We start from the raw sequence: 144,179 nt of genomic DNA on the forward strand, positions 1-144,179 counted from the left end.
ACAGCGGCCCTTATCCTCCGCCTCGTCATCCGAGATGGCAGCAGTGCGGCCGCTCGGCGGCAACTGCGCGTCCCGGGGGGGCGGGGAGGGTGAAAGCGATGCTCGAGGGAGAGGCTCCGGCGAGGCAGTCGCTTCAACCACAGTTTCCGGCAGCCTTTGTGAGCGGCGCTTCTTCCTGCGCTGGCTGAAGGTAAGGCGGCGCCGGTTTCTGCTTTGAGCGCTTCGAGTCGAGCCCGCAGGGTCGACATCGGTAGCTCCTCGCAGAAATCGCATCCGCCCTCAGTGAGGGCGAGCTCTGCGTGCCCCAGTCCCAGGCAGAGAGCGCAGATGATGTGGCGGTCTCCTGTGCTGAGAAGGGCGCGACATGAGGCGCAAGTGGAGCGAGGCATCTTGAAAAAGACGCTCGTACTCTTTTGTGAATAGTTCGTGAGAACTAGCTTGCTGAATAAAAGGATACGTCGTCGGATGGCGTAGCTCGCGGGATGGCTGAAGGTGGCTGAGACGGCCGGCTTCTTCTAGCGCTGTCCACGCTTGCTTGATGCCCCTCGAACGGCGACGCGGCTTCCAGGTCAGCGATGTGAAGAGCTTCGCTGAAGAGATGAAAATCAGGGTTCCAGCCTACGAACAACGCTTATATGCACTCTAGTCACGCCCATTTTGGCGGGCTTTGATGCAGTGAGCGCGCGGACGCCTCTCATTGGATGCGAGTTCGCCCAAGCTCGTCTATAGGCTGCAGCAGTTGCCACAGAGCAACCTATGAGCTCGCTAGCTAGCCCGCTCAAGGTCTGCAGCTGCCGCACTGCGTTGACAATGGATACAAAAATTAAGGATAATTTTTTGGCTTCAATATCTCAGAAAAGATGAATCTTTCCCGTAGCGTAAGCTAGCTTACGCAATACGAGAGAACCTCTCGTAAGAGAACTATATACTAACAGAATTGCATTGGTAACGCATTACCAGAAGATTATCTGACTACTGAATTTTATTGTTCAAATTACACGTATGGTAAAACAAATTCTGTTTTTTATTGGAGAAATTAATAAAAGAGCTTTTTACAAAAATACAAGCTGCACATGCATGCCTATAAACTTCAGAATCCCCATAGACTTCCCTTTTATGTGCAATACTATAAACAAATTTTTTGCTGGGGTTTTTTTTACAAACTGAGAGACGAGAGAAAATGTATATCTGTGGTAATCGACAAAATGCCTCGGATTCTGTCAAAAGAGCTTACCTTGTTTTGAACCCAAATAGTTTCATTAATATATAAAAGGATTCACGTGGATAGCTATTCTTCCCATGTGAAAATATGCTCTCCTGCATTTTCATGTCATTAAAATTAAAACAGTGCAAATACACCCACTCGTATATCTAACTCAATTTCAGAAAAACATCTAAAGCAGTTAGCTAGGTGCCCTCAGTTGCTCAAAGCTGATTGGCTGATATGGGGTGAAGGGAGGGAAGTTCAGAAGGCTCAGAGTAAGAGTAAGAGTAAGCTCACATTCTCTGAGGAGTTCCCCTCAAGGCAGTCTTCAGGCAAGCTTCAGGACAACACCAACCTGCCATCACCACACTGTGGAAAATCTGTCTGGAGAAGACACCGCTATCCGCAGCTAAGAACCCGTCTAAAAGTAAATGTATAGTTATTTTTAAAAAGTTAATGTTATCCTGATAACTATTTCCAAGCCGAACATGCGGAACACCAGCAGTTCGGTTAATAGACATTTCAGTCCCCACAATAAGACATTAGTAAAAGAAGGAGATCTGAGCAAAGAACACAAGGCATTCCATCATTAAATAAGCAATTTAACATAGTAATAGAAGTACAAACATAAAATCTAGTGAGCTCTGAAATGCTTCAAAACCATTGCCATCACTTTTAGCTTCAATTCAAAATAAATAGCAACTGGCTGGTCTTTGTGACTAGACTGCCTTTCTTCCTGTGTGACAGCAACTTTAAAAAATGTCTTTCATTACAGTATACAGCATGCTGTTTTGCGTCAGTGTCCTACTATCCCTATGAAAAGACATGTGAGTCACAAATTATTACATGCAAACCTTGTGTCTGACGAATTTATGAGTAAACTTCAACCTCCTCAGCACAGAACTAGACAGAGGGAGAGAAAGGGAAGGGGTGCGAGAGCCAGAGCGAAACAATTTGACACCATACGCAGAGGGCAAATTCAACATGCGTCTGACACTACAACACCCCCACCCTCTTTGCTTCAGTATGGATATCATATAATTTGGAATGCATATTGATTTTACTAATCAATTCCAAATATTTCACAAGAGTGCCAAACAGGCAGTGTTTGTAATTAACTTCTCTCTAACCCTTACTCTCCAAATACTTTAGCCCGTTCACGTAAGCTCTGTCACTGGGCTTTTGTGTTTACTATAAGCCTGTGCATGACACTGTCCTCACTCTCCCAGAGGATATTGCAGCAGTAGCCATCTAATGAAGTCCCAGAGAAGGGAGCTAAACCTGTCTTGTTTTTTCCTGCTCTCCTTTTGGGCCAAGAACTTAATTGGGGACTGAGTATTCAATTAAGGCAGAACGATTGAGGGGACTCATTTGGAGAGCACAAGGTGGAGCGGCTAATATTGTTTGGTGCTGCCTTGCATGGGAGTGGGCTTTAAGTGTGTAGGAGGGTGCTTTGGGGAGGGTCTAAATAGAACCATTGTTTAGCTAGTGGCCGGAGGGATGTTTAATATCTGGGGACACTGATCGTTTACAATAAGTGCTCACTTCTTCTCCACCCCTGTCCAGCTGCCTCTGTGAAAAACCCATTAGTGTGCTTATGAGTGGGGAGGACACTAGATGTTCTCCAAGACATTAGTCATTAATCTTAAAGTTAAAAAAATACTTAATTTACATATGTAAAACCATGACTTGCACTGCACATAAATAAATAGTATTGGCATTATATTCATGTTGGTTTGCCAGAGGGGAACTGGCTCCCACAGTGAGTCTGGTTTCTCCCAAGGTTATTTTTCTCCATTAATCTACATCTTATGGAGTTTTGTGTTCCTTGCCACAGTCACCTTCAGCTTGCTCACTGGGGTTCTAAATACAATTATTATTTATTTAATTTCTATACACAATTTACAATCATGTTTAATCAAACTACACAATGATCAATCTAAGACTTTATAGAAATTACAGTTAAATGATTTGTTAATGAATGATTTCCAGTAAAGCTGCTTTGAAACAATGTGTGTTGTGAAAAGCACTAAACAAACAAAACCGACTTTACTTGACTTGTTCACGCAAACAAAGCCAGATGTCCTTTGCGGAGACCAGCGCAACTAGGTCAAAAACAAATGTGAGGACAGGCGGCCGTTTCTATGGCGAGGAAAAAAAAATCACATTAATGCCACCGGGACAGGGAGTCCCTCAATCCCTTCTTCATTAAAACTAAATAAAAAAGCTAGGTCATTTATCTCTTTCCCTCTAAAGCCATAAACACAAATAGGTTCACTCTTCTATTTTTCTCTCACTCAGCACTACAGCATATATCATTGACAATAAAAGTCCAGTTCTTGTGATTTACTGTACTAAATTGGAATGTAAAGAAAGAGAGAGAGATTACAGGGATAATTGGAAGAAATATGGTGAGGATAATGACAGTTGGGTCTCCATTAATTTGACCACTTGAAGGAGACATAGCAGAGAGCCACTAGCATTACTAGTCAATGAATATAATCTGCAAAGAATAGCACTTTGCTCTGCATATTGCACATAGACAGATAAGTGACCGAACAATAGACTGTGCGATGGGAGTTTCGGGAGCCCTCGGGGGCGTGAACCCTCAAAGGCTTTTTTTTTTGCTGGGTCCTCTAATAACAAACAGACAGTAGATAATTTTGTCTGTTAATAATTAGATTACAATTACCCAGATTTAACCCTTATTAAGGGGACTCCTATTAAGTGACGTGGCAGTCCCCGTTACCCGAGCACTGGCAGAGTCTCAGGTAAGGGTAGTAACCTAGTGGATGACAGTGACAAATCATAACTAAATTACAATAACTTCACACCATGCAAGGTGCAGAGAGAGGGGAGAGGAGGGAGAAAAAGAAAGTAGGAAAACAAGACATATTTTAGAAAATGTTTTTAGGAATATAAAGCATATCAGACCATTCATTTTTAGGAGAATCACATTTAATGCTATAAAAAAGGAAAATGTATTTTGCATAAATAAAATGCAGCAGGTTCATTAAGTTTTTTGTGTTTTTTTTTTTTTTGCATTGACACCATTTTCATGACAATAAAACACATTTCTCTCATAAATGATATATAAATCAGCATAAAGTTAAACCTTTAGTTAATACTTTACTCGTTTTTTTTGTTATTATTATTATACAAATTTTTGTTTTAGGGGAATACCACAAAAAAATGCACAGGTCACATTTAAGCTTATATTTAAAAGATAAATGAAGCATATTTTTTACAAAGAATGTTTTTTTTTATCTTTGTATTGTGACATTATTTTATGACAGTTATGCATGCCACCCCCCACACACACACACACACACCCCCAATAAGTCTCATTACCATAATGTGCCCAAAAATGTAACATTCAAATAAGTTTGTCAGTAACACTTTATTTTAAAGTACTGTTCTACATTTACTTACTATATAATTACAACAACTGCCGTAATTACAAGGTACTAACCCTAAACAAATCACAACCCTAACCTTAACTATATTATGTACATGTAGTTACTTTCTTGTGTAAATACACTGTAAGCATACTGAAAGTACACTTGCTGTAAAATGAATTGAAGTTAGTCATTTAGTCATTATTGTAAAAAAAATATTTTACTGTATGACAGTCAAAATAATACTGAAATAGAAATTAAATTTTTCATCAAATTATATATGTCATAAATTAAAGGCAGTACAAATATTACAGTGATGTATAAATACAATTGAAGTAATATATAATATTTTTTCACATTACAGTAATGAGAAAGATATTGTTTTTATAGTAATGTCAATTGGGATAGAAAATGTGCTTATTGTCAGGAAAATAATGTCACAATTCATAAAGTCATACAAGACCTAAAATAGGCTTAATTTTATTTATTCCAAATAAAAATATATATTTCTTTTATTTTTATTTTATGGTGAAATATGACTTGGACATGTTCTTGAGAGATTTTGTGAGATTTACTTTTTGTCAGACATTTAGCATAAATTTACTTGAGACAAAACTGTTGACATTATTGAATTGTTTGTATCTTTTATTTCTTCTGCTTGTCTTAACCAATATGGTCATAACAAGTGTGGACTAAATGTGTGCATGTTACCAAGGGGACAGTAACCAGGGCACACTCTGGAGCACCATGGGAGAAGGAGAACATTATTACTGGGGATTCAGCTCAAAGCCACCACAGGAGGCCACCGTACCACATGCAGGCGGACTTATCATCAAACATGTTCGAAATGGCTCATTCATTACATTTGGTGATGGGGTTAGTTGATAACACAAAGCAATTTCGCTTATGATGACATCTCTGTTTCGGACAGTGTTCCCTTGGATTTTCATAACGCCCTCGGCAACAGGACAGCAATGAGACATGAGACATTTGAATGGCTTTGCATTTTAGTTTGCTCTCAACCCATGTGTGAAAAGAACATTCTACAGGGTTCCCACACCTTTTGACCAATGAATTTTAATGGCTTTGATTACTTGATAAGAAATTTTAAAAATCAAAAATAGCAATTTATGATCAATAAATAAAGCTTAACTAACTAGATATTTCCATAACTTTGTAAGAGTTCATGATTACTTAATAATGAAAAAATATAAAATCATAGATGGCACTACAAGAGTAATTTTAGTTTACTTTTTTAGTTTAGCATACAGTAACAAGAAAAGGTTGTCCCTGTAATAAGTGCACTGTAAGTCGCTTTGGATAAAAGTGTCTGCCAAATGCATAAATGTAAATGTAAGGATAAGAAAAAAGAAAAAAAAAATTCCTACAAGTTAACTGGAAAAAGGTATATTCAATGTCATATATATTATAATCCATGACTTTCACTATTTCCAAAATCCCTGATATTTCCAGGTTTTCCATGACTATGTGAACCCTGAACCTTTGATAATGAATATATTCACTGACACTGCTCATGTTCCCAAAGCTAGCCTCTTCTGGTCCATTGCTGACCTTCTGCCTATGACACGCCCTTAGTATTTATAAATGGTTTACTGCTTCAGCCTCAGCAGCACAATGTATGTATAACTGCTCTTATGCTTAAATTGTTTGTCCTCCCTGCAAAGAACCAGTAATGTTGGGGACATCTTATTTGAATGACACTATAAGCTGTGGCTGAGATGGCAGTCCTTTGGACTTGAACTTCAACTTGAACTCCTTGCCCGGATCAGATATCAAATCACAGTGTCATCCGGCCCAAGACCTGCCCCCAGTGTGGGCTCAGGAACGCAAGGTTAATATCATACAGGGAGCCGAAAAGAGACTCAAATTATCTTTATTTCCAGGACAGAAAATCCTATTATTTGATCCTTGGTCTGACAGATGGAGCGGCAGACACATCCTCTCCCATTCCTGAGCAAACCAATCTGGTGGCTGGAGCCGTGGCGACAGAGAATGAACACAATGGTGGGAGAGGGCAGAGGGTCAGCAAGATTGGCAATTTTTTGTGTCAAGAAGTGGTGCTTCATGAAACTTGAGCTGGTGGCTGCTTCTACTCCCTACAAGCTGGACACCACAATGGAACACGCAGGGCTGTTTAAAACTCTCCAACAGTAGCTGTTGCTGGGAGAGGGTGAAGCTGACGGCAATATCTTGTGGGAACTACTCAGAAGAATATTGGAGCTTGATGTTTGGCGATAATCATTATAATTTCCGCAAATTTAAGAAAATCAGCAACTTTCTAAATGCATATCTATATTGAATAAACATTGTACAATTCTGCAAAGGATTTAAATATTACATATCATTTATTGCATGTCTTTCTTGAATACTAAAAGAGTTCTGCAGTCATATATTTTTTAATCAGACTGATCTCACTGTAAACTCGACAGCAGTAGGTGGACAGTTCTTGAGCAAACTGTCTGTGCATACTGAAATTGGAACTAATGCCCGTATTTTGGAACATATGGACATGCATGAGTACCTTTTTCCGTAAGAAATGCCCACAGAGGGGCGCCAGAAGGGAGTTGCAAAATTAGTTGTCTGTAGTTACAAGTGATGTAATACAGAGATGACAAATTTATATTTTATTAACCATATGCCCAAACACAAACCCAAAACCTAACATTCAGTGGAGTTCAAATATAAGCTAAGAGGGAAAATGGGAGCTCCAAATCACGCTTATCATTGCGGAACGAGAACCCGGGTCTACGAATATGCTAATGCAAAGAGCTATCAGTTGCTCCACAAGAGAATTCTGCGTTATGCTTGAACTTATGCAAAATGTCTGATATGAGATGCTGCTTGTTAGTAACTCAGCAGAATGGGGTCTATGACAGCGTACTGGAACATTGGTAGCAACATGTTGACTTCCTGTATGATCATGTTGTTATTGATGCCTGCTAAACTGTATAACTGATCTTTGTCACAGTCAAACGATTTCCTTCAATGTTGTGCTAGATTTATTTCTCTCATAACACTCCAGTCTTTTTCTTCTCACAGAAAATAATTTCAAACTAGATTTTTTTTATTGTGTATATGGACAGTCAGCCGGTCATTATCGCAAAACAATCTTCAAGATGAAACAACAAGAAGGTGACAAGGTGATACAAGAATCCCACTTCCCTTTATCCAAAAGCAATGCAAATACACTTTTGGGCACAATTAAGACAATAGCCAGTTGAAGCTTATTAAGTATAATAATTACAAAAATATATCAAATGTGAATATCTGCTCGAAACAATGGACACATCTAGTTATTCTCTCTTTTAAAAAAAATATATTTTGTATCAATTGTATAATATCCAATAACAAAGAGATATAAAGTGCATTGCTCTGATTACACTATGTAACACAATTTTATTCCTGGGTAGTAAGTGTTATCTCCTAATTGCTTATGCCTAAAAAGTAAAGAAAATGGCTATTATATCCCAAAAACTTTGCTTTTGTGACCAGGATGGTGATCTTTTGAAATGTAGCCTACCTATTTCCAATGAGAAAACGGGAGAATCTGTGTCTTTTCATTCACATAATGTCAGAAAAAAATAACATATGATTCCAAATGAACATGTATTTATACTAAATTAATACAAAAATGACTAAATTATTTAGAAATGAGTAGTTTTTCTTGATTTACAATTATACAGTAAATCACTTTCACAAATCAGCCCCCAAATGTACTCATCATACTTCAAGGCATCCAGCAAGGTCTTGATGCTGTTGTAATCATCTTTGAGGTTCACAGAGTGAGCCAGGCGAAGAGACGGGTACTTGTTACCATTATGGAGCAGCACGGCTTTGAGGCTCCTGGATGAGCTGTCAATGAAGAGTTGGTTACATTCTGGTTACAGGTGATTTTGATTGCCTCGAATAGACTGGTCACATTGTGGCAGAAGCAGAGCCCATCTCGATGGGTGTAGAAGCTGGAAAATGTTGGTGACACTTCCTCTTATCTGCAACTTGCACTTTCATCCAACATGTTTCGCTGCTTGAGCATAGACGTCGGCATTGGACTTGGTGTGACCAAGGTCTCTAATCAAGTGATTGAGGTCTTTTTGGCTGGGGTAGTATGTGTTTCTCTCCTCAGCTCCACCTCTGAAATTGTCATCTGGATCTACAACGTCTTCCTCGCTCTCTTACTTGCTTCTCTCTTCTAAAGACGGCTGCTCTCTCTTTGGAGGTTTGTCTTGATCCCCGATAGGCATGCTGAATTATGCCTTGTAGGCCTCACACATCTTAGCAGATGCTTCAACGGAGTACTTTTTCGCTCTTATCTTGATAAATTGGCCGCAGTCATAGCAAAATGCATCTGTCGGATGCTTGCAGCCTCTTGATGCCATCTCAGAAAAATGCAGATATGTATCCACTTAAGCAGCTGGAACTAAATTGAAATTAACTTAAGGCCCCTGTATTTATACTACTATTTATATTACTGGAAAGTTCTAGAAGTTACTCCAAGTTTACTGAATCTATCTGGAATATTCTGGAAAATAGTTAAATTTCAAAATATCACTGTCCTGGTAACAAAAGCATAGTTTGTGGGGAATAATAGCCATTTTATATACTTTTGAGGCATAAGCAATTAGGAAATAGAACTTACTACACAGGAACAAAAAAAAAAAAAAAAAAAAAAAAGAAAGAATAATAATAATGTGTTACACAGTGTTATTTATTCTCATTGCAAAAATAAAAAATGAATAAAAAATAAAAATGCCTCAAAATCGCCAATGACGTGAACCTTCAAGGGCTTATCTAATTTCAAAGGGAAAAAAGAAATGTGTTTTTGATAAGCAAAGGTTTGTAAAAGCCACTATAAAGCTTTTTCAAAGGTGTTTGTAAAATGCCTTGACAAATCCAGCCACAACCTGACCACAATGGTGGTGTTCAATTCCCCCACAATAGGCACACCGTGTTCCGAAGGCCACATGCAAGAAATTGCCCTAGGCATCCCATGGGGCCTGTGCTCAAGAAGAGAGCTCAGCTCTCTACTGAACAGTTGCTCTGAGCTACAACAGCAACAATGATGGCCCAGGACTAAACGACTAAGGTGGACTGAACCTATAATTGCACTTGGGAAACCAAACAGAGTGCACCAGTCTGGTTTCAGAATATAAACTCTCAGTCATTTTCTCACTATGGGAATAGATTTTTAACTATAATTTATAAACATTTAAACAAAGGCCTACCGTGAGCTCCAAGGTTGTTAATCAGTGGTATTTACTTCTGTCGAAGCCATTGGCCCGCATTTTTTACTTAATTTATTTTTTTTAATTACTAAAAAATCTTTAATAGCAGAATTTTTGATGAACTACACTATCCATTATCCTGAAGGGAAACAATCCACAAATCAGAGAATAGTGGCAAAAAAAGTATGCAAAATGACCCCTGCAGTGACCACCCACTTCCTTGACATACTGTGAATGTTGCAAGTTCAGTTGAGTCAGTTTCCATACACTCTCAAACTACTTATATTTTAATTTCATATGCACATATGTATTGTTTATTTAGTTATAATCAACCACATCAACAGTTTTAAATTTGTCATCGTTTTTTATTCGATCATTCGCAATGCTTCATGGGATTGTAGTTCATAAAAAGATATGAAGTACACATCTTGTATCTTTGTTTTATAAAACATTGGCATGATGTTACAAGCCATCCATCATCAAAGATAATAGACTCCCTGTTAATAAAAATTATGTTCACTGGCCCATAAATTGCTTAAATAAATAGATGTTGGTTCCTTGAACGATACACCCAGTGAGAAGTCTATTAGACAGTGGGACCTAATTGAAGACCTTTAGATCACAAGACTATTTTTTTAAGCAGTGTGATTTTGATATCGCTGAGAGACAACGATCAAGGGGTAAAGAGGCATAACACAAGTTTGAATTCCTCTTTAGGACCCCTTCAGAGTTCATTAGAACATCTACGAACCCTTTATTAGAAAGCTTTCAACGGCCATGAGACACATGTTCATGTCGCATTAATTAAGACTCCTGCCTCTTCTATATTCTCAGCAATGTCACCAGTAGTTATTGGGGCCATGCTTGGCAGTTATCATTTGTCTGAGATGCAGAGATGATGAGGGAGTTGTCTGCAGTGACTCTGAGAGAGTCCTGATGAATGGCACGGACAGTTCAGGGTAAGTGAGCTTACCTCACGCTGATGAACATGTCCGTTTGATGACCACTAAACCCACTCAACGCAGTTGCCAAGGGTAAATCCAATTAAAGATTGCAATTTGGCCTGGAGACTTTGACTTGGCACTTGGGTTTTGGACTAGTCTTTTGCCTGGAGGATCAATGGCTTACAAGGCAAAGCTTTTTTGCTGTTAACTCAACCAACAAACAGCATACACTATATGCACAGAATCTACCCTTGAAGGAATAGTTTATCAAAAATGACAATTATGTCATCGTTTACTCACCCTCATGTGGTTCCAAATATGTATGGCATACGAAGAGAGAAAGTTTAAAGGAATTTAAATATCAGGGTTCCCACTCTTTTCAACCAATACATTTCCATAACTTTTCTATGACTTAAAAGTAAATTTCCATGCCCAAACATTTAGCATTTAATTCTGAAAATGGCACCGAAATCACAATCGCAAATTTGTAAAAACAAAACCACACCATTGTTTCATAAGTCAAACTGAAAACATTTAATTAATAAATAATTAAAATAAACTACAACTTGTAATAAGTTCCCATTGGATAGACTAACTTACAACAGGTGAGATTTTCCAGCATGTGCAATTAAACAAGCAGTATTCAAATATGCGAAGAAAAAAAAAAAAAAAAATTATCTAAATGGCATTTACACATTTCAAAGGCTGCAGGCCCAGCTGTGCAATACCCCTTTGAATTTGGTTTGAGTTTAATGTTTTTATATATAGTGTTCGATAATGCTTGTTATATGGAACAGCAATACTATGGTTAGTGTTCTTCTTACAAAGAGATAACAGTCCAACACTAACTCCCTGGGCATGCTCATCTATGAGACCAGTTTACCTGGAAACCTTTAGAATGTGAAGGTGAATTTTGTTTATAATATTTGAAAACGGCATCTGTATAATTGTGCATACTGGCAAAATATCACCTGTAGTAAGTTTATCATCTAGGAAACTGCAACAACCTCCGGACTGTGAACATGACATCTTGGAGAATTTTGCCGATTTGTTTTCCTAAAATAATCGAATACTACTCATATAATTGGACTTACTTTAATAATCTTACCTGTAGTAAATTAGTCTATCCACTGGGAACTTACTATAACCTTTGAAATGTGAAAGTTCGGCACTTTTACTGTTTTTTTTTTTATGTTAACTTGCACATCAACAGCAAAGTGGGTGGAATTTTTAGATGGTCCCTTGAGTATGCTAGGTAAAGGAAGGGCATCAGTGCATGTTGTCATAATTCTGCAGCCACAATAAGTGTTATCTGTTCTGCATACAATGTTTTATGGCCCTTGAAGTACAGCTATATACACTTTAGGTCAAGTGTGTGAACAGTATTTTTGTAAGACTGTCACCTGTCATGGGTAAAACAAAACGAAAATCCAACTAATATCGAGCCTAAAACTAACTTTACCACACTTCATATACAGTTGAAGACAGAAGTTTATATACAACTTAGCCAAATACATTTTACACAGTTTTTCCACAATTCCTGACATTTAATCTTAGAAGACATAACCTGTCTTAGGTCAGTTAGGATCACTACTTTATATTAAGAATGTGAAATGTCAGAACAATAAACTCAGCAAAAAAAAGTAATGTCCTCTAACTTTCAACTGCTTTTATTTTCAGCAAACTTAACGTGTAAATATTTGTATGAACATAAAAAGTTTCACAGACATGTCACTAACAGAAATGGAATAATGTGTCCCTGATGTTACACCACTCTTCCACCACCTGGGAACTTCCCAGACATTTCTGGGGGGAATGGTGCTAGCCCTCACCCTCTGAACCAACAGGTCCCAGACGTGCTCAATGGCATTGAGATCCGGGCTCTTCGCTGGCCATGGCAGAACACTGGCATTCCTGTCTTGCAGGAAATCACACACAGAACAAGCAGTATGGCTGGTGGCATTGTCATGCTGGAGGGTCATATCAGGATGAGCCTGAAGGAAGGGTACCACATGAGGGAGGAGGATGTCTTCTCTGTAATGCAAAGCATTGAGATTGCCTGCAATGACAACAAGCTCAGTCTGATGATGCGGACACACTGCCCCAGACCACGACAGACCCACCACCTCCAAATTGACCCCGCTCCAGAGTTCAGCCCTTGGTGTAAATCTCATTCCTTCAATGATAAATGCGAGTCTGACCATCAACCCCTTGGGAGACAAAACCGTGACTCGTCAGTGAAGAGCACTTTTTGCCAGTCCTGTCTGGTCCAGCGAAAATGGGTTTGTGCCCATAGCTGACATTGTTGCCAGTGATGTCTGGTAAGGATCTGCCTTTCCACAGGCCTACAAGCCCTCAGTCCAGCCTCCCTCAACCTATTGCGGACAGTCTGAGCAATGATGAAGGATGACTTTGCATTCCCGGTGTAACTCGGGATGTTGTTGTTGCCATCCTGTACCTATCCAGCAGGTGTGATTTTCAGATGTAACAATCCTGTGCAGGTGTTGTTACACATGGTCTGCCACAGCGAGGATGATCAACTGTCCTTCCTGTCTCCCTGTAGTGCTGTCTTAGTCATCTCACATTATGGACATTGCAATTTATTGCCCTGGCCACATCTGGCGTCCTCATGCCTCCATGCAGCATGCCTGAGACACGTTCATGTAGAGGAGCAGGGACCCTGGGCATCTTTCTTTTGGTGTTTTTCAGAGTCAGTAGAAAGGTCTCTTTAGTGTCTTAAGTTTTTATAACTGTGACCTTAATTGCTTTCCGTCTGTAAGCTGTTAGTGTCTTAAGGACCGTTCCACTGGTGCATGTTCATTAATTGTTTATGGTTCATTGAACAAGCATGGAAAACATTGTTTAAACCCTTTACAATAAAGATCTGTAAAGTTATTTGGATTTTTACAAAAAAATGTGTCCTGAAAATGGGACGTTCCATTTTTGCAGAGTTTACTAGTGAGAATTATTTATTTAAGTTTATATTTCTTTCATTACATTCCCTGTGGGTCAGAAGTTTACATACACTTTGTTAGTATTTGGTAGCATTGCCTTTAAATAGTTTAACTATCTGGAAGACCCATTTGCCACAAGCTTTAATTTCTTAGCTGATGTCTTGTGATGTTGCTTCAATATATCCACATAATTTTCCTTCTTTATGATGCTATCTATTTTGTGAATTGCACCAATCCCCACCTGGAGCAAAGCACCCCCACAACATGATGCTGCCACCCCCATGCTTCACGGTTGAGATGGTGTTTTTCGGCTTGAAATCCTCAACCTTTTTCCTCCAAACATAATGATGGTCGTTATGGCCAAACAGTTACATTTTTGTTTCATCAAAACAGAGGATATATGTCCCCATGTGCACTTGAAAACTGTAGTCTGGCTTTTTTATGGCGGTTTTGGAGCAGTGGATTCTTCCTTGCTGAGCAGCATTTCAGATTATGTCGAGATAGGTATGTGGCAGGGCGGAGGGCGGGGCCAGGTCGTGATTCTACACACCCGGTCCCTTATCAGGCTAATCAAGCCTCCGAGAGGGATAAAGGCCGGAGAGAGAGATCATTTACGGACATGTCCATCATGTGTGTGTTTGTGTCTTTAAGTTTATCATTAAAACTATTATTTATATTGTCAAGCCGGTTCTCGCCTCCCCTTTCCATCGAACTGCTTTACACTGGTGCCGAAATCCGGAAAGGAGGAATACGGCATAGTAGATTTCTCGCCACTACAGTCCACCCCAACGGAGCAGCCGCGGCCATCTGCCGGGGAACGAGAAGCGGAGGATGGCCGCCGACCGCAAGGGGAGAAGAGGCTCCTAACCGACTGCATGGAGCGGTCAGGGTCACTGCCAGCTGAAACGCGGCGGGGTCTGAGACTGCAGACTGCGAGCGGGGAGGGGCTCGCTGCCGACCGCCTGGAGCGGGAGAACCGCTCTCTCTCTCACTGCTGCTCCGCGTTGGCCTTTTCCCTCTCGTTTAAATTTTCCAGTGTTTTATTGGGGGGGGGGGTACTACACTGTTACAGGAAGTACCCCCCCATTTTTATTATTTCTGTTTCCCTCCCCTGGTCCCCTCCCTCATCCAGGTGGACGGCGATGACCTGCCAGCAGACAGTGCTTCGGAAATGCCCTCCCCCAGGGAAAGGAGGGGTGTACGTCATGCCGGGGTCTCCCCTGCCTGAGAGAACGAGGGAGGAATGTGACAGGGCGGGGCCGTGAGTCTACACACCCGGTCCCTTATCAGGCAAATCTAGCCTCCGAGAGGGATAAAGGCTGACTGCGGAGGATTGTGAGTGAGAGAGAGATAATTTACGGATATGTCTGTCATGTGTGTTTGTTTCTTTTTAAGTTCATCATTAAAACTATTATTTATATTGTCAAGCCGGTTCTCGCCTCCTCCTTTCCATCGAACTGCTTTACAAGATATTACTGTGTATATAGATGCTTGTCTACCTGTTCCCTCCAGCATCTTCACAAGACCTTTTGCTGTTGTTCTGGGATTGATTTGCACTTTTCGCATCAAACTACGTTCATCTCTAGGAGGCGGTATGCGTCTCCTTCCTGAGTTGTATGATGGCTGTGTGGTCCCACATGCAGAAAAGGACATCATTTTCTGGAATATTCCAAGCTGCTTACAAGGCAAAATTAACTTGTTTATGTTAATGTGCATGAACATTTCTGACCCACTGGAATTGTGATATAGCCAATTAAAAGTGAAACAATATGTCGGTAAACAATTGTTGGAAAAATGACTTGTGTCATGTCCAAAGTAGATTTCCTAAATTACTTGCCAAAACTATAGTTTGCTAATATGAAATCTGCGGGGTGGTTAAAAAGTTTAATGACTTCAACCTAAGTCTATGTAAACTTCTGACTGCAGGTCTTTTTTAGACCGTTACATCAACATGAAAAAGTCATGGGACAAATATTGTTTTTCTAGGGAACGAGATCATTTTCTTGTTCCCAATTGGCAGGGATTAGCGGAACGTCGTTCACTCTAATTGGTCAGGTATTCTAAATAACATGATATATTTTAAACTCTTCACCGTGTGTTTTAATCCAGTGCAACACAACACACAGATTAAATATTTTAGGACATAGCATAATAAATAATATATAAACTATACAAATTCCATGATTTTTCCATGACTTCAAAGGTTTTAAAAATATCCATGACTTTTCAAGTCCTGGAAATCACAATTTAAAATTCCCAGATATTTCCAGGTTTTCCATGACCGTGGGAACCCTGTAAAATGTGCTCACTATGCCTGATGTATGAGTCACATTAACTAATTTTATAGACACATTTGAGAACTTTAAGCTTTAAAGTGAGTCACTGTCAACTGCCAGTATATTTACATGAGCAAATGGAATATCCTCTAAAATCCCTCCTTTTGAGTTTCACACAACTAGACATACATGCAGTTTTGGAACGAAATGAGGGCAAGTAAGTGATGACAGAATTGTTATTTTTGGGTGAACCATCCATTAATACAAAAAAGGAACAATAAATATTTTTAAAAATCAGTTCTTTTATTTATTTTTTTAGTTTCTCCACTGTTTCACCCAAAACAGACATTAAGCCTGTATCTACATTTTATCATGTGTAGTATCACCTTTGAAAATTGCAGGTAGTGGAGTGTTCAACATTCTCTTGTCAAGCATACCCCTGCTGGGACAATAAATGCCTGTCCGGTTTTGCTCACAGCGGCGGTGGCAGATTAGAAACAGCAGGAGAATGGTGTAGTGTGAATACAATACCGATAAGAACGCGCGTCTTAGCCCCATTGCTATACCATTCCTCAACGAATGTGAGAACCTGCTGTTTTCTAATATTTACACACAACTAGAATCGCAAATGTACCATAACTGCACTTAAAGAGCTCGTTCCCTTTCTGCCATATAAAATCAGTATAGCCTACTTATTTTTCCATGTGTTGGTATTTTGGAATAGGGGCACATGGGGACTAGAATATATATACAAGCACAACAACAGTGAAATGTATTGAATCTAAAAGAGAAGAAAAAATTGGGCTGGTATTGATAATTCAGATTGAAAAATCTATTATTGTTTGTTTTATTGTTGCCTTGCTCCCAAAACACAAATTTAGATGCAATCTGTACAAATGTAGTGGACACCCAAGTAGGACAGAAAATGACCCCAATAGATTAAAAGTATAAAATCTGTGATTGTTATTAGCCTGGAACCATTACTGATGACATTTTATTTTTCCAACAGCCCTTCCATCTCTGTAGCCTGCAAACCTTACTGCCTAGCTTTCTTTTAGGATACAAAAGGACCTGTGGCTTTGTGTGTTTGATTTTTGTAGTACAGAAAATGCCATAGAGCCTAAAATCAAAAATAGGCTTAGATGTATTCCAACATGCTGCCAAAAGTTCCTAAAATCCCTTGGCACCAGGGTCTGAACTATAATTCATGAAACATTTTAAATTCCCTGATCCAACCCACACACACTGAATACAAATATACATACAGTATATACATATATATACACACACACATATACATATATATATATATATATATATACTGTGTGTGTATACATATACACATTATATATACACACATATACATATATATATACTGTGTGTGTATATATATATATACACATACATATATATATATTTATTCTGATACACACACACACACACACACACACACACACACACACACACACACACACACACACACACACCATTCTGATGGTTGCCGTGAATATTAACTGAAGCTCATGACTCGTATCTGCATGATTTTATGTATTGCACTGCAGCCACATGATTCGCTGATTAGACAAGTATATGTATATTAATGTGTACAGGTGTTCCTAATAAAGTGCTCGGTGAATGTATTTGTATAATGGCTGCCAAACAGTATTATACACAAGTTTCATGTTACACCTCAAAAAAATAAAACCATGTCAAATGACTACAATTAATACCACACTAAAACTTATAAAATGTCCCAACTCTCCTTTCCAAATAGATTTATAAAAGTTAACGTTTGCCATCCCCTGAATATGAAAGTTAGCACCTTTTGACATGTCAACCTCTATTTAAAAACTATTTTAAAAATAAATAAAATAAAAAGGCAACCATCTTGGCATTCCATTACCCCCACAGTTGCACACAACTCTGAGTGCACTACAAGTCAATAACATAATAAATGTAAATACAAAACCATTCTTAAAGGGACAGTTGTCACCATTTACACAAGCATTTGGCAACTGGCAACTTTTGGCATGTTGTTCCAAACCAGTATGACTTTCTTCCTAAAACGAAAGGAAATGTTACTTACATGGAGAGGAAAAAAAAAATAATGGAATGAAGTGAATGGTGACGGAGTTACATTCTGTCTAATATGCATATTCCACAAAAGTAAAAATAATCTGGGTTTGTAACAACATTAGGCAAATAACTATTACAGAACTTTCATTTTTGTGTGAACTATCCCTTTAATAACAACCAATTCCTAGAAAGCCAGTCAAACCTTAGCTGAAAATAAAAAATTTCAATGTTTCTAAGCATGTAGCCCTCCACCAAACCCCAACAACCCACGAGAAACTCAGAGAAACTAAGAGAGTGGACATAAACACAGGTCAATCAATGGCCACAGTCAGGCCCATTAAAGCAGCATGCCCTCCGGTGACCAGGTGGTCAGGTACAGGTGGTAATGTTGTGTTTAAGTTTTGTCTCCCCCACACACCCTGCACTCCCCAGCTCTGCAATCATTATGTACTACTGGGCTACCTCCTACTGCGGAGCAATGGCTGTGCGCCCTGAAGGTCAGTGGCGAGGAAGGTGAAGCAAGCACACAGGGGTGCACTTTAGTCCTCACCGCTGGAACAATCGATGCCGGCATCAGCTCAGGGCTCATGCAGCTCCACTCTGAAAACAAGCATTAGAAGACACATCTTACACCTTCACTTTTCTTGCTGGGCCAACTGAGTCTAACTAGAGTTAACAAGGCAACCAAGGCTGCGGTCCCTCTGAGCAAGTAAACAGGAGAGGGTGCAGGCTGGGAGATTGGCCTCAGAAGAGCTTGGAAATGGGGCAAATTGGGTATAAAAGCATGTATGACAGTCTTAGTGTAGATAAGAGAGAATTGCTACATCTGACCATTGACACAAGACAACGGACAATCTAAAAATTGAATTGGAGATAAAAGAAAGCTCTAAGTCAGGGTTTGCTTTCCATTTACCATCCTAAAGAGATAGTTCACCCAAAAATAAAAATTCATAATTCACTTACCTTCACATTGTCCAAAACCTGTACAACATTTTTTCTTTGCATGGAACATTAAAGGGTATGTTATGTCGGTTTGCATTACTTCAGTGACATCCTGACAAATTCAAAAACAAAAGGATGTGGCTGAACTTTGTCGTTCACTAAAACATAACGCAGGAGTGTATTGTTTAACGGTATTTATTACAAGTGCATTTCCCCAAACTCTTTGAAACATACCTCTACTCTTAAAGTCAGAATACTGTACACATGCCATATCTATTATTCACGTATTATAACCGCGACTCATCAAATTATTCCTGTCCTCAATGTCATATACATTTTACTGGTATTAAAAAGAAAACAATTTGCGATGATATTTGGGCCTAAAAATACACATGCACATGATGTCAGTTTGTTTCCACAACCAACAGCAAAGTTACAATAATTTATAACAGGTGGTACAGCCACAATTAACTTTTAATGATAGCTTTTTTTATACCATTTCCTTGCTGAGAATGGCAAGGTAAGAAAGACTCAAGTAAGAGTGACATGGAAAGTGGGACCCAAGTGCTAGTCTTTTGTCTCCGCCTGATCAAAGGGCAGTTGAGTGGAAAGGCGCAGAGCCCCCTTCTCGAAACACACATACTCGTCTTTGCGGCATCTGCCACACGTTCGCTTGCCTCGATGCAGGTATCAAAGACCAGCTCGCCTCTCGACATTGGAGTGCCAGCCGCTCAGCAGCTTTCATAGCACAACAAGGAGAAAGTGTGACGGGGGAGTTGGGACTCTGAGCTCCTTCAGGGATTTCCTTATCAGGGGCAAAGCAATCCCCCCTGGACCTCATCCGCACAAGCTTGATTATTCAAGGCATTACAAAGAAGATGAAAATAACTCACAACTCAGTCACTGAAAAAAAAAAAAAAAAAAATCATATTTATTATTTTTTCACTGTGAGTGTGCTCAACATCCTGCTAAAGTTTAAGAAAAATACAACCACTGAGAACAAATACAGACCATACAATTTAAAAGATTCAAAAAGGAAAAAACTAGAGCAATAGTATGAAGAGTAGGATTAAAGATTCTTCTTTGGTCTTCCTCTGCTTTTCTTCACCACAGGCTCTGAAGAGGCCACAGATTCCTCCATTGCCAGACACTTTCCAGTACTTGCCATTTTCTTCACCCCATTGACTTCTGAACAGTTGTCAAACAATGTTACTAATATCTACTGAAGTAACAAGCATTTACAAACGTTTGCTGTACACAGCATGTTAAGTTGTTCATACATTTAAAAACATGTTTCCTAATTCCACTTTTTACACATCTTAATGCTAAGAAGAGTCAGTTTGCAACATCATATTCATAATTTGTGTGGTTGAAGGAATAGTCTGGGTTTATTACAAGTTAAGTTTAATCAACAACATTTGAGCAATAATTTTGATTATAGGACTGGGAAAAACTTTTCATTTTTCGATATATTGTGATCTTCAATTTAATAATTTGATAACGATTTTTAAATCTCAAGCTCGATCTTTTACTTTAAGCGCAACCCTCTACTACAATGAGAGGAAATCACTCACATTTGCAAGCAAATTTTGCACTATGTGACTAGCCAATGGCTGGTGAATGTTCAGATTTCACTCACCAGTGATTGTGTAGTATAGTGGGGAATAAGTTCAGCAGTAAGATCCCTTCACTGTGTGTTAAGACTAAAAGTTTTGTTTAATTTGTTCTGTGTCCAAAGACAAGATCCGGGCAACACTTTTGTCATTGAATAATGTCACTTTTAATACCCTTTCTGTTCTTTACAGTCTGTCGTTGATCAAAAATAACAAAAACTAAACAATTCTAATCATACACTTCATGGATGAGGAAAAGCCATTAGAATCATCTCTCATTAATATGAGCTCAAATGGCAAAATAGACGTTATAACTGAAAAATACCCATATGAATCGATATTGAGTAAAATCAGATTAGAAAGCTTGTGAATTGAAATTGGAATCAGGAAATCTGTACAAATACAGGGTTCTAGTTGAAGACACAAAAAATTAAATTTTCTTCAACAGAGGCAAAAATTGAGGTTACAGTGAGGCTCATTTAATGGAAGTAAATTGGCAACGTTTGTGGGTTTTAAAAGGCAGAAATATAAAGCTTTTATTTGTGAAAAGTTTTATAATCCACAATTTGTGAATTATTCAAGATGCAAAGTTATTTACGTTGTAATTTTCACAGTTATTTTAGGGTTTACTACGTTACATCATTATGGCAACAAAGTTGTAAGACTTGATATAAAAATATATCATCACACCACAATCATGCTATTGTTAATATCCAAATTGTTTACATCTTATGGCTATGCATCTGAAACAGTGAGTCTTTTAATGTTTACAGATTGGCCCCTTTCACTTTCATTGCAAATGCTGGAATAAAACCCAGATTTTTGATTTTAAAGAAAAGGAGGGACAAGCGAAAATAAACAGACACAAATGCTGGTGATTTGCTGGAGATAAACTTTAAAGATCAAGTCAATATGACACAGAGACGGCATCATTGAGAGGATGGCTTACCCTTCTTTGGAGGAGCTCGCCTCTTCTTTGCCGGGCTGCTATCAGTTTCGTCATTAGACTTCCCTTTCTCCACCACTTTCTTTCGCTTTAGATTCTTCGAGACAAAAATGAAGACATGAACAGATGAGTGGAAAAGAAAGAGCATTGGTCAAATCACTTGCCTTGAGCAACCTTGGAGGAAGTTCAAATCAAATATTAAGAAGGTACCTTTGCTCAGTTTACACATGGAAACTATTACGTTTGCCTTGAGCCTTTTGAAAGCATTTGCAAATGTAATTACGAATCAGCTATCCAGTATGGATATAAATCTGGCAAGGAAAGAGAAAATTATTTAAACGTCTAATGCAATATACTGTATGCATTTTGACACTGATGATACTGGGAACAAATCAGATTTCAATGTTAAAGCTAGCCTTGAAACTAAAGGTCTGGATGTGAAATTGCCAGAATTCCAAAAAATAACACGTAGTCGGAGTTAATTTGTACAATTTCAAATCAATCAAATATCCTTGTTTTTTTCCCAATGAAAATTCTAGCTTAGAACATAGGAAAAGTCCTCAATTCAAAGAAATCGTACTAACCGAACCAGGGGTTATGAAGAAGATGCACTTAACGACAGCAATCAAATTCTCTCTTTTCTTCACTCAGACTGCATAATGAATGCTCGCCCCTCTCTCGGACTTGAACTATCATCCTTACCAGCCCCCCCTCACATTTCCCTTCCATTTTGCCAATTGCTGCCTCATGATTACCATCCAGACCCTGCTGAGCTGAACAGATTGGCTCGATAATTACATACAATAACGGCAGTGGGCAGGTAACCCTCAGCTGGCATAGGCCAGCTCCCTGGTGGCACCTTCCATATGCAAACTGCATTGTGGGAAGTGAGGAGAGTCCTTCCCCTCCCCTGTCGTAAGTGCGGCTCGCTGATTGCTGGCCAGTGCCAACTCCAAGGTTACCGTGTAAGCAAATTTGTGATACATTAGCAGGGAATAAACGCAGGCACTCAGGACCTGTCTGTGGGAGGAAGAGGAGGGGGGCAATCGGGATAAACACCCGGGCACTGAGGAGAGCCTGAGATGCATAGGGCTTTGTTGCCAAGAGCTCTTTATGACGGACCCCATGAATGAAGCCACAGTCTTATAGTTTTCAGAAAGTATATGCAAACAAGGGCATCTGTGTGTGCTCAGATGTTTTGTTTTATACTAAATCCATTAAAAAAAAATATACAAAAGAAAGCTTCAGGATAATTTTTTTTAAAGCAGGTTTAGCTTGAAATTCAGGCTTAAAGGGATAGGTCACCAAAAAAATTAAGATTCTCTCATCATTTACTCTTATGCCATCCCAGATGTTTATGACATTTTTTCTGCTAAACAAAAAGATTTTAAAAGAATAGATCAGCTTTGTTGGTCCTCACATTGCAAGTGAATGGTGACCAGAGCTCAGAAGGTCCAAAAAGGACATAAAGGCAACATAACAGTGATTCATATGACACTAGTGACAATGACACCATATGACAATATATTAAAATATTAACATCATGGCACTTCATTGCAAAGGTAAGGTAAGCAACTTTGTGTGTTGATCGAAAGAAGGAATCTAAATACGCTCAAGACAGATCTGTTAAAAGCAGCTGGCTTTAATTGTATTTGAAAATCAATGCACTTGACAGCAGTTCCTACTCACCCGAGAAATTAGTCTTGGATCGTGTGCAGGCATTTTTAAATTTGAAACTGCTTTCAACAGGTAAACAAATTATAGAATGTTGAAATGGGCTCATTTTTAAAAGGTAGGCTTTAAAAGCAGAATGCCAGAGCATTTTGAATGTGCTGTGTTTTTATAGGGAGAAATGAATGAGGGTGTGTGATAGAGGCTGCCTTTTTGACGTTTTGCTGAAGCTGGTTTTCACCTTAACTGAGGGCGGGCCCGTGCCATTGGCCGAAATCGTGAAGTCCAGCTTTCTGTCATCAGTCACCCCTATGCTCTTCAGCCCTTGCAGTAAAATTCCTTGCAGTTTTGCGTAATCTGGCTTGTCCGTGTATCCAAGAGTCTTGACCTCTTGCATGAACTTCCCCATTTCATCTGAAATTTGAGATTGACAAAATTAAAACAATTTAATCTGTAAATACAAGAATAAATGTATTTGATTGAACAGCACACTTAGGGATATGAGCCATGACAGTATATACCATACAAGGATAGAAATGTGTAAGCCAATAAAGAATTGTCTATACCGTATAATCACTGGATATCCAAGGCACTAAATAGGCATTACAACATGGTAATGTAACATGTAAAACATTTTTGAATTACTAGTAAACTGACTTTAACATTATAAATACTTATACCAAGAAATAAATGACTCATACTTTGATTTAAGTTTAAAGATGTATCAAGATGTATACTACTAAATCTGGATCGAGGAATAAACTAAGAGAAACTACTTCTGCGACTGACTGAAAGTTACATGGACCTCCATCTCAAAGTTCCACTAAACTGAACATGCAGAAGTCGTAAGTTAACAAAGCATGTGTGTTTGTGCTTTTAGAATAGTGCAGGAAAGACAGAGCATTCCTTGTAGGGCAGTGTATTCACAGAAGATGCTCACACTTTAACCTTCAGGCTAAGTTTAGAGGAGAGGGGTTGACGTTTGTCACTTTGTTCCTTATACTTCTCTGCTCACAAACTGTTGTTTACTGTCAGCTGCTAAAATAGTCACACCAAACAGAATTAGTCGTGATGGCCATGCTAACATTGCCGCCTCCTATCACCTCAGTGTTGTGATGCTGCATGTATGCACAAGACAACAGCCCGAGGAGGGATCTCTCCATCTGCTGTGCGGCTGTCACAGGGCTTAAGAACTGCCATCACATCAGCGACTGAGCAAAGGGAGCCAATGACATCTTTGATTTTTAAACGACACAAAGAAAGAACGCCCTAAAGTTCTGCAAAAGTACATGCTGCCACACAGTAACTGCAAAACTAGGCAACACAGAGGTCGAGGAGGAGAAGGGTGAAACAAAACTTATTTCCAAGTATATACCGGTATATACAAATGTTTTTGCAGTAGACAGATGCCAATGTTTAGAGGACCGGGTGGCTGATAATATATATATACAGCTGAAGTCAGAAGATTACATAAACTTAGGTTGAAGTCATTAAAAATTATTTTTTAACCACTCCACAGATTATATATTAGCAAACTATAGTTTCGGATAGTCATTTAGGACAACTACTTAGTGCATGACACAATTAATTTTTCCAACAATTGTTTACAGACAGATTGTTTCATTTTTAATTGACTTTATCACAATTCCAGTGGGTCAGAAGTGTACATACACAAAGTTAACTGCACCATTAAGCAGCTTGGAAAATTCCAGAAAATGATGACAAGTATTTAGGTAATTAGCCAATTAGCTTCTGATAGGCTTATTGGCTAATTGGAGTCAATTGGAGGTGTACCTGTGGATGAATTTTAAGGCTAACCTTCAAACTCAGTGCCTCTTTGCTTAACATCATGGGAAAATCAAAAGAAATCAGCCAAGATCTCAGAAAAAAAAAAAAACTGTGGCCCACCACAAGTCTGGTTCATCCTTGGAAGCAGGTACCATGTTCATATGTAAAAACAATCATAAAAACTATGGGACCATGCAGCCATCATATCGCTCAGGAAGGAGAAGCATTCTGTCTCCTAGATATTAATGTAGTTTGGTGCGAAAAGAGCAAATCAATCCCAGAACAACAGCAAAGTACCTTGTGAAGGTGCTGGAGGAAACAGGGAGACAAGTATCTATATCCACAGTAAAACGAATCCTATATCAACATAACCAGAAAAGCTGCTCATAAAGGAAGCAGCCACTGCTCCAAAACTGTCAAAAAAAAACAGACTACCGTTTGCAAGTGCACATGGGGACACAAAAGATCTTACCTTTTGAATAAATGTGCTCTGTTCTGATGAAACAAATCTGTTTGGCCATAATGACCATCGTTATGTTTGGATGAAAAGTGTGAGGCTTGCAACCCGAAGAACACCATCCCAACCGTGAAGCATGGGGGTGGCAGCATCATGTTATGGGTGTGTTTTGCTTCAGCAGGGACAAGTGGTTCACAAAATTGATGGTATCATGAGAAAGGAAAATTATGTGGATATATTGAAGCAACATGTCAAAGACATCAGCCAGGAAGTTAAAGCTGTCTCAAATGGGTCTTCCAAACGGACAATGACCCCAATCATACCTCCAAAGTTGTGGTAAAATGGCTTAAAGGCAACAAAGTCAAGGTATTGGAGTGGCCATAACAAAGCCACAACCTCAATCTGATAGAAAGTAGGAGGCCTAAATACCTGAATCAGTTACACCAGTTCTGTCTGGGAAATGGGCCAAAATTCCAGCAACTTATTGTGAGAAGCTTGTGGAAAACTACTCAAAATATTTGACCCAAATTAAACAATTTAAAGGCAATGCTACCAAATACTAAATGTGTATGTAAACTTCTGACCTACTGGGAATGTGATGAAAGTAATTAATGTGATGAAAAAGATTAAATAAATCATTCTCTCAACTATTATTGTGACATTTCACATTCTTAAAATAAAGTAGTGATCCTAACCGGCCAAAGACATGGAATGTGTTCTACGATAATAGGTCATATTATATATATATATATACACACACACACACACACACACACAGTACTTCAGCAATAAAATACTGATACTTTATTGTACTGACATTTATTTACATTTTTAAGTATGCATTCATATAATTTCCTTCAGTTCTTTATTAATGAAGTCGTCGTCTAAAGAGGAACTCAGTTCTGTGACACTGTACTGGAAAAATACACTTTAATGAAAGCATATGCATATTTTACACTTTATTTACTTATATATACAGTGTATATATATATATATATATATATATATATATATATATATATATGAAAACAGAGAACATAATTCAAGAATAATCTCCATTTCTTACACTTGGGAGAATGTAATTTTGTAAGACAAATTCAAAAACGTTCAGATAACCCCAAAATTCATAAACCATGTATCTGCACCCCCTTCCACTCAGTTTAAAGTTAGTGTGAGAAGTTGATGGGAATAAGCACAAGGCTGATATATTAGTTCTAATTAAGGCTAAATCACTGGGTCCACACTCATTATAAAAGAGAGGAGGCCCTTGCGCTCTTGTTTGCACATCAGAACTAGAACATGAGTCAGCCCAATTAGCTCTTGGCAGACAAACAAAAAGCAATATTGCAGAATTCACAGGTGCCTCTGGTGTCTCATCACAGCCACAAACAAAAACAAGTCCATTTTGATCCCAATTAGCTGAGAGAATTTTTTCAAGATTTAAAATGACTAAGCTCTGACAATCTATGTAATTGATATTTTACCACCAAGTTGCATTCACGCTTTAAGACTAGGGATGCACCGATCCGATACCTGGATCGGTATCGGCTGTGATACAGAAGCTTTTAGACGGATCGGGTATAGGTCCGACGAGCCCGATCCAAATCTGATACTGTGTGTTAGTCGTGTTTGTTATTTTCAAGCTCCAAAAATGACATAAAAGAACCATAAAAACACCATCAAAGCATTTCGTATGACTTGTGCATTTTACTCAAAGCCACGTGAAGACGTGTGACAGCTCTGTAAAACACAAAAGGCTGTGCGCAGCGCATACAAAAGGGTATGCGCAGCGCCAGCACATTAGTGAATGGTGCTGCTCTGTTGACAAACTAACGCACAGGCTGGTGACGCACTCACGGCTATTTTTAGCCTTCACAGCAGTGCGAAATATTTGAGCGCTACTCAAGAACAGCATCTCAGATGTAGATGCTCAGTAGCTTGATTAACTTATAATATGCATTAGAACCGGAGGAGCATTTTACCAGAATTTGAATAAGAAGCTAATTAAAATTATACTGTGAACTTGCCTACAAACAGACACATAAAGGACTTTCTGGAGAGTTTAGAATGTCAAAATAAAAGCACAAGGGTTTAAAAAGTGCATGATTTAAAAATATTACTGTTGTATTTAAAATTAAAAGCAAATAATAATAATATTAATAAAATCTATTATTATTATTATCATCATCATTACCATTTGTTTACGATTTATAACAATATTTAAGTTTAATGGGTTCAAAAAAAGAACCGTGTGAATGAAAAGTGGACTGAAATCTTACAACTAAATTGAACAAAAAAAGAGATCTGAATCATTTAAAGTCCAGATGCAAGTTGAAAAAAAAAAAGAAATAAGTCAAAAATAAAACACGTTTCTTTTCTACTGAAGACTTGAAGACTGGAATTACTGGAATTTTTCTGCTACATTATCCAGTATACTAGATAATAATAAAGTGTTTCTTAATAAGCTATACATTAACATTGAAATAATATATAGTTAAAGGTTTGTTTCTTTACATATAAAAGAGAACTCCCAATTAGTTCCATACAATAATGTAAAGATATTCTAAACTGATTATGCAAAAAACAACACTGGTATCGCATCGGCTGATGCTGAACTTTCTGATATCAGAATCAGATCGGAAGAGAAAAAGTGGTTTTGGTGCATCTCTATTTAATACACCAAATATTTTGTATATAATCTTACAGAAAATTTGGTCTTTATCTCACCTGGTTTATTTTCTGTGGTGAAACAGCTTTTCATGAATTCATCAATATTGTCTCTACACCTGAGGAGAGGAATATTTAAAAGTGGATCAAAAAGTGTTTGTGTGTGGGAGTGTGTGTGTGTGTGTGTGTGTGTGTGGGGAGCATTGTTTTAATCTAATAAGGTAATTTTCATTTCATGCAAATAATGAGGTAAATCACTTCTTGCTTCACACAGAAGCACTTACACTTAAACAGCCACAAGAAAGGCAATGACACTTGCCTCAGTTTGGAGTCTCTGACATAGAGGGGATCTTGGAGTTTGTCCTCCCAGGGCAGACGACCACAGAGCCACTGGATCATGCAGTAGCCCATGATTTCAAGGTCTGCTCTTCTTGAAGGAGCTGAAATGTGATATTTACCCCAATAGAGAGGAATTTCACTTAAAAATGGTTAACCTGATGAGCTATTTTGAAGGAATATTTCAAATATGAATTCACAGTATCGGGCTGTGTTTTTAAAAAAGCAAGCTAGACATTTTCAGAAACAACTCTAAATTGTCATAATTTATAACATGCAAGTATACTTCACACTATGCAAAGTGCAGTGAAAAAGTATTTGACTCTACCTGATTACTTTTATTTTTGTGTATTTTTTATGCTAATTGTTATAGATCTTCAAACGAGATATATCAAAGCATAGGCAACCTGAGCAAACAAAAATTACAGTTTTCGAATACAATTTTTATAAAACATTTTATTGAAGCAAAAAATATATTCAACACCTATATCACCCATGTGAAAAACGAACTGCCCCTTTAAACTAAATACACACTTCCGATAACTGGAGATCAGTCTTTCACTATGCTGTGGTGGAATTTTGGCCCAATCTTCTTTGCAGAACTGCTTTAGTTCAGCCACATTGGAGCGTTTTTGAGCATGAACTTCCCGTTTAAGGTCCTGCCATGGTATCTCAATCAAGTTTAAGTCAATACTTTGACTAGTCCACTACAAAACTTTAATTTAGCTTCTTTTGAGCAATTCAGAGGTGGACTTACTCATATGCTTTGGATCACTGTCTTGCTGCATAATCCAGTTACACTTGAGCTTCAACTAGTGGACTGATGACTGGACGTTCTCCTTTTGGATTTTCTGTTAGAGAGTAGAATTCATGTTCCCCTCAATTATTGCAAGTCGCCCTGTTCCTGAAGTAGCAAAGAATCCCCACACATCACACTACCACCACCATGCATAACCGTAGTTATGATTTACTTTTTGTCTAATTCTGTGATTGATGTAACGGAACCCCTGTCTTCAAAACAGCTTTCATTTTCAACTCATCAGTCCACAGAACATTATTCCAAAATCTTTGAGGATCATCAACGTGTGTTTTGGCAAAATTCAGATGAGCCATAATGTTCTTCTGGGTCAGCAGTGGTTTTCGCCTCGCCACACTTCCATGGATGGCATTTTTGGCCAGTGTCTCTCTGATAGTGGAGTCATGAACAGTGACCTTTATTGATGCAAGAGAGGCCTGCAGTTTCTTGGATGTTGTCCTTGGCTTTTTTGTGACTACCTGTATGAGTCTTCACTGTGCTCTTGGATAAATTTGTGCTACTGGATGAGACCTTTTAGCCAACTTCATACTGAAGAAAAAGTTATATTTAGGTGTTGATTTGATTGATCAGGGCAGGCAGTAATCAGACCTGGGTGTGTCTAGTCCAGCTGAACTCCATTACGAATGCAATCTCATAGATTTGGGGATTTTGTAATTAAGGGGCAAATACTTTTTCAAACCGGTCCAAATGGAACTGGATAATTTTATTTATTGAAGCAAAAACTGTATTTTGTGTTTATGTTAGTTTTATGTTACATTTTGTTTAAATTTTTTAAACAATTTAGTATAAGATATACACAAAAACAGAAGAAATCAGGATGGGGGAAAATACGTATTACCAGTACTGTAAGTCTTGTGGCAATGATAGTGTACCAGAGCACACGCAAAAACAAATCCATAATGATTAGTAATTAATTAATATGCAATGCCACCCAATCAAATTATTCGAAAGTTGTATTGCAAATTTCATTCCAAACTATAGACTGTAGAAAAACGCAGCGGTTTATATGAATTAAGTTGCAGCTTCTGAACGCTCTCTAGTACATCTGCTGATTGCCAACTCAAATGCAACATTATTTTTAAACAACAATTTATAGATTGTATTAATCCAGTTCCTTACCAACTCCTTTGTGTGCATCGATACTTGTAAACTCTATGGTCCCATCATGACACCTCTTTGGGTCTTCCTTGTACATTTTTGGAACACCTTCGGGAGAGTTTCTATAAGCCAGTCCATAATCTACTAAATACACCTAGGTTTTGAAACAAAACCATGAAGCGAAATTAGAACCATGTGCTTCTGACATATTGTGTGACAAATCTGCGAAGCACCACTAAAGCAATTACGGAACATTAAAAAAATAATTTGCAAATATAACATTAACAACAGATACAACACATTTAAGTCAAGACAATAAAGTTTAACTTTAAAGCTACTGAAAAATAATTTCAAATGCATCAGCAAACAGATTGAATGCCAATTAGCACTATTATCATCACCTACAGAAGGTCTGAAAATTAGCACATTGAAATGCAAGTTTTCAAAGCAACAGGAAGCACCTAACAAAGTTCCAAAGATACCAAAAGAATAAAGCCTAACACAGGTGCATCTGTTAACTGAAAACATTGCAGCTCACCTAAAAAGCTAAACTAGGAAATCTGTAGATTGTTGTTAAATGCACAAAAACTTAAAATCAGCCTACTGAGATTAAGTGAATCAACTCTTCTATGTCCCAGAATCAAATAAATCTGTATGACAAGAGCTTTACAAAGCTGAAATTTATGACTAGGATTACTGACTGGAAACCTTTTGTATCATTGGCCAATACAATAAGACAACAATCTTTACAGTGAACAGAAACTAGAAGCCTGGGCAATTGAAACAAGTATTATAGTGTGCTGAGTCACCATTCACACTGTGTACTACAGCTAGACATGCTTATGACTGGCGGGAAAAAAAAGGATGCCTTCGACCTATGCTGCCAACTCTTAAACGTTGTGTGAGATCTGTATGTTAGAGTCAGCAATCTTACAAGAGTCATAAAGTCAAAATATTTTGTATGCATGGTTGTACAAAAGGTCGTACAAATATACCAGCAGTTTATGCAGGGTTGCTGCAGAGTTTTTATTCATAGCGTGGAACTATTAACTTTAAAGGCTGAAATACGTTGGGGACACTTATTTTGAAATGTCTGCACCTCACTGCTTCCTACAATGCAACTTACTCAAATAAACACTTTGCCTTTTCACTCTGAATGATGCAGCTCATGCATTTATTTAATCAGATAATCTTTTGAAGTTTGATAATCACATAAAGTCATACAAATTCCTGTATATAATCCCCAAATTTAAGACCTCTTTAAATGATAATCAAGACTTTTGTTGTATCACTTAAGATATTTAAGACTTTTTATGACCTTACATTTTGGAAAACTGATATTAAGAAATTTTAAGGATTCGCAGAAGCCCTGTTATGGGACTGCTCAAAACACTTTTTATTAATATTGTTCACTGCATGGTGATAATGTCCCAATAGACACTTCTGGCTTCATTAACACCAGGTTCATGTCTATGCTTTTCATTGGCTGATCAACCTAAAAGATGAAGATTCAAATTATTATTTTTTTTGGAAGTTCTGGAGCACAGATGACATCTACATTCATCAAGGTGCTTGTGGCTTTACTTCTGAGCTATGGTAAAAATTTTAACAATAGACAAAATTAACATTAATTTTATTTTTAATTAGATTAAATCTAATTTAATTCCTTAAAAACTGTTCTGAAGTCACAGGATGGTGCCTTACACTTTTAAAATTGTTCCAATCCCCAATTAATAGAAATACAGTATTGTGAGGAATTTCAATAATTAAGTCTCAAACCTGTTTGTTTCACTGTGTACATTATATACACAATATACACTTATATTCATAACAAATCGTAATAAATGTCAGAGGCAGAGAGAACACCGTGAAAGCCCTCATAGACCAGGGCTCGACATTTAGTGAGGTGCTTGTCCTTCAGACAAGTAAATTGGTCATTCACTTGTCAGAGTAAAAAAGTTGCAAATTATTCTTATTTTTATTTTTTTTGCAGTTGTATTCTAAAATTAGCAGTAAAAATGTCTGTTTAATGTTAACAAAATGCATTAAAAATCAAACAAATCTGAGAAAGTACCCTGTATATTTAATACAATATGTGGGTCATGACAAATACCACAATGGTAAACCTTTATCAAGATAGAAGATTTATCAACATATGAAAATTAATCAACTTTTTTTTACACTTACACTTTACAAGAAACATGTCTTACATCCCTGAGACATATGGAAATTCCCAGCAGGATATCAAATGTCAGATGGAACAACCCACTAAATAAAATCATAATATTCATGACATTAATAGTATTTGATAAAATTACTTTTACCACAAATTTGTATTTCTTTATATTTTAATAATACAATATTTTACAAAAAATGTAATCAGGTGTAAGGAAAATATGATATGAATACTTTTTACTTTGGATGTGTTCAAAATGTTATGTTTAAAACCACATGAAACCAATATAAATATAGTATAGTATTACAGTTCTAAGATTTTATAAATATATATATATATTTATTATTTACTTTTTAGATTGTGTAGACTTTCCATTTTCATTATGGAGAACCTTATTTTTGATGGACCCATTTATTTTTAAGACAAATAATATATTTTCATTTTATGTACATTGTTAATATTATAGTGTTTATATTGATTCACATGGCAGAGAATACCTGTATAGGTCATAAAGAGCTCCAGAGAGATCGAGATGAGAAATGTAACAGGTGTTTAAATGTTTCTCTTCATCCTGCAGCAGGTAGCATTACACAAATCATTTTTGCTATTTCTGCAGTTCTTGTCAAAGGTGTTGTATTATGACTTATGACAGAGTGCCACGATATGAAAGGCCGCAAACCTGGATCGCTCCGACTTTAAGTGCTTCCAACGTTGACAGCATTTTTGTTTATAAACAGGTGTGATAGTTGTATAGCATTGCTCTCTAAACACAGGCGCAGAAAAAAGAAATTTCACATGTAAAAAACACATCGCACGCACACACCAAATTCAACAAGCACCGCTGCATGAGAGAGGGAGAAGAATGCACAAAAGCTGATTTCCTGTATTCGAGCAGATTCTGGAATTAAGAGACAATACACAGAATCCATGCAGAATTTCAGGAACAGTATATTATTTTCACTTATATTTTAAGTGATAAAAGCTTACGCTAAATCACAAATAAACCCAGTATTTTTCATTATTAAAGATTTCACTTTGACTTGCCCTTGCAAAAATCCACTTGTAAGTGTTAATGTCAAGCCCAGTAGTCACACAGTAAGCAGCGACAAATCCCAAGAGGCCAAGTTTAAAATTGTGACTTAAAAAAAGCAGCTTAATAATACACCATTGATACATTATTAATCCTCAAATTAAATATTTGCCCCTGCCCAGCCCCCCAAACCTTATTGGCTAGAGACAGCTCCAGTACTGTCTCTAATCGCTCCAGTTTATGAGCAGAGTATTAAAGGATTAAATTATGTTTCTTTTTTCCACCCAAATCTCATTAAAAGATGGCAAAAAATACGACAAGTAGTTTTTAATATTGCAAATTATGGTACTCCAATTAAAAAGAGCATGAGCGTCCTGCATTTTTAAACACACACATACTCTCTTCTATGCTTGTAGAGCTGCATGGCCATAGCAACAGTCATCTGTTAAACACGTAGAAGGCTTGAAACAAACCTGATTGGGGTTGGTGTAGGACAGGAGGAGGTTGGAAGCTTTGATGTCCGCATGCACATATTCGTGTTCATGGATGTACTCAAGAATGTCCAGCTAGAGAGATGAAAGGTAATTTAGAATGAGAATTTATTATTATATGGGAATATAATATTTTCTCCCACTGGCTGTAATGTCACAGACAACAATTGCAACATACATTTATTTAGTCAATCATAGAAGAAACCTACAAGTCTGAGGCCCAGCTGAAGAACCAGCTTTTGTGGAAATTTCTTTCCATTTTCCTCAAACTTCTTCTGTAGATCTGTTCCAAATCGGTCCATGACCATAAATCTGTACCTGTCATGAGGATTTCAGTGAAACGATTACACTTTAATCTGGTCATCAAAAACGTCTGAAACGTCTTAAATATTTTAATAAGAAACAAAATACACAAAAGCTGCAAAGTTCATTATGTAATTCTTTAGAAAGCAGTATTTAGGATTAGGGTTGCAACGGTATTTCTGAGATTTTCACGGTATGATAACCATCTCCGAAAATATCACGGTTTCACGGTATTACACAATTACTATTATCAGTGAAAACAAACAGAATTATAATAAAAAATATAATGTAACTATAACATGTTATATAACTAAAGCATGTTAGTTAACATGTTAGCATAGCATGTTAAATTAACTACTAAATGAAAAATAACATCAGCTGTGTGAGCTTTTGAAGTAATGTCCTAAGATTATTAACAGTTAACATATACTGTAGGTGCACAACAGCGTGGCCGGACTGCTCCTGTCTGTACCTTTAACTCTGTGCTTTAACTCAGTGCTTCTCAACTGGTTTTGCTTCAGGACAGATTTTACATTGGAAATCAAGTGTCGACCTGCCATAGATTAAACATAACCTGTATTTAATGTATCCTGGGTTGCATTTCCCTTTATGTTGCATAATTTAGTTCATGGTTTTCCAGTACAATGTATCAAGTGACATTATTTTTGTTGTTGATGTCAACAACAAAATCTACAGGAAGTTGTCTCTCCCCCTTTTAAAAATTGAAGAACATATTTACATATATGAGCCCATAATTATCCCATTTGTTAACTAATATTACATATTTATACACATATTACACAGAAGGAAAGGCTCCTCATTACCATGGTTAAGTCAGTGTGCTAGTCTTAAATAATAGTAATATAATAATAAATGAATGTATTTGACAAATAAATATTAGCTGAAACACATCTTGAAACTTTAAAACTGTCACTGTTGATATAAAATGAGGTCTAATAGATTCTACCTTTAGATTATGTCAAATGAAACATTTTGTCAAAATATAACAGTTACTTTTACTCATGTAAAATCTTGAAACAATTTGGTAAAGGTGATGTGTGTAATTATTAATATTTTTAACTATTTTGTTTAAGGGGCCACATCGGGCTTTAAGTAGTGCATAGGGGGCCACATTGTATTACTTTTGAGATACAATGTTCTGCATTAATTTGGTTTTTGTAACTTTTAAGCCCAGAAATAGTTGTGTACTCAATTTTGTGTATCTGTAACTAGTGAGACTATTCTGCAATTGCCTAAAGTATTGTATTGCTCTACATATGTAAACACTTTTCTATCAGGCATTAAAAAACTGAATAAAGGCTGATGTAAAGGGAGCCAGCTGGTAGATAGCTGTGCAGTGTGTAAACTAGGGATGCACCGAAATGAAAATTCTGGGGCGAAACCGAAACCGAAAATCCAGGATGCACTTGGCCGAAAACCGAAACCGAAAAATGTTGTGTATAATTGTATTAATTTTATACTTTTTCATTAATTTCATGAATTTAATTAATCTGAATTGACTACAAACCAATAAAATAAAATCACACTTTTATTGAAAGTAGCACACCAAAATTGGACAAAAAATATATTAAAACTATATTAAATATTATTCTTCTTTCAGTTCTGTAAAAATCTAATTTTACAGATTTTATTAACAATTATCCAAATAATGTAAAGTTTTAGAAAACTATTATATGCAAAACAAGAGTCAAGAAATGAACTTAGCTAACATCTTTCAAAAAGTTTAAATATGCAACAGTAATTTTAATTAAAACAACAGGCAGAACACAGAATGGCAGAGGGCCTCTATTCCACTGATCTATATATATCTATAATATATAATTATAGATATATATATATATATATATAGATCAGTGCTCTATTCTGTTTATGTAAACGTATGTACACTTTAAGTGAAAATGATTGTGCAAAACAACAGTGCAAAACAGCAGTAATTGAACTAAATCCAACCTCAACTGTAAACGACAGATGTATCCTCAAGTGAAGAACAAGTGTAATGTAATTGCTATTCACATCATATTGGACCGGTTTCTATTTACCTACAAGTGACCGGTTTCTCTTCAAGAACAAAAGTTGCTAAACGTTCTGACAGTCTCTCCTGTCAGAAAGCTCATCAAGAACATGAGATGCTGCACTGAACAGTTTCTCACTCTCTGTGCTGGTGCTTGGGCAGATAAATACCTGTGCGCAATCCGCGCAAGCAATGGAAAGCCATCTTTGTTTATGGGACCGTAGTCAAGGGGATTGTCGCTTCTGGCGTAGTTCAGCTATACGTCTCAAGTTGTGGTGTAGCTGCGCTAGTTGTGACATTTTCCTGTAGAATCTCTTGCTGTATTCTGTATATATATATATCTTGAAAGTTCTGCTGAATAAACACTGCAGATCGCAAATTTGATGTCCTTATCAGAAACTTTGAAGAATTTCCACACCGCTGACATGATCGGCCTTTGTTTGGTAGCGCTGTGATAAGGGCTAGATCGATCCAGATTGAAATCTGAGCACTGAGGGGCGGGGCGAGGAGGTATATATTTTCGGCTCATATTTTCGGCCTTTTTTCTCCGAAAGTGCCATTTTCGGCCGAACATTTTCGGTGCATCCCTAGTGTAAACCTCAATCTCCTGACCTCAAGAGGTGCACTAGTGACTGATGCTAGAGGCTGTAGCCTTTAGCATCCTTGTTAGAGCACCCGCCTGCCACGCCAGAGACGTTGGTTCAAGTCCCGTACGGAGCGGGTAGAAAAAGAGCGTCACAACCGAGCTTATAAATTTATTTTACCGTCTCTACTTCCATGTTAATTTATTATTCAATTTAACAATCTCTACATCAGGGGGTCTGTTTTAATAAAAATAAAAATGAAATTTATAGAACTTTTCATGTTTGTCGCAAAGCAGGAGAATGTACTTGTTTTTTTCTAAAACTTTACACGTTTCATGCTAAAAGTGTCATTATGCGGGTCTCCTGGATGGTTTCGCATGTCAATGATTACCTGTTATGTTTACCTTGTCTTGTTTCACTGTTGCCCTTTTGTTTGCCATTTTTGTCACTTTTGCATTCCTTAGTTTTCACTTTTGTCCCTTGTGTAACTCCATAGTCTCTCTGTTAGCTTTCGTGTTCACGTTCATTGTTTGCACCTGCCCTCGTTAATTTGCCATTTTGCTTCTGTTTATCACCTTGTTATCTTGTTTGAGTTCTGTTTGTTCATTGGCCCCTTTTTCCTATGTTCATGTATTTATACCCTGATTTTTGGTTCAGTCCTTGTCTATCGTTGTTTGTTGTTAGCCTGGTATGTGTTCCCTGCCTGAGTTCTCCGTTTTTGTTGCCTGAGTTCTCTGTTTGTTTTCATTGTGTTTAGTTTTCGGTTTTATGTTTTATTTCCCCATTGAGGGTTGTTCCTTTGTGTTTACTTGTTTGTGTATTAAATAAAGTCTAACTGCATTTGAATCCATATCTCCTCGTCTGCCTCGCTGCTCAAACGTTACATTACCCCTCCGTGTGTCAATGATGCCGAGATCTACTTCTATATTTAATTTAATCACTGAGAAGGTTTACCTGCAAAATTAGTAGCACCAAACATCACAAACAGCCTCAAGAATGGACACAGAGTAGCCGTATAACACTTTTCCTTGAGCAGAATAGATTTGTTCAAAGGAGAAAGCGAGAGAAAGAAAACGTGCACTCACGTGCATGGTTGCCAGATTGCACAAAATAAGTCTAACATTAGACGGAATATTTCCAATTTGCGCAAGTATAAATCTCAAACTGGGGGTGATGCGTCTTTTATCTGACAACCCGGAGCATGTTAAACGCTTGCGGAGACGCGTTATGTCCCAATGTAAGTTAACTGAAATATCCAAAACAAAAAAAATATGCTTTTACGATAAATGAGCCACGAACCACATTAAACCATGTGGAGGGCCTGATCCTGCCTGCGGGCCGTAAATTGCCCATGTCTGCTTTAGATGTTTGCGAGATTATCATTAAATCTGCCTCGGCAGTCTTAAATATTCTATCACTTGGGCGGCCGCAGAAATATCTTCAATGGGAGAACCACGGCGTTGTTCTTTCCCTGCTGCCTGCGACCCAGTCCAAATAGACCAGTTGAGAAACACTGCTTTAACTCACACACACACACTCATGTCAGATCACATCGCCTCACTTCTCTCTGACATTTTATCCGCTGCGTGTGTGTGCGTGTGTCGCAAGTTGACGCGCCTGACAGGCAGACGAGGAGGAAAGGAGATGCGCATGCGTATGTGAGATTCTCAGTCCAGTTGCATTTTGTTCTCAATACCGTAGATAAGCAAATGTACGTGGTATGATAACAGTCAATTTTCAAACCGTGGTATACCGTGAAACCGGTATACCGCTGCAACCCTATTTAGGATTATCAAGATTTATTTATTTATTTATTTTTGCATACCTCTTACCACCTTTCTCGTGAAAACCAGATCCCCAATACTTTGGAACTCCCAAATACTCCATTTTCTTCGACTTCATCCAAGCCCCAACTTAAACAACAAATAAAACATTAACTATTTCACTTAAAGAAATAAACTGGCATATTATGAGATCACAACATAAGAATATCACACTATTGCATGCAATTTAACAATAATTTCATAAGTAAAGAAGGCAAATTATTCTGAACTTTTATTGCTTAAACTTGTTGATGCTCAAAGTAATATAAGAGTATTCCTTAGTGACCAGATTCTGACTGTGCTGCAAGGTAATCTGCTGGTGGGACAAATATTTACCAACATTACAATATTTCAATGAATAATACATGAGCATCCCTTAGTAATATAGCAGTTAATTGTCAAGGGAGACTGACATTTGGATTGTTATTAAATAAAGCGCAATGCTGTGGCCTAGGGGCAGCCATAGGAACCACAAAGGGCAGAGGAGTTGTGGTTAGTTTGTCTCCATAAGGCCCTCAATAGTGAGCTCAGAACTTTCTTTAATTAAAAGAGTCGACTTTTTTTCAATCCAGCTCATCATGCATATGAGGGTGTGTTTGCAGTCACAAGGGCATACTTAGATCAGGTTTGGCAGCTCGCATGTAGAACTTCAGTTCAGAGAAGAGAGGACCACTGTCACTTGGCTCCTGCAAGATGAGAGAAAAAACAATAATCAAAATGAATTGATTAAAAAAAACAACAACAACAACAAAAAACACTATTTTTGACATTTATAAACTTCATAACATACATCTCCCTGTATTTTGTGTCAACTCTGCTGTTTTTATTTTATCCATCTAGCAAAAAATGTAAGTTTTAATTACCTAATAATGATGTTTAGTAAAGGAGTTAAGTGATCCAATACATTCTATAAAAAAATAATTTCACACTAGTCTAAAAAGTCTGCCAGAGTTGACATATTTGAATATTTTTCCATTTTAACCATGAGTTGTACACTGGAGCCATTTTAATTGTTTTGTTTTTTTCCGTTAGGTGAAGCTGCCTCTATAACCTGAACTAAAATGCCAAAATTACTCCACAATGGGGCTGCAACTAACGATTATTTTGATAATCGATGAATCTAACGATTGTTAAACCGATTATTCAACTATTATTACAATGATTAATCATTAACTCTTAACCGATTATTCAGCTTGTGCCCTGACTTAAAAGGTTGTATTAAACTTGCTTACTAAAAAAAAAAAAAGGAGGACAAAATCATCTTTTAAAAATACCTCTAAATGACATTCACTGAATTAAAGAGAAAAAATACTTTAAGTTTAATTCAGTAAAGAAATTCACTGCAAAAATCCTATTTCAATCAAGTGTTTTTGTCTTGTTTTCCATTAAAAATACTCTAATAATCCTTAATACAAGATATATTTACTTGAGAAGCAACATATAAGATATTTAGACTTGCTTTAAGAGAATTTATCTTAAATATCCAGTAAGTGAATTTTGTATACAAGTGTATTTTTTTCACATAGTTACTTCTGCAAGTGCAGTAAAGACAAAAAATACTTATATTCAATGTCTGTATATATTATATGCTGCTGCTCAGGTGAATTAATCTTTTTTTAAAGGATTTTATATATTTGTAATATTTTTAAAATTGTGTATTTTTAATATTATATTCAACATTCTCAGATAAAAAACATTTTCGTCCGCAGTATTGTTCCTAAAGTAAATGTACATTGTTTTAAATGAGTTTTAGATATTTTTATTGGAAAACACGCCAAAACAAAACAAATCAAAAACATATTTTGCTGCAGTGTATAATGGGGTGAAGACTTCCTCGCTCACCTTTCTGCTCACTTCAATCTTTAACTCACAAAAAAATAAACTCTCTCTTAATAATAAAGCTGCGTATTGCCAATTTTCTTCACGATAAGAAATGCACAGTGACACTTATATTATGATTCAATAAGTCGTGAGCCATCACGTTATAATCTAGCTTTAGTAAGTGCGGGCTCGAGGGACGAGCGTCCCCGTGACAGTGTGTCTCTCAGCCGGGTGCAGTTTCAATCTCTTCCCCTTAGATCGGGACACTCGAGCAGCTCACAGAAGAGGAGCTGACCGCACAGAGAAATTACAGTTTCGGAGTAGACCAGCTTCCATATAATTTGAACTTTAATAAAGCTATAACACATTAAATATAACTGCATTTAAGATGTAACACCGGGGTGTTTCATTTAAAGAGCTCTGACTTCACTTATTCCACAACGAGAGTGCTTCTGTATTTACTTATTGGATATTTTTGTATAATTCCCCACTACTTTGGAATCTACATCACCTGAAGCTGTTTGGAAAGTTTAGAGTGCATCTGGAAGGGGATTTGTGTAATTCTTCCTCAGTCAGGCGCAAACTGCAGTGCTGTTCTTGCGTGTCATTATTACAGTTTATTGTGATCTCATGTTACGTTAAATGAGATCAAATGACTATTCGACAACAAACATTTTTGTTGACAATCTTTTATTATCGACGTTGTCGATAACGTTGACTAATTGTTTCAGCTCTACTCCACAATTCTTAACAGAAATTATCACAAAGGGATGACGGTGTTGACAAGTTAAAGCTGTGACCGCAGAGATTTAAACATATACGAAACGAAAACAATATAAAACTTATTAGACCATGTATCCTACTGTTGCATTTTCTATGAGCAGGAAGCGGGAGAGGGATACTTATAGTTATAGCTGACCATGCCATTGTCTGATTTATTCAGGATTATAAAAACAATCCTACCTTTCATTTAATATGTATATTTATGAATCTGTTACATTTTTTTGTTGCAACACTTTGTTTGGTAGTTTAGCATTGTGACCTCTTGATGAGGACAGGTTAAGTTACATGTGCTTTCAAGTATAGAGCAATTATTTTAAAAAAGAAGGGAAAAAACAAACAAACAAGATAACAAGGTGATAAACAGAAGCAATACATGGCCTCAGTATACACATTTCCTTTAGATTTAACTTTTTCAGTATTTCTTTTTAATTTTAAAAAGAGGAGTTTTGTATATATTAAATGTTTTATCCAGAATCTCAAGAATCAGTGAACTACTTTTTAGTCTTTATTTGCATTTTAAAGGCAAGCATGATTGTTTATCAAACATTTTTTTTAGAAATGTCTTTGAATTTCATAGGATTATTGATGACAATTGAATGACAGGAAAATCTCCAGGTGGTTAATTTAATGCATTAACAATAAGGGTTGGGTGATGATTTTGCATTGAAAATTAAATTAATTTATGTATCTATTTCTAAATTCAAACTGCACTCCAAACAAAAATAAAAAAATTAAAATAATGAAGTGATCAAAGAAAATTATATGTATACATTTACCGTCAGGCAAGTATTTGTCTAAACATTCAGGTGGAAAATTACTTACACAAATTAAGATAATAATAATTATAATAATGATAATAATCGCTGAAATATAAATCATGGTTCGAGGTGAAGGTTTCTTGTATCACTTTATGTTTTAATCACAGATTATAGGCTGCAGAGTTGTGGTCACATTGAACTGCTCTGTGGAAATAAAGCAAACTGAATGCAAAGTGCCTCTTGTGCTGAGATGTCTGAGTTCATTTGCAGCCCAAGATAAACATCTATCGGCACAGCCCCATTAACAATACAACAAAACTTCATGCATGTCAAATGAAGCCATACAATCAGTCTAAGACATCTGACATTCACCTGCTGTCAGTAACAAAAAGTTTAGAATATACCTTACCACTTTAATGACATAAGCCGCATCATCTCCAACAGATCTCAAAGAGTCCTCGTTTGCTGAAAGAATGACACATTCACAGTTGAGTAAGAGATGAAGAGAGAAGTCTTGCAAACTCAAACATTTGGATTTCATTGATACATTGAGCATCGTTGTTGTGAATTTTGCTGATGTAAACATGTCAACAGGGCAATGTTATCTCGCTGGCTGAAATAAATTAGGTTGTGTCAAAATTGCAATAATAACTTGTGACAGTCTTGCAAGCACAGGTAAGGATGAGTTGAATATTACAAAAGTAATTAAGGTGATTACATTGTGGCATTGTTTTCTTGCCAAATTGAAGTTTATGAATTTAGAACTGTCATAGAGTTACTGTCAAAATAACTGTTAGTCCCTTTTTTGTTTAACAGGAAAAAATGAAAAATTAAAAGGTCAGTGTATATATATATATATATATATATATATATATATATATATATATATATTATTAATGAACCCTGATATGCTTCAGCTTATTTTAATCTTACCGAGATACAGCAGGCCAAAACCTCCCTGTCCAACAGGTGGCCCAAGTTTCCATCTTTTCTTTGCATTATCTGTCAGGACTTCCCCTGGTGGGAATTCTTCAGCCAGTTTCCTCTTGAGTGGAGCTCTCTCTTTTTTCGCTGTACCTGCCTTGGCCTTGGGTGGCATTTTGCTGAAATTATTTTAGAAAATCAAAAGAAAGTATTAATAAGCTACATTACAACTGAAAATTGCATGCAACTAAAGTGAAATCACTCAATTTGCATAATCCCTCTTTTGTATATTAACAAACGGGTTTAGGTCTGATCTACATCACAGGTTTTTTTTTAAAGTTTTTTTATTAGATCTTTTCAAAGCATTATGAATTATTGCCATATTAACTTTAGTTACACAGCAAAATTGGGCTTTTGACATTACAGGCCTACTAATAGTTGCAGAACAAGTAAAAAAATGACACATTAGTGTCTAATAATACATTTTAAAAATAACTACATTGAAACTACAACATTCAGGCAAATAAAACCATCATATTATGCAGTACATTATCTCTTTTGCATTTAATTACCCTCCTAACTTTCAGCAGTATATGTGTGCCTTACCCCTTAATATTATGTATGTAGAATATTATTTCTGTTGTATTGTTTGTTTGTTTTAATGGTATTGTTAATTAATATTATGTATTACATCACATATAAAAGTTATTTATACTGACAAACCTATTAACACTCAATACAAATAAGGACGATCTAATAGTTTGTGTCTGATCTGTGATGACAATTGTGTTTTGGAAACAGATACACAGGTTCAATTTGCATTCTTGCCCATTATGCGGCTTGTTTCACATTTCCATTTAAAAGAAACAGATATTAAGAACCAGTGTTATTTCCTTCAGGAGTGATAAAACACTATTTTGATGCCGAACATTCTTATCAGAATGAGTGACACCGAATTGTTATCCTGTTTTTAGGGGAATGTGGAAACTGCGACACATGTATTTTATATCGCCATGATAGCAGAGATAGCTGACTCTTTACAATGGTTAGCTGCCTCACAATTATTAATAAACGCAAACGGACACGATGCTTCACCAAAGCGAATAGATACGTTTCCACTAACCTTATCACTGTCGCAAGCAGGATGTAACAGTTCTTCCTCTCCAAAGTTCCCGCAAAACTGCACTTCAGAGTGAGAGTCGACAAAGGCGATTGGCCAAAAAGAGCATTGCGTAGTTCCGGGTTTTACAAGGCATAATGGGATATGTAGTTATTCCTTTCTTTGTTTATGTATTTATTCGCAAAATTATCATGTTTATTTGATCTATGTTGTAGCATTTTCTTTCATAGAATTATTATAAATTATAAATCTAAGGCAGTGCCCCCTACCCATTAATTAAAAAGTAGATTTAGGATTTATTGATCACAGTCAAATTGTTTTTCAATTGGTAAGCATACATAGAAAATAAAAAGGACACTAGCCATTAAGTAGAGGTAGCATTGATGGGAATTGTCTGAATACAATTATTTGACTAAAATGTAAACTCCTCGACATGACAAGGGCTGTAAAAGTTAACAGTCTTGTGTTTACTACAATTACCACTGCAATTAGAGTGAATGAATACCATAATGTATAATGTAAAATAAAATATAGTATAGCATCTATAATGTGGGGCAACAAAGTGTGGAGCATTTTATCTTTATTATAAACTTCATACTGTAGCTATATAGGCTACAGTACATTTTTAGTCATACTAACCATAATTTGTCATGATCTCATCCCGTTATGTTTCACGTAAAGTCATAACTTACAGTTAGTAGCCCTCGAAAAAAAAACGTTTTAGGCTCTATTTACCCATGTGCATATTTGATGTTGACTTATGTGGAGTTCTATGAATAATTCACTATGTGGTATCCTGTAACTGTTTCGTAGAAGTGCTATGCTGGGAGTCTAATTTTCCTTCTGCCCAGTGATTGCTAGGCTACAGAATGACAACACAACGATTTTCATAAGCATATTTTTTTTGTGGATTTTACGAGTTTGTTTCTGTTGAAATGAGGGATGGATGATGCGTCCACAGAAGTTATCATTCATGAAGGTTTTCATAGTACAGTTTACTGACTTCTACCATATGGCATGTCACTGAGATAGAAAAAACTCACTTCATTTAGTCAACTGTTAGTCAACTTAAAGCAGAGGAATGACAGGGCACTCAGAGGAAGACACATCTCAGTCTATGAAGGGGTGCAGAGGAGAAAAACGAGTATCATTTCCCCCGGATGAGGAGATGGTGTTTGACTTTGTGGAAATCAAGACCGCACTTCAAGAGGGTGAGCTAATATTGAATGAGTGTTGAGTGTTATAATGGTGGCCTTTTCAGCTGCTCGTCTTTATTAATGTAATACCATTCATTTTTCACCAAGCTTAGCAATATAGCAAGATTAAAAAGTTATTAAATTACAGTCAAGAAATATAGGAATGTGTGGAAAGAAACACACATTTTTGTCTCAAGATTTTAGTTGTGGAATTAAGTGCGGAAACCAGAATAAACCATAATGAAAGACACTTATCACCAGGTTGTTCAGTGCTTTCTGTAATCTCTACCCAGGGGCGTAGATTCCAGGGGTGATGGGGGTAGGTAACCCTGAGACCCCCCCCCCCACACCCAAATAATCAAAACAAGCAAAGACAACCCCCCCCCCCAATATTTATACCATGATCAATGGAAACATGTAAATGCTTCACGCTGCAACACCCAGCCAAATCTATGCCCTTGTTTACCTTGAGTGTAGTGCAGACTGTGGGGCAACCTGTGGGGCACATTTGAATATGGTTATCCACAGTATTCCTGACCAACCACTGGGTGGCACCATGATGATTCTGATTGCCTCTGGACTGTTTTCTGGTTATGGTCTTCAAAGAGCTGTAAAACTACTGAATGAGCAATCCAGAAGGAGAACAAAACTACTTTTAGTGTTAGTTAACTTGCACTGTTGTTGGCTGTCAAATAACTAAAAGTAGTTAAAGATGTCAATGTCAATGACCACATGCCATCGCTTCATGTCATGTAATCTCTTAAACTTTGAGAGGTGAAAAATCATTCAGTACTATGGAACCACATTTTTTTCCAGTATTATTATTTGTCAATTTGCAACACTAAACATCACTTTATCCTTGAGTGAAAACACAGCAGACCAGAAATTGAACACAGGCTTCTGTTAAGAATTACAGAACAGTTCCGCGTTCAGAAAAAGGATACTGAGAGTGCTGGGAATTTTGATTAATCTCAATAAATCCAGTCTTTTGAATATGTACACACAAGCAAATAAATATGTTCAGTCACTCTTTTGGGCAGATTACGCAAGTTTGAGGTGATAAATGCATGTTTTTTACGTGTTATGTGAGCCAATGAATCATTAATTGAACTGATTCATTAAATAACACACACAAAAAAATCTAGTTGTGTTTTAGGCAAATACACACAAAAATGGACTAAACAACAGGAGTATTATGAACAGTACATAAATTATGGATTTGCGTACATTGTGCTACTTAATGAACCATGTCCATATGTTCTGAGGTGCTTGCAATTGACAATTTAAGACATTTGAAACTACTAAGACACTTAAACCAAACACCCAACGTTTAAAGAGAAGCCAGTTGACTTTTTATGAAGTAAAGGGTCAGGGTTGGCTTCCAAAAACAAACAATGGCTCAAATTAAAAGCGACTACCTACCGCTAACGTTTGTTTGACAGTAAAGGATGATTGATGACTAGCTGTGTCGATAATTTAACATCAGATCTGCATGATGTTCTCTCAGAATCAGGCTCAACCATCACACTGAAAATGGTAATATTATGTTATATGTGTTGGTCATTAATTCATAAACCTACTTATATTATTTAAATATTATGTCAGTTAGTCAAGGTTGTTGGCATAATTTTCAGTGGAATTTGGGCAACGCATTTCACAAAACAAGGGGAACATGTCCCTGAAAGTTGGAAAAGCCCTCATGTTCTGGCATTGGCTCAAAAACATCTGCCAACTCGACCATTTCAGAGTAGGAAATGACTCCAAAACAGAGTAACAAAATCAACCAAATGGCAAAAACAAGCTTTGCATTAAACATTTAAAGGTGGTTTACGAAAAAAGAATAAATAAATAAATAAATAAAGAGAAAAAGAAAAGAAAACACTCCATGCACTTTTAATAAACATTTGGAATAAGAAGTCCCAGTTTTACCTGATGTGCCTGCTGACACCTTGGGTTATACATGAGGCTTTATACAATTGTGTAATATTGTTAAGTACTTTAAGTATGTCAGTGATTAGAAATATTTGCCCTCCTAGATCATAATACATTTTTCTGGTTTGTTTGTCTTTCTCTTTTAATCAAAGATAGAGCATGAGTTAGGATTCTTGCTATGAATGATCTCTTGAGCTATATTATATCTGATGTGAAGAAGAAAAAAAATGCATGAGAACAAAAATAAATATTTGAACAAATCCGTTTTTCCATTCTTTATCTCATCAAAATACCTTGAGCTAATAAAAAATTGTTTGTTTGTTTTGTTTTTTTAGTATATATTTTTTTATATGTAAGGACTATTTTAGATGTGAATGTAATACCTTGTGTGGGTTAAATGTTTGTTCTCTTTCAGCTGATTGTCTCACTCTGACCGATATAATTCTGGCCTACAAGCAGAACTGTGAAAAACACCATGTGAATCCAAGCCCAAAGGCTCTCGATCAATTAAAGGTACAGTGGAGTAACGTGCATTAAAACACAGCTCTTCTCTCATTTTGATTTCTTGCAATTATTACCTTATTTATGCAGAAAAATTTGGTTTGAAATAGCTTTGTGTAATGAAAATAGTATTTTATGAAAATAACTTTCAAATTAAAGGAAGAAAGAGAAATCCCTCTCAGGGAGCAGGTTAAAAGCCAATCACATTTTATTGAACTAAGAAAGCAATACAATAACAAACAGGTAAATGAAAGGAAATGAGAGGCAAATACACTCAGGCACGCACACACAAACATACACGCGCACACACACATGAACATGCATGCATAATTAAAACTCTGCACTATCTTGTTTCACTTTGACCAGCGACGTTAAGAGCATCAGTTTCTCTTCTGCATAAATCTACGATTAGATCAAGGAGAATTATTTGTGGAAAATTATGTACTTAGCAGTGCTTACATTAAACACACTCTTTGCATTATCTCCATGCCGCTAATGAAGCCGACTGCATTTGAAAGGAATGTAGGTGGTCCCCGTAAAAGAGAAAAATATGTATGGTTAAGTAGGAGCTAAAAGGAAGAATATTTAGTTGAGGACTGCGTGTGAATTTCTAATAAGAGAATGCTAAATGAAATTTGCTGCTTAAAGAGCATATTTATAAAAATGTTTTAGGCAGGGTCATCCCTAGAGGATGGCAGATGAAAAGTATTTAAAGCTTTTATTATACCCATGGGCCTCATCTTTTCTTAGATTTTTTTTTTTTTCTTCCTTTTTTTTTTCTTTTTTTCTTTTTTGGGGTAAAACAGTGTTGTTTTTGGTATCTTCATATAAGGGCCCTCAAAGTTTGACACAGATCAGATGCTTAAAGTATTATTATAATTATTATCAGAACTTTATACAAAGCTCTGTGGATTACTTTATTTCAATGATTTTAATTGGTAAATTGTGGCATTCTATGGTCAAATTAGTAAATGACCCCTAAAATGTATGATATATTAACTACGAGAGGGGCTATGAGAGGGGTAACGAGAGGGGCGAACACGCTTGATCTTGTTTACACAAACATCCCAGGTGCGTACATCCCACTTCGACTACTCAAACCACATCTCTGTTATGCTAATTCCAGCATACAGACCGTTCGTCAGACGCACAAAACCGCTCCAGAAGTAGGTGAAAACCTGGCCAGCAGGAGCCATCTCTGCTCTTCAGGACTGTTTTCAGTATATTGACTGGCACATGTTCAGGGAGGCTGCAACATATGGCAACTCTACCAACTTGGATGAATACACAGCATCAGTGAACAGCTACATTAGCAAGTGCATTGATGATGTCACCTTCTCCAAGACCATCACCACACGCTCCAACCAGAAGCCGTGAATGACTGCGGAGGTGCGTGCGCTGCTGAGGCTCTGCCTTCAGAGCAGGCGACAAGGCTGCCCTAAAAACAGCGAGGGCCAAACTGTCTCGGGCCATCAGAGAGGCAAAGCACGCACACGCCCAGAGAATCCACAGTCACTTCCAGGACAGTGGCGACACACGGCGCATGTGGCAGGGCATCCAGGCCATCACCAACTACAGGACAACATCAGTTGCCTGTGACAAAGATGCCTCCCTTCCAGATGCGCTGAATGACTTCTACGCTAGGTTTGAAGCATAGAACGACGTGTTGGCGGGGAAGACCTCCCCTCCTCCCAATGACCAGGTGCTCTGTCTTACCATGGTTGATGTGAGGAAAACTCTACGTAGAGTCAACCCAAGGATGCTGGACCACACAACATTCCTGGCAGAGTGCTCAAAGGATGTACAGACCAGCTGGCAGATGTTCTTACCGACATCTTCAACATCTCTCTGAGCAGCGCCATCGTTCCAACGTGCTTCAAGGTCACCACCATCGTCCCCATACCAAAGAAGTCTTCAGTGTCCTGCCTCAACGACTACAGTCCCTTCGCACTCACACCCATCATCATGAAGTGCTTCGAGAGGCTCGTCATGAGGCACATTAAGACCCAGCTGCCCCCCTCACTAGACCCACTGCAGTTTGCATACATCCAAACCTTTCAACATATGACGCCATCGCCACCACCCTCCATCTGGCCCTCACCCACCTAGATAAAAATGACTCATGTTTGATTGCTGTTCATAGACTTCAGCTCATTATTCAACACAATAATTCCTCAACACCTGATTGGAAAGCTGAACCTGCTTGGCCTGGACACCTCCCTCTGCAACTGGATCCTGGACTTCCTGACTGGGAGACCTCAGTCTGTGTGCTCAGTCCACTGCTGTTCACTCTGCTGACTCAAGACTGTGCAGCAATGCACAGCTCGAACCACATTTCGCCGATGACACAACTGTGGTGGGTCTCATCAGCAAGAACGACAAGTCAGCATATAGAGAGGAGGTGCAGCGGCTAACAGACTGGTATAGAGCCAACAACCTGTCTCTGAATGTGGACAAAACAAAATAGATGGTTGTTAACTTTAGGATAGCACAGTGTGACCGCTCTCCGCTGAACATCGACGGCTCCTCTGTGGAGATCGTCAAGAGCACCAAATTCCTTGGTTATTAACCTGCGGAGAACCTCACCTGGTCCCTCAACACCAGCTCTATTACCAAGTAAGCCCAGCAGCATCTCTACTTTCTTCGAAGGCTGAGGAAAGCACATCTCCCACCCCCCATCATCACTACATTCTATAGAGGGACTATTGAGAGCATCCTGAGCAGCTGCATCACTGCCTGGTTTGGGACCCAAAGCCCTGCAGAGGATAGTGAGGACAGCTGAGAAGATCATCAGGGTCTCTCTTCCCTCCATCAAAGACATTTACAAAAATCACTGCATCTGCAAAGCAACCAGCATTGTGGATGACCCCACACACCCCTCACACAAACTCTTCACCCTCCTGCCGTCTGGCAAGAGGTACGGAAGCATTCGGGCTCTCACGGCCAGACTGTGTAACAGCTTCTTCCCCAAGCCATCAGACTCCTCAATACTCAGAGACTGGACTGACACACACACACACACGTGTCCTGAGTTGCACTTTAATTATTGTCACTTTATACCTGGTTGCTACCTCAATAACTGCTATGTGCATAGAACACTATCTCATAGTATGTTATGTTTACATTTGGCATTTTTAGAAACTGTCATATTTTCGCACAACTGTGTACTGGTTGGCGCTGCACTGTCTCTCACTGTGCCTATTGTCCTGTTCATTTTTAGTAATTTATTGTACTATCGCATACTTTTTGCACACGTTTGCACATGCACTTTATATAGGTATGTTATTTAGTCTGTGTAGTCTCATGTGGTTCTGTGTTTGTCCTATATTGTTTTATGTAGCACCATGGTCCTGGAGGAACGTTGTCTCAGTTTACTGTGTACTGTACTAACTGTATATGGTTAAACGACAATAAAAACCACTTGACTTGAAATGTATATTAGACTATTAACTACACTATAATGTGCTAGTTTCATGTCTTTCATACATTTGTAATAATTCACGGTCTCTCTTTTTCCACATAAACAAAATAATTAATATTTCTTATATATTTCTTAATATTGATTTGGTAAGTTATTGCCTAATAAACTGGAACAATACAAATCCTGATCACTATGTTTTGATTTATTTTGCAATAATCCCTTACATATTCCCATTATCTTTGTTTAGCAATGTTAGCACAGTTTTAGAGTTTCTCATTGCAAGTTTTCTATTTGCGTCTAATTTGGTTTCCCAGTCTTGGAACACACAGAAAGTTCTCAGTATGAGTTTTTATACCAGGGGCTTGTAAATGAGTAACGTTTGTTGAAGAAGTGTCACCACCATTGAAGTGCAAATCCTTGTGGAGGTGGTGGCAATTGTAGAAACAGAAAGTAAGAAATAGAAAAGACTTACAGAAGAGCCCATACAGTATAAGTGCTTGCCTCAGAAGCCAAGGAAGAATCATCAAAAGATTTAGCATTTCACATCTCCCTGCAGGATAAGGCGTAGATGTTGTGAGAAGTTTGTATTTTAGACTGAGCCGTCCTCCCATTAGAGCAAATGTTGCGCCACTTCCCCCCAAAACATCCTTGTTCCCAGCCTGACTCTGTTGAGCTGCTCAGCTCTGAGCGTTCAGCAATCATCAGAAAGAGTTTCTGATGTGAAATAACCCCCAATATGGAATAAAATTTCACAATCTCTCACATCTGAACACCATAGAGTATAAATAACTTTCACACATTTAATCTTTAATGTCCATCACACCCTCTAGATTTGCCACAATCTGACTTTCTTTGTCTTTACAGCATTAAATGCATGTTTATTTCTTTCTCAGCTGTGCAACATTGTAGTCGCCATCCATGTTGACATTCATGTTTTATTAAGGCTAGTTTTTGATCATTTTCTATGACAACCACCAAAATGTTCCTAATTAATGCCTTTTCACATATGCATTGGTGCAGGTGAAGTGACAGTGGAACAATTTGTAAAATAAAAATTGTGTGTAAATTTTCATTTCGTTAATGATAAATTAAGTTATTAATTTGGTCTATGCTCTTTCTAGACACTGCAGGTTTAATTGCTAACTGTTAACTGGGAATGAATATATTTGCATATTAATTAGGTCCCAATTTACATTTTTAATTTGCTGCCTTCAAAGAGTGTGAGATAAAAGGTTGTGTTATTTTAAATAATTTATCCTTTATTGCTGAAAAGATGCTAAAGGAAAATGTGCGGGTGATTTTAATCCCTGAGAGCTTTTACTGTATAAAATGTTTCGAAATAATTCTTTCAACTAATTAAATAAAGAAATAAAGGCAAATTATATGCTCTCAAACAGCTGCAAATACAAAGCCACCCAGACTGCAGTGTGCTGGAGTGGGTCGCCAGGAGTTTTTGAGTGAAGAATTGGAAATGCACTTGAGATGGCGTCTGTGGAAGTCAAGTTTATAAGCTGTGTCCCCTTCTGCCTGGAGGAAGCAAAGCTCTTTTATCACTTCATTTTGTCCTCTCCCTCCTGACACATCAATACATTTTGTACTTTGTCATTTCATTTTCTTCAATACACAGCACAGAACATTGCTTGGCTGCAAAGGGCTTCAGAAGTTTCCACATTTATTAAGATGGAAAACATCGAACAAAGACAGAGAGATACAAATCCATGGCCCTAAGTCATCCTTGTCGGGACTTTGGTTTTGGAATAATATTAAATGTGTTCGCACATTGAAATGCTTAATTTGTTTTGCTCTAAACACAAAATCCCATTAATGACGTCCTGCTCTTGTTTACAGCAGGTTGACTGCGAGACTTATCAGTCCGTTGCCTGATTGATGCTAACTGCCATCTGCTAGCTACAGTCTAACGACTAGATTGCCAGATGGAGCTGAAATAATCTTTGCTGTGGCATACTTGAATTCAAAATCTAGTGTGTCACTTTGAAATATTGATTATTATATATTGTTTAAGGTTTATTTATGGGCTACAATTTTACATTTACAGTGTCCATATTACACACACACAGACGCAGCACACACACACACACACACACACACACAATATATATATATATATATATATATATATATATATATATATATATACAGTTGAAGTCAGATATATATTCAGTTGACGTCAGAAATGTACATATGCCTTAGCCAAAAACATTTAAACTCAGTTTTTCACAATTCCTGACATTTAATCATAGAAAACATTCCATGTCTTGGGTCAGTTAGGATCACTACATTGTTTTAAGAATGTGAAATGTCAGAATAATAGTAGAGAGAATTATTTATTTCAGCTTTTATTTCTTTCATCACATTCCCAGTGGGTCAGAAGTTTACATACACTTTGTTAGTATTTGTAGCATTACCTTTAAAATGTTTAACTTGGGTCAAACGTTTTGAGTAGCCTTCCACAAGCTTCTCACAATAAGTTGCTGGAATTTTGAACCATTCCTCCAGATAGAACTGGTGTAAATGAGTCAGGTTTTTAGGCCTCTGTAGCAAAGTTTTGTATTTGGATCAAAGCAGGGGTGGACTGAGAAAACAAATCTGCCCAGGATTTTACATTAAACTGGCCCAAAATTTGTTGGGGGGTGGTGTTGCTGTCCTATTTTGCATATTGTGGCACCGTCTTGTGGCCCCTTCTGCATTTTAGTTTAGTCCAGGTTCTGCCAATGGCCAGTCTGCACCTGATTGGCCCCAAAGTGCATCGGCCCACCAGGGAAATGTTTTATTAACAAAAATAATAGAAAATTGCTTTGTTGCTTCATATACAACCAAAAGTCTGCTTTGCAGCATAAAAGATAAGACAGGTCTGCTTTTCAGCACAACACTCTATATAAACACTCTAGTAACAGACATGTAGTATCTGGTCTGTATTTCTGTCTCTCTCTCTCTGGACTGGGCCATCACCTGACTCTAACTGTGAACATAGAAACGGTAATTAGTCACAATCCATTTCAAATGGATGTTCTTACTGCTTTCTCTCTCTCCAGGCGACCACGAAAACACCCTCCTCCAGATACCCCCACTGCCCGACTCAGGTCGGGGGAAACATACCGACTGCCATGCTATCCGAATAATTAGGCACAAACCTTCGATAATAGCCAGCCAGCCCCAAGAACGGTCTTGCTGCAGTTTTATCAATCTGGGGCCGACTACGTACGGGGAGAGGCGAGAATATGTCAGAGAAACTTTTTTCAATCTGGCAACCATCACATTGTGATGGCGAGAGGTGGTCTTCAAGGGACCGGAGTGAAATGATTGACTTTTAGACTCACCTCCGGACCAAGCTCCTCCCTCTCCGGAACTACTGCCGCCAAGGATATGGGGACCGCCTCTCTCCTTGGTTTTAGAAGTTTGAGGTGGTAAATTTGACGAACCCTGCCCCATCCATACGCATTTTGTCGTAGTTGACTTCCCCAACTCTCCATGTGACCTCAAAGGGCCTTTGCCACTTTGGGAGTAATTTAGAGTTTGATGAGGCTAGTAATACAAAAACTTAATCTCCCTGTGCAAACTCACGTAGTTATGGTAGTTTTCCCCTGACCCAAGTGGCCTGCCATCGGACTATGATGAGCCACCTGGAACAACATTTCCCGATGGGTCCTTGGTACTAACAACTGGGTTGTATTTTCTTTTGTCTGAGCATCCTGCGTCACTAGATACAACTGATCATTTATAATTGAGAAATATGGATATGTGAGGGGAATGCACGGCTGAAGGTATTGACCATCAATTACTTTCACTTGGTCAAGAGTCTCATCTCGCATCTGCTCCGGAGGAAAATCCCCAGCGGGAGTTTCCCAAATGGCTGGGACAGTCACAGGGATCACAGAGAGAGAGAGAGGAAGAGAGAGAGTGGGACACACCGGCCCCTAGGTACGCCACTAAATAGTCCTTCGCCACTGTACTGATTTATCCAGCGACGCCGGACGGTGGAACTGGACCCAGTCCTCTGATCCTTTCTGTAGTCGGGAAATGAACTGTTCCAGCACCACGCAATCAATGACATGCCCCGACATCTCTTGGCTCACGGAGTGCTCGACCATGCCCTCACCTCCAGAGCCTCCTTGCTCACACGCTTTTTCAGTTCTGCCCACAAATGTTTTATTGGATGGAGTTCAGGGCTTTGTGATGGCCACTCCAATACCTTGACTTTGTTGTCCTAAGCCATTTTGCCGAGCTTTAACTTCCTGGCTGATGTCTTGAGATGTTACTTCAATATATCCATATAATTTTCCTTCCTCATGATGCCATCTATTTTGTGAAGTGCACCAGTCCCTCCTGCAGCAAAACACTCCCACCTCATGATTGTGCCACCCCATGCTTAACAGTTTTTATGGCGTTCTTAGGCTTGCAAGCCTCACCCTTTTTCCTCCAAACATAAGAATGGTCATTATGGCCACAGTTCATTAGACCAGATGATGTTTCTCCAAAAAGTAAGATCTTTATCCCCATGTGCACTTGCAAACTGCAGTCTGGTTTTTATGGCGGTTTTGGAGCAGAGGATTTTTCCTTGCTGAGCAGCCTTTCAGGTTATGTCGATAAAGGACTCGTTTTACTGTGGATATAGATACTTGTCTACCTGTTTCATCCAGCATCTTCACAAGGTCCTTTGCGGTTGTTGATTTGCAGTTTTTTCACCAAACTATGTTCATCTCTAGGAGACATAATGCATCTCCTTCCTAAATAGTATGATGGCTGCGTTGTCTCATAATGTCTCCCAAGGATGATCCAGACTTGTGGAGGTCCACAATGTTTTTCTTCTGAGGTCTTGGCAGATTTCTTTTTATTTTCCCATGATGTCAAGCTAAGAGGCACTGAGCATGAAGGAAGGCCTTCAAATACATCCACATGTACTCCAATTCAGTGCACCTCCTATCAGAAGCTAATTTGCAAAGGCTTGACATAATGTTTGTTATTCACAAAGTAGATGTCTTAAACGATTTGCCAAATCTATATTTTGTGTCATGTTTAAATGTGTTTTTGTTCATGTTTTTCTTTCAAGTCTTTTGTTTTGATAAGTCTAGTTCCTGTTTCATTTCATGTGGTTCCCTAGTCATGTGATGTCCTGTTTTCCCTCCATGTTCAAGTGTCTTGTTTTCATTGGTTTATTGTCTTATTATTTCTAGTCTGTCATTGGTTTAATGTAATTAGTCTTGTTATCTTGTTTAGTGTTCTGTTTGATCATTGGTTTTGTTTCCACATGTCATGTTTACCATTGTCCTTGGTCTAGTATTGATGTTAGTTTGTGTAGCTCTTTTCTAGTTCATGTCAAGTTTAAGCCTTGCCTACCATGTTCATGTTAAGTTTCAAGTTTATGTTATGTTTTATTAATGTTTATAGTTAGGGTTTTGGATTTTCACATTGATTATTACACTGCATTTGGGTTCTTCATTTCATCGTCATCGTCTTTGTCATTGCCATTACCAGCTACAATACGTTACAGTTTGCTAATATTAAATCTGTGGAGTGGTTAAAAAAATGTTTTAATGACTTCAACATAAGTGCATGTAAACCTCTGACTTTAACTGTACATACATATTTGCAACATATTTGCAATGTTGATTAAACAGAGACCAGTGCCATATGTCTATTTAAAAGTTAGTATAAGGTAATACACTCTTCAAAATAAAGAAGAGTCTTAAAGATCTGTATCATATGTCATAAACATGAGTGAAATTCATACTTCATGGTTTCTGTGTAAATGTGGCATAATGGAACTGACTTCTTTATTTACCTTTGTTTACTCTGATCTTGTTTTATACCTACCTCTCTCTCTCTCTCTCTCTCTCTCTCTCTCTCTCTGTCTCTCTCTTTCTCTTTCATGCAGCAAATTACTTGTGTTTCTGACAGAGCCAGGTATCTTGACCTGTCAGGTAGGTGCATTCATTCTCTTTTTTATTACTATTTTTGGACTTGTGTATGATTGATGTATTTTTATTTTTATTTAATTTAATTTGTTATGCTAAACACCAGCAGCAAAAGCCCCATGTGCTGTTAGTTTTCATCTCTCCATCCGTCATAGTATTCCAGCATTATTCATATTTCCATCAACATGTTTTTAGCATCACCAGTCTGACCTGCTGTAAACGTGCTACCATGAATCCTTAAACAAACAGAAAAGCTGTCCCATCCCCCTACATGAAGTTTAGGCCTGAACTTTCAAATTCATTGACACATATAGTATCTGTGAGGAGAAGCTCACCAGCTGTGACAACACAATTGAAGGATCAAACATGCATTTTTTTTTTTTTTCAATTGTAAAACTTGTATATAAAACATAAAAATGTATATAAATTGGCCTTTATATGCAGTACTTATATGTGGAAATGCTTCAGTTTTTATAAGAAAAAATTGGAATTACTGGGGGCCTGGGTAGCTCAGTGAGCAAAGACACTGACTACCACCCCTGGAGTCACCCCTCAGGGTGTGCTGATTGACTCCAGCCATGACTCCTAAGCAAACAAATTGGCCTAGTTGCTAGGGAAGGTAGAGTCACATGGGGTAACCTCCTTGTGGTCGCTATAATGTGGTTCTACCTCTTGGTGGTACATGTGGTGAGTTGTGCATGGATGCCTCGGAGAATAGCGTGAAGCCTCTACACTGTGCACTCCGCACTATGTCTCTGCAGTAACGCACTCAACAAGCCACGTGATAAAGATGCGCAGATTGACTATCTCAGATGCGGAGGCAACTGAGATTAGTCCTCCGCCACCTGAATTGAGGCGAGTCACTATGCCACCACGAGGACTTAGAGTGCATTGGGAATTGGGCATTCCAAATTGGGGAGAAAAGGGGAGAAAAAAAAAATCTATGGAATTTATTTATAAAAATGTACGCATTAGGTAGATACTTTAATAGAGAAAAAACTAAACTTTGCATTCAAGGTATATATTTTAGGAAGATGCTATTTGCACCTTGGTGCAAATACTGTCAGATACTATTTGCACCCATATTTAAATACAAACATGCCAGTATGGGCATCACTGCAGAGTGTTTATTGTGTTTATTTAGAGTCCCACACACTACATTAACCTCTACCCCTAAACCTAACCTTAACCTTAACTTAGAAAAAAATAACAACCTTGTTTTTACTAGAGTAACCATAGTTTCACCATGCCGAGCCATGATAATGAGTGTGATCGACAGACCCCGCCACATCAAACCCTTCTCTGCACTCCTTGACATTCACTGTGACCAAATCACTGTGATGAAATCAACATTTTTATTTATTTTTATCTATTATTTTAGGTAGAATTAAAGAAAATATTAAGAGTGGTAACAGGAGATCGGATGGGAAAAATAGTGGGACAAAACGCGGATTCGAACCACGGTTGCTAGGACAACAATACACATTCACACACTGTCTTTACACCCCACTCCACTGCAGTGACACCTAATGATTAGTTTGTCATATATTTCTGTGGTTCCATCAGACTATTCGGGTGCAAATAGCTGCACTGTGTGGCAGATGCTCTTTACACAAGGGTGCAAATAGACACTTTGTATATTTATCATTACGTGTGTTCCCTGGGAATTGAACCCATGACCTTGACATAGATCGTGCAATGCTCTTTTATAATCTAAGCCACAGGGAAATGCAATAAAACATGCATGCTACAATTAAATGTAACATAAAAAACTTTTAGAATAATTTCAGAATAAACATTATAAATATAATATAAAACAATATACTGTATATGTTTGACTACTGTTATTCTGATGGCCTCAACAGATTTATGGATTTATTTTGTGTGTTTTAAACAGATTTTAAGTATATTTTGAATTCCCTTGGATATCTAGAAAGATAGTAGCCTGTTTCAGTTATCCCTGAAGTGTGAGCCAGCCACAACAGTACTTTTTAGAGCTACCACAATTTGATAAGATCAGAACTTTGATGAGCCTGTTAATTGAAATGTACACCCCAATGCTGAAGGGCTTTAGTTTGGGATTAAACTGCTGTCCCTTTGATGACTGAAACAGCGGTTATTGATACCAGTGAAAGCGAGATTGAAGCACAGGTCAGCATGTTTTGGCTTCCCGCACCCTGTCACGCACTGATGACATCTAACTCCAAGTCTCAGTGTTATTATCTGCACATGGCAGAGGGGATTAGAAAAATGGGAATTTTGATCCCCCTTCCTATGGTTAAGTGATTAGTTAAGTGATTATTGTAAAAAAATAAATAAATAATACAAATGATTATGCTAATGATGAATTAATTATTATCTCCCCAACATGCAGCTCAGAGCGAACTGGCTTCTCCCAAACCAGGAAGATAAGGGCTTATGATGGGAAGGGGGCCTTTGCGATGCTTGTCTAATATAGAAGGACTGCTGTGGCCATCAAAGTATTTCTCAGGGCTTTGTTTAAAAGTCATCTGTTCCTGCATAATCACTAGCTCTTTGATTGTCTCCTCTACTGAAGGGAGGGGATGGGACATGTTATGTGCATTTATATCCAATATGTCTTACTATTAAGGGGCTCAGATTTTGATTTGCGGTGTAGGTTTCGGTATTTATCCAGTGCTTGCGAATTGTTTCACTGCAAATGTACTTTGACACTCGGTCGACTATGGGGGCTCAAAGTGTAAAGAGTGGTATCTCCATTTTGATTGCTTTTCCAGGTGAACGGTTAGATTATTGCTCCTGTGAGTCTCTTGAAGAGATCCTGAAATCAGTGCAATTTGATTTTATCAGTCTGCAGGGGGCTGAGCTCGAGGAAAATGTAAGTGTAAGTGTGTGAAGAACATTTAAATTTGAAATTCAAAACTTTGTATACATTAGTGTCATATAGTGTCATTGTATGTATACGCAAAGTTGAAGTGTGTAAGTGCTGTACATCACAAAGGGTATCAAACTAAATTATAAAAATAATGGCTGTTTTCAAAAAGGTTTCACAAACCTAGCCCATCTGTCATTAGTCAGGCAAAAATAGAGTCTCGCCCCAAACTCACACATTGGTTGAGCCAGTGTTGCTACTCTGGGCTGGTTGGGATTCTCAAACAAAAAGAGCAATGTTTTGATAGTGCCACAGAGCCGGTGTTACACTTTCTAGGGAAACAACCTACAAACGGCTTGCTTAGGCGATTTACAATTACGCACTTCACTTTTAAGATAACAATATGTTAAGTGACCAAAATGTCTTCATTATGGCATTGTTTAAATGCCAATGTTCTATTATTTGTTAATATTTTGATTTTTTTTTTAAACACAAGGGAGCATCATCTTTGCTGGATATGTTTTTGTACTATGAATCTGCTACACACCTTGATGTGTCCTCAAACTCAGGCATGGGTTTCTCAGGTTGGCTGTCACTTTCACACCTTCTCAGACAGGTAGAGTCTGAATATTTTATCATTGCATGTATAATCCTACTGCCCAAATGGTTGTGGCATATGTAATTCAGTTAGAATAATTGAATTTTTTTTAAGTGCATAGTACAGCCAGAATTGTGCCATCATTAACTCATTCTTGTATTGTTTAAAACCTAAATGATTTCCTTCTTTAATGTAACATATAAGGAGATGTAATGCAGAATGTTCAGTCTCTGGCCATGTCCACACAAATCCTAATAAAACTTATTATGGTTTGAAAACACATTCATTTTGCACACTTCCACCGAATACTGAGACTGGCAAACACTGACCTCAATAAACTGATGTCAATAAACTGAAAACTGAGTTTTCAAACTTGGTCTCAGTCACAATTCATTTTCATAACATCTTTTTTTTCCATAAATAGACCCTTTCCACAGTCTGTAAAAACTCGTTTTCATCATATTTAGCAGTGTAAATCTTTTATAGATTTACAAATAGAAAAGTCTTATATTAAAACATTTTTCAATCTTGTAAAACTTTGGTTTTAAAGCAAATTAATCTTTTTAAAGGATCCTTAAAAGATACTCATTAAAAAAAACCTGATAAAGAAATTTGAATTTTGCAGTGTATAACTTTGTATTAGTAAGTTTTTCCTTGAGCATGCCCTTCCGTATTCTACTGTGTTGGTATTCAGACAGCTTTTGGAAGCAATGAATTATCATGCATCAAAGATGAAAATGTCCACACTACTAAATAACACTATATTCTCACTTTGATTTTAATGGCCTCATAAAACTCCAGACAATGTATGTTCATTTAGATGAAAGACAGCATCACCTCATGGTGACAATAACTTCAATAGCAAAGCCAAAGGCATGCTCTTAGGCAGTATATATGAGATCAATCGAAATCTCCCTAGAAAGGAAAAGGAAAAAAAAAATCTGGACTTTTTTGAAGTGGTGGACTAAAGGATGAAACTCAGGAATGGCCCGCAGATCTTTGGGAACCTCCCGTCAGAATTGTTTTCCAGTTTTGACGTTTCCGTTTCTTTAGACAGGGTGGTTTTTGATGAGAGAGGATGAGATAGAAAGGCCAGTCCGCAGCAAGGGCAGAAAAAGGCCTCTCTCTCTCTCTCTCTCTCTCTCTCTCTCTCATGGCTTGCTGTCTGGTCTCTTCAGAGTGGATGCCTGTGGAGACTGGATGCTTGCAACATGCCCATGGTGGACTACGCTGCGCAGGCCTTGTCAAAAGCCCTTCTCACCAGCAGGCTGACAGTGCTACACCTTGAAAACACCTGCCTGAGTGGCAAACCTCTCTTCACACTTGGTATGCCCAGCATACAATATGCACTCTTGAGGCGCATAAAGAAATGTTGGGTCCTCACGGCTAGAGAATATGACCCGGTGCTGTGAGATGCTAATGATCCTTAGCAGATGCATTGTGGAAAATGGGGTCAGCTGCAGTGCCATACTTTACTTTACTTCTTATTTGTTACCAAGAAAGTTGAAGAAATAGTTTATGCAAAAATGAAAATTCTGTCATCATTTACTCATCCTCACATTGCTTAACCTGTTAAACTTAAAAAAAAAAAAAAAAAAAAAAAAAGATGTTTTTCTTTCTTCTGTGGAATACAAAAGGAGACATTTTGAAGAATACACTGGTCTCTCAGTAAATTTAAGTTGTTATTCACTGAAAAGTAGATTAATAGTTTATTATAAAAGTAGCAATTTCAGATTTGTAAGCTAACAATTTGTACTATTTTCGTGAAAAGGATTCATTAAAACATCTGACTTTAAAGAATGATTTGTCTACAATATTTCAGCCTGTTTCTCACCCAAAGCTATAGTGTGTCTTCAGAAGACATGGAATGCAGTACATCAGTAATATGGATCACTTTTAATAAATCTTAATGGTGGATTTGTGTCTTTTTTTAGGCTGTAAAGCTCCCCAAGTTCATTATAATTGCATGAAAAAGAGTGACCAATACATTCCTTGAAATATCTCCTCTTGTGTTCCACAAAAATAAAATAAACTTTATACAGGTATTGAACGACATGAAAATAAGAAAATTATGACAGAATTTAAATTTTGGGGTAAACTATTCCTCTAATGTTTGATCAAATGTATAAATTGTTTGGAATACTGCAACACCAACCACATGAGATATGTGCTAATTTAGATCTAATATACCTCTTTAAGGAGGGACAAATGTTTTTGTTGTGACATTTGGTTTGATGTTAGTCTTGCTAGTTTTATGCAAAGTTTGCCACTGCATAAGTACTTTTTCTGCAGGCGGAGTTTGGAAACCTGTAAAGACTGTATCATGACTGCACCACATACTGATCCAAAGGGCATGTTATGTTCAAAAATCATGCCTTATGCTCTTAAAGATTTAACTTTTTTTTTAACAATGCAGAAAGTGCTAATATCAGTCTACGAGTTCTTTCAGATTCACTTATGTGAATACAGCAATATGCCAATCATAAAGTACAGAGTGTATGTGTTTGAAATAAGGATTCTCCATTAGTGGCCCAGGCAAGCAGGAACAGATGATGCAGGACAAGGGAAGGAGTGGCAGATTTTGGCCCAGTGAACCTAACAGCCAGACTGGGCTTGGATTAGATGTCCTAATCTTCTGCCTGTCACTTTACACATTGCTGCACCGATCCATTCAGGGCACTTCAGCCAGCTCACTGTGAGACCTAGTCTCTCCCACAGCACTGCAGAATTAAAGGCTGCAGCCATAACTTTTACAAAACCTGCTAAGAAAACTGTCAATTAAAAAAACATTTAAGGTTTCAAAGATTTCAAATCAAATCCCTTTATTGTCACGCAACCATATACACAAGTGCAACAGTGGGTGAAAGTCTTGTGTGCGGTTCCAAGCAACATGGCAGAAAGACAATTACAATAAACATCTGATTTACACTTAACACAGTTTACACGTTACACAATACAATATACACCAACTAAGACTGTATACAAAAAAATTATAATAATATACAATATACTGTCCAATATACACAAAATAGAAGACTGTACTAGACAGTCTTAGCCTACGACTCCAGCTGTGTGTAAAGGAAAGTGTCTCTTCTGTAGAATTACTTTGAATTGGGTGACAATTACATCAGTTGCAATTTGTAAGCTTTTCATGAGATGGAACTAGCTATAAAACTTAAGACTAATTTTAACATCTACTTTGATTACTCACCTTAAAGCAACATACAGCAAGAAATATGATGAGTGTGTTAAAGTTAAAGTGGAGGCTGCTTCATGTAAAAAGGGACAAGCTTCATCATTCAGAATTCAGTAAATGTGAGTTCAGAACATTGAAAAAATTAGGAAATCTTACTTATGTGAGCCTACAAGAGAATCCAGAATTTAGTTTGGTATGTTATGGTGAGATTATAATGTGTTGTTTCAGTGTTTTGTTTATAACTGAGACCAGTAACTCTGAAATTTGAAAAACAGATACATAAAAAATAAAGTTATTAATAAAATGTATAATTTTTTTTCCAAATAATTATTAGTGGTTTAAAACAAGGTAGCATAAAATAATCAGTATCGACAGATGTTGTTATAAATAATCAGATATTGTTTCTGCACACAAATATTGTATTGGTGCATTTCTAATACAATGTAATTTGTTATTGAGGAATACCTCAATAGAGTGAAAGCAGCCACTGTTGTTTCATCTGACTAATGTCTAAGATGCCTGCATCTGTAAATAACTGGAAAAGAGTAAGAGAAAGAAGAGAGAGAGAGAGAGAGAGAGAGAGATGAAGAAAAAAAAGAGAGAGATGCTGTAGACATAGGCCATTAACAGAGCCCAAGTGAAATGACCTTAAATGAGATGGAGGAGTGGAGTGGCACATCCTCTGTCTTCATGCCTCTGTGACTTTAAGCTGCATGTTGATCCATTTGATATTTTGGTGCCACTCGGCCACCCCCTTCACTCTTCCCAGCGGGATGCCACGCTTCCGATCATTGCTATCGATCAGTGGGGCCCTGATTGCGGGACTCGCTGGCTCGCACAGTGGAGTCCCTCTGATCAATTCAACGATCCCCCTATTTGGTTCCTACTGTGAATGATGACAATGTTGGCATTCCGCATGCAACCGACAGGTTCTGATCAAATCTGCCACATTGATTTGAACAGACAGCTCTGTGAGGCCACAGACAAAAAACCCATGAAAGCTTCTCTGGCCCTAAAAGGGACACATAATGATGTTGACAATTATAATGATGACTATAATAATCACAGTGATGTAAATAAAAATGATAATGGAGTTAGTCCTCCAAAACCTCACAGTTTTCAATAAGCCTTTGTTGTGAATTGGAAGAACTTCATGAGCCATTAATAGAAAACCCATACATAATTCATATTTAGCACAAAAATCTTGTACAAGGACAAAACAGTATGCTTATTAAAGATTAATTTTTTTTTATATAGTTGGTGCTCTGAAAAGGAATGCTGCTTTACAGGAGCTTTACATCTCTGATAACAACCTTAATGGCTACCAGGACTCCATGCAACTCGGTGACCTCCTCAAATACAACAGCACTCTTAGGACCTTGGACCTAAGCAACAATACCATATCTGATACAGGTATGTCCATGGTACCGGTCAATCTGAGTGTACAGTTGAAGACAGAAATGTAAATACATTTGGTTGAAGTAATTAAAATTTGATATTAGCAAACTATAGTTTTGGCAAGTCGTTTAGGACATCTACTTTGTTCATGACAGGAGTAATTTTTCCAACAATTGTTTGCAGACAGATTGTTTCACTTTAAATAGATTATATCACAATTCTAGAGGGTCAAAAGTTTAAATACTCTAAGTTAACTGTGCCTTTAAGCAGCTTGGAAAATTCCAGAAAATGATGTCAAGCCTTTAGGCAATTAAACAAATGGGCTAATTGGAGTCAATTGGAGGTGTACCTGTGGATGTATTTTAAGGCCTACCTTCAAACTCAGTGCCTCTTTGCTTGACATCATGGGAAAATCAAAAGAAAGACCTCCAAAAGGTCCAAGACCAAAAAAATGGTGGACCCCCAAATGTCTGGTCATCCTTGTGAGCAATTTCCATAAGCCTGAAGTTACCACATTCATCTGTACAATCAATAGTATACAAATATAAACACCATGGGACCACAAAGCCATCCTACCACTTAGGAAGGAAACGCATTTTGTCTCCTAGAGATGAATGTAGTTTGGTGCCAAAAGTGCAAATCAATCACAGAACAACATCAAAGGACCTTTTGAAAATTCTGGAGGAAACAGGTAGACAAGTATCTATATCCACAGTAAAACAAGTCCTTTATCTACATAACCCTAAAAGGCTGCTCAGCAAGGAAGAAGCCACCGCTCCAAAACCACCATAAAAAGACAGACTACAGTTTGCAAGAGCACATGGGGACAAATCTTACTTTTTGGAAAAATGTCATCTGGTCTAATGAAACACAAATTGGACGTTTTGGCTATAATGACCATCATTATGTTTGGAGGAAAAAGGGTGAGGCTTGCAAGCCGAAGAACACCATCCCAACCATGAAACATGGGGGTAGCAGCATCATGTTGTTAGTGCACCCTCCTCCCATGCCGGAGACGTCGGTTTGAGTCCCGTTTGGAGCGGGGTGACCAGGGCCATTTACAATGGTGCCGTGATCCGGATGGGAGTGAGGTTTAGGGGGGTGATGGTAACGGGTGCCAGCTGGTAGATAGCAGAAAAGTAAACCTTACTTTTCTGACCTCAAGAGGTGTACTAGCAACTGACGTTAGAGGCTGTAGCCTTTAGCCTCCGAGTCCCGTTCGGAGAGGGGCGACATATATTTAAACTTACACGTTACATTTTTTACGATTACATATGTAAACTTCCGACCCACTGGGAATGTGATGAAAGAAATAAAAGTTGAAATAAATAATTTTCTCTACTATTATTATGACATTTCACTTTTTTTTAAATAAAGTATTGACCCTAACTAACCTAAGACAGGGAATGTTTTCTACTCTTAAATGTCAGGAATTATGAAAAACTGAGTTTAAATGTATTTGGATAAGGTGTATGTACACTTCTGACTTCAACTGTATATTGTGATTTGTGAACTATAGCGAATACCATGGCTGAAATATGTTTTTGTGGTTAAGATACACAATTTACTTTTGTGAAGTCATCTCGTTTTGTTCCACAGGCCTGGAGGAGATTTGTGATGCACTGAGCATCCAAAAGGCTGGTTTAAGAATGCTGATACTGAGTAATAATCACATCACTCATCATGGCTTGATCCATCTACATAATGTTCTGGTAAGATGTCCTCTCAGGCAAGATAATAGAGATATATAGTAATTTTAATAATTACAACAGCACTTCAAGGGTTGTGATGAAAAAAAAAAATAAAAAAAATACTAGTTCACCCAAAATTGAGAGGGAAAGATTATCACTAAACAACAACTTAAATTTGGTCTGCCATACAGTATGACTTCAAAAGACTTGGAATATAACAAATACATTCTATTGAACCATTTTTATGATAATTTTATGGTTCCTTTTTGTCATTTTGGAGCTTGTCAGCACTAGTCCACATTCCCTTTCATTATATGGAAAAGAGTACCCGGGATATTCTTCAAAATTTCACCAGTTTTGGGTTCTTTGGAAAAAGAAGAAGATCATACTGGTTTGGAATGATATGAGAGTAAATGATGGCAGAATATTATTTTTAGGAGAACTATTCTTTAAAAAAAAGTAAATAACACATCTGGATGATGATGCCTCTGCTATATACTTTACTTAATAATTTCCACAACTGCCTCTAACACTGTGTTTTCTTTTACCAAAAAATGTGGGTTGCACATTCCAGTGAACACAATGATTTTCACTCAGTAAGTTACTATGATTATCAGTAATTTATTCATTCCTATTTTATCTGAGTGTTGCTTTGATTAAAGATGAACAGTGACACTGCATGTGGCCCCTGCTTGGCTTGGGAGAGGAAGCACCCAACCCATCAACACGACAGCTACTGGATTTTTGCTGTGCTGTGTACAGCAGAGTTTGACACACTGAGACAAAAGAGATGAGAACAAAAGGAAATAGCTTGTCTCATCTTCACTGGAAAGCTCATCTCTAATCCTTAATAATATCTATTCCTCTTCAGCAGCTCTGATTGTCAGAATAAACTGTACCTTTCTGTCATCTGAATGGCATTTCTAATCAAAAGCTGCAAATTAAAGGCATGCTTTCTCTACTCTTGGCCTTCGGCATGTTCACAGATAATTCATCCAGGCCAAAAATAAAGCCTGCTCATTCCATTTTGCCTGTACCAAATGGGAACAGTTTGATTAAATAATAGATATGTGTTTAGAGGGCTTTTTCATGTGGTCTGTCACTAAGAAGGATAAGTAGACATCTATGCGGCCATAATGAATATAATTAGTCCAATGGCTGGTCGTGTCAAATATGACACAGGAAGGGATGTTATTAACCTTTCTTTCTTTTTTTCCTGGGGTGTCTTTAAATTCAGAGGAAGAGAGCGAGAATAAATAAATGGGTTCTTTGGGCAGACACAGAACTATCTGATGTCAGCAGAACATAATTAAATCACCATGTCATCCACATTTTGAGTCAATCATTGTCTAGCCAATTGGAAATCAGATGACCAAAGTAGTCAAGCATTTGCTAGCAAGACGGCCGAGATGTGGAGTGGCTCGCCTGTTACTGTTGCTCTCCAGAGAAGTGAAGCTAGTGGCCCAGCAACTTTCTGCCGCCACCCTCCTCGACTACAGAGACATGAACAAGGGTTGGCCGTAGTACAGAGCAGAACCATTACCACTTCAGGGTCCTAAAGTTCGGGAAGCATGGCCACCCATTTGCTTTTGTGCAACAGGATCGGGATGCCTGTCGAAGATGGCTGCTGGCTGAGGAAACCCGCGGTGCTGTGGATATTGTGGACTTGGTGACACTGGAGCAGTTCATGTCTCAACTCCCTCAGGGGATGACCGAGTGGGTCCAGTGCCACCGCATGTCGCTGGAAGAGGCCGTGTAGCTGGCAGAAGACTACATGGCAGAGTTTCCAGGAGGCAGCGATCCAGAGGATCTTTCTTCTCTCCCGTCTATCTATCTCTGAGGCTGCATTTGTGGATGGTTCATGTTCTCATTGCAAGAACATGACCATGACAACGTTGCGGTCGCGGCTTGCTTACAACCGTAAGCAAGCCACTCCAGCCGCCCCCCGCGTCACTCCTTCTTCCACGTGATTGATGGAGGCGATTCGGGGATGGAAGCGGGTGCAGCTTCGCCGGGTACGCCCCCTCAGACCACCTGCGGCCCGGCACGCTCATTGACTCCCGTCCCCGCTCGAGGTGGCGGCGACTCGCCTCACAGCCAGTCTGCCTACCCTCTTGCGATGGAAGCAGATGAGTTCGCCGCGACATCGGAGGGCGTGGGCTCTGATGCTGAGGGCTCCTCTGGGCTGACGCCTTCGGGCTTGCACGCCCAGGAGGAGGCCGACGCACAGATGTCCGATATGCTTTCCCGGGCAGCCAACAGCGTGGGCCTGGATTGGAACCCTCCATCCTCCCCACAGCCATCACGGCTGAACGATTGGTTCTTGAGCGTGGGCGCTCACAGCCTCGCCCCGGTTCCTTTTTTCCCGGAGGTGCATGATGAGCTGACGTCTTCGTGGAGAGCACCCCTCTCCACTCGTCGCACCGCCACCTGCTCATCCGCCCTCGCCACCCTCGACGGCGGAGCGCGCCACGGGTACACGGAGATCCCCCAGGTGGATAGAGCTGTTGCGCTCCACTTATGTCCCGGAAGCACTACCACCTGGCGGGGCCGCCCTGTACTCCCTTCCCGGTCCTGTAGAGCAACATCTTCGCTCACCGCAAAGGCCCGGACGCGCCGCTTCCGCCCTGCATGCCATGGCTCTCCTGCAGGTCCACCAAGCCAAGGCACTTCGCAACATGCACGGGGGTGGCCCTGATCCCAACACGCTGCAGGAACTGCGCTCAGCAACCGACCTCGCCCTGAGAGCGACGAAGGTCACAGCGCAGGCACTCGGGCAGGCGATGGCCACCCTGGTGGTCCAGGAACGTCAGCAATGGCTGGACTTGGTTGAGATGCGTGAAGCTGACAAGACTCACTTCCTCAACGCCCCTGTCTCCCACTCGGCGACACAGTTGAGGACTTTGCCCAGCAGTTTTCCCTGGTGAAGAAGCAGACGGAGGCCATTTCGCACATCATGCCGCGCCGCAAGCTTGCCACCACGGCCCAGGCCCCACCTGCTTGCCGAGGGCGTCCTCCCGCGGCCAGAAGACCTTCTGCTCCACCCCAACCTGGGCCCAGCTCTCAGCCCCGGCGTCGAGCAAACCGCAGGAAGCGTACGCCCCCTGCCTCACAGACCCCTTCGAGGACCCGGAAGGCTCCCAAGCGTCCCTGAGACAGCGGACCCAGAGGAAGAGAAGTTAGCTCCGGAGGTGGTAAGACCACTCCGTCCCCCGGTGGAGGGCCGGGAGGAGAATCTTTTGTTTTTTCATTTGCCGCAGCCCCCCAAATTCTCAATAAAAGAGCTATTTCCTTTACCTCTGGGTCACATGGCCCACAAATGTGGGCGTCCAAAATACTCGTCCCCTTGGTGCCCCTAGCACGTATGGAGGACTAAACATGCAAAAATAATAAATAAATACATAAATAAATAAATTTAATAATAAGAAAATAAATAAAGGATAAATGTCTTGATAAAACAAATATAATTCGTTTTTAATGAAAGTTATTCCTGAATTTATTTTTGTATGACTTTTTTTTCCTTTATTTATTTTTTTCTCTTTTTATTTATTATTTTCTCTTTTTATTTTTATTCTTTAAAACATTTTTATTCTTTGATTTGTTTTTGTTTTTTTATTATTTATTTATGCATTCATTTATTTTTATATTTATTTATTCTCACATTTATTTATTTTTGTATTTATTCTTACAGTTCTGTCTCTTGTATGATAATGATGTGGGCGTGTCCTGCTCACCATTGGCTTATTGTAGATTGAAGCGTGTGCTCGATTACTCTTGACTTGTTTTGATGTGACGTTAGGTCATAGCCATATCGCGTGTAAACTAAAGCTATTCGTGGGGCTAAAAACATAAGAGCTTCAGTCAAGCCAAGATTATTTGGTTAAACTACAATCACAAAATAAATGGGGAGCTGTTTCTTCAACAAAACCACAAAATGAACAAGTTTCATAAATTATATGATTTAACCTTGTCCTTTTCTTTTTTTTCTGTGTATATAACTTCATATTTTGATGTCTGCAAATCCATAATATTGTTTACTGTTGTTATGATCATTGTAAAAGATACAACCATGCTTCATTTCCCTGATCGTTTATGCATGTATATAAATCTATAGCTGACGCTTCACATATATCTAGAGAGTTGCGCGACATGCTAATGAAGTCGATAACCACGCATCAAATAACTGTTTCATATAGAGTAGAGGTGCTTATTGATGTTTTAGGAGAGCTGTAGGCCGGTATGAATGTAGAAGCACATCCTGGATTGTTAAACTCTCAGCAAAACGAGTCAAAGGGTGCTAAGGTGGGACGTCCATCTGCTTCCGATAATACTATTGAGCTCTCGACCAATGATGCACTGGAGCTACGTAAGGACCGCCTCCCTCATTTCCATGTTGCACACAGAAAAGTAAAAATAAATACATGTATAAATAAATAAATATATTTGGGAATATATAAATATGGAAATAAATATATGTGGGAATAAATAAATATGCAAAATAAATTAACACATAAATAAAAAAAATATGCAAAATAAATGAATAAATAATTAAAAGCTAAAAAGAATAAAAATAAAGTTAAAAATAAATATAGAAAATAATAAAGGAAAAAAGTCATACAATAATACATTCAGGAATAAATTTAATTAAAAACTAATTATATTTGTTTTATCAAGACATTTATTCCTTTATTTATTTTTGTATTATTACATTTATTCATTTATTATTTATGCATGTTTAGTCCTCCATAAGCACGGAGCTTAGAGGCATGGCTTTCACTGCCCAGCTCGTCACGGTGGCTGCACCGGACCATCCGACTCGGTTACGCAATTCAGTTTGCCAGGTGTCCGCCCCCCTTCGTGGGTGTTCGTTCCTCTGCAGTGCACGGCGAACATGCCCACTCCCTGCGCGAGGAAATCGCCTCCCTTCTAATCAAGGACGCGATAGAGCCTGTCCCTCCGACCGAAACGAAGAAGGGTTTCTACAGCCCTTACTTCGTTGTACCCAAGAAAGGCGGCGGCATACGACCGATCTTGGACCTGCGAGTTATCAATCGGACCTTGTCCAAACTCCCGTTCAAAATGCTTACCCAGAAACAAATTCTATCTGGCGTCCGGCATCTAGATTGGTTTGCAGCGGTAGACCTGAAGGACGCGTACTTCCATGTCTCAATTCGCCCTCGACATCGACCCTTTCTACGGTTTGCGTTGGACGTCCAGGCCTATCAGTACAAGGTCCTCCCCTTTGGCCTGTCTCTGTCCCCTTGCATCTTCACGAAGGTCGCAGAGGCGGCTCTTGCCCCGCTACGAGGAGCGGGCATACGCATACTCAATTACCTCGATGATTGGCTCATTTTGGCCTCCTCGCAGGAATTACTATGCGCACACAGAGACCAGGTGCTCGAGCACCTCGGCCGTTTAGGGTTTCAGGTCAACTGGGAAAAGAGCAAGCTCACCCCAGTCCAGAGCATCTCTTTTCTCGGTTTGGAGTTAGACTCAGTCTCAATGACAGCACGTCTCTCCAACGAGCGTGCTAAGTCAGTGCTGGAATGCCTTGCTTCTTTCGAACCAGGCACCGTGGTCCCTTTGAAACGTTTCCAACGGCTCCTGGGGCATATGGCATCCTCAGCGGCGGCCACACCACTGGGGTTGATGCATATGAGACCACTTCAGCATTGGCTCCAGACTCAAGTCCCGAGCCGAGCATGGCGCCACGGCACGCACGGCGTGGAAGTTACCCCCGCCTGCCGCCAAACCTTCAAACCCCGGACAGACCTCTGCTTTCTACGGGCAAGAGTACCCTTGCAGCAGGTGTCCCGTCGCGTTCTGGTTACAACCGATGCCTCCAAATTGGGTTGGGGCGCCATGTGCAACGGGCGCGCAGCCGCAGGCCGGTGGAACCGAGGCCCGCTGCGCTGGCACATCAACTGCCTAGAGCTGCTGGCTGTTTTTCTTGCCCTGAAAAAATTTCTTCCGTTGATTCGTGGCAAGCATGTCCTAGTCAGGACAGACAGCACCACGGTGGTGGCCTACATAAACCGCCAAGGCGGAGTACGCTCCCTCCACATGTCACAGCTCGCCCGTCGTCTCCTCCTTTGGAGTCAGCAGCGACTGGAGTCACTGCGCGCCACTCACATACCGGGCAACCTCAATGTGATAGCGGACGCGCTGTCAAGGCAAAACTTGCCCGGCGGAGAGTGGAGGCTCCACCCCCAATCGGTCCAACTGATTTGGGACAGGTTCGGCAAGGCCCAGGTAGACCTGTTTGCCTCCCAGGAAACCTCCCACTGTCCGCTCTGGTATGCCCTCACAGAGGCTCCCCTTGGGACAGATGCTCTGGCGCACAGCTGGCCCACGGGGCTGCGCAAGTACGCTTTTCCCCCAGTGAGCCTTCTTGCACAGGTGCTATGCAAGGTCAGGGAGGACAAGGAGAAAGTCACTCTGGTGGCCCCCTACTGGCCCAACCGGACGTGGTTTTCGGATCTCACGCTCCTCATGACAGCCCCTCCCTGGCGAATTCCCCTGAGGAAGGACCTTCTTTCTCAGGGACGGGGCATGCTCTGGCATCCGCATCCAGACCTCTGGAATCTCCACGTCTGGTCCCTGGAAGGGACGCGGAGGATCTAGCCGGCCTACCTTCGGCCGTCATAGACACTATTAACCAAGCCAGAGCCCCTTCGACCAGGCATTTTTACGCCCTGAAGTGGCATCTGTTCGCGGACTGGTGTTCTTCCCGAGCCGAAGACCCGCAGAAGTGCGCAGTTAGGTCAGTGCTCGTGTTTCTTCAGGAGAGGCTGGAGAGGAGGCTGTCCCCCTCCACCCTCAAGGTGTATGTTGCCGCTATCGCGGCCCACCACGACACGGTAGATGGCAAGTCTCTTGGTAAGCACGACTTAATCGTCAGGTTCCTAAAAGGTGCCCGGAGGATGACTCCCTCCCGGCCTAACCTGTTTCCCTCCTGGGATCTCTCGGTCGTCCTTATGGGACTCCGGAGACCCCCCTTCAAGCTGCTTGACTCAGTTGGACTCAGGGCCCTCTCTCTCAAGACCGCCCTGCTGATCGCACTTGCTTCCATCAAGAGGGTCGGGGACCTGCATGCGTTCTCTGTTAGCGACGCTTGCCTGGAGTTCGGTCCGGCGGACACTTTCGTGATCCTAAGACCGCGACGGGGCTACGTGCCCAAGGTTCCTACCACACCCTTCAGGGATCAGGTGGTGAACCTGCAAACGCTGCCCCGGGAGGAGGCAGACCCAGCCCTTTCACTGCTGTGTCCAGTACGTGCCTTACGTATTTACCTGGACCGCACACAGAGCACCAGACGCTCTGAGCAGCTCTTCGTCTGCTTTGGGGGACAGCAGAAAGGGAATGCTGTCTCCAAGCAGATACTCGCCCACTGGGTTGTCGACGCCATTTCCCTGGCTTATCACACCCAGGCCGTGCCTCCCCCTTTGCAGGTCCGAGCCCACTCCACCAGGTGTGTTGCGTCCTCGTGGACACTGGCTAGGGGCATTGCCCTAGCAGACATTTGTAGAGCAGCGGGCTGAGCAACACCTAACACTTTTGCGAGATTCTACAATCTCCGAGTTGAGTCAGTATCGTCCCGTGTTCTCTCAGGTACCGAGCCCGTAGAACTCGGTGGCACGTCCACGATCTGACCGGGTGAATCGCTTGCACCCAGCGCCCTTCCCCCTAACCAGGGGAAACAGTGCGCCTTCTTTCCCAGGAGATCCCAGGTTTGGGACACTGGTTGACTCCTCCCTAGCCCTCGTGGGTCGCAGTTCTGTGGAGGAACTTGCCGACCCAAACCACTGCGGGTACCACTAGCTACCCTGTACTGGTATAGGTGCCCCACAGGTAAGGCCTCCTGTTCGGACTCCCCCTGTGTGTAAAACCACGGTTCTGTCCCCTCACGAGAGTTGACTCTGTGTTTTCCTTAGGCAGTTACAGCTGCCTCGGGTGCCGTGCTGTATGCTTCCCCCCTCTGCGAGGCTGTATCTACCACCGCACTACTGTTCCGCATAAGACCTAAGTATAGGCCATGCGATGTATTTGCCACTCAAAATTTGCCTCCCCTCCCGGGTAGGTGTGGCCTCCGCAGGGTTTTCTCCGCCCTAATAAGGGCTAAGACCCCCTTCCCTCAATGCGTGTAAGAGCCCCGGCCGTAGTGGCTCTATGCGAGAAACATAGAGAGAAAAGAGGCCCAGCCAGGCTGGCCCGTTCCCATGTTGGCGGCCGTCACCTTGTTCCCCCCTCCAGGGTAACGATAAGGAATCCTGATGGCTTAAATGGGGCATTGGGGAAGGGTACGTGCAGCCTGATACAGTTGGTCGTTCTGCACATTGGAATACCTGCTCGCTCCTGTATCAGCGGATCACGTACACGGCTCAGCGCATGGCTCTTTTTAAGTTGACCCCTAGTGTCGCTTCTCTGACACAACGTGGCGAGAGCGACAGAAGGGGAACGTCTAGGTTACGTATGTAACCTCCGTTCCCCGATGGAGGGAACGAGACGTTGTGTCTCCCCTGCCACGTCGCTGAGCCGAGCCCCTGTTGTGGCCGGACCATTTCCGGCTCCTCAGAAAAATCCTGAATGAACTCCCGTATTTGCGCCGCTTAAATACCCGTATGTCCGGGGGCGGGACATGCAAATACTGGTTGCCAACTCTCATTGGCCTTTTTTCATAGTTCAGAGGTGAATATCGGCGCTCAAGAGAGACCCCTAGTGTCACTTCTCTGACACAACGTCTCGTTCCCTCCATCGGGGAACGGAGGTTACATACGTAACCTAGACGTTTTTCTATGTGGGTGTTTACATTCTTGAGTGTTGTAACAATGACCCAAATTAACTGTTGATATTTAGGCTTGCTTTCTTAGTTGTCTGTTTTATTATTAATATTTTTTAAGCAGGAGACTAAGTAAGAATAATTAATGAGCGTAGCGAGCTGGCATTGTTTACGTTCTGTTATGCAACATGTCTTTTCCCTCATGTGCTCTGTTATCTCTTGCTTTATATGGCTGCTAATCGTGCTTCATAAATGACGCAGCTAATATGCTCTTGAGAGTCAATCTATTGCCTTTGCTGCATGCGTGACTCTTAAAGCTCTCAAAGTGACACATTTTCACCGTCCATAATTGCATTCAAATGCACAGAAAAATGGACAGTTTTGAAAAACACTCACAACAGAGCACGTTTTCTTAAACATACTGTTTTTATTTTTTCAGCCATGCTTAAAAACACTTGAAACGTTAAATCTCGGCAACAACAACCTTGAGAACAGAGGCATTCACACGTTAAAGGAGTCCCTAATGATCAATCACTCTTTATTGCAACTTGGCCTAGCATCCACAGGAATTACATGTGAGGGTAAGGTTCTTAATATTTCTTTTCTACATCATTGGCACTTCCTCTAATTCTATTTATCCTTTTCTTTCCAGTGCATCTCTGTTTTACTTTATAATTAAAAATAGTTCAACAATGAGATGAAAATGTTGTCATCATTTACTCCCCTTCATGTCATTCCAAACCCATGTAGATTGACTTTTGTTTATCTGTAGCGCACAAACAGGCAAAAAATTTGGCTCAGTCACCATTTACTTTCATTGTATGGAACAATATGTTTTGAAAGTGAATGGTGACTGAACCTAACAGTCAAGGTAATATTTTCTTTTATAGTCTCCATTCAGTCATATCAGTTTGGAACGATGTATGGGTGAGTACATGATAGAATTGTAATATTTGGTTGAACACTGCCTGTAAAGTTGTGCTTTTTCTCGGCATGCCAGGTGCTGTGACTTTGGCAGAGATCCTTGCTGAAAATCTACAGATACAATGTCTGGACGTACGGCACAACCAGGTGCTAGCTGGAGGGCTCATGGCTTTATCACTGGCCCTGAAGATCAACCATTCACTTATCAGACTGGACCTTGACCAGAACCTCAAAGAGAAGGTCAGATTTCAGCAGTATTTACTTAATCCAGATGATGTGGTTCATACTGTCCCACAAAGGCAAAACACAGTGCCTACACCAACACTGAAACTGAGCAAAACTGGCTCCAAAGTTACTTGGTTTTAGTGTTGATTCTGTGGATGATGCAGTGTCAGTCATAGTCTAAGAGACCTGATTTTGGTAAAAACACAGTTTTGACTAAATCATGTGTAGTCAATGCATTTTGCCTTGGCGTGGCAGAATGATGATTCAGGATACAGATGATAATTAGATTCAGAAAACATCAGTTCATATATTTCTTCAACTTTGGGATGAATTGTTAGTTTTCCAATCACACTCACAATCATTATGAAGAACATTTCTTGTTTCCAAAGTTAAAATTAGATCTTTGTCCCAAGTTCATATTCAAAGGGGAGATTTACCATCTGAACACACGCAAAGATCTACAAACTGTTGCTGGTGTATCAGAGGTGCTGCTTCACACATTGTTGAAAAAGCCCTGAAAAAAATACACCACAATTTAAAAACATGCCATTGCTAGAAGAGAGAAAAAAAAGTTGCCATCTGTTTGTCATGATTTTATCTCCTCTTTCTTATTTGCATATTAAAGCATTAATTAACGTCTTGATGGGTCAGAATGTTCTTTTTTAAACATATTTTAAAGCTCATCTTGCTTGAAACTGAACTTGTTTTATTTTTCTTATCAGTCTTTTTGTTTTATTATTCGAATGATGTCGTCCCATCAAACAGTTACACCTCAAAATATATTTTCATCGATAAATGGCTAGAAACATGCCATCTGTCTTAAATGTCTAAAAATGTGTCATATATAAGCTCAGCTGAAACAGAGGACGACATTATTAACATTTCCACCATGATAGATTACAGCAGGATGGTATTTAACCAATGTAGAATGAGACATTTCAGTGTGGCAGTACAAGAAGACACACTGCTGGGTTTTGTCTGGGCCAGGCACAACGTGGGACGATTGTATTAAAAAGCAAATCTTTCCATCAGAAATCAGCAGGTGGTCAGATCAAGTGTTCTGATTCAGTTTCGTGAAATTCCCTGGGCCTGTGAAAAGCGAAAATGTCATTCTTCAAAAGAAAAGTGCATGTGAATAAGTGTGGCATGATTTTACATGTGCATATTTGAAATGCGAGGAAGGTGGCAGGGAAGGAATTTAGGTCCATGGGTCTTTGTTTACAACATTTTATTTTGCATGTCTGTTGAAGCCCAAATCTATATCATCATTTGCCTATTTGGTGTTAATTATTAATGGATTACTGCCCTAAAATATTCATTGTGTGAGCCTTATGAAGTACAGTATTCAGAGAGTATGAGTTATTTTTTAAGTAAAGGATTTTCATTTAGCGAAATAATGGGTGTAGGTGAGAAACAGATCATTATTTGAGTATCTTTTTTTTTTCTCTATAAATTCTCCTCCCTGCCCAGTAGATGGTGATATTCAAGAATGTGAATCAGCAAAAACAAATTAATAATAATTTGAAAGTGGAGTTTGATAGTAAAAAGGGCTTAAATATTGATCTGTTTCTCACCCACACTTATCATATAGCTTCTGAAGATATAGATTTAATCACTGGAGTCTTATTGATTACTTTTATGCAGCCTTCATGTGCTGTTGGAGTTCAACATTTTGGTACCATTCATTTGCATTGTGATATTTTTTGAGATATTCTTCAAAAATGGTAGTTTGTGTTTAGTAGAAGAAAGAAAGTCATACACATCTGGGATAGCATTAGGATGAGTAAATGATGAGAGAATATTAATTTTGGGGTGAACTATTCCTTTAACATACAAACAATTCATACATTTTATAAGGGAAATCAACACATAGGAAATAAATGAACATGAGCTAACCATATCTAATATCTCAGTTTTCACTGGTAATGAGATTATATGGGGAGCAAATTGAGACTTTTTTATGAAATATGCATTTTTCTCTCTCAAAAGGAATAGATCCTAGTGATTTTACATGTTTATTCTCTAGAGTTTCAGAAGAGATTGCAACAGATCTCAGATATGCTCAGATTTGCCAAGATATCAAAATCTGTCATTTGAAGTCATTGATTTCAACAATCGACTCAACTATGAACTAAAAACATCATCAAGTTGTCCCAAGACCACATTTTATGGTCTATGCTATCTATATTAATTTCATTTGCTGTATTTTGTCTCATTTGTGCCTATTTTCCTAAGGAACTTTAGGAGAAAGTTCTGAGACAGAGCTGGCACTTAAAGGGATAGTTCACCCAAAATGAAAATTCAGTTATTATCTACTCATCCTGATGTTGTTCCAAACCTGTATGATTTTCTTTCCTCCATTGAACACAAAAGGAGATGTTAGACAGTATGTTATGTCTCAATCACCATTCAGTTTCATTGCAATTGTTTTTTTCCATGCAATGAAAGTGAATGGTGACTGGGGCTGTCATTCTGCCAAATATCTCCTTTTGTGTTCCAGGACAAAAGAAAGTCATATGGGTTTGGAACAACATAAGAATAAGTACATCATGACAGAATATTCATTTTTGACTAATTATGAGTTAGGGTTTTGCATATTTTCTCTATCTGGTTATACATATTTTTTTTTTTCTTTGACACTCAGGTATTAATTTCAAACTAGGCAATGCTAAAAGCTGTCTTGTTCTTCAACATACTGTACATTTACAATAGAGCAATCAATTTATTCCACTTGCTGTTTGTTTGGGCAGGGTGCAGTCAGGTTGCTGTGATGTCTCTCATAAAGCATCATTAAAGATACATGTGGGGCTGTGGAGGGGCAGGTGGTCTTTTGGGAAAGGCTCTAAGTGGAACTAAGAGTTGGTTAGTATTTGTGGTCGGTCATGGCGTCTGACTCTCTGATGGCTGGAGTTGAGTGAGTGAGCAGACAGAGAGCAGGTTCCTGCTCATAGGACTGCTTATGATGGGATTAACACACACACACACACACACACACACACACACACACACACACACACACACACACACACACACATGTTGTGTTTCCATGTTTTATGGGGACTTTCCATAGACATAATGGTTTTTATACTGTACAAACTTTATATTCTATCCCCTAAACCTAACCCCACCCCTAAACCTAACCCTCACAGAAAACGTTCTGCATTTTTACATTTTCAAAAAACATAATTTAGTATGATTTATAAGCTGTTTTCCTCATGGGGACCGACAAAATGTCCCCACAAGGTCAAAAATTTCGGGTTTTACTATCCTTATGGGGACATTTGGTCCCCACAAAGTGATAAATACACGCTCACACACACACACACACACACACACACACACACATTGTTGCAGCTATCATTATGAGGACTCTCCATAGACATAATGATTTGTATACTGTAAGAATTATAAATAAACCCTACCCCTCAACCTAACCCTCACAAAAAACGTTCTGCATTTTTACAATTAAAAAAACATCATTTAGTATGTTTTTAAAGAGATTTGAATTAAGGAGACACTAGAAATGTCCTCATAAACCACATTTATAGCATAATACCCTTGTATTATCAGTTTGTAACCTAAAAAATGTCCTTGTAAAACCACCTAACCCCCCCACCCCCACACACACCTCTCCGACACACTTCCAGACTCGCTGACTGCAAACAATATGAATTAAGTTCTTTGAGGTATCATAGTTTAATCAAAAAAACAAAGTTTGTGAGCAACATGTTCAATATTTTAGTGATACTTTCACAGAATCTTCTCCTATCAACTTCTCATGGTTTTAGGGCATGAAAACAACAGCAAACAGGCAGTCTGCATGTGTCATATTCTCATCAAAGCTAGCATATCACAGTTCTCTCAACTCTCTGTTTCTTTGCATCTGCTCTCACTGTCACAGAGAAAATTGAACTTGTTACCAGTCTCTTGTTGTTGAAGTTAATCTGCTTAGCATGCTATAGTTTTTAGCTAGAGAAGATGCAATATTGAATTTGATGCAAACAATATTGAGGCTGTGAAGGATCTGTTTAAGAGGGAAGGGAATCGGAAGGAAATTAACCATACTGGTTCCAGTTCTCATTCCCATTTACGATTCCAGTTCTTTAAAAATTTCATTAACGATCTTTGTAGTAATTTTGAGAAATAAATCATTTGAAAATTCTTATTGCATTTATTACCCTGTGTGCCAAATGATGAGATTAATTTCAGATTTCATCAGAACAGATGTAACCAATCATACATGATTAAATGAATTATTTGTGGTTCAATAAGTGATTCAGATTCATTAATGAAAGAACCGTCTTATACATGTTTGCTGAAGCAGTGCTTGTTCAGGAACTGTTTACAGAACATAAAGTCATAAAAATAGTTTGGTTCTAGATTTATTCATCCAGTTTTGTTGTTTTTGTTGCTGTTTTTGGAACTATATACACTCACCTAAAGAATTATTAGGAACACCTGTTCAATTTCTCATTAATGCAATTATCTAATCAACCAATCACATGGCAGTTGCTTCAATGCATTTAGGGGTGTGGTCCTGGTCAAGACAATCTCCTGAACTCCAAAATGAATGTCAGAATGGGAAAGAAAGGTGATTTAAGCAATTTTGAGCGTGGCATGGTTGTTGGTGCCAGACGGGCCGGTCTGAGTATTTCACAATCTGCTCAGTTACTGGGATTTTCACGCACAACCATTTCTTGGGTTTACAAAGAATGGTGTGAAAAGGGAAAAACATCCAGTATGCGGCAGTCCTGTGGGCGAAAATGCCTTGTTGATGCTAGAGGTCAGAGGAGAATGGGCCGACTGATTCAAGCTGATAGAAGAGCAACTTTGCCTGAAATAACCAATAACAACCGAGGTATGCAGCAAAGCATTTGTGAAGCCACAACACGCACAACCTTGAGGCGGATGGGCTACAACAGTAGAAGACCCCACCGGGTACCACTCATCTCCACTACAAATAGGAAAAAGAGGCTACAATTTGCAAGAGCTCACCAAAATTGGACAGTTGAAGACTGGAAAAATTTTGCCTAGTCTGATGAGTCTCGATTTCTGTTGAGACATTCAGATGGTAGAGTCAGAATTTGGCGTAAACAGAATGAGAACATGGATCCATCATGCCTTGTTACCACTGTGCAGGCTGCTGGTGGTGGTGTAATGGTGTGGGGGATGTTTTCTTGGCACACTTTAGGCCCCTTAGTGCCAGTTGGGCATCGTTTAAATGCCACGGCCTACCTGAGAATTGTTTCTGACCATGTCCATCCCTTTATGGCCACCATGTACCCATCCTCTGATGGCTACTTCCAGCAGGATAATGCACCATGTCACAAAGCTCGAATCATTTCAAATTGGTTTCTTGAACATGACAATGAGTTCACTGTACTAAAATGGCCCCCACAGTCACCAGATCTCAACCCAATAGAGCATCTTTGGGATGTGGTGGAACGGGAGCTTCGTGCCCTGGATGTGCATCCCACAAATCTCCATCAACTGCAAGATGCTATCCTACCAATATGGGCCAACATTTCTAAAGAATGCTTTCAGCACCTTGTTGAATCAATGCCACGTAGAATTAAGGCAGTTCTGAAGGCGAAAGGGGGTCAAACACAGTATTAGTGTGGTGTTCCTAATAATCCTTTAGGTGAGTGTATATATATATATATATATATAATTCTTTCACATCAAACTACACTCCATACCCCAAAAAGGCAAAGCAAAAACCAGATTTTTGATAACTTTGCAAATGAATTATAAAGAAAAAATAAATAAATATCACATTGACATACATATCTATACAGTATATGTATATATGCTGGGCTGACTGACTGATGATCACTGACAATTTTAAATGGTATTTACTCTTGACTTCAGTCTCGTAGTCTTAGTAGCTTTTCCACTGTGTTTATTCATGACTATCCATAACCCCATCTGCTACTGATACCACATGACATCTTTTAGAATCACTTAAACAGTACAGAGTACTTGTAAATAGACTCTTCATAAAGTTTACCCCTGTGCCCACAAAACTTTGAGGTGGAATTATCTACGCAGTTTAGAAATAAACCTTCTGTCTCTTTGCATCCACAATCCACATGCAGTCTTGTTCATTTCCTAGTGTAGTTTGGGGGGCAAAACAGGCATATTTGCCAGCTGTGTAATTTACTGTGTCATTCATTTGCATAGTAAAGCATTAATTAGCCCCTCTGAGTGCTAGAGCAGGAATAGTGTAATCACTGGACGTGTAGTCGCAGGGGACGTGTCTGTGTTTGGGTCTGAGGGGAGGCCGAGAGGAGAGCGCGGGAGTCTCTGGGTGCTTGTGTTGACCATGCGGCGCGCGCTTGTCTGCTTTGTGTTTTGTCTCACTCTCTCTTTCCTGCCGGAGGGTGAATGAGGAGGTTACGCTGCTCAGTTTTTCAGCTTTTTCCAGACCCTTTGAAGTGTCACACATGATCTGTCTCTTTGTCATTTTAATAGCTTTACACTCCCACGTCAGTGCAGTCAGAGGTGCGATCAACAGTTTCACAGGAAGTGGAGGTTGTTGGGGGTTTTTTTCATCCTCTTTTCCATTTGAGGGTGAAAAGGGGGATGGGAGTATAGGATTGTGGGTAGAGCAATTGACGAGCGATGAAGGCCTTTTTAGAGGCTTGTATACTATTTTTATAGAAAGTAAGAAGAAAGAAATATATTAAGGGTTTAGGTAAATAATGACACAAGGGTGAGTAAATAATGTCCGATTTTTTTAATCTTTTCCTTAAATTTTTTTATACTAATGCATATAGTTGCTTTTGCATGTGGCCATACAGACAGGTGCGGTAAATGTCCAGTAAAGTGTGAGATTCTCGTGCTTCAGTGTTTCTTTGTTGAGCTGTCTCAGAAGCCTTTGCCTGGAACACATTGGCTCACATTTTGATAGGAGTAGATGCTATCTTTTCCCTCTACTCCACTAAAAATGGCCCATAGGATGAGTTGGTCCATCAGAATTTCAGAATCTCCCTCTGGGCATGTCCTCCTAATCCATGCTCAAGTGCTCTGAGTCAACAGTCACCCACGCTGTGGCTCATCTGAATATCATGAAACCCTTGAGTCACTGCCTTTATCAGGGGGCATTAGCCACCAAGAACCTTCCTTTCCCTTTCAAATGAATAAAGCTGAGACAGTGGCATGGCCTCGGTATGAATATGGAGGTTCTGTTAGGTCTTCATCCTGTCTGTCTGTGTGTCTGTCTGTCTGTCGAGGAGAGAACCTCCATATTCTTGGCCTAGTTCACCCTGAATCCAACCAATTTGCTTCTGAGCTCTGCATACTACTAGAAAATGTCATGTAGCACACTTTTGGGTTTGTTTTAGTTTAACATTTTTTTTTTTTTTTTTTTGTTGTTGAATGAAATACTTTACACATGGTATTCAATAAAAAGGTACTTTATCTCATTTGATTTTTTTCTCTTTTGTTTGACACTTGATGGACGCAAACCAAAAGATTTGATTACTCACAGCAAAAACAGCTTTTATGTAACAATTACTTTTAAAACAAAATACTTAAAATAACAGACATAAAACAGACAGTTCTGACTGTAAATTAATGCAAATAGTTGAAATATGCACTTTTACTTACCCTCTTAATGCCCAGTTCTACCTCCATCCGTCTCCTGCCTGTCTCTGGCTAATCATCAGAGGTGAGGATGACCTATATACACTGATAAACAATCAATAGTTAATCTTTAATATGCATTTAACACACCACTTGTGCTTCCAGTATAAACTCATTTTGTATATGGATTTTTAATTGGTTTATTCAGGTTAACTCGGGAAGCTACCTAAAAACACACATCACAAATCAGGTTTGTGCACAGCATGCATTAAGTCAATGTCCTGGCAAATGTCTTATGTAGGTACTCTGGGTAATATATAACCATGTGGTGGGACATTTGTGTCAATGACAAGCCACCATGACTGACGACAGGATTACGACAGGATTATGGTTTGCCAATTTGTCTTGGTGTACTAAAAATAATGAAATAAAATGTACAGTTAAATTGAACAACTCCTGGCTTGTTACAAATTTCCTGAGCAGTGGCTGTTGATAGTGGTCACATATCAGATGCCTAGGCAGTGCTTCTAGCAGATGCATTGTCTGTCTTTCTTTATGTCTGTCTGTCTGTATGTCTGTCTATCTATCTGTCTGTCATTCAATCTCTGTCTGTCTGTCTGTCTGTTTTTCCATCCAACCATCCATCTATCTGTCATCTCTCTTTTTCTTTATATCAATCCATCCATCCATTCATCCATCTTTTTTTTCTATTCATCATCCATGATTTCTCTTTTTTCTTTCTATCTATACATCCAGATCTCACTTCTTCTTTCTATCCATCCTTTCATTAATCCTTCCATCCATCCATCCATCCATCCATCCATCCATCCATCCATCCATCCATCCATCCATCCATCCATCCATCCATCCATCCTGATCTCTTTTCTATCCATCGATATAGATTTATCTCTCTTTCTATTCATCCATCCATTCATCCATCCATCCAAATGTATATTTTTCTTTCTATCCATTCATTCATCCATCCATCCATACATCAATACATTCATCCACCCAGATTTCTATTTTACTTTCCATCCATTTATATTTTTTGTATATTTACATCCATCCATCCATCCAGATTTCTCTCTTTCTTTCTTTCTTTCTTTCTTTCTTTCTTTCTTTCTTTCTTTCTTTCTTTCTTTCCATCCATTCATCCAGATCTCTCTCTTTTTATCTATCCAGGTTTCTCTTTTTCCTTTTATCTCTCTGAGTTTCTATTTTTCTTTCATCTATCTAGATTTCTCTCTCTATCAGTGTCTCCCTTGCCTGGGTAGATCACAGGAGCCCTCTGTTTGTCCCCATGACTTTTAGTGTTAGTATAGTAGTTAATGTGTGTGCCCACTAAAGGCAGGGTTGGGGTGTGATGGGGTGGGCAGGGCATTGCCTGTGCTCGTCCATGTCTCTGTCACACTGGCATGGGCTGCCTGGGCTCCATGGAGGGGAGATAATTGGATTTGTTGTCACCTCCAGTTGCTGCCAGGAGCGGGTGTCTGCTCCGGTTAGTGATGAAGATATCACCATGACAGGGACACTGGGAGAGGATCAGCTTGTGTGTTGGGCACCATAATCAATGCTCCAGAACTGCCATGTCAAAGTGAATAGGCATAGGCCAGCTGTTTCCCTGCCCATGTCCTCAGGCCAGGCCAAAGTTTGCCAGAAGTGAGGGGAAAGTGGGCATATTTCCATGCCAACTTTGCCAAGGCTCCAGGTCCAGCAGAGAGGAGAAGAAAAAAGAGAAGTTGATCTCTGGCTGAATAGTGCTTGATGTTTGATTTGAGTTGTTCCATGTGCCCTGCAGTTCCTGTGAAAGTGTTTTAGGCCCAGACCAGGGCATCATGCCACAGTAGACAAGCATGGCAGACATCCAGGGATGGCACCTGCTTGGCGTGCGTATGACTTAATGATGGACTCACAGGTGAGCGGCCCCAGATGTAATCAGTAATTAACTCCCAGCCACTCCATCACCACAGCTTTGGGTCTGAACCGAGAAAGGCTGCCACGTCCTACATACATGAATTCTCTTTCAAACACTCCCTGCACATGCCTGGCAACAACTGTTTTGATGTTAATTCTTGATGATGATTTGTTATCAGCTGCAAAAAATGGTCAAGATAACGATCAAAGAACATATTTAAAATCAGCGGTCAAATATGACTACACTGGTATCATAAAATGTGCTTCTTTACCTCATATTACACACACACACACACACACACACATGGTTTTTAGGTTTGGAACAATATGATGGTGAGTAATAAATGTTTGCATAAACAATGTATATTGGCTTGTTTAGCTAATGTGCATGCACTTTCTCAAATTGATTGACATTTTACTTGTTAGGCGGGACATCCTTTCTACATCCATTGACCGTTGTGTGTTCCAGTTTCTCCCATTCATTTTAATAGAAGTGAACTGTCTCTCCTAAATAGTCTCTAATGTCACACAGTCTGCCCATGTTAGCATCTGCCTAATTTGTCAAGCTTCTACCAAGTGTCAGATTAATTTGCACCAAAAAACAATTTGATATGACTTTTGAGCTTGTGAGTTTGATTTATTTTTAAAATTACTATAAGTCTCGAGATAAAAAAAAATGTCCAGGAGATCTCCTTTAGGAAATTTAAAGGGACCTTTAAAAGAAAATGAAGAGCAGTTCAGGTGCTTCAGTGGAATGGGAAGGTGAATTATATTTATTCCTGGAAGTCCTGCCTCTGTCAGACTGACCTCCATTCGGCAATCTTGGCATGCTGTTTTCCATTTTCTTGTCATCTAGTCTATACCCATTCTCTAAGCACTCAGTTAGCTGTCATTTAAACACTGGCAGACCGCAAGAGTGAGAGACAGAGCAAACAATTGTGCTGTGTGCTCAGTGGTACATTAGTGTAGCTGTTTGCATTCAGTGTTTGTGAGGTCATGTCAGTAGCATTGGGGTTCTGACGTGAAACCTGATTCTGTTTTTGGAGAGTGACTGCATCTGTAATTGGTGGAAATATGGGTTTGGTGGGCCTAGACATCCCTGTTCCCTAGAGATCAATTACAGAAAGACTCATTCAGCTCAGTGTATTCACATGAACACCATAAGAGCAGGGATAGTGTGCTTTTTAAAAAAGTATTACGGGATAAACCGTATGTCCCAGTAAAGACCTCATCAGTGACAATTTGTATGCATTTACACAGACAGGTGTAGGTTTCGTCTTTTGCTACTGTTGTTTTAACTCATTCCTCATGTTTTTAATCACACCATTACAAAAAATAAAAAAGTGCTTGGAGTGGAGTTTGAACACAACAGGTAACATGTTTTTTTTTTTACATATTCACATTAAACATTGTTCACGCAAAAAACAATTACTCACCATGATACTCACCAACATTGTTCCAAACCCATTTGAATTTCTTTCTCCATGGAACAAAAAAATTAGGTGTTTGGTAGCATATTTTCTTCCATGCAATAAAAGTATTGGTGACTGAGGCTAGCATTCTGTTTAACATCTTATGTTGTGTTCCACAGAACAAAGAAAGTCATACAAGGTTGGAACAACATGAGAGTGAGTAAATTATTTTTGTGTGAATTAGGCATATCCCTTTAAAAACACAAAAAGTCTCAAATCAGACTAGCTAAAAGCTAAGGTGTTGTCTTACAGAAACCTGCACGTATGATCTGAAGTCTGAAGTGTTATTTATATCCCTCCAAGCACATATTTGAAATAAAATATTTCTTGTAATTCTCTTTCTCTCTTTCAAGGTTTTTGGCATTTGTAGTGTAAAGAGCTAGCAGCGTTTAGGTCCGCCAAACCTTGCGAAAATAATGAATGCCAGAATGTTTCTAATCACTGAATCATTCATGCTGTATAATTTGCTGTAAACAGCCAAGGTGCATCCTTGATTTACAGTTTGCTCAGAGATCCTTGACACTTAGCAAATGAAAAACACTCCATATATACATTGAGGCTCCAGTTTATCGCTTAGAAAAGAATTCAAAACATAACTTTTCATAGCGTCTCTTCTAACTGGTCACCTGGAACTTTGTGCAAATCTAAACTGATACATAATAATGCCAAAGGATTGGAATTTTTATCTCAAACATTGAAAGGAAATATTAACCTCACTGTAAATACAGTACTAAGACTGCAGAAGCTTTTACACTACAAAAAAATGCTTTTATTTAAAACAAGTAAAACACATTTAAAGGGATAGTTCAGCTATATATGCAATGAAAGTGAATGATGACTGAAGCTAACACTTTTTAAAATGTCTTTAAATCAAGCAAAAAACAAAAAAAAAAACAAAAAAAAAAAACAACAAAAAAAAAATCTTCCAATAAGGTAAGCAAAAATGAAACTCACATAAAAATATAGTGACTAAAATATTATTTAATAATAACAATAATAAAATTTTTTTGTTAAAAAGTAAAAAAAAATAAATAAAAAAAAATACAAATGTGCTAATCTTAAGAATTTTGTGTCATTTTAAGATTAATTAATATATATATATATATTTTGTGGCTAGATATTTATTTGTAATAATTATTTTTACTTATTTATTTGTTTATTTGTTTTGCTTACCCAGTAGGATATGTCTTGTTTTGCTTGTTTCAAAATGGGCATTTTGTGTCTATAGTAAATGTAGAAATAAACATTTGAAACATGTAGTATATGTTACTAATGAAATTGACAATGTTTTTTGTTTATCAAAAATATCTTGTTCTTCAAAAAAGGTTGTTCACCCAATAATTACTAGGTCACTGCTTGACCACTTGGTGGTTGCTGCTGTAGAAAGACTAACTAAACTGTGCCCAATAATCTTTTTTTCCAAAAAGACAATTGCAAGTGGGGTGGCCAACGGGGTGTCCAGGCATTGGTCCATGATGGCTATGGTCACCCCTGGCCACCCTCTAGCTCCACCCCTGTTCAGAACAAGATTATTCATCAAATAAACAATTTCAAGACACATTTCCTCTTAAAAGTCTTAAAATGTTGCTTTTCAATTGATTTTATCTTTTTTTTTTTTTTTTTTTTTTTTAAGGACAACCAGATAACTTTAAATGGAAATTAAAACAAATATTCTGATTAATAATAGGATTATTTTGCAGTGCAAAAGGTGTGTTTCTGGAAAAGATTTCAGTACACATTCTGTCATTTGTTCACCATTCCTCTTGTGGTGACCTTGCCCTACCTTCTCTCCTCCAGACAGAGAGTGTTAGATGGATTTCTGTGACCATTACAGATGGCACCCAATCTTCATACTGTGCATCGAAATGACTTAAAATCAGCACTGGCAAGAATGGACGATAGGGCACCCATAGTTATGTGCTGGCTAATGTGGCTAGGGTGGGCTTCTTCTCACTCGTTCTTGTGCATGTCCCTGGCTTCTTTATCCTCTTCTAAAGTATGTCTTTATCCTTTTATTAAAACATTTCTCTCCTTTACTTACAGTACCTCTCTGTCTTTCTCTCACTCTCTCTCTAATGTGGAATTTCAATGCTCCCCCTTTGAATGATTGGATGTTATTGTCATAGTTGAGCAGAGGGACATGCATTTTGAAATTAAAGGCAGTGTTTCATTTCTGTTTTTAAATTCAAATGAAATAGCATGCCTCTTGAGCCTTGCTTTTCACTATTGCAGTTTTGGTCTTCTCTTTTATTTTTGTGAATTCACCCCCCTTGTGGAACCGGGTGTGTGCCAATTTCAAAGGCTCCCTGACCCTCCCCCACCCCTGAATGTCATAAACATGGTGCATGTAATTTGACATACATATTCACACATAAAAAAACATCCTTGTTCCCTCCATCCCTGATGGAGGGAACAAGACATTGTATCGGTAGTGACACTAGGGGTCACTCTTGAGAACCCGAGACACCTTTGATCTTTGATAAAAGGCCAGTGGGAATCGGCGAGTGGAATTTGCATGCCCCTCCCCCAGACATAAGGGTATAAAAGGAGGGGACATGCATACCGCTCATTAGCGTTTGTGCTGAGGAGCCGAAAATAAGGTCCCGGCCATTTCAGCGGGTAGTTCATCGTTGTGGCAGGAGGGACACAACGCCTTGTTTCCTCCATCAGGGAACAGAGGTTATGGCAGTAACCAGGACATTCCCTATCTGTCACTCACTCGAAGTTGTGTCAATGTAGTGACACTTGGGGTCACCTACAAAAATGCCACAACTAGCTGAACTGGGTTACGTGGATCGGCGGTGCGAGACGGGCAGACTGCTGTGTGCCACATAGCCAGCGCACCGGGCCGGCCCGTAACCTCCCCTGACGCTAGTGTGAGTGTTGAAGAGGCGGCGACAGATAGGCATGATGGCCACACGATGTGTGCCATGACGCCATGCCCATCTTGGGACTCGAGTCCGGAGCCAGTGCTCAAGCGGTCTCATATGCATCAACCCGAGCGGTTTGGCCACCACCGAGGATGCCATATGTTGGACTCCGGGGTGGAACTACCCCCGTGCATTTCTTTCAGTACCTTGTCTTGGTGGACTTGCAGGAGAGCCATGGCATGCCGGGCGGAGGCGGCTTGTCCGGCAGTGCCATAGGCTTTAGCTGTCAGGGAAGAAGTAAAGCTAGAGGCCTTGGATGGGAGCTTCGGGAGCCCATGCCAGGTGGCGGCGTTACGTGGGCACAGGTGCACCGCAAGTGCCTTATCCACTGGGTGTATCGCCGAGTAACCCCTGGCTGCTCCGCCATCGATGCTAGTTAGGGCGGGGGAGCCGAGAGATCAGGACCAGGCAGAGAAAGGTGCCTCCCATGAACTCGTCAGCTCCTCTGCACTTCTGGTAAGAAAGGCACTGGGGCGGGGCATAGTTGTAAGCGTAGGTAGAAGGACTGAGGCAGGGAGCCGCTGGGGTGGCTTGCTTTCTTACGAAAGTGAGCTGCGTCCGCAACGTTGCCATAGTCATGGCCTCACAATGATGACATGACGCATCCACGAAAGATGTCTCGGTGTGGGCGGTGCCCAGGCACGAAAGCCAGTGATAGTGGCCATCAGAAGGCAAGAGGTATCGACCGCAACCAGGAATAACACACAATCGGAAAGGCATCTTTAAAAAGACGCATCTTCCGATGTGTGCCGCTCTTTTAGAATATACTCTTTTGTGAGGGAAAATGCTCTTTTAGAATATACTCTAGATCTACTGTAGCACCCAGGGGTGATCTCTGCAGTGCACCCGTGCAGAGAGGGGAGAAAGACACTTTAATGCGCCTTAAGGATCCAGCAGAGGTGAGGGATGGAAATTGCTTGACTCAGCTTGAACCATTGACCGTTCGGCTCCGAAGAGAAAATCTAATGAGCGGTATGCACGTCCCCTCCTTTTATACCCTTATACCCGGGGGAGGGGCATGCAAATACCACTCGCCAATTCCCATTGTCCTTTTAGCAAAGATCAGAGGTGTCTCGGGCTCTCAATAGTGACCCTAGTGTCACTACATTGAAACAACATCGAGTGAGTGACATACAGGGAACAACTGTTATGATGTAAAGACACTCTAGAAGTATCGGTCTGCCTATAATGATGAGCTGAAATTTGTCTACTGAGGTTTCACCACGTGCCACCCTTCTTGCCCTGAATGGCGACGATTCTTCCAGCACCTCTCAACCCTCAACCTCTCCATCCCCACCTTTATATTTCATATCACCTATACCAATCATTTAAAAATGTACTTTATTTTTATTTATTTAGTCCAGGGTGGGGGATCAAGTCTAGTCCTGTGCTCGAGTCCCTCCGTTATGGACAGCACGGCAAATACGCTGACCGTAATGTGCTCCATGTGATTCATCAGAAATACTTTTGAGTGGACATCAATGTACAAACTGTTTTTTCTTTTTTGCTAGCATGATGCTGTAGTTACGGCATCTACCATCAGTTGCAACATCAAGATTCAGTCTTATTCCAACCTAATATCACATTGTTGAATATTTCTAAACAGGTGGATTGATGTCTCAGACTGTCTTAGGCTAAATAAACAGAGGAGTTTAGTGGGGAGGGAAGCCATTAGGTTAGATCTGCACGGCAAATAATCTCTTTTCAGCCAGACGTAAGAACAAAGCCTATCTGCTCATCGCACTGTGATGATATTTAAATGTAAAGCTGTGCAGATCAATTAAATTAGCTGTGGCTTCAGCCAGCAGTTCTCTAGACTGCCCCTGAGGTCACAGCGGTGTACTTTTCAGCTCTCGCCTCTGGTAATCGCTTCAAATCAAGCCTCTCTTAAACACCGCGGCCCACCTTAATTACACGTATGAGGTTGAGATTTCACACCTCTGGTAAAGAGAAGATAAAGTCAAATTGATAACAAACGCCTGAAAGATACATTTTTGAATCAGCTGGGAGAGCTGCGGATCACGGAGCTGGCTGCTGTCTTCCACAGCACTGACACAGAAGATGTATTCAGATGATTCACTCATTGTGTGTTTCTGTTTGAATATGTTTATGAAGGTGTTTAGAGCTATGCCACTCATCTTAATGCTATAACTTTATTTTGAAACAATTTCACATTTGTCTGGTACACTTCCGATATAAGTGTACTTATTATAATTATCAGATTGCACATTCGTTGTGCTCTGTATGTGCAAATGTACTAGTTGTAAAAATCTGTTGTTAAACTAAATCAATAAATTTTTGTTTAACATAATTTTTAAAAGCAGAAATTGGTCTGTAGGTGTATTTTCATTTTATTTTATTATTATAATAAGCAAGTTTGGGGTAGGATTTATTAATTTATATGCACTTTATGTGCTGTATGTAGTTTAGTGGTCTCTACATTTGTCCATCAATAATGGATAACTTGGTGAAAGATATCGCTATACCGCTAAAAGGTCATATATACCATAATTCATCTTTTATAAGCCTTTATTAATTACATTTTTTAACATGTATTTATTTACTGACCATTAGCATATCATAAAAGACACAAGAGAACATACTGTAGATTAAAACAAAAAATGTATGGCAAATTTTAGTATAATTTGCAATTAATAGTAAAGTTTAAGAAAACATTTATTAATACAGCTATATATATATATACAGTATATATATATATATATATATATATATATATATATATATATATATATATATATATATACATATACACACACACACACTGGCACCCAAACATTTGAAATAATGTTCAAATTTTGCTCTTATGGAAAGAAATTGTTTCTTTTATTCTCCAAAGTGGCATTCGACTGTTCACAATGTATAGTCAGGACATTAATAATGTGAACAAATCTAAAATCCTCCACTTGCAGCAATGACAGCTTTGCAGATCCTTGGCATTCTAGCTGTCAGTTTGTCCAGATACTCAGTTGACATTTCACCCCACACTTCCTGTAGAACTTGCCATAGATGTGACTGTCTTGTTGTGCACTTCTCATGCACCTTACAGTCTGTCTATCCCAAAAAAGCTCAGTGGGGTTAAAATCCATAACACTCTTTTCCGATTATCTATTGTCCAATGTCTGTGTATTTTTTTGCCTACTCTAGCATTTTCTTTTTGTTTTTCTGTTTCAAAAGTGGCTTTTTCTTTGCAATTCTTCCCATAAGGTCCGCACCCCTGAGTCTTCTCTTTACTGTTATACATTAAACTGATGTTGAGCGGGTAGAATTCAATGAAGCTGTCAGTTGAGGACATGTATTTTTCAAACTACAGACTCTGATGTACTTATCTTCTTGTTTAGTTGTACATCTGGCCTTCCACCTCTCTTTCTGTCCTTGTTAAAGCCAGTTGTCCTTTGAAGACTGTAGTGTACAACTTTGTATGAAATGTTAATTTTATTTTTTTTACAAGCATTGTATAGCCTTCATTCCTCAAAACAATGATTGACTGATGTATTTCTAGAGAAAGCTGTTTTTTTGTTGACATTTTTGTCCTAATATTGACCTTAACACATGCCAGTCCATTGCATACCGTGGCAATTCAAAAACATGCACAAAGACAATGTTAAGCTTCATTTAATGAACCAAATAGCTTTCAATTGTGTTTGATAAAATGGCAAGTGATTTTCTAGTACCAAATTAGCAATTGAGCATGATTACTCAAGGATAAGGTGTTGTTGGCTGCTGGAAATGGCGCCTTTCTAGATTTGATACAAAATGACTTTTTTCAAATAGTGATGGTGCTGTATTTTTACATTATTAATGTCCTGACTATACTTTGTGATCAGTTGAATACCACTTTAGGGAATTAAAGTACTAATTTCCTTCCGAAACAGCAAAATCTGTACATTATTGCAAACTTTTGGCCGAAAAAATAAAAAAAAAATAATATATATATATATATATATATATATATATATATATATATATATATATATATATATATATATATATATACAAATTCTGTAGAGTCTATCTATTTTACATATTTGTAAGATTAAAATTTTATAAATTATTAAATTAATTATATTTATTTTTATAGTAGTGCTATTACACATTAGCAAACACAGGTTCCTGTATTATACTTTAACCATCTTTCTAATATATTTCTCAGATCACATAATTTTTTAAAATCTCATAGAAGATGCTCTGTTAATTTACCTAACATTAAACATTTGTAACCTCTTAGACTGCTGAAGTTTATATTTCCATTTTGTATGCAATAGTGACATCTACAGTCAGACATAAAGATCAGCTTAATTTCAAGGAGACAATGGAAAGCACACTTTTGATGCATGTCAAAGTGTGTGTATGTATGTGAGTGTTTGAATGAGAGAGAGAGAGAGAGAGAGAGAGAGAGAGAGGGAGGGAGGGAATATGTCAGTAATTATAGCTATTTATGTTAAGAGAAAAGACCAAGTCAGATGGCAAAGTGCATTCATTAACATTTACTTAGCGGTGAAGTCATTATACTCTTCCCACTAACAGAGAGGGAAAAAATAAAATATGAATGTGCTGACACAATGACAAATTCAAAATGCAGGGAGAGCCTCAAATTGAATGTATGGTAAGTGCAAAAATGCAGTTTGACTGTTCTAGTTAATGTGGCACTGTTTTCATAAATGAAGTGACAGTAATTCTTAAACAAGGCTAATTGTTTCAAAAATTCTTCCTGTTGCAAAGCTTTAACTCATTCATTTTCTGAAATTATTTTTTGAAAACTACAACACAGCATTTAAGAGATTAGTATTTATATATTAGTTTTGCCCCTGTCTTACTTTTCCCACTTTTCTAAAAATATATATTTAAAAAAACAAGTACATTTTAAATTGGCATTTTTTTTTTTAAATAATCTTAAATTGTGTTGTCTGAATTAAAAATAATTTACATTACACGCATAGTTTTTACTGGCATCTGAAATACTGAGTAATTTACATATATTAGCATATAAAGTAATTGGCACAGATGCCAAGAAAACACTGGAAAACAGATTAATTGTCATCCACCAGCCACAGTGACATTGTTAAAAAATGTGATGCTTTAAAGAAGCCAATTATCAGAGAGTTTCACAAGTAACCCTTTTTTCATCATTGGATATGAACCTAGAGCCAGCATCATACGAATATGCAATGATTCCATGTCCGATCCAAAAACACCTTTGTTATATGTGCATAAGAAAACGTTTAGTCTTTCTAAATGTTCAGTGGTGTTGTAGGCTATAACAATTGTAATCCACGCAATATATCTTTAAATATCTTACACGTTTTTTTATTGTATTTTGAATGTATAGTTGGGCTTTCTAGCCACAACATTTAAGGTAAAGTAAAGATTAAATGTCATGATGATTTATTACATATGTCATAAATGAAAACATTGCTGTGAAGGTTGAATATTCACAAAATGTACTTGGTGATGTGTCACCTGCCCTGTGCTTAGCAGTTTTTGAAGCATATGTGCAGAGTCTCTCTCTCTCTCACTCTCTCTCTCTCTCTCTCTCTCTCTCTCTCTCTCTCTCTCGCTCTCTCTCTCTCTCTCTCTCTCACACACACAACACACACACACACACACACACACACACATATATATATATATATATATATATATATATATATATATATATATATATATATATATATATATATATATATAAACTCTCACTAGTAATAGATTCTGCTATGGTTTGCTGGAGCTCTAGTTTTATCCCCTGTAATAATTGGATAGTGCCTCCATTTATAAGGCTGTCCAAGGGAATGCAGAGTGAACAAATGAGCTAGTTTAGTTGCCAAGACCACTGCTCGGGGAGAAGGGCTTAAATGACATTTTCACTGCCATTGTGCAACGGCTACCTTAAATAATATTGAGATTACACAAGGGACGGAAAGACAGGCTGAGGATCTATTGAGCAGATAAAAAGAAAATGAAAATTAAAAGATTTTAGAGGGGAAAAAGGAAAAACAAATAGAGAAACAAATGCCAAGAAATGGGTGCTGTGGACAGGCAGGACAATATTTAATAAAGTTATTGCATAAATGTTTACAGGCAATTGATGCATTTACTGTAAAAAATATTACAAATATTACTGTTACAAATATTCCATGTAGAACATCATATGAGCTCATGAAAAAAAAAAATGCTTGTTAATAATTATAAAGAATAAGTAAAATGCTTTTAAAAGAAATTTTAGATGGAGTAAAGCATGTCACAACGTAGAAAGTCAAACTGAGAATTGTATGTCAACTACCCATACAGTACGTACATGTTTGCTATTAGAGACCAACTAGTAGAAGTGGAAGTCAGTAGTATCTCATCAGCCCTGATGGGTTGTTTACACATTGGCTGTCCCCACTCAGATACGTCCAACTTCAGACAAAGTCCCCAAAATGTGTTGTACCTCTCAGACTCAGCTGGTCTGAGAATGCCTCCTCTCTCTTCCACTTCATTCTCAGCCTTATTTGTATTTGTTAATGACTTTATAATTCCTGGCCTGCAGTAACCTGCTTTTATCTCTGTTAGTTTTGTAGCCTGGCAAACAAAGGGAGTCTGGGCTGGTGGCACCATGCCAGCTGAAGCCGCTACCATAAAGGCTCTTGTCCATCTGTGTCGCCTACTAATGCCGTAATACAGCTTCCCTTTTACTGGTGTGAAGTGTTCCCTCCTCCTTCTCCTCTTTGTCATTTCCCCTGGTTTCTAAAGACACTTCTGCACCATCCCAATGGATATTTCTCTAACCGGGGACTGTATTGATCTCTGTGATGGCCAATGAAGTGTGGAAAAGAATTCTGTTTTTCCCCGCAATGAGAAAATGACACTTGCTCTCATCACAGATATCCCAGGGTGATGTTTCAAAAACATTTGCCCTAAAGTTATTCATATTGTCAGGCTGGAGTGCAAAATCTTTATTAAGACCGAAATCAATGCACAGAATTCTGCGTTTACCTCCCAAGTTGTCTGTGAATGTATGATTTTGGATATTTTCATCTCTTCGAGGGTAATTTGTATGCTCCTAATATCATAAACAGGCCAATTTCCATGTAACCGGGCATTAATTTGACATTGTAATGCATGTACAGTGTTCCATGCATGCATTCATAAGACTCAAATAGAGTAGAATGTTTCAACTCAAACTTTTGAGCAGCCTGATGGTTTACCCTCTTGATTTTGCTTTCCTTCTTTTCTCTCTCTCTCTCTCTCTCTCTCTCTCTCTCTCTCTCTCTCTCTCTCTCTCTCTCTCTCTCTCTTTCTGTAACATGTCAGAAAGTCTGCATCTTCCTCTAATCTGAAATGCTTGTCAGATCAGGGGGCCCTTCATTGTATATTTTACCTTAGAGTTGTTTTGATCTCGCTGAAGACAGGGAGCAGCTTTTTTTCCCCTTTCTCTCTTTTTTGTATTACTTTGGCAGCCCGTGTGTCTTTTGCATGCATTGTCTTTGAACAATGCTCTGTTTGAACAGTGCACTAGCAACTCAGGATACAGGCACACTCGGCGGATCGACTTTTATCACCTGCTTTTCCCAGTGATTCCATTAACGCTTCTGTTTCATTAAAAAAGGGGGACGCGGCCAACAGACAGGCGCACTGGTGAAGAGGCAGACAAGAGTGACTTCAAACAAAGCCAGTCGTGAGATTGCCACAGCGCACAGACAGCCCTTCATTTGGGGGGACTGACAAAGCAGGGCCGGATGTGGTGTAGAAGTGTGTGTGTACATGTGAGGTGCTAAATCATTAATTAGAAGGAAGACACTTCTGCCTCTCTAATGTACTGTTGCTAATACATGAGCATGAAAACATTTGGTCCCACAATCAAGCTAGTCCAACAGGCAGAACGGGTCAGCAGTTATATTTACTTGTAGAGGTCACCATACATTGAAGCATACAGAAAATAAATAAGTAGAAAACAAACAAAGAAGCAACATAAGAAAGGCAAAACATAATTAAATGAGATTAAGAGCTGGCTCTCTGGAATACTTGAGTCTGAATGGCCAATCACAGCATTCTATGGTCCAATATTTTTGTATAATTTTTGTATATTTCTTTGAAAATAATAATTTCATTATTTGGCATGAAGCTACCTAGAAGCCAGTTCACCCTAAATATTTACAATAATACAATAATGCATCATTAGAAGTTTGGAATAAAATAATTAATTGTTCACTCAAAAATGTAAATTATGTCATTTATTACTCTGCCTACTGTCACTCAATAGTTAATTAGTGATTTTATTTAAGAGTGAATAACAACTTCAATTTCTCAACTTAAATGTATTTTCATTGCACAAAATGATTATATGGCTTCAGAAAACTTGGAAAAGAGTGCATGAGTTGTATTGACTGCTTTTATTGTGTTTTTTTTTTATTTCATTTTTTTTTACAGCCTGGTCTCATGAAATTTACGTGAACACGACAAACATTTTTACAAAAAATTGACTTGCTGAATAACACGTTTGGCTGCAGTTATACTGTGAAATGTCCAGCTGGGGGGGCGCCAAAAACAAGTAAAATAGTGTCGAATTCAGACACAGTTTTAAGGTGAATTTTATATATATATATATTTTTTAAACATACCTTCCTAACCTAAAACTTTTGCTTGAACTTAACCAGTAGTGTTTTAAAATATAAATAAGACTGTGGAGATGGGGATGTGGCCGAGCAACGTCTGTAAAGTGTGAGGCTGGGAGAGGAAGAATGGTAAATATTGACACCTGTGGGAAATTATCTCTAACAGCAGTTCTGTGTAGCAGTGAGAGCTGGAGAGGGATAAAAAGGAAATCCAGACTGCTGGAGGAGAGAGAGACGCACAACACTTTCTGTGTGTGTGTCAATTTGTTTAATGTAACTGCTGTAAAGCTGTATGTGTATTTTATGTGGTGCTGAAAAGTACCCCGTTATTTTGTACACTGAAAGTGTGATTACAAGGATTACATGAATTGTTTATCTGGCTCCTGCTTTCTCCTTTAAAGAGAGAACAATTGAACTGGTGAACTGTCACAGTGGTGCCGAAAACCAGGATTTGGAGTCCCTGCCCTTCACCAAGCTGATCAAGACCCTTACCAGCATCCACTAAACACAACATCAAAATTTGCTTGAGCTGCACTAGATTCCAGTTCATCCTTCAAGCTCAAACAGAGGAGCTTGATACCCCAGGGGGCTTCCACTGGCGCTAACTCGGCCGCCGCCCCCGCCATAACCCACTTCACGCTTGCCAAGTTGGTGCCAGAGGACGACCTGGAGGCATTCAAGGAGCTGTTTGAGCATACGGTAGAAACAGTGGGATGGCCAGAGTCCCAGTGGATGGTAGACCTGCTGCCGCTGCAGTCAGGAGAAGCGCAACTGGCAGCCCAACAACTACCAGTCGCCAACCTCCTGGGGTATCAGGACTTAAAATGTGCCATCTTGCAACAAGCCTTAGTCGACCTGGTGGTGCTGAAGCAGTTGATTAACCGACTACAGAAAGAGATGGTGGAATGGGTCCACCACCTGGCGTCGCTGGATGAGACGATCCAGCTGGCAGGGGACCGTATGGTGGTGTATTCGCGAAGAGAAGCCATCTTCTCTCTCTCTCTCTCTCTCTCTCTCTCTCTCTCTCCCCTTCCTCCCACTCTCCTTCCATTCATCCTGTTCCTATTGCCCAGAAACAGGGAATTCCACCCCAAAACCGTTTCCCTGGTCCCGTGGACCATTCAATCTGCTGGTTTTCCCTAATGCTCTCCGCTCTCCCCCACAGGCTGGTGAATCCACTGTCGCAGGTGTGGGCATGAAGTCTGGGCTAGTCTGCTGGAGCTGCGGGGAACCTAAACATTTCCAGGACGATGCCCCACGATGGAGGTGGAGACATTGGTCCGGGTCCCCAATATGCCACATGCCGCCTAAGATCGAGCATGAGTGTACTGGATACGTTTTAATATTAAGGGGGGTTCAGTCCAAGCCTTGGTGGATTTGGGTTGTAACCAAACCTCCATCCACCAATGCCTTGTTCAAGACGAGGCTTTGGGTACAAATCATCAGGTGAAGATGAGGTGTGCGTGCACGGGATATTCATGATTACCCTTTATTGATGGTCATTATAACATTTTGGGGACAAAAGCATAGTGTTGAGGCTGCGGTTAGTCCCCGCCTCTCCCATCCACTAATCCCGGGTACGAACTGGCCAGCATTTACCAGCATTAAGGGGAATGTGTGGATGGGTCCTGCAACAAAACGTTTCGGTGTGTGGTGTGTAATTCGCTGGCAGGGGAGGCGGTGCCCTGGGCTGTCTATTTCCACATCAGGAGGACATAAGGGAAGGGTAAGTCTTGGCTTCCCCAGCCCTTAGAGGCACCCCAGCAGGTGATTTCCCATTTCACTCGCATATCCGTTTTTTTTTTAATTATCAAGAATCTGTTGTATCGAGTGATGCAGGACACTCAGAAAAAGGAGGATACAACCCAATTATTTATACTACTACCGGAATTTACACCAGGAGTTAAAGTCCTTGTGTTACTCCCCAAATAGAGCTCTAAATTAGTCGCCAAGTCGCAAGGACCCTTTGAGTAAATTGATTATGAGGTGAAATGAACAGATAGAGGCGGCTACGTCTCAGCGGCTCATGAACCGGATCCTCAGACCGCACGCTGCTTACGCCGCTGCCTATCTGGATAATATCTTTATTTACAGTAATGATAGACAGCGGCAACTGCAGCATCTGTGGGCTGTCCTGAGGTCGTTGAGAGGGATGGGACTCTAGGCAAACCCAAAGAAGTGAGCATGTGGGAGGGTGGAAGTACGGTATCTGGGCTTCCACTTGGGTCATGGGCAGGTACGGCCCAGATGGCCCCCCACCCTGAGTCGGGAAAAGGGGTTATGGGGAGATGGGGGCGACATCTGTAGAGAGCGAGGCCAGGAGAGGAAGAACTGTAAGGATTGACACCTGTGGTAAATTAACTCTAACAACGGTTTTGTGTTGCAGTGAGAGCTGGAGAGGGATATAAGAGGCAATCCAGACTGCCAGAGGAGAGAAAGTTCTTGTGTGTGCGCATTCGTTAAGCTTAAAAGCAAAGCTAAAAATAAATGATTACATGGATTGTTTATCCAGCTACCGCTTCCTCCTTCAAAGAGAGGACTAGTGACAGAGACGTTTTAAAAAGACGCCTAAACCTTTAATCTTTTAAAATACTGTATATATGAGATGTTAAAAAAGGACACCCTTACCTAATCAATGGTTGAACATAAAAAGCAAAATTTCTGAAGAAACCATACCATATCATGCTGCTTCTATGATCTCCATATGCTTTTATGTTCTCCGTGGAACAAAGAAAGTTATATGTGTTTGGAACAACTTATGGGCGAGAACTGTAATTAGTGTCAGTTTTATTATTATTATTATTATTGGGTGAACTATTCCTTAAAGATTCCAATTTAAAGTACATATGACCAGTCCAAGGGCGCAGATCTGGGGGGAACAGAATGGACACTTACCCTTAAAATGTAAAAAAAGTCATTAAAACATTATCAATATTGCATTATTACAATATTAATATTACAATATTACATTTACATTTGGGAAACACATGTACCTAAACAACTCACAAATTATTATGTATGTTGTTTGGAGCACGTTAAGCAGTCAGTAGCTCATATTTTCGGAGGCTGCAGCAGACAGAGGTGTTGAACTCTGACTCTGGCAGAGGAAGTGAAGTCAGTAGCCAGATAGCTGCTGCTCCAGAAGGCAATGGCTCTTCCTCCCTGCAGCAAGGTTGGCATAGTGCGGAGGTGCTAGTGGTGCGGTGCTGGTTCTGGCACTCTGGGTTGCTGAGAGCGGTGCATGCCCTCTGTCATTCAGGCGGAGTGCCTCTGTCCAACTGTCACTCCCTGACAGGCGGATAATCAGTCTCTTTATTAACTCCTCTGCTGCAGACGGCCCGCCCGGTAAGTTGGGTGGGCAGCTTGCATGGTACACCGCAGCATAGTGGCCGCAACCATGCTCCGCTGGGGTCGGAAGGTTGGCACCATGAGACAGTGTAGTTACAGGCCAATCTTTGAATCACACCAGTAGCATCAGGCCTGATTGTCCCTGGTGATAATTCATTACGGGGTAGCCATATCTCACAAATGCTGTCTGCATGCCAACTATATATCCCTTTCATTTTTCTCCTTTCCCATCCTTTTAGCTTGTCTTCATCAGATTTAACATGCAAACGAGAAGCAATAGTTTTTCTACTCTTGATCATCACTCATATGTCAGTTCCATTTGGGCTAATGGCGAAGTCATGTCAGATGGAACATTGATATAGAAATACATAAAACAGGACTGTATCACATTACATATTAATAAATGACACTGCCTTACCATGTCAAAACACAGTAATCACACCAACACCCTGAAACTGAAATACAAAATGGCTTTATGGCCACAAACGTTTTTCGAATGTAAATAGTTCATACTATTCATAAAATAGTCTAAGTTTCGTTGCAAAAAAGGAATAATCGATTTCACAGTGAGGGACTTACAAGGGATGTGAATTGGGCCCATTTTTGAAGTGTTTAAAGGCAAAAAAAGTAAGATTAGGGATTGCAGGTTTTGTGGTGTTAAATCGTAATTGCAACTAAGTTGTAAAATTGTATATAGCTTTACACAGAAAAGGTTAGTTACTGTAAGTGATTTTATCACATCATAAAATCATGTTAACATGCATATTGTTTACGTCTTGTGGCTGTCCTTTTTTTTTTTGTATTTTAATGTTTACGGATTGGCCCTATTCACTTCCATTGTAAGTGATCTGTAACCCAGATGTTTGCTTTTTTTAAAGATAAGGAGGGACAAGTTGATATTATTAATGCAAGTTATCAATATTATGCCACAATATAATGCTGTTGATTGGGCTTTACATGTATTGAACCTGGAACATTCTTATAAGCCAGCCCAACACTAGCTGATTTTTCCAGTGATTTTCAGGTGTGAGATTAATTTACATAACTGTCCCCCCACAGTAGTGAGATAAAGCGTGCATAAGTATCTTCCAGCTAGAGGTTGTTAATCACTTGACCATACCTGCTGAGTTAATGGTTCCAGCAACAGGTAAAAAGAACCCAACATAATAGAAAAAAACTTTCTGTTGTGTTCTCTTCAAAAGACCAAAGCGCATTTTCTTTTACTGGAGAACTGCCAAGACATCAAGCTGATCTGAACTTTTTCATCTGTGATCGCACACAGCTGCATATAATCTCAAACACTGATTGTAATACATTGTGATTCTGTCGCCAATCGTTTTTCCTGCATTTTTGAACATACTTCTGACTGAATAAAGTGAGATCTCAGCAAAATAGTCATGTATGTGTGACAGTCGGACAGTCTGCTAGTGTGGCGCCAGCTTTAAGCCTACATCCACAGTAATCCTTTACCAATTTCCTAATGCCATAATTTTCCAAAGTATGCAGTAATTACTGGTGGCTATTTTGATTAATTTCAGTGACTCGATTCTTTTTATTCTGTTTACCAAAAAGATTCATTCAGATTCGTTCATTGTCCATTTCTGTGCATGTAGATGGCACCAAATGACCTTCTTTAAGTAATTGCAATGAACCAAAAGCAGTCATTCACAAACAGAACAAGTCTGATTATCCTTTATTAACATTTGCATCTACAATTCTACTAAGAGATTTGAGCACTCAGTGTTTAAGCATCATAAGCCTTTCCCCACATGTTACACCAAATCTATCATTTTGTGAATTGCTGAGCACAACTTTTTATCAAGTTATATAAAAAAGACAACAATACTAGCCTAAACCTTGTTCATGTTGACTGATTCATTCATTTAGTTCACGAACGAGTTTACCAGTGTATTCAGTTATTTCCAAGAACAAAATGGCCAACTGGTTCTGTGAAGGGTGTATTCATTCATTCATTCAGTGGCTCAAACCAATGATATGCTCCTTCACAGCTAGTACTCTCATGCTATTGACTTCAAAAGTCCTTCTTTAAGAGCAACACAAATGGAATTTACATGTCTACAAATGTATGAAGTTGCTTTAAAAATGGCGTTTAAACACAATAACCATTTTGACCACAAATTGTCAGTCTTTCTTTCCTATATTTTGTAAAATTCATGTAATTTTAACTGTATGGTCTTCAGTCATTTTTACACATTCAGAAATTGGGGAATATGTTTTATGCATACCTATAAACTTGCCTTAGTGCATTTCATCCTTTTCTCTCTTTGTTGAACGTAATTGACTCGCATGCTGAACTGAACAAACGACAAGATAATTCACGGACAAGATGACTGAGTGATTAATTAAATTTTCTAACTATTTTACCAGTACATTCAGTTAGTTCATGTATGAGACATCTCATCTCGTTCACACTCAAATGACCCAGGCAACTGGTTCAGTAAAGGGGCTTATTCATTCTGGGGTCAAACCAATGATATGCTGCCTCACTGTCCACACTCGAATGCTATTGGCTTATGATATAGTCAGTCTTTATCAATCTAAAATGTATTAGTGTGGATGTGGATTGAATCCATTTAACTGAAATCCACAGATTTTTAAACAAAATTAGTGCAGAAAATGCCAAAGAAGTTTGCAGATTTTGTTTGGGCCTGGTTATAACTAATAGATTTTTATGAAATGTGTAGTTACTAGGTTTTGCCTTTGCATGGCAGCACACTAAATAGTATATTATTTTCTGTTGTTTGTAGGAGGAGTTCCTGATTGAAACACAGAAGATGCTACTGAGCAGGATTTCAGATCTGTGCATAGTGAATGCAGTTGCCGCCAAGGGTACAGCTCTGCAGCCTGCTCCTCCAAGCCCACCCAACTGCAGCGAGACCACCTCACAACCCCACCCAAACAGCTGACTAGAAGACATATAAGCATAACAATTCTATCGCAAATAATGATAACCGTAACACTCCAAATCCTTGTAATAAAGCCGAAGCCTCTCCCTAATGAAACAGTGGCCCTCCTGCTGTTTCCTGCTAATGTTCCCACCGAGGTTTCCTCCAATTTCCATAAAGCAATTTCGCAAGCCCACTCCCAATGTGAATCATCAAGAAATGAAGAGAACTGCTTCGAAGCCTCTCTTTTCTCTTGTGTCCCTGGAGGGTGACACTGACTAAATCTGTGTTTATACAGAGGTGTGCTGTAAATCCCATTTGTTCAGGTTCCATCTACCCTAATATTCACACACATGTATGAGACCTCTTCCCTGCCTGCATCTGCTAATGTATCGACACATGGATGACAAGACAACATCGCCGAGCGCCTCAAACTCTCTCTCTTGCATGTATCATTTACTGGTGGTGGAGAAAACTACAATGTGTGGGAAGAGAACATATGTTAAATTTAAGAAGCAGGGATTTACCTTTGTGCAGGGCTTAGTTTACATGTGTTACAGTATTCAACAGTAGCCAACCACATATGAATGCGTCACGGTGTAGAACCATATTAAAAATCACCGTATCCCCCATTTCTAATGGTTTACACTGTGAAGTCACATAAAAGTTAAGTATATCAGTAAATATAGGTAACTTGAATGAAACTCAGGTGAAATACCATCTACTGAATTACAAACGGTGTCTGTAAATTTAAGTTATTAGTTTTTTTGTTTTGTTTTTTAGTTTCTGAAAAGCAATAAATAGGATTAATAAATATAATCATAGCTTGAACAGAGAATTTGTAAATTGTATTAAAATTTCCTTTAACAGTTCTTCTTTAATTGCAGTGCTTATGGTTTGTGTGTTTTAATCAATTATATTAAAATTTTCCAACAAAATGCATTAATTTATAACCAATTAATGGTGTTTACTGATTAATTCTTTAATACGTATATATATTTAAAATAAAATGCTACATGTAAAAAAAAAATGACTACTTTCCTCCAGATATGAAAGGCTGTTCTAAAATAGAAAAAGAAAAAAATGAAAGAACTGGGAATTGTTCCGCACCAACACACATTGCACATCAAAACCTACAGTATTGAACTGAACACTCACAGATTTTAATTCTTTTCTTGGCAAATCCAAAATTACTCAAAGACTTCTTAATTGACAGATGAGGGGGGATAACTGTATTTAGCCAGGGACGATCTTTACTCGTCTTGCATGATTTGGGTCTCATGGAGGATTACCCCACACCAGTGTCTGCCCCTTTCTTTTCTCAGCATGGAGCAGGGGCAGATTGACAGAACAGCATGGGGGCAATCGTCGTGCTCTACCTGATATTTTTAACAAAGGCTTCCATCTCACCATCTCCGCTGCCAAACATCGCCCAGCCAGCTTCAACTTGGTGTGATTATGATTTGAAGTGAATTATTATTTGTGGGAGAACTGTTCCTTTAACTTGCATCGAAAAGGGTGTGTTGTCTCACTATATGGAGTCAACTGTTTCATTGGGAACATTCCATTAATTAAATATTGTTTTTTTAGTGAAATTGAAAGATACATTTTTTTTTTTTTACAAAAAAATATTAAAGATATTATACAAAAATGTCAACCATTGTTTTGTTTTGCAGAAATCTTTATACATTGTATTATAAATTACAACAATTAAAAAAATGACACTTTGCCCTGAATTGACTTTTATGGAACCTTTCCTTGTTACCTGAGAACAGAAACAAATGCTAATTTAAAATGTATCTTTATTTTTTTATGAAACACTCACTGAATTTCCGTTCAGAGAATAGAAATTCCAACATAAGCCAACTGAAATTTAAGGTGTGCTCTAGTTCAAAACCAACACTCAAAACCACTGATAGAGAAAACAAGCATTTGTGAAACTGGACTTTTGAATCCAAACTTTTTAGTTACTGAGATATAAACTTTGTGACTACTTCCGTGTGTGTAGCCTATTTATAGTACTTCTTTTGATTATAGATATTAATTTATTTATAAAGTAACCGTAAGTTAGCCTTATAGCCTAACTAACTTTATACATTAGGAGTAGGTCATCTAAAGCTGCAATGACAGTTTCAAATGTGTTGCAGTTTGAATTTATAATTTATATTAGTTTGACATCAAGGTAAGAAATTATAGAGACAGTCCACAGCATTAATAAATGAACATTGTTCTTACTGACCCCCTTCCTATCTGTCATCGATAACTAGAAAACTCCTCTGACTTTACAAAGGGGCGATATACAGTATATGAAGAGCACACATGCACGTCTGACACACACTGCTTGGAGGTGTTCCCCCATTTTGATGAATTTCCATCCTAAGCACCCAGCATCCCTGCTGTATGTGTGGCTGCATCTCATCTTCCCGTCAACATGATCCTGCACATAATCAGTCTTGGGGTATGGACTCGCTGGGTACAATTCACCTCCACGCCGCATCCTCTGGCCTTCCCACTCCCAATTGTATTTTTCACTCGTGAACAACAAAAAACATACTGTACGGTCCCGTTTCAACTTCATTATGAATCTCATATCAGTTCTGTAGTATTGTTACAGCAAAAATGGTTCAGCTCTTTAAGTCAGGGAGTGTTCAAGGAGGTAGTTGGTTCAAGAAATGTTCTGGGTTTAATAAAAGTTAAGTGCATTAGACAGCATTTGTAGCATGGTGTTGATTGCCACTGGAAATTTTGACTTGTCCTTTATTAAAATAAATACAGATAGACGGATGGATGGATGGTTAGATAGAGACTGCTTGTAGAGAAGAAAAAGTGAACATTTTAGAGTTACAATTTTAATGCATGCCTAGGCTTTTTCCACTAATGAATCTCTATATCCTTTTTCAGCTGTCAAAATGGGTCCACTTTGCACATCCATTGCAACAAATCAATTTTTTCCCATCCTAAGTCAATTTATTGCCATTTCAGAGGGGTTTGGTGCCTTAACATTTCTTTCCACCATCTAATATTTTAGGATAAATTGATGTAATAGTTTTTTTATTATCACCGGGGGCCTTTAGTCACATTGTACCCTATAAATCATGTTAGTAAACTTAAACTTATTTAACATATTACCTGTTCAAAACTAAAAAAAAAACAAACACACACACACACAAAAAAAAAAAACTATCTCTGGTTGTGTGGACGTGTGCACAAACCCCGTTTGAGAGGAAAGTATGCAATTTGCGGGAAAGATGCAGCTCCCAGTGGAATGGGGCTGGGGACTAAATTTGAGAAAAATTGAATTGTTTAGGTCAAATTTGATTCTTAGATGTACAAGAAACTATTTAAAGCTGCAAAGCCACAACAATATTGAAACTTTTTATGGGCAACATCAACAAAGTGTATCGACCAAAACACCAAGCATTGTATGTGTTTTACTTTAGCTAATGCTCTTCCAGTTGGTCAACACGAAAATACCTTTCTTTGTAGATATCTAGAATATTCTTTTGATACAAAGTTAGTTGTAATCACAGACTCTGCCCATTAATCAATAATGCTGCCATTAAGAAGTATTGGCATACATGAAAAAAAAGTGTAATATTTGTCGATATAAGGGAACATAATGATATTCACAAGGAGACCCCCACTGAGACACAACCGTTCCTAAGCAACAAAACCGTTTTTTCAGACAAGGTTTTGGTTGACTGTTTGCAGCCAGATATTCAGGCATCCAATAAAGTTACAGAGGTAAACACAACAGTTACAGATGATTCCATCTTCAAACTGACAAAGATCATTGTAATCAATATTTGATTATTAGATTACATAATCATAATCAATAGGTATTCTTTACATAAAAATATAATTGAGAAACAACATCAATAAGCAGCGACAGAGTGCAGAGCAAGTGTTATATTTATTGAATTTACAATTGTTATGATACTCTTTAGGCCTAATTGTTTAACATACATGAATTAATAATTCATTTAAGATACTGTTTCAGGTAGCACTTGTGGTCAACTCATTGTGCTGGAGGACTGACTCCAAATGTCTTATAATGCTTAGGTAGGAGAGCCATCTAGTGGTAGTTTCAGTAATCCACCAAATCCTTGGAATAATTGTTGCTTTTAAAAAATGGTTTCCATTAAATTGATTCTTCCCAATAGTTAATGCTCAATATAATATAGTTCATCATAAATAATACATTCTGATAATAATCTCGGATTACTAATGTTTGCCTGAACTGAAAAAGCCTGATACTGTCATACAGACAGAGGGCCGATGTCTCAAAACTCTAGTTAAGTTTGAGGAACATCAAAAGTGCTGATAAACAGTTTCCACCCCTGGGCCATCCATATTACAGACAACCAATATATCTAACCTCACGCACCTGTGCTCTGTCACACACAATCTCATCTTTAGTGGCTTTATTATCTTTGCACATGCCTAGTTGCATATTTCAGCCCTGTTTACTATATATTGCCACGTTATGCTGCTGTTAACTATATAATCCCTCACGCCTTGGTGTTCTGTTATTGCCCAAGGTAAATTGGACTTTTGCACACTTTGTGTGTATTTTTTATAGCTTAGAATTGTTTTTCATTGTATTAACTGTACTGTGATCATCTGTCAAATTCCTTGGACTATTTGTGTCTGTAAAACTTAGAAAGAAAAAACGTTGAAAGGGCCAAGTTCAGTCTCTAAACAGTGACTTGAAAGAACTACAGTACTTCCTGAAATGTTATATTTTGTTTGCTCTACTAATGTAATTATGTGCTCTCTAAAAATTAGATAGGGTGTGTTAATTATCTGCCATTTGTAACACTAATCCTTTGAAAGCAGAAGTAATCATAACATGATAGACATACTTTCCTTATTACTAAGTAATAGCAAGTAAATTACTTAAATGAACCCCTAATTAGCAGCTTTAGTGCGTCAAGCTTTTATTTTTTGATGTTGTTCCACTTTTCCCATTTGATTTCCTTTGCATTTAACAAGAGCATTCAATAGTTTGACTGTAATCATGGGCTGAATGACTCCTCCATGCATGAAAGTTTTAGATTTTAAAATAACATTAACATTTAAATAATAATCTCAAGAAACAACAACAGAAGTTATTGTTGCTGCTGGCACCCCAGGTCCAAAACATCCATGTTTAATTATGCTTCAGGATTATTTTTGAAAAGGTACTCAGCCTGAAAAATAGATTTTTATTTTATTTATTATTTACTGCAATTTAGTATTCTAGATAATATCTTCTATATAACAAACAACATACCAGGACGTCTATTGGATCATCAGGATGTTTTCTACAGCATTCAAAAAGCCCTTGAGTAAGTCTCATGCACCATCTGCATTTATGGTATATTTTTGGGAATCGTTTGATTAAAACACAAAATAATAGCCTATTTTGAATAATATGTATACACTATACGGTCAAAAGTGCTGTAAGTGGGCGCCCAAACACCACACCCAAAAAATTTGCTTGTTGTGCATTTAATTTCAAAACCACTGACATTAATGGTGAGTTGGTCCTCCCTAACAGCTTCCATTATTCTGGGAAAGCTTTCCATTAAAAGTTAGAACATGGCAGCTGGGATTTTCTCCCATTCAGACAAAAGATAATAAACTAGATTTGGGCGAGTACTGACACTGACTACCACCCCTGGAGTCACAGGTTAGAATTCAAGGTGTACTGAGTGACTCCAGCTAGGTCTCAGAAGCAACCAATTTGGCCCGGTTGCTAGGGAGGCTAGAGTCACATGGGTTAACCTCCTTGTGGGCGCGATTAGTGGTTCTCGCTCTCAATGGGGTGCGTGGTAAGTTGTGTGTGGTTCGCAGAGAGTAGCATGAGCCTCCACATACAGAGTCTCCGCGAAGTCATGCACAATGAGCCATGTGATAAGATGCACGGATCGACTGTCTCAGAAGCAGAGGCAACTGAGACTTGTCCTCCTCCACCCAGATTGAGATGAGTAACCGTGTCACCACGAGGGCCTATAAAGTAGTGGGAATTGGGCACAATTGGTATTCAAATCCATCCCAAAGATGTTAAATGGAGTTCAGCTCTGGAATTTGTGCAGGTCAATCAAGCTTGACCGAGACTCACCAATTATGGTTGAGAAATCAGCAGTTTTTAAATTCCAATTTTTTTTTGCAGAAAGTCAGTGGAAGAACTCAATTCTTAAATATTTTAAAAAGTTTTAAAAGGATAGTTCACACAAAAATGAAAATGCTCTCATGATTTACTCACTCTCATGCCATCCCAGATGTGTATGAATTTTCTTTTCTGCAGAACACAAATTAAGATATTTAGAAGAATATTTCAGCTCTGTAGGTCATAATTCAAGTGAATGGGTGCCAAAACTTGAAGCTCAAAAAAGGGCAACATAAAAGTACTTCAGATGACTGGGGGTTAAATCCATATCTTTAGAAGCGATATGATAGGTATGGAACAGAAATAGATCAATATTTAAGTAATTTTTACTATGAATTCTCCTCCCTAATCAGTCAATCTACACTTTCCCTTTACTTTCACATTCTTCTTCTTTTGCTTTGGTGATTCGCCTTATTCGGCATATCACCCCCTACTGGACAGGGAGGAGAATTTATTCAAAAAATATTGATCTGTATCTCACTCAGATTTATCATACCACTTCTGAAGATATGGATTTAACCACCAGAGTCATCTGTGGTTAAAGTAATTATCAAGTAATTTTATGCTCCCTTTATGTGGATTGTGGAGCTTAAAAATTTTGGCAACCATTCACTTCCATTGTGAGGACCTACAGAGCTGAGATATTCTTCTAAAAATCTTAATTTGTGTTCCGCAGAAGAAAGATCTGGGATGCAAGGAGGTTGAGAAATTCAACAAATATCCACATTATTTGCGGTAGCTTGCAATTTTTCATAATTTCTGCAAATGTTCTGCAAAAATCGTAATCTGAGGGAATACCATCACTTTCCATCATGTTTGACAGCGGCAAAACACATGCTTGAAAATCTTGAAGCAGTCTCAACATATTCATATGCACAGCTGCCATTGTTTCATCTCGCCTCGTGTCCTCCATGTTATGCATTCACAATCAAAATCCTTGTCTAAACTATTGCAGGACCGCACACAGCAAACATGCATCACAGCTAGTGTAGAATCATCACCCTGTGTGCTGCAAATGAGACACAAAACCCCACATTAATACAAAGAAACCCCAACATTCACTTAAAATCCCCATTAGTTAGTAAATGTGATTAGAATTTGAAGTGCTATTAATACAGTAGGCTACGAATCTGATAAGATTGAGTCTGACTGAGGCTGAGTCTGAGTCGATTCAAAGTCCGAATTAATCTGTGCATGAATCTGAATTAAGATTGTAATTCAGATTCATGTTGTCCTGTGTTTATTCCACCATTCCACAGGTTAGTCGATTGTTTTATATGTCAATCTGCATGGCTGTTGGTATACATATTAGTGCATATTAAGTGTTGGAAATTGATTCGTTCTGATAGCGTTTTGCATGGTTAATCATGAAATGAAATCACGATGTTCACCCGCAATTGGATGATATGGATGATTGCTGGGAATGCTAAACTTTCAGCTGATACGGAGATCCTGAACCCGCTACATGAACACACGAAGCATGGTTGTGTTCGACATCAAACAGTTGCTTGACAGTAGCAGCAATGACAGCTGAGTGTAAACAATGCCCAAACAAAAGTGCGAATGTACAGAAACTTTGCACCAAAAATTCCCATGCTTTCGTCCAGATCAAAATCCTTGGTAAGCAGAATGTATGACATGTAAAGCCAGCACTTAGGTGTCAGTTGCTAGTCAGGTGCAAGTGATTTAGAAGCACACATAAGCACTGCGAAGCATAAAGGGTCAGTAAAAAAATGATTTCTAATTTCTTAAATAATTTTGAATAAAACATGGGGCTTTGAATGGGGGATGTTGTGCTTAGTGGTATTTAGGGGCAGAGTTGGTGTTCAGGTTGAAACAACTGGTAATGTATCACAACAGAGCATGCATGCATAAGCGGAAATCGCGGGGGGGGGGTCAGGACCCCCCCTATCTGAGGGTTGTCCCCCCCTAAAATATCATTAAAATATGTGTATTGTAAATAATATAATTATATATTCTTAAAATAATTGTTACAAATGCAAACGGGGCAACAACAAAAAAAACCTTGGTGTCCCCTTCAAAAATTGCTCTTGAGAATTGTTATGTTTATTGTCCCCCCCAACATTTTGATGAAATGTTCGCCCCTGCATGCATGCATGCATTAAAAATGACAACAGAATTAATTAACAAAAGATTCTCCATATATGACAAAGGACGTCTTCTCTAATAATCCTTTTTCAAATTACTAATTCTTAAATTAACCTTACAGGCAGCACCAAACTACATCAGCCCTGATGGATCTCCTTAAGCCACTAATAAACTAATAATATATTGATGACACTTTATAATTCCATTTGCCATTAACAAACATATACTGTAGGTATGAGTAATTATTAACAGATTAGTAGCTAGACTGCATTAATGTCTTTTAAGCATTGTGTAATGCAATAATGCTTAATGGGATATTCATGAAAGTTATACAGTGTTAATATATTTTATATGGCATAAACTACCAGAAAGATGCAATTATGTGTCTGTATATACTGTTTTTTTAATTGTTTTTCTATGAAAATAGGAGCTAGACCAATAGTTCCCAAACTTTTTACATTGAAGCCCCCTCTACTTGTATACAATTATACAATTATATTGTATTATATCTACACATACAGCATATGCAAAGGTTATGCAATGCACATTCCACAAAATCATTGTTTTTAATAACAATTTAGAATTTATTTGGTTTGCTTGTTTTGTTTACATGCACTTTAATGTTTGAGCATTGGCAGAAAGCACTAAAAGTGAACATGTTATTATTATTAGTGGTAGTAACTGGAACAGTTGCATGACACAGGTTGTCATGTGCTGTCAACATTGCAGTGTCCATGAGGGGGCAACCCGCTCCATGTAAAATTAAACTACTTTTATGGGGTTTCTGATAAGACTGTATTCTTCAAATTGTCAGTGCACATAATTTTTTTTTAGTAAGCAAAAACATACTTAGTGCACCTTTAAACCAAACAAGTTGTAAAAACTAATTGATAAGTGGTCTTGAGTAACAAATAAATAAATATATTTCTTACATAGGCCATTTCCTCATGCAGAGCTGTGATTGTATTATGATGATGTATTATGACCATGTATTATTATAGTTTATGGCACAAAACATGGATTAAATATATATATGTGATAAAATACCTGAGACGGCCCACGCGCTACATCTACAGCTACAGCTATCTGATCAGCATGATGGGTATTGTTATAAACAATGACATCACACTTCAGCAGATGATGGAGACGATCTTCTCAAATGTATTTAGTTTATTCAGGTTGTAATACATTCACTTGTGAAGAAACAACATCTGTCAGTTATTGTGGTGGAGATTTCAGCAGTAAAAACTATTACCATGTTAGTAAGAGCTGCATGTACAATAAATTCCACTCTGTGCAGGACTTGTTTTAAGCTTAAACAGAATCATGTGTTTATATGAGAAATGCATAAATATGAGGAAAAAAAGGGATACAAAAAATGTATTACTGTACCTAAACTGTCAGTATATACAAGTTCTCAATCATATAACTCTAATGATTATTTCTCAATTAATTCACATTGGATGGAGCTGCACAACTTTAAACATTAAAATTAATAACACATTATATATGTTCATATGCAAATTAATCACATACCTGAACATGCTTGTTTACAGTCTGTTTCACCACAACATTTCCAAAAAAATTAAAACGGCGGCCCATCCATTTCTTGGCTCCCAGAGCACTGCAGTCTTCTGCTGAAGCCATCAAGCTCTCCCTCTGTATAGTTTCCCTAAAAACACAATAATTGACAGATCAACAGTAATAAATAAGTAAAAACTTGACAGTGTGACAAAGTGGTATTCGATACATAACAGATAAAATAAAAAAATAAAAAAGAGTTGGAAAACTCAGCAATAAATATAATTATCAACCTTTCTATACAAATGTACATACCTTGACAGTGAGGGTCAGTAAATACCATAAACAAGCTCTACTTCCAGATAACCCTCCAGCAAGTACTGTCATTCCAACAGTTGGATCAAAGGTTTTGGTAATGTCACATAGGCCCAGTCAAAGCAGTAGGTTTGACTTACAATAAAATGAATACATCAAAAGCACGATTTATATAATTACGATGCTTTCTGAGGTCATTGCTGACTTTGTAGGTGCCATCGGCATAGACCCAGAAAAAGAGTCCCTTTCCATTTTGGACCACTCCTCAACCTTTGTCCACTCTGACAGCAATGAAGTCTCCACCAGTGTGCACAGCCTTCATGTACACATCACATGACACCAGCAAGTCCTGCCTGAAAGAGACTATGATAATCATCAATACAATAACAAATGTAACAGAGTTGCAAACAGTATGGAATCATTAGTCTTTGCATCGTTACATCAACATTGCTGTACACACCATTTATAATCACCAATAACACTTATTGTCTGATCAGCATCTGCAACCCAGGCCACAGGACGTTGAGTGACCACCTGTCTCATTGTGAAAACATGAGAGCCGGGATCCGTCAAGGAGTGTTGTTCAATATACTCAAAAATTTTGCAAGCTATGCTACAAACTACTCAACAGAAAATGTTGTTAAGCTAAGCTAAAAGCTACACTTCAAAGAAAGTAGCAACTTACACTACAAGCTATACGCCAAAAGTAGCTTGCTACATTGAAGCTCCTTCATATTGTGTTTTAAACCACAGATGCACAGAGCATACCATCATAGACAAAGCCTAAACCTAAAAAAAAGGTATTCACATGATGTTTATCAAAGCCATGTTACAGTTAGTGCAATACAGTATACAAGTATACGGTATGTGCATGTAAAAATAAAATACAAAATGTAAATTTATATTTAGACATGCTACTTACAAACCCATGTGTTCAACATTTAAAGTCTCTGTTTTCCATTTTATTTTTGCATATTTATACTATTATCTCTACAAACATGTGTTCAATATGAAAAATCACAAATTTTACATTTTATTTTCAGATTTAGACTACTACCTCATTTAAATAATTTCATTTGCACATTCATGTATAAAAACTCTGCGTACATACAGTATACTATTCATCTATATGTTCATCTATACAATACAGAAATACATCAGCTAGACACAGAATTAAAGAATATATCATCAGAGACCAAATTCCTTGTGCGTGTGTGTGTGTGTGTGTGTGTGTGTGTGTGTGTGTGGCGTGTATTTAACACTTTAAATACACGATGGTAAAACCTGACATTTTTGACGTTGTGGGGATATTTTAGCAGTCCCCATGAGGAAAACAGCTTATAAATCACACTAAATTATGTTTTTTGAAAATGTTAAAATACAGAAAGTTTTCTGTGAGGGTTAGGGGATAGAATATAAAGTTTGTACAGTATAAAAACAATTATGTCTATGGAAAGTACCCATAAAACATGGAAACCCAACGTGTGTGTGTGTGTGTGTGTGTGTGTGTGTGTTTGTGTGAGCACTTCTGCAATAGCAATGTGATTTCTGATGGTAATACCATGGTACTTTGATATACAATTACCATATCAATGTACCAATCTTTTTTTTGCATGGTGCTTAGAAGCAATACACCATGCATGGTAAATTGATATAGGGCTGCCATATTCAAATACAATTGTATTTTCATGGTGCTTAAAGGTAATAAAGATGGTTCTTCGCTATATGATTACCATATTCATATAGCCTACCATTGTATTAACATAGAGCGTCCAGGTAATGGTACATGTCCAAAAAACATGGTAATGCCATTGTAGGCTAATACATGTTTTGATACTGTTTTGGTTGGACAATTTATTTACCTGCAGAAATAGTTTACAAGCTGCAAAAATTTTGAAAAAAGCCCTTCTTCATCACTGGCAAACAATAGGACACATTTGCAGGTTTAATTTCCATTGATTGTAGATCCACTGCAACCAGCGGTATCTTTATTTTCCATGTTATAAAATACTCTGTGAGCTTCTTGGCAATTGAGAGCACACATAAATTATTCAGCAGAGCGCTCAAGCTTTCGTGTGACCAAATCATTGTAAAGATCCAACTCAGATGAGTAAATCATTTTTGATCGAACATCTTTAGATTTGATTCAAAATTGGTGATGGTAAACACCGGATGCAAGGCATGATGTAGCGGTGTAGCTTTTCTCAACGCTATCTAGTCAAAAATATAGCTTTGCTACTGGAAAGCTACATGATTTATAAACTAGCGAAGCTACCAACTCGCTACTCAGAAATGTAGTGAAGCTAATAGCTTCGCTATTTATAACTTCCTTTCCGGCCATTTCGTATAGTGGTAAAAGTATAACCTCGTCAACATCAAGCCCTATGCTGAAAGACCCCTCAATTACCTACAGCATTCACAATTCATACAGAGATACTACAGTAGACCTAACATATCATTTGATGAAACATGTTTTGAGTAAGTAGTGATTGCAGATTCATTCTATTGAATCTATCAGTCAATAAACTGATAATAAAAACCTTTCTAGCATTGTTTGTCTTTTTAATTTTTTTATTATTTACAACATGATCACAACACAATTTTTTTTTCTCTCTCTATATTTCTCTTTTTACATTTTGGTTTTATTGGCCAGTACAACACTTTGGATCAACTGCTATTGTTTTAAAAATGTTTAAATGTGCTTTATAAATACATTTTGACTTGACTTGACACAGGAGGTTACCGTGTTTCTGATACTCTGAGGATCTACTACATTATGCCAGCTCACTGACAAGTGCCATCTCCTGCCATCAGACATTTTTGCCTCGGCTCGTGTGTTTCCCTTCCCCTGTGGCACAACCGGAATTGTGTTGCATTGGCAGCTCTAAAGACCTGTTTTCAGATACCGTGTTGAAACCAGGAAGTAATCGCGTTTGCATAATCAGCGAGGAGCGCGATTCTGAGATTACATTTGTATGATAGATATTTGTACCCCAATAGTCTGATGGAACTGCAGAAGTATAGCACATTAGACTACAGGTGTAGCTGCAATGGCACGGGGTGTAAAGACGATGTGATTGTATAGTATCCTAGCTACCCAGGTTCGATTTCCCCTTTTGATTTTCTGTTTCAACTCTTAATATTTGACTCCAGCCAGGTCTCCTAAGCAACCAATTTTGCCCAGTTGTTAGGGAGGGTAGAGTTAGATGGGGAAACCTCCTCATGGTCGCTATAATGTGTTTCGATCTCGGTGGGGAACATGGTGAGTTGTGCGTGGATGTCGTAATGAATAGCGTGAAGCCTCCACACGCGCTATGTCTCCATGGTAACATGCTCAGCAAGCCACGTGATAAGATGCATGGATTGACGGTCTCAGACAGATTATTCCATAGTGTTACATAAATTTTACTGTTATTTTACTATTACATTTAATTTATTTTAATAAAACCATCAAACCACAGCAACAGCACTTACAAAATATCCTTTTAGATTAAATGCTTCATTCTGGGCTGTGACATCATAGGGAAATAGATGAGGTCTTATACACAATGAGTGGTCATGTGTCTGGAAAAGAAAGCAAAACAGAATATGAATGTGTATACATTATACTAAAATCATTGGAATAAATGTACATTGGCAGCTGCCCAGCGAGCCAAACAAGCTAGAACCACTACTGATCTATGCACATAATCAATTGCATTACCAGTTGTCCAAATAGGGGACTCAACAACATAATCAATGATAATAATAATCCACATTATTCTGCCAGTGTATCTATACACTATACAGGCCATCAAGCAGCTGCATAGCTCTGCATCAGTGAAGACCAGTAGAAATGTCAAACGCTAGAAATGTATTAAGTATCATGCCTATTGCGATTATCCAAAATCCGTAACAAAGCATGTTCCCAAAAATCATTGCAATATAATCATCATATTGCATTTCTCACGGCCATCGATGATGCTCTCTCGCGCACGCACACGAAGAAACACATAGTGCGCAAGGAGAGAGAGCGTGCATCCATGCCGTGAGAGATGCAAAATTCTGATTATAAATTTTTTTTTTGGGAACGTGCATTGCATAAACTTTGCATATGCTGTATGTGTAGATATACAGTATACAAGTAGAGGGGGTTTCAAGTTAAAAAGTTTGGGAACAACTGTTCTAGCTCCTATTTTCATAGATAAACAATAATAATAATAAAAAAACAGCATATTCAGACACAGAATTGCTTCTTTGTGGTAGTTTATGTCATATAAAATATATTAACACTGTATAAATTTCATGAATAACCCATTAAGCATTATTGCATTACACAATGCTTAAAAGACAGTTAAAATTGAAAATAAATTCATGTATGAATGTCCTGAATGTTCGAATTTTGATGAACTAGCTACTAATCTGTTAATAATTACTCATACCTACACTAAATGTTTGTTAATGACAAATGGAAGTATAAAGTGACATCAATATATTATTAGTTTATTAGTGGCTTAAGGAGATCCATCAGGGCTGATGTAGTTTGGTGCTGCCAGTATGGATAATTTAAGTAATAATAATTTGAAAAAGGTTTATCAGAGAATGTGTCCATTGTCATGTATGAAGAATCATTTGATAATGTATTCTGTAGTCATTTTTAATGCATGCATGCGCTGTTGTTTCAACCTGAACACCAACTGTGCCCCTAAATACCGCAAAGCGCTAATCTTTATCTCAATTATCAGTCTTCTCTGGGGAAGCTGTCCATGGATAGGACTTTGTTTTTTTTATTAATGGTTTGATATCTTAAAAATGTAAGCTTCAACTTGATAAAAACATAATAAGAATTCTTATTGAACAAATAACTATTTTATTTTATTTTTTTATCTGAAAGGGGTTGTTTGTTGTCTGAAAACAGCAAGGCATATATTTACCTAATACAATATAAAAATTGTTATTATACTGCTTATTTTACAATATACTTATTATGTTATAACTCTCTAGAAGTAGAAAGTTTAAATTGAAAAAAAAAATCATTATATATATATATATATATATATATATATATTGCCTTATCCAATTACCTACTACAAATCTGTCTGCTGCCTTTAATAATGTAATCCCCCTCCACCACACCCACACCCACACACACACACTTTTAGTCTAAAAGACTAATCTGTTGGATGTATAAGGTATCACACCATTATTGTAGTTTATGACCATAACTAATTTATTTAAGAACTAGTTACTGTAGTAAATATAATGCAATATCAATTTTACTTTCTGACCACAGGGGGGCAGAAACAACTCAAAAATGATGCTTCTGATTCCCTTTTTTAGTCAATTTACAATGGACTAAAATGTTATTGTCTATGTAACTGAGATTACAGAGACAGTGAGTGTCCTTGAATTCATCCAAGCTGCATCTTCATCGGTATGAAAGATTGGTATCAAAGCTTCCACATTGGTGTTTTACAAAGATCATTTTATTTTGTTGGAATATCTGAAAGAAAGAAAAAGGTGGTTAAAATGTTCATTTTGACCTCAAATAATATTTTAAGCAAAGGGAAAATCAATTCATTCAGTGATGATCATCAAAGTACTTTCTCAACTTTCAGAGAACAAACCTTGTCTTTGTATGACACAAGGCCAAATTATAGCACTTCCTCAGAAATAATTACATGACATGTTCTGTAATGTTTATTTGTTTTAGTAGGCATACAGTATATGCATATTTTTATTTATATTCCCAGTTCCGAAGGAACACATCTTACAATCAAGTTTGTTGGGTGAAAATCAATATATAATTGTATCTTGTTATATTAGTAAGGTGAAGAGTGTTTAGTGGGTTTGATTGTGCATCTGTCTGTGCCTCATGCTTGACAACACTGTGCAAAAAATATAGAACCTCTTCCAAGTAATTTTAGAAGCTTGAAAAGTGTTCAGGTTTGTGGCTCTTAATCACATCGTGACCTTGCTCGCATCCTTTCTACTCCTCCTTTTTTAGTGTTTTATTCTTTCTGTGTGCCCTTTTCAAATGTTAATGGCAACACGGCAGAAAGCAGGTTATTCTTTATTCCAGAGAGAGCAGACTTGAACCCTCTGCCTATTTCAAGTCAGACATTGATGCATTATACAGTTGGTCAACAATTTATTGCCTGACCCTGTATGCAAGTAATGCGAGGCGAGAGAGAGAGAGAGAGAGAGAGAGAGAGAGAGAGAGAGAGAGAGAGAGAGAGCGTTGCTGTTTCCACTTGAAATATGAATAAATGTTTTAATTTGAGTCTGACATCTTTTCTGTAATCACACTGGTACTTAATTTTATGTTTTTTATTCTATGCAATGGTTATGTATTCCTGACACTTTTTTCTCCTTTGGGTTGTCAATTTTCTGTACACCTCAATGGATACAGCTTTGAAAGAGCGACCCATATCTATTTTTTTATTTCTGTTTTCTATCATGCTCAACTGAATTTGGAAAATAGCGAATGTGTATTTATTAAGATGTTATAGAAATCTATCTCCAGATGATTATTTATATGCACAGCACAGGGGCAATCTGTCTGCCTCATTGTGAAATTAATCTACACTTTTCCTAACCGAGTATTGGGAGATTACAGGAAGTGTGCGTCAATGTCCATACAAGAACCTATGACTTCTAGTGATCTGGGCATGCCATTTGGGCTCTGTCCTGTATTTCCCCCCCATTTTCCCTGAGCCATTACTGAACATACTGTAGGATGTGACTGGAATATCTTTAGAATGGAAAGATAGATGCACAGAGACAATCAAAACTGAGCTGCTTGTAAACATTTCAAACAAACTTTTTATTATTTTTGCATTCAAAAATATTTGTTTAAATTATGTAAGCTTATATGCAAAAAGAATGAAGATTTGAAAGATGGGAAATATTCTAAGATGTCTCAAATCTGCCCCTACCTTCTTTACATCATTGGTTTCAATAGTAAATGCGCTACAATCTTCTTACCACTTACCCTTGTTTGTGAAAACATTTCAATGTCCTGAAAGGACTGAATCCACCCATTAACTTTCCAGAAGCAATCACTTAAAACGAAGGCCATGCATTTCATTGGTCAGACTACAGAAAACACAAAGAATGCAAAAAAGCTCATTCGTCTTGATTAAATATACATTGCCACTGGGTCAGGGCCACAGAAGGGATTCAGATTTAAAGTGCTGTGCTTCAGAAATTAAATTGATACGTAGCTTCTGGTGTATATGTGAGCTTTTGTGTGTATGCACACAGCTGTTTGAGTATGTGTGTGTGTGTGTGTGTGTATATACATTTTATTTGAGAATAGTCATGATTCTTTCATTCAGGAGGAAGATGTGGCAGGGCAGTGAGGGTGCACACCTTCCTCCTGATCACAAGTAATTTATAATTTACTTTGAACAGAGAGAACCTGGGAAGCAGGAGTCAATCACTCGTCCAGATTATAGAATCTGCAGAGAGGACCACCCTGCCGCCTTATAAATTTCCTCCAAGGATGCACCTCTAGCCAAAGCCCATGAGGATGCCGTGCTCCTTGTATAATGGGCTCGAACACCCAAAGGTGAAGGTAAACTGCGTGCTTTGTAAGCACTTGAAATTGCATCAATAAGCCAATGAGACAGTCTTTGCTTGGACACCGAAACACTTGTGTTGTGGCCACCAAAGCACAAAAACAACTGTTCTGACTTATGCCACTGGCTTGTATGTTCAACATAAACTCACAGTGACTGAACTGGGCAAAGCATATGTAATCTTTTATGCTCCTCTGAAGCCGACCTTGATCCTCCCAAACCCTCTACAGAATTGCGTGCAGCGTACTGATTTGTGGAAACGTGTAGATATATGCTATTTGCAACTGATGCCTTGACCTCCGTGCATCGATTCCCACTGGTGCTGGAGGTGAGAGAGAAAACCAGAGGGGACAGTGCACCCTCTCAATCGAAGCAAACAGGTCCTCTTCCGCTCTGCCAGACCTTCTCCAGATTTGTTCCATAATCTGAGGATGTAATGTCCACTCTCCAGGTGTCAGACCCTGTCTAGACAGGAGATCTGCCCCCAAGTCCAACCGGCCCAGAACATGTATGGTTCATTGAGATAGCACATTGTCCCGTGCCCACAGAAGAATGTGACGTACCAGCCTCAGCATGGCAGGAGTATACACCCCTCCCTGGCGATTGATTGACGAAGACACCACCGTCCATTTGGTCGTCCGGATGAGGACATGGCTGTCCTGAATCTCCGGAATGAAAAACATTAACGTCATCAGCACTGTGAGCATTTCCAGCAAGTATGTGTGCCACTATTGCCACTGGTCTGTACAGACTCCATAGGCTGGACAGCATTCTTGTACAGTGCCCCAACCTGTGGAGGAGGCATCTGTCATTATCACCTTGTGGCATCACTCCTGTCCCAATGGATCGTCCAACATCAGAAAGTGGGTCCATTTCCATGGCAGCAGAGTTTGGTAGCACCGACGCATCACTCTGAAGGAATAAGGGCATGCATCATTGGTTGAAGTTCATTTGTGGAGTTCTTCCAGCACTGAAAAGGTGTAACATGCAACACAGGAGCCCCAAAAGCCTGTGAAATGTTTTGCAGCTGAGAACACGTCCCACTCTGAATATTGCTAGACACTGGCACATTGACAGAATGCAAGCTGGAGACAAGCGCCTTCATCGTCTTCAAGTCCAGCTCCATTCCTAAAAACAGAGTCTGTTGCTTTGGCAAAAGGATGCTCTTGTGTAGGTTTACACGCAGCACTAAATTGCATAAATGGCTGAGAATGACATCTTGATGTTGGGCAGCCAAAGTTTCTGAGTAAGATAACACCAAACAGTCATTTCTGAACAGAATTGTCTATCGAAACAACCCCATTGAATACTGGCAGAGCCCACCTGAATTGAATGACATAACCATGCTCTATCATTCCAAGTACCCAGTTTGAAATGCTCTGCAACTGCTGCCAAGCCACTAGACGGGCGGACAAAGGAATTAATGCATGGCTTTTGCCTGTAGCACGACCTGCAACCACTAGATGGTGCACTTTGCTTATATTTGGTAACTGCCCAACATCCAGCGGCACAGCGGAGGGGGGCTTTCGTGCCTCTACTACTGTGGCTGGTTGAATGGGTTTTAGTAATTTTCTGCCTTTGTTGAATTCAGGCATAAATGATGAGTGCACTGAAATGCATTTACAGCTGTGACACTGACAGAATACGTATTTTTCTGGGAATTTTAAATGGGGAAGTTTGTGTGAACATTGGGGGAACATTTATGTGAGAATACTGGTTTGCGACAATGGCCCCAGCATTCTTTATGGGGGCCAGCATGTGGTGCTTATGTTCACTGTATGTTTTGTGTACACTTGTGCTTGATGAACATCAAATTCTGTTATCTATGGAGACAGAGGCTACATTTGGGATGCAGATTTTTTCATGTATGCCTCCCAGCACAAGCTGTAGGAGAAACTGAACCACATTCCCTGCTGTCAGTTGTTTGAGGCTTGTACAATGGTGAACTCATCCCGATACTGTCAGAAGGGCAAACAGAAGAGAATTGGATACGTTTGTATGGTTCAGTTTCGTTCACTGAATAGGGGCTCACCCTTCATTTAACCACAAGTTCGTCAGAATGGCGGGAATGTACAAGGACCCCAGTCTCTCTGAGGGGGTGCAAAACTGGCTGCCGGCGAAATCCTCTGAGTCCTCGTCCTCAGCACCGCAGGAAACTACTGTGAGAGGCATGGCACTAGGGCACAAATGCCTGTGTGTAAACTCCACAGGAGAATGTTCAGCCAGATCTGGGGAGAGTGACAAAGAGAACAAAAGGTAGGCCTGCTGCTGAACTCCCATCTCCTCCTCCGCACTAGCCTTCCACGTGTCACATAGCTGTGCAGTATTGGTAGACACGTGGCCAGCACGAGTACGCGGCTTGACTGAATCCTATCCAAAGGAGGCAAGCCTTTTGCGGTAGAGCTTATGAAATAGGCATTCCTCTTAACTGTATTACAACCTGTACAGCTGAAAACAACTCACTTTTCCACTCGCTTTTGGCACCCCTCCGTGGACAATACACCTGGAAATGGAGCTCATACATGCCTATATGCCCAACGACACTTAAACACTTGAATGCACAAAACAGAATGCAATCAATATTTGTATCAACAGACTTGATGAGAGGTCGGCTAATGGCTTACAGATGGCTTATGGAGAACTGATACAGGTTTTCCTATCACTAAATTATAATATCTGGATAAAAAGAGATGTGTGTTGGAACTGCCTGTTTTGTAGTATTTACCATATACAGGATTATCCACCCCATCGCCAGTCATTTATCGAAGATTTAGGATCTCTGAAAGGATCATTAAAAGAAAACAGCACTTGGAATGGCCCTGTATTGACATTTCCTGTTTAACAATAATCTATACGCTTATCTCTGCTACCCCATGACCTTAACCTGTTGTGAATACAAAGGAGGTGTATTGACCTGTGCCGTAAAGAGGAATATAAGCCTTTAATCCTATTTTCTCTTGTGGATACACACACATTGTTTTCATATGACTGTAAAAAAAACAACTTGCAAATTGTTAACTCGGTTTAAAATTTTAAGTCAAGTGGACAGACTTTTTTGCAATATGTTGAGTTTACATATAAAAACAAGTTTACTGAATGTAATATTTCGTAAAAATGCAGGTCATACCGGTGCATTTATGAAACAATTGCTGCATCTATTCAATGGCCAACAAAGTTTATGATGACATTTTTCGCCATGAAGAAACATGCATGAATGAGAAAATAAATTGCAGGATGTGCTTTATGTTAAAAAGAGTTACTAATCACAATAAGCAGTGAAAAAGAACTGTCTGAAATGAGAGCAAACAGTTGGGAGAAAATTGAATGCGAATTAGTATATTGGATCAGTGCATTAGGTCTTAAAGTGACAGCAGCCTCAAACCTGCTGATGTCTATGCCGTTAATGTTAAAATAGGCAAAGAGAACACACTGCTCTTGACTGAATAACTTTAGGAGCTTTAATAAGAATCAATTTATTTTGTATAGTGAAGATTATGTGGTAGAACATGATTTAATTTCTATATTATTTCTTACTTAAAATGTTAAATAGTTAAATAGAGCCACTGTATCAGAAAAACTTAAAGTACTGTTTATTTCATTTTTATATTACTTATATTGAGTTTGTCCTATAATTTTTTATTTTTAATAGTAAAGATAAAATAAAATAACAAAAATAACTGTATCATGAAATATATTGTTATCGTGAAATAAAATGACTTATATTGAAATAAGATTTAATCATATGACCTACCCCAGCCTTCAATATATGATATTGATGATACATTGCGGTTTCTATAGTGATTGACTCTTGCTCACCGGCTACTGTGAAATAGGATGCTATTTTTCCACTGAGAAAGCTGATCTTCAGAAAGCTGACAGCATCTCTGCTTGGGTGTGGCAACAGGTGACCGCACACACTCCGTCTCTTTCTCTCTCTCTCTCTACACACACACACACACACACACACACACACACACACACACACACACACACACACACACACACATGTTGGTCTACCTATCATTATGAGGACTTTCCATAGACATAATGACTTTTATACTGTACAAACTATAGATTCTATCCTCTAAACCTAACACAACCCCTAAACCTAACCCTCACAGAAAACATTCTGCATTTTTACATTTTCAATAAAATATTGTTTAGTATGATTTTTAAGCGATTTGAATTATGGGGACACTAGAAATGTCCTCATAAATCACATTTATAGCATAATAACCTTGTAATTACCAGTTTTTTTACCAAAATTGTCCTCGTAAATCACAAAAACACGCACACACACACACACACACACACACACACACACACACACACACACACACACACACACACACACACATCCTTGTTTATCCAAAAAATTGTTAGAAACAGCACAAGCCGTGATACTATTTCTGAAGTGACATTTTTTTAATTACTAACGAAGGCTTTGAAGCATCATTTGTTTTGAACCAGCAACAGCAGATAATGATACGTTGCGTAAGAAAGAAGTTCTATGCACAAATGCGTTTTTATAACCGTACTACATTTTTTAAAATGTACTTGTTCAGTGAACTGTTGTATATAATTTGAGGTGTATTATATACATAATTGACATAAACTATCAGACATAAAATTACCTTTAGTTACATCAACTACACTGTATTTCGAATGTCACTGTACATCTTACATCAGACCAGAACATGATAAAGTGTTACCACTAAGCACTGAATTTGCCACAATTTTATTTTTAACCACTGGCAAATGAAAAAACAATGTTACTACATAAACCCGTTTACACAGCAGCGTCTTTGGTAAAACAAAATTAATAATAATAGTTTTGTAATTATATACAAATAATAGATTTAAGCAAGTGCAAGCAATTGAAACACTGAAACAGACTGTTGCAATCCTTGTGGTTGTGTTGGTTCATTTTCATCTGCTTCGAGATCTGACTCTGGCTCAAATATATACGGCTCTTATTACAGCGCTTTCCGTCTCAAGCATCAAAACACATGTCACACATGATGTGGTGGAGGGTGTGGATACTATTTTTCCTGTGCAATTAAGTTAGCCAATCACAGCAATAGGCGTTTAGGGCCTAAAGCTCTTGAAACAGAGTGCTTTTGACAGAGAGTGAAAACGAGAAAGGAAAATTATAATTAAAAAAAATATTTGATCTTTGTTGGTGCAAAAAACTTTGATAACATTATAAGCTAATTTCGAGGAACATATTATAAAGATCTGAGAAAGCATTTCATGACCTCTTTAAGAGATTCACAACACACAAATAGGATCTTCTGGCACTATACCACAGGAGACACACAAACCTGCCATCAGATTTTCAGTTATTATTGCTGTAAAGTGCTTCAGGATACAAGACAGATGATGCCTTAGGGGCACTGTTGTCTAAAAGTGTACATTTGGCCAGAGGCGGAGCAGAACAGACACTATTCAACCTCAACCCAGGGGTGTAAACACACAACGTGCCCCTGTACATGAAGTCTCGCTACACTCCATATCCAGCAATATGATGAAATATGATCTGTCAGGTGTTGAAGGGGACAGAAGAGCTTGTGTGAATATCAGGTTAGAGTGGTTTCTTCATTGTGCCTGTGGAGTCTGCCGAGGATCAGACCTTTCAGTCACACAGAATGTTGTCTCAGTAACACCAGGAAATGTAAATTTGATTGACATTGCTGAACCATGTTTATGACAAAGATGATTACAACTGACATATGATTGGCAGTTTACATGGATTTATCATTCATCTGAAATAATACAAAGAAAACAACAAGTAAACAAAAAACACAACACAACACTGCATGCTATGCATCAAACATAAAACTTGAGTGCAGACATTGTCTTTGGGGTAACGATCAGAGTTGGTTTTAATGTGACCACAAAGTAGTTACTGTAATCAAATTACTTTTGTTACTTACCATTACTTTTAATGTAACACATTTGAGTTTGAATTATTGTAATCAGATTACTTTCAATATAAGTAATTAATTTTAAGTACATTACTTAGGATACACATTTTTCCTAAATAAATATTATTGTGTATAATACGATTAAAATATGAATTAATATTTTCATATGTACATCTGTTTGCGTTTCTGTGACAGCGGAAGGGTATGTGACAATATACAAAGAGGGAACATCTAATTTTTAATTCACTAAACAGAAAAACTGTGAAAAACACTAAAAAGTGTTTTAGAAAGCTTTAGAAAACTTAATGAGTAATGGGATTACTTTTTCAATGAAGTAATCAATACAGTCATATAATAACAATTTTAGGTAAGTAATTAGTAACTTGAAGTGGCTTACTTTTTTGAGTAGCTTACCTAACACTGGTAATAGTTCATATTGTCCATGCAAATACACATGCAACACACACGTAATGGAAAAAGAATGCCCAATGTCACTTAATTATCAATAGAAATCACTTAGTTCAAAAAATCTTATGATTACTAGTATAATGTTAAAATTGCTACAACTGCATGATGTAATGGTGAGATTTAAATACATAACAATTCAGAGCAGTGTATCTACACACATGATATTTGTGTGCAAAATCTTTTTATTTCAGACAAACAGGGAAAATTAAGTGGCTGGAGTAGCTCTGCAGCGCATCAAAAATAGGAATGGGTCGTCTATTTAGTTTTATGCATTGTAGTGGAGTTGACAGTGTTTGACGGTCTGATGCAGACATGGTGTTAGTCTAACAACCTTCTAATTACATAACTTGTATCTTGAATGATTGATTGTGTTTGGAGAAAATAACATTAAGTTTAATTACAGGTTCTTGCACAGCTGTGTCTCTGATACAGAGAGAGATATCATAACACTACTGTAGTGGCTTTAATCTGTCCCCTCAGACAAACAGGGCTTAGAGCTGTTGATGAGGTCAAATCATCAAAGCTGCTTGCTGTAAATTGCATTACGGATCAATGTGAGTCGTGGGCTGATGAATCAATGCAGCCACCAAAACAAAATAATCATGTTGGCTTGTTGGGCCTTTAAAAACTACATAGCAAGTACCATTTATCATTGCTAAAAGTATTGGCTGTGTATGGGCTTTAATTTCATCTACATAAAAGCAGAAAAAATGAAATTATCAAAAAAGCAAATACACAGGGATGGCAGTGTTTTTAAATGGCAGTAAGAATAGGGCAGTTCTGGCAACTGCAAGATTACTAACAGTAAGTCCCTTTCTCTTTCTGAGAAGGAACTTCCATTCTATCTTTACACCACATAAATCACTTATACTTGGGTAGAGTACCCAAAAACTGTACTCAAGTAAAACTAAAATTACTTCAAAAAATAATTACTCAAGTAGAATTAAAAGTACTAACATATAAATTACTTGAGTAAAAGTAAGAAAGTATCCAATTAAAGTGATACTCAAGTAGTGAGTAACTTGCTACTTTCACAAATGACATAATAGACATTTACTCCCCTATATTCCATTACATAATACACATTGAATATGTATTACAGAATTATTATTATTATTAATGGAGGGAAGGACCTCCTTTCTCAGGGAAGGGCACACTATGGCATCCGCACTCAGACCTCTGGAACCTCCACGTCTGGCCCTTGGATGGGTCGCAGAAGATCTGAAAGTGTTCTACCACCTGCCTCTACTAGGCAGCTCTACGCCCTCTGAGTGGTGGTGGCATAGTGGGCTAAAGCACATAACTGTTAATAAGAAGGTCGCTGATTCGATCCCCAAAGCCACCACCATTGTGTCCTTGAGCAAGGCACTTAACTCCAGGTTGCTCCGGGGGGATTGTCCCTGTAATAAGTGCACTGTAATTTGCTTTGGATAAAAGCATCTTCCAAAAGGATAAATGTAAATATAAACGTAAAGTGGTGTCTGTTCGCAACCGGTGCTCTTCCAATCAGAAAACCCACAGATATGTGCTGTCGGGTCAGTGCACTCATTTTTGCACAGGAGGTTGGAGGGGCAGCTGTCCACCTCCATCTTGAAGGTGTTGTAGCCACTATACCAGCCCACCATGATGCACTTCCCTCCTAGGCCATGCCTGTTCACCTCACGGGTTCTCTCAGTGCTCCCTGTGGGCCCTCTGAGAACCCCCTTCGAGCCACTAAAATCAGTCGAGCTATGTGCCCTCCTCTGAAGATGGCCCTCCTGATTCCTCTTGCTTCCATCAAGAGGGTAAGGGACCTGCAAGCACCCTCTGCCAGCGACACTTGCCTGGAGCCCGGTCCTGCAGACGCTCACGTCATCCTAAGACCCTGACCAGGCTATGTAGCCAAGGTTCCTACGGACCCCCTTCAGGGCCAGACATTGAACCTGCAAGCGACTGCCCCAGGAGGAGGCAGACCCAGCCTTATCGCTGCTGTGTCCGGTGCGTGCTTTGTGCACCTATTTTGAACCACACACGGAGCTCTAGATGATTTCGAGCAGCTTTTTGTTTGCTGTGGCGGACAGCAAAAAGGGACACTGTCCACGAGGTCATCAATGCCCTCACTGGTCTATTAGACCCAGGCCGTGCCCACCCCCTTGCAGGTTTGAGCACGCTCTATGAGGAGTGTGGCATTCTTGTGGGCACTGGCCAACAGTGCTTCTCTAGCAGACATTGGCAGAGCAGCGGGCCGGGAAACACCCAATACCCTTGCGAGAACAATAACCTCCGACGGTTGATTTGGTCCTGGCCAGTGTTTCTTCAGGTCCGAGCACGTAGAACTCGGTAATATGGGACAGCTGACAGGATGTTCCCCTCTTCTGGGCCGAACCCGTTCGCTTTCACCTCCAGGTTAGTCCACAAAAGCTCTCGCTCCCTGGATGTCTTTCCTCCATAGCCCTCTGGCTCACAAATTTCTGACCAGACCTACTATGGTTACTAATTACTCTGTACTGGAATAGGTGCTCCACAGGTATTGGTCATCCCGATTACCCCCAGTGTTATATTTTCTGCAGTACGGTCCCCCTGTCGGCGGACCCGCCCCTCCCTTGGGCAGCTCCCTTTGTCCCCGGTTACTGTGTTTGTAGAGCTTCTCCCTCATCAGGTAGGACCTACCACCGCGCCACTTCAATGTGTGGCTCGTAAGCCCATGTGACGTTTTTGCCACATGTGACCTCCCCAGCCTGGGCAGAATGGGTCTTTTCCTACTGAAAGAATAGGATTCAGAAAAGTACACCTTCCCCGATGCGTGTTATAGCGTTAGATGGCCCCAGCCGCTTCTAACAGCCCTATGGTAAACATAGAGTGAGAAAAGGCAGTTGCTGGCACGGCCTGCTCCCATGCATGGCACGTCGCTTTGTTCCCCCCCTCAAGAAAAGAGGGCTGCTAAAAAGCATTTTTAGGGAACCTAAAAAGTGTGTGTTGTTTTTCTTTGGGGCGTTAGGGAAGGTTACGGGCTGCTCCTTTGGCACGCAACAGCTTGCTTGCACCCGCATCAGCAGTTCACTTAACACGGTTCAGTGTTATTGGTAGGGAACCCTAATGTCACTTCGCCGACACAACTTCGAGTGAGTGACAGAAGGGGAACGTCTAGGTGACTGTCATAACCCCTGTTCCCTGATGGAGGGAACAAGACGTTGTGTCCCTCTTGCCACAACACCGTACCAACCACTGTGATGGCCGAAACTTATTCTCGGCTCCTCAGTGCAAAACCTGACTAAACAGATGCACGATTCCCTCCTTTTATACCCGTATGTCTGGGAGAGGGACATGCAAATTCTGTTCCCCAATTCTAATTGGCCTTTTCTCAAAGCTCAGAGGCAACTGAGGCTCTCAAGAGATACCCCTAGTGTCACTTCACCGACACAACGTCTCATTCCCTCCATCAGTGAATGGGGGTTATGACAGTAACCTAGACGTTCTGTCTCCTTATGGAGGTCGGGACTTTATTTTCCATGATTGGTCACAGATCAAACCCAAGGAAAAAGCATCACAAAATTGGCAAGGCTGCCACACATAAAAATCTGAAAATCAGATATTAAGGGCACAACTTCAGCAAATTGGAACTGCAAAGAAGTTTGAGAATATTCCTAAATAGATATTCATATATACTCCTTATTAGTTATGCAGCAAAGGTTGAGTCTCCCTATCTGGATCACAAATTCTACAATTTGAAGAATGACCAAACAACCTTCAAAGCCAATATCTCAGAACAATTTTAGCTTTCTGTTAACAAAGAAAATTCCTTTCCAAATTTCACAAAAGATTAATTCCTAACATCCATTCAACATATAAAAGGCAAACTTTCTTTGTTAGACAACATTTATTCCATTCAGTGTCCCTCACGAAACATTCACTCTGTGTTCCTTGTTTTTAAGGATGCATCATACATTCCAGTCACTCTACTGGGCTCATAAAATTCACTTACATTTTGTTCCTTATTTTTAAGGACTCATCATACATCCCAGTCCCTCTACTGGGCTCATGAAATTCATTCACACTTTGTCCTTTGAAAAAGGCTCATGCACTGATTTTTTGTACCTTTATTTTTAGGGCTCATATTTGTACTCAGTCATACACTTCCATACACAATCCACTTCAGTCACACTTCACACACATTCAGACACATTTACAAATACTCTCACAAACACAGAAACTTTCACACTTTTCACAAACACAAGGCATTTATCACAGCGCTCTCAAAAATACAATACAATTTTAAAACGCAATACTCTACCACCTCCCTTAGGTGACCTACCATGCAGCCCTTCTTGCCGATTCACTTCCTCGACACACCCAAAAGCGGTATTAGTAGAATTTTTGCCTACCCGTACATCCCTCTTGCTAATATATCAGAGCGGTATCTGTAGGACTTTATTTTCCTGCCAACCCATGCAGACCTCTTATCGTTACGCAATAGAGTCGTATCCGTAGGACTTTCTTTACCTGCCTACTAGTGCAGACCTCTTTATCGCTAATATAGCAGAGTGGTATTCATATGACTTTCTACACATTAATTTATCTTAAATTGTCGCTGTTTTCCATCAAGGCCCCCTTAACAGTAGAACACAAATTGCATGCAAGTAACTTCTTTTGGAATCAGACCTTTGTCTGTTATTTCATTTGGAGAAGCTTTTTTAAGAATGCCCTTACCACTACGGGCAGACCTTTGGCAAACTACACAAACTATTTATACTAAAAGCAAAATTGCTTACCTCAATTGGCCACCCCTTTGTACAGCTTGCCCCCTGCCAGCCAGATGTGGCAGCCTGGATTGCGCTCTTGTTCCAATCCCACTTCTCCGACACCAAGTATTTATGTCATGGCAGATTCCCCAAAACAGCTATCGAAGCTCAGTCGAGTAAAAAATTCTCGGAGGATCAAAGTTCTGATTAGAAAAAATAGACTTTTATTACAGAGTTACAAAGCCGAGATGATCAATGGAGCATCTGAAATTACACTTTAGAACATGCCTTATTATACAGTTTCTGTTCTTTTCTTCTCTTCGTCCAATAAAATTAACCTACAATATCATCCAATGAAATATTTTGCCTCAATTATTTACATCATCACTCCTTCTAACAGGACATCCTGGCTTAACTTACTTCAGTGGTGGCAAAAGCATAACTATTTTATATGCATTAAACACACTGTAATCACTTCATATGGTTACATATTTTATATTAACTAACAATCATTACTTACTGCATTCATTTGATTAGTATATTAATTATTTCCCTGATTTCAGTTTATTTGTCACACACAACACATCCCTGTGAGATGGAGAAGTGTGTGTGCTGCCACAGGTGTTCTTTTTTTTATCCTTGAGAATTTCTTTTCCTCTTGATGCATGCATCCCGATTCATCCCGATACTGCCTATTCCACATATTGTCTGCATCAAATCATGCATTGGCTGATTCTAGTCTATTAAAAGCATTTACAGAAAGGACCTTACAAGGAGACACAGAGAGAGACTGTAATTCACCCTAGTGAAGCCAAGCTGAATGTTTCCATTGATTTGCACTTTGATTATGAAACTGAATAAATAATAATTAAATCAATAAATTAATTATTAAATATATAACATATCGAATAACATCCACAATGCAGTTTATCATCGTACATTGATTACACATTGTAATTTTTGGTCAAAATGGCCTCACTTCAGATAAAGAGCTTCACATCTCAATGAAGACTGCTCTGTATGTGCATCAAAGGAATGACTCTATGTATATTTCAAATAAAACATTGAAGTGGAATAAAACTGCCAGTAAAGCTGACTATCTAGATCTGCATGCTATATCCAAGTGAGCATCTTGTTTTAAAATAAAGTATTCTTTCATGTAACTGTTTATGCAAATGGTGAAGGATGAAGTGAAGGTTCTATTCCTTGTGTCCTGTTTTTTGTGTTATTGGCAATCAAAAAGGCATAACTGTGGGTGAAGTATTCTTTTCACAATTTGCTACATGCAAATGTGCTTTAGATGAAAAAACATGCTATTGTACATTGCCATTAAAATTTTTTTGTAAACATACATGAGTTCAAGTAATTTGTTAATGTATGATGAAAAGTTAACAGCTAATGTTTATTCAACACTCTAAATGTGATAAATATATTTTTTAGATAATTTTGTAAAAAGCTGCATGTAAGCTGTTTGTACTCGAGGACCCCCTCGAAAACGAGATGTTTCATCTCAAGGGGTTATCCTCAACAATAAAAATTCAAATTAGTCTTTAGCCAACAACAGGATTGTAGCATAAAATAATTCATACTTAACCCTCAGTTTGTAAAAACCAACAACAACCTGGCCGCCACCTGGCTCGGGCACTCGAAGCTCTCACCCAGGGCCTGTAGGTTTACGTCGTCCCTGACGATACCCATCCACGGTCGCCTGCTAAGAAGACATCTATGGTCCCCTAAGATGGACAACCCAGGGACGATGCTAAGAAGATATCTATGCACCCCTGAGACGGACAACCCAGGGACTAGGAGACCTGCTGTTCTGGAGCTGGTAGACATGCCACTACGTCCCCCGGTGGAGGGCCGGGAGGAGAATCTTTGGTTTTGTTTTAATTTAATTTTGCCGCATGCTCAAGTAGCTGCGGTACCCAAACATTCAACAAAATAGCAGTTTTCTCATTCCCTGGGTCACATAACCGGTGTGTATGGCCGTCATTACGACCACCATCCACCATTCCTTTTTGGCAGGTTGTGAGGCCATCACGCTGACCTGTCGCTGCCTTTTCAGCCCTTGGAACGACCTCACATTTCTACTGACAGGTGTTCCCAGAACAGGTCATCAGGCCTGGTGGTTACGACTGATGCCTCCAAGACGGGCTGGGGCGCTGTATGCAATGGCAATGGGCTCCTGGACAGGCCCCCAGCTACGTTTGCACATCAACTGCCTCGAGATGTTGGCAAAACTGCTCGCCTTGCGGAGGTTCCGGCCATTGATCCAGGGCAAGCATGTGTTGGCTCAGACAGACAACATGACAATGGTAGCATTGTCAGCTCTGCAGTCAGCAGCACCTCATGTTGCAGTGAGCAACTCACATACCGGGCGACCTCAATACTACAGCGGACAAGCTGTCATGACAGGTTACCCACAAGGGAGTGTGCAGACTCCAACCTCAGGTTGTCCAGCTGATCTGGAGTCGATTTGGGCAAGCAGAGGTAGACTTGTTTGCCTCCCCAGAATCTTTAGTTGTAGTGCCCCTAGGGGCAGAATTAAATGAAAATTGCATCCTCAACAGGGACTGATGACTATATGTACGTAGTTTCGTTACGTTTGGACATTGTGTTGAGTAGATAATGATAAATGAAGTCAAAGTGCATTCAAACAAAGGAATTGTATCGCTAATATCTTCAGAATGATTTGACGTATTCAAATTTGTTTAAAAAACATGTCAGGGTCTATAGATGATGAATAACAATTTTCTACAAATAGGAATAACGGCCTAGGAGGAGTTCAAATAAGTGGGTTTTACAGAAAATTCGAAAAATATCAGGGCATAAATTTAATTGTAAATGAGCAAAAAAACGAATAAGTACTTATTATATCGCCAACTACTGTCAGATGTGTATGTGTATATATGCCAAGTTTGGCGTCTCTAGGACTTACGGTTTTTGCTGCCCATATACATTTAGGGAAGAAAATGAATACTAATTGTATTGTATTTGTAAAGAATAACTTGACAAATACAATAAGGTTCCTGAAACTTCGGTGCTTGGCTCCATAAAAAATCTACCGCATCCCGTCCAGGGGCTAGACGTGGAGGTTCCAGAGGTCTGGGCGAGGATGCCAGAGGGTGCCCTGTCCCTGAGAAGGTCTTTCCTCAGGGGAATTTGCCAGGGAGGTGATGTCGCGAGGAGCATTAGATCCAAGAGCCAAGTCCGAGTGGGCCAGTATGGGGCCACTAGAGTGACTTCTCATCCTCCCTGATCTTGCATAGCACCTGGGGGAAATGCATACTTGTGCAGCCCCAGGGGCCAGCCCATCTGTCCCGAGAGGAGCTTCCGTCTTGAGGGAGTACCAGTGTGGGCAATGGGAGTTCTCTTGGGAAGCAAACAGGTCTCCCTGTGCTTTGCCATAACAGTCCCAAATCAGCGGAACCACCTGGGGGTGGAGCCTCCACTCTCCGCTGAGCGAAGCCTGTCACGACAACGCGTCTGCTGCCGTGTTGAGCCTGCATGAGATATGAGTGGCGTGCAGCAACCTCAGTCAATGCTGACTTCAAAGGAGGAGATAGCGGGCAAGTTGTGACATGTAACGAGAGTGCACTCCGACTTGGCGATTTATGTACACTACCGTCGCGTTGCTGTCTGAATGGATCAAGACGTGCTTGTCTTAGATCAGCAGGAGAAACCTCGCGCAGGGCAAGAAATACAGACAGCTACTCAAGGCAGTTGATGTGCCAATGTAACTGCGTGCCTGTCCAGGAACTGGCGGCTGTGTGCCCATTACACATGGCGCCTCAACTCTGTCTGTGGTGACCATGATGCGTCTGGACACCTGCTGTAGGGGGACTCCTGTCCACAGAAAACAGAGGTCTGTCCATGGGTTTATTACTGATGGCAGAGGGGGGTGAAGATCACATGATATGTGCCGTGGCGCCATGCCCATCTCGCGATTCAAGTCTGAAGCCAGTGTTGAAGTGGTCTCATATGCATCAACCCTAGCGGCGTGACCACTGCTGAGGATGACATATGCCCCAGGAGCCACTGGAACTGTTTAAGAGGGACTACGGTGCCTATTTTGAATGATGAAAGGCAATTCAGCACTGACTGCGCAAGCTCATTTGTGAGGCACGCTATCATTCAGTCGGAGTCTAACTCCATGTCGAAAAAAAAGACATGCTCTGAACCGGGGAGAGCTTGCTCTTTTCCCAGTTGTCCTAAAGCTCTAAACAGCTGAGGTGCCTGAGCACCTGGTCCCTGTGAGTGCATAGTGCCTCTCGAGAGTGAGCTAAGATCAGCCAGTCATTGGGGTAGTTGAGTATGTGGATGCCCACTTCCCTTAGCGGGGCAAGGGCAGACTCTGCAACCTTCGTGAAGACGCGAGGGGATAGGGACAGGCCGAAGGGAGAGCCTTGTACTGGTACGCCCGGCCCTCGAACGCGACCCGTAGAAAGGGTTGTATTGGGGCAAAATCGAGCCGTGGAAGTATGCGTCCTTCAGGTCTACCACTGCAAACCAATCTTGATGCCGAATGCATGTAAGGATTTGTTTTTGCGTGAGCATCTTGAACGGTAGTTTTAGCAAAGCCCGGTGGAGAACTCGCAGATCCAAGCATTGCAGCGGTGGGGAGCAGGTAGTGTGGCGTCAGGAGGCAAATTTGCATCCTGAGGCATGTGTGCTGAGAAAATACTCAAAGAAATGTACTTTGCTCCCTGTACTCGGCAGGGGGTGGGTTAGTGACTGAGGAGCTCCTAGTGAGCCATGGGTTGTCCGTCTCAGGAAAGCTTGGGAGGTTTCAGGGTCCTCGAATAGTTTCATGAGATGGGGGACATCCGCTTCCTGTGGGTAGCTCTACGCTGGGGCTGAGAGCTGGGCCCTGGTGAGGCGGAGCTACCTGTTGGTTGCCACAGGGTTACACCCTCAGAGAGCAGACAGGGCTCGGCTAGGTGTAGTATGGCGCCAAGGCTGATGTGTTTTTACCATTGAAAACTGCTGGGCAAAATCTTCAACGGTGTTGCCGAATAGACTGAACTGGGAGATGGGGGTGTTGATAAAGCGTCAGATGTCGATCCTGGACCACAAGTGTGGCCAGCGCCTATCCGAGTGCCCGCGCTGTGACCTTCGTAACCCTGAGGGCGAGGTCAGTAGCTGAGCGCAGTTCCTGCAGCACATCAGGATCAGGACTACCCACATGCAGATATTTTACTGCCTTGGCATGCAGGGCAGATGCGGCCTGTCCAGAGGCCTTTTAGGCTTTCGCCATCAGTGATGTCATCATCTTACAGGCCTCGGAGGGGAATGCAGGGCGATCCCGCACCAGTGCACCGCAACCACGTTGTCCACCAGGGGGACCTCCGTGTACCTATGGACCACCCCGCCATCAAGGGTAGTGAGAGCGGGCAAGTAAGAAGGTCGGTTCCGTGCAGACCTTGTCAGCTCGTTGTGTGGACGGAGGGTTCCAGTCCAGCCCCACACTCACGTCGGCCCGGGCAAGCATCGGACAACTGCGCATCAGCCTCAAACTGGGCGGGCAAACCGAAGGTGACATCGCTCTCCGATGCAGCGACGTCATCATCTTGCTCCATGGGACCCACGGAGACATCAGACTAGCCCTGATGTGATCTGGTCTCACGTTCGTAAAAATGAATACACTACATTGCTGAGTGCATAGAATATTATGTAAGTTTATGGTTTACTGTATAGTGTGTTTTTTGGGACAGTGAGAAAATCAAAAACATATAGCATGACTAGTGTGGTCCGATTCCAAAAATATTAACTAATTCCAACCGGTTCACTATAGTGGATCAGAAAGATCCAGTGTGGCCAGTGTAGTCCAATTGCCAAACCAATAACTGTTATAAACCGATTCTCTTTAGTCTGATTCGGAGCCGTAACTGAATAAATCTCACTCACTGACTGAACCACATATTAATTTCCTCACGTCTGACTCAAAATCAAAGAAGAATTGTGTTACGTTAGGGCTGTGTAGTTGTAAAATGTTTGTTCCTCCAGCAGCTCTAGACTGGTTGCCCACTGAAGCTTAGCAGGATTGAGCCTGGTCAGTACCTGGATGAGAGACCTCCTGTGGAAAACTATGGTTGCTGCTGTATTTCTGAGTCCAGCAGGGGGTGCTCACCCTGCAATCTGTGTGGGTCCCTAATGCTCCATAGTGAGGGTAGTGTAAATGGCACTGTCTTTTGGATGAGATGTTAAACTGAGGTCCTGACTCTCTGTGGTCATTAAAATTCCCAGGAACTTCTTGTAAAAGAGAAGGGGTATAACCCTGATGTCCTAGCTAAAGTTCCCCCATTCGCCCCTATCAATCATGGCATCCTAATAATCCCCATCCATGAATTGGCTGTATCACTCTACTCTTTCCTCTCAACCAGTAGCTGGTGCACTGTGGTTACTGTCACATAATCCAGGTGGATGCTGCGCAATGATAGTGGTTGAGGAGAACCCCCTGTTCAAAGTGTATAGCACTTTGAGAGTATTGTCAGAGAAGAGCTATGTGCAACATTAATTCATTTGTACAAACAATGTAATTTATTAATTTATAGATTTTACAAATGGAAACATTAGGGATGCATATCACTGACATGTGTATGTAGGCTTGCTCTTTTAAAAGGAACAATGTGAGATCACATGACATAAGAGACCATAAATCCGGTCCTCTCTCTGTTTTAATTTACTATTACAAAGCAGTCCTGCTTCACAGCTATGTTAATGTCTCACAATAGCTGTACACACTTAACATTCTGACTTAGTTGAGTAATGAGGCTAGATCTTACGAGAAAAATTAAAGACATGTTCAACATGCCTTATCAAAACTAATTCATTATGCAAGATTTAAACTCTGATTTTATCATCATTATTAACATCCTAATTTGTAAGGATACATGCTATTAAGAAATGAGCCTCACATCTGATAACACTGATTTAGTGTAGAAACACTGGGGAGTGGCTCTTGTGTTTTCTGTCTTGTTTTCTGAGGAGTCAGTTTAGATAATTCCATTCCTTTTTCCTTATATCTGAAGTAATATCTGAAGTATAACCAAAAAACATGTTAACAAGGAATCAGCTCACGCTTGATTAATCATCAAAATATGCACAATAATCCTGGATTAAGCTTTGAATGGATCTTATGGTAATTCGATGAGGTGCTCTTATTTCTCTAAAGAAATAAAGATCATGACTTTGTTATATCAAATGTTTGTGCTGGTGAAGCAGTATGTTTTTGTTTTATCATTCTTATGATTAAATGCGTGATGATTTTCTCAGTGAATGATGGTGTTCACTGTTCATCAATGAATGGCTTTGCCTACTTTTTATATTACTTCTGCTTAAGAGTCCTTCATATTTTTGTATAATCTGTGTACTGTGTGAAATCAATATGCACATCTATGTTGCATGTGCTTATATTTTTCAACCCTGTGACTCCATTAGCATAGCTGAGATCCTGCTAGACCTTTGAAAAAATAAAAAAAATAAATCATTGAATATTTGTATCCCCTGAGGAAATTATTGGTTAGACTTAACGGAGCCCTCAGTTACTTTGTTTCATTTAAGTATCAGTTTTGAGAAGTAAAAATGGACACAAATGAGACAAATGTTGGCATGAAGTGAAAGTATATACTGTAGCTATAAAATGAATTTGGACAGTATAGCCCAGATAAGAATTTGATTAGAATTTTTGTTGCAGTTTAGTTTACAGACTGAGGTATCTTGCCAAATCTGAGCACATTGTGTGACATTGTTGATATCTCTGCTATTTGTATTTCATTTTTATAAGTTATGCATGATGATAAAAGCCAGCTGACTTACATAGTTAAACCTGATTGCTGTTTGCATGTATCACAATTCAATTTTTTTTTTTTTTTTTTGCACAAATCAGATTGATCATATATTGATTGGGAGTGCAAAATTTATGGTTTTGTCTTTCTTATAATTTTACACTTCCTCTTGTTGGCAAATTCCAGCAGAATTTAATCACATGGAAATGTACGCTGGTATTTTGTCTAAGAAAACCTTGTTTTCTCTACCTGAGCCATTTTCTTGTTTGAAATTCTCAGAAGGCGCTAAGGCCAGCTTGGACAATCAATATGTAAGCAACAGTTCCATATGAGAAAAGTTAAGAAATCCTTAAATAAATTCTAGGATGCAAGAAAGCATAAATCAAAATGGTAGCTTTATTAGTATGATCGAGTGAGGCAGAATTTTTTTTATATATATATTTCTTCCTTCACATACAGTGTAGAAGCAAGGCATTAAGGAATTTTTTTTTTATATTCCTTGAATATCTTTTGAGTCGTTTTTGTTTTTTTGTTGTTTTTTTGTTTTTAAGGCTAACTCTATGAATAGAAAATAAAAACCACAGCATATTGCAGAGCCGTTGTGACAAAGGTATCTACTGCATTAACTTTGGGAGTATACAGGTGACTTGGCTAGATGTTGGATCAACGTTCTAGCAAGTGGGAAGGAAGGTGACATCTTGACTCATTTCCACACCTGCTCCGAAGAAACTACATGAACCAAAATGCAAAATGTGGTAGTTCCTGGGTCTTCACATTGGTCTAAACTCCAAGAAAAACCCAGGAACTACCACATTTTGCATTTTGGTTCATGTAGTTTACATATTTAACATGACATACATCTTCATAAGAAAATAAAATGAAATACAATTGGAAAATAAATGAATAACACATTTTAAACAATCTTAAAGGGGTCATGACATGTTTTTTTTTATTGTATTATTATGTTCCCTTAGGTGCAATTATAGTATTAATATATTTTTTTTTAAGAAAAACTTCTAAAATCTAGTGATTTATGACCTTTTCCCACCCTGTTTCTCATCCTCTGATTCAAACAGTCTGTTTTGGAGGCGTTTTCCATTTAAGACTTCAGTGTTAACGCTCACTGTTATGATTGGCTAACGTCAGTGCCTATGTATCAATTATTGACGCTTCCAGCCAGAACAATATGCAAGTAAACTAAGTAAAAACACTGTGATTATTCATAATGAATGAAATTGCGCATTAAAAGTAGTTTAAAGTTTAAAATAGATTACTTACAGTTTGACGTCGTCGTTGTTCCCAGAATAGTCGGCACGGACTTATCTTTGAGTCAACAGTTTTCTGGCAAAGCCAGCATCATATTGAGATTTGTTCTCAAAACAGTCATCCTTAAAATGTACAGAACAAACGCTTAAGTTAACACTGCCGTGACTGAACGTCCGCAAAAAATAAACTGCATCCATTTTTCCCTGACGTCTGGATCTTTCGGCAGCTTATTCAGAGGTTTTGTTTGACCACAGCCAGGAACAGCACATCTGTGTGGCATCGTAATTTTCCTGTGCACAAGTAGTCTCTGTCAGAGCTCGCTGTCCATCGACTGAACACTTGTGAGGCGACGGCGATCACGTAAATGAGCTGTAGTTGTCTTGGCGCCTTAAATCGATAGTTATCTTGTGCTGGAGGCGGTCATATGCAAACGCTGTTACGCCACTTCTAACCGACACTGTCACTTCTAACCATGAATCCAGAACGCAGCTGTATTTTGAGTTTGATTAAATAAATGATTCGTTTAGAATGGGGAGGACGCCTTAAAATATTAAACTTGCAGGTACGTTTTAATGATACAACAGACCTCTTCATATACCAAAAGATCAAGGCAAATTTGGTTTCTCATGTCATGACCCCTTTAACCAACTGTTTCACTCATGA

General features: G+C 39.0%; 2 protein-coding genes across 3 annotated transcripts; one reads left to right on the forward strand and one right to left on the reverse strand.

Moving 5' to 3' along the window:
• Window positions 1-19,105: 19,105 nt before the first annotated feature.
• On the reverse strand, window positions 19,106-44,367 carry LOC127662093 (serine/threonine-protein kinase VRK1-like). 2 transcript variants are annotated; one of them, XM_052153066.1, is made up of 13 exons: window positions 44,279-44,367; window positions 43,165-43,334; window positions 42,641-42,696; window positions 39,486-39,555; window positions 38,872-38,959; window positions 34,337-34,445; window positions 34,110-34,202; window positions 30,452-30,584; window positions 28,499-28,619; window positions 28,240-28,298; window positions 23,509-23,681; window positions 21,600-21,693; window positions 19,106-19,940 (listed from the first exon to the last, which is right to left on the reverse strand). In XM_052153066.1, the coding sequence occupies exons 2-13, from the start codon at window positions 43,328-43,330 to the stop codon at window positions 19,927-19,929; spliced, it is 1,176 nt and encodes a 391-aa protein (XP_052009026.1). In that variant the 5' UTR covers window positions 43,331-43,334; window positions 44,279-44,367; the 3' UTR covers window positions 19,106-19,926. The 2 variants fall into 2 exon arrangements, with proteins under 2 accessions (XP_052009026.1, XP_052009025.1); XM_052153065.1 differs by lacking the exon at window positions 19,106-19,940 and adding an exon at window positions 19,950-20,225.
• Window positions 44,368-45,356: 989 nt separating this feature from the next.
• On the forward strand, window positions 45,357-105,710 carry LOC127662315 (protein phosphatase 1 regulatory subunit 37-like). Its single transcript, XM_052153445.1, has 10 exons — window positions 45,357-45,486; window positions 47,819-47,926; window positions 60,015-60,115; window positions 60,606-60,725; window positions 61,886-62,033; window positions 65,161-65,316; window positions 66,901-67,013; window positions 76,211-76,352; window positions 76,772-76,935; window positions 105,552-105,710. The coding sequence occupies exons 1-10, from the start codon at window positions 45,357-45,359 to the stop codon at window positions 105,708-105,710; spliced, it is 1,341 nt and encodes a 446-aa protein (XP_052009405.1).
• Window positions 105,711-144,179: the final 38,469 nt, after the last annotated feature.

This window comes from Xyrauchen texanus, chromosome 22 (genome assembly GCF_025860055.1).
Source record: "Xyrauchen texanus isolate HMW12.3.18 chromosome 22, RBS_HiC_50CHRs, whole genome shotgun sequence".
Classification (NCBI taxonomy): domain Eukaryota; kingdom Metazoa; phylum Chordata; class Actinopteri; order Cypriniformes; family Catostomidae; genus Xyrauchen; species Xyrauchen texanus.

Excerpts from the sequence above, each read along its gene's own strand:
- LOC127662093 (XM_052153065.1), bottom strand. The coding sequence starts at position 43,330 with ATGCCACCCAAGGCCAAGGCAGGTACAGCGAAAAAAGAGAGAGCTCCA. Across the intron at positions 39,556-42,640 it reads CGGCTTATGTCATTAAAGTG|GAGCCAAGTGACAGTGGTCC; the intron begins GTAAGGTATATT and ends CTCATCTTGCAG. Across the intron at positions 21,694-23,508 it reads CGGGCCCGCCCTCAGTTAAG|AATCTAAAGCGAAAGAAAGT; the intron begins GTGAAAACCAGC and ends TTTGTCTCGAAG.
- LOC127662315 (XM_052153445.1), top strand. The coding sequence starts at position 45,357 with ATGACAGGGCACTCAGAGGAAGACACATCTCAGTCTATGAAGGGGTGC. Across the intron at positions 60,116-60,605 it reads GGGCTGAGCTCGAGGAAAAT|GGAGCATCATCTTTGCTGGA; the intron begins GTAAGTGTAAGT and ends TTTAAACACAAG. Across the intron at positions 62,034-65,160 it reads CAAACCTCTCTTCACACTTG|TTGGTGCTCTGAAAAGGAAT; the intron begins GTATGCCCAGCA and ends TTTTTTATATAG.